Genomic DNA, 144,179 nt, shown 5'->3' with positions numbered 1-144,179 from the left:
CTCCATCTCTTAAAAAAATGAATCAGGCAAATTTCTGTAAAAATTTTTTTAATTAAAGTATAATTGACTTACAATATTATATTAGTTTCAGGTATACAACACAGTGATTCACTATTTTTTTTTTTTTTTTTTTTTTTGCAGTACGCGGGCCTCTCACTGTTGTGGCCTCTCCCATTGCGGAGCACAGGCTCCGGATGCGCAGACTCAGTGGCCATGGCTCACGGGCCCAGCCGCTCCGCAGCATGTGGGATCCTCCCGGACCGGGGCACGAACCCGTGTTCCCTGCATCGGCAGGCGGACTCTCAACCACTGCGCCACCAGGGAAGCCCTGATTTGCTATTTTTATACACTACAAAATGATTACCACCAGGCAAATATCTATTAAGACCTCCCAGAAATGAACTTTTACAGTCCATGCTGTTAAACACAAGTGCTAAAGATGCAGAAGAAGCCTATGGAATGTGGGAAGAATCTACTGTCCTATCCACACGCATTCGTTCACCGTGGGCCTGCCCTTAGCTAGGGTGGAGAGGGCATCAGACACGGCCACTGATCTCAAGGGGCCTTGTAATGCCACCGCTAATGATGGCCAGCTCTTACGAGGCACCTACTCTGTGCTAGTGCTTTACATACATTGCCCCTGATCTTATAACCATCTTCTAAGGCAGGTGACCGACTTGGGGAACAGGCCAATCATATAAATGATGACTAAAAATATATAGAAAAGTTTCAAATACATGGTAAAGGAAGCCAAGTTACTAAAGTTTTGAGAGAGGAAGTCAACTAGGGCTGTCTTGTGAGGCTTCCAGAAAGTACAGCAGCAGGAGAGAGAGAGGAAGACGGATCTGTGGGAAGGAGAGAGGGAGGCAACGTTGAGACGGCACAGGCTAGCTTGGGGGCAGCGGGCGGGGAGGGAGTTTTTCCACTGGGTTGACTAGACCTCCCGCATTTCTTTGTGCATATCTCTGGGCTAAAGGGACTTCCCAAATACATTGCAGTTGGCTCCGAGCCTGCAGAGCCACCTTTCCCAGGCTGAGCTTGCCTTCCTTCCCAGGAAGCCTTCTGCAGCAGCCTTGGGTCATGACATCACTCCCTTCCTCACCGCCTACAGCATTTACGGTTGTAGAGCCCAAATTATCATGTGATGGTTTTTACAGTCACGTGTCACTCTCCAGTTCTTCATCACGTACATTTTTAGTGGCTCTGACAAGACGACAAACTCTTGGAGGTCAGAGCCACATTTTACACTTGCCACCTCTGCTCCCTGACTCTGCATTTGCCCAGGATTCAACCCTTGGTCTTCTGATCTTGTCCATCGATAGTATTCCTTCAACATGTCTTCCAGTCTCATTTTAATCTACCGTTTATTTGCAGATGACTCATAAGCTTTTATCTCCATTCCTTCCCTCTCACCCAAGTTCTACTCCTGAATCTCCAATTGTCCACAGGATACTTCCATGGCTGTGTCTTGTCGTCATTTCAAATAGGATATATCCAAAATAGAATAATCTATATTCACGGCAGACCAGCTCCTACAACTTCCTCACCTTTCTCAAATATATCACAATTCAATGAAACATACAATCCTTCTACAAAAATTCAAACGATAGATGTAATGTTCCTTTAATTGAATTCCAGGACTCTGAGTCCAGGTCTATGTGGTCAATCTCAATCCACTTGTGACAGCAGTTGCAACAGCGCAAATGCCTAGAGCATCTCTCTTGTGTAGCTGTCATATCCAACAGCCTCCGCTACTGCCCACAGGTCTGAGAGGCCAGAAGTGAGCCCAAATGTTCAATACATTTTTACCATTATTAAGTAACATTAGCAGCCAAAATGATGCCACAAAAAGAATTAAGATCCAAAGTTTATGACTTTGCCCAAAGGAGAGCCTTCTCAAGGTTTCACTCAGAGCTTATTCTTACTTTACATTCAGTCCTAACGAACATGATTATCTGGTTTATAGCTCCGTGGTAGAGGGATAAAAATACAAGGCAGAAGAGTCCCCACCAAGTTGAGGAACAGAAGGCAGGCTCTCCATGTGACGAGAAGATTTTAAAGCCATGAGAGAGGCTCCAAAGAGCGGCAGTCTAAACAATTTTAGAAAAAGGCAGAAAACTCTGCCGCATTCTGAGAGCAACTCTACTTTATAGTAGAGAACGTTATTATATGGAAAGACAGCAAACATTTGTCTAATATTTTACATTTTGCAAATTTCATCTGCTTCCTCAGCCATCTTTTGAAGGAAACAAGTCAAGTATTATTCTGCTTTTGTATTTAAGGAGACAGAGACAGAGAGATGGCGTGGCTTATCCAAGACCACAGAGGGAGGAAACAGCAGAGCCAGGAGACTCACTTGTGCCCTCTCACACTCTCAGCATCTTCTTGGGGTCAAGTACAGTGGGAAGAGGTTGGTTAAATTTTTCTTCCCAGTTTTCCCGCCTCCGTCTTCTCCTTTCTCACGACAGCTCTGGGGGCCTTGCTTTCCCCATCTGACTACCCCCCATACTTAAAGTTATGGGAATTTCTCCTGGCTGCTTCCTGTACCAGTCAGTACCCTTATTCCCCAAACTCAGGACCACCAAATCAATCTACCAAAAACACCTTTTCTCTACCTATCGACTCCTCAGAAGCCTCCCCTGGATGACCCTCCTCTACTGAATCACACGTGAGTTCCTGAACCCCTGGCTCCCGTGGCCCTCTGGGATCTACCTCCCCTCCACTGGGCCAGCTTTACGTCCCCTCTGTCCTACCCACACCCCACCCCAGGTGGGAGGAACTCACTGCCCCGGGATCCCTTTGCTCATAATCTCTCCATGCTTTTTTTTTTTTTTAATGTATTAATCCAAATCGTAGCCACATTTTAAGACCCCATGTAATTGCCACCTCTTCCCAGGAGCCTTCCTTGATTGCTCTAGCATTCATTAATTTCTCTCTCTTTTCATTTATAGTATTTTTCTTCCCTCTCTACTTTCCCATCTTGCACTTTTTGAATTTACAAACAAAAAATTTAAATTTAATGATTAAAATTAATCATTACAAGTATATAGGTCTCTATTTTGGTTCCAACTGTGACATGTAACTCTGAGACCTCAGGCAAGGTGCTCCCTCTCCAACGTGGAGCTTTCTTATCTGAGTGTGAAATGGCAGCTAAGGCCAACGTTCTAATTGCCCTTTTTGTTAATCCACAGATGGAGGGCTTGGGGGCTGTAGACATTTTGCAGAGTGTAAAAGTGCAAGGATCCCATCACAAGGCAGGCTGTGCTGCTATTAGACTCCTTCGCATTTGACAAAGCAGGGCAGGGAGTCTCTGGGGATTTCAAGGCTCCATATCCTAGGAGTCTGATGAGGATGGAGTCTCTGCAGAGTCACGAGGCCATAAATAGAAAAATGGTCTCAGTCCTGGAATTCAGTGTGGAAGAGGCAGCACATAATAGAGAAGAGAGGAGTGAACCTGAGGCGGTGGAACATTCTCCCATATTCTTTTAGGGGGAGAGGCAGAGGAGAGTAGGGTTACCAGAAGAAATAATCAGTAGCATTCATTATGTTCCCTTTGAATATAATTTTACAAAGAGAAGGAGCAAGAGTAGAAAGAGGAGGAAACAAATCCTAGGAAAAGCATTTTCCACATCACGGGGGCCAGATGAAGACGGTGAGAAGGAACCATGGAGGGACCCAGGTTTTTAAAAAGACCGAAAGAAGAGGCCAAATTGGGATTAAGGGAAATAAGTTCAGGCTAGTAGAATACGCCACCGCAAAATATGACTGTAGGGGTTCAGGACATGCCCCTCCCAAACACACCACTTTGGCATATTGATTATTTGGAGCTGTGGGTGCTTGAAAAACAGCAAATGCAGGGAGAGGCTTTCTCTGAAATCCCCTTCTCCACCCAAAGATACTCAGTTGAAAACACTCTCCTCTCAGGGAGTCTTATCAGCCACGAAGACTGACACATCACAGGAGAGGAGGCTAGAAGGCAGCACCACAGCCGGACTTTGTCCCAAACTACCACACCTCCCATCAAGTCTTCTAAGGACCCATTCATCTTTCCTAAAAATCACTCCCCCCTAAGAAACCTATATCCCCCGTGCCTTTCCCTATTAAGATCATATTTAAGTGCTAAGCCACCGTGGGGAGTTACTCCCTAGGTACTTCCCGTGTATAGGTGGTATACATGTTAATAAACTTCTATTTGTTTTTCTCCTGTTATTCTGTCTTTTATCACAGGAGTTTCAACCAAGAACTCAGAAGGGTTGAGGGAAAATTCCTTTTCCTCCCTTATATAAGAATGAGTGTGGACAGTGTATTAGTCAGAGTTCTCCAGAGAAACAGAACCTATAGGATGTGTGTGTGTGTGTGTGTGTGTGTGTGTGTGTGTGTGTTCATTCAGTGTAGACATTGGCTCACACAGATATGGAGGCCGACAAGTCCCAAGATCTGTTGTCTGCAGGCTGGAGACGCGGGAAAGCTGGTGTGTCATTCAGTCTGAGTCTGAAGGCCCAAGAATTGGGAGCTCTGATGTCCAAGGGCAGACGGTGGTCATCCCAGTCCAGGAAGAAAGAGAGCATTTGCCCTTCCTCCACTTTTTTGTTCCATTCAGGTCTGACGTATTGCAAGATGCCCACCCACATTGGTGAGGGTGGATCTCTTTACTCTATCTGCTGAATCAAACGTTCATTTCTTCTAGAAACGCCCTCACAGACACATCCAGAAATAATGTTTTACCAGCTCTCTGAGCATCGTAGCCTAGTCAAGTTGACACATAAAATTAACCATCACAGACAGCCTTGAGGAAGTAGATCTAGGCTGAGAGAAACTCATACATCTCTTTCCCTAATAAACAGTTCACACTTGCTGGCTTCAATGTTTTCTTTAACCAAGAAAGCTCTTTACTCAACACATGAAGAGTAGAGATTTTAAAGAAAACTGATGGTCTAAGGGACTCATGTTGATACCAAGCAGAGCCCTGTGGGGCTCCTGGGCACAAAATCTTTCTGTGTCCCCCCTTTCTTTGATTACAGGAAACAGCCTTCATTCAGCCTCCATGGCCTTCCCTGAGTTCCAATGGGCAGATTCAAGCAGTTGTTATTTAGGGAAGGGAGGGGATGTGAGACCAGGGAGAAACAGTCAAGAGTCGCCTTGGGGTAAAGTCCTGTTTCCCCATCAACGGATACACACAACAATATATCTGAGCTATTTTGCAGATGCTGAAACCCTCTTCAGGTGGGAGAAGTTAACGATTAATGATGGTACGCTGCCCACAGACATGTAGACCCCAGACCAGTTGGACCTGAAGGTTGATGATGCTGACTCCTACTTACCTCACCACCAACCCATCAGAAGAATCCAAGACTGTTACTGCCTTGATCCTTATCGCATACCCCTGACCACAAGCCCCAACTATAAGACCTTTCCCTACTCCCCACGGAGTGGGGCACAGTTCTTGAGGCGCTAGCCTACTGCGTTCGCTCTTTGCCTGGCAAAGGAATAAAGCCACTCTTTCTTTCTCCTCCGTAACTCTGTTTCCGTATTTCTGTTCGGCATCGGTGTTCACAGAGCCAAGATTTTGGCATCAATGTGGGTAATAACATCAGAGTGCTCACAAAGGCCCAGTGGCCCAACCCTGCCTGTAACTCCCCTGAGTGAATGTCTGGAAGGGGGAGTGTCCAAACCCCCCGTGAGTTTGGAATTAAAAGTGCATGCCACAGAGAATCTGAGATCCACTCAGAGGCTAGTCTCTGAGCTGGTGGTAGATTCTGAACTGGATACCTTGGATGATATCTTCAAAGAAAGTCCCCAGCAATCTACAGTTTCCTAGAAGGAAACAAATCTATAGCTTTACTCATAAATTCTGTGCAGGAATAGTCAAGTCTTGGAAGGAGTTATATTTTCCAGTGTTCCATGTTACTTTGCATTTAAAGAAGACGCTAATGGTCTGCTTAACATACACGTAAACGTTGACTGCCATTGACTGGAAACCTTACCAATGAACACATATTTTGTACATGTATTATATACTGCATTCTTACAATAAAATAAACTAGAGAAAAGAAAATGTTATTAAGGAAATCATAAGGAAGAGAAAAATACATTTACAGTACTGTACTGTATTTATCCATACTATAAATTGATATCATGTTTGAGTCATCCATCAGTACCTACATCTATATTGTCTTATGATACAAAACACTGTAGATGTTATAAGTGTTACTAACACTAGACATCAAAATGAAAAGATAATGTGAAAAAGAAATTCATATTTGTTTACAGTTATGACAATTCAGGCATTGATAATGAAGAAGCAGCAATATGATTGCTTTATGGTGGCCTAGCGAAATCCATACAATTGCTTCATGATAGACTGGCCTATACTATAATGAATGAATTGTCATAAAATTTTCATGCCATATAGTATGACAGTCATGTTTATAATATAGTATTAGAAACATTGTTACACTTTTTTGAAAACCACTTACCTGTGATGATGGGTTGATTTGCAGTTTCTCCAATTATGAGAGAGAGAGAGGCATACTGTACGGCAATATAATTCTTTGAAAGCAAAGTAATAAAACAGTACAAAAACTGACACATTATTAATTTATTAAGTATCACTCACTTTATGCCTATGTAAGGATAGACTATTATCTACATATATTTTATCCATTCATGACATACCTAACTTTTTCTTAATTTTTTTGATACTTCTAGGCTACACAGTTAGTCTGCAAGTTTTTTCAAATTGTGGCAAGTCTCTGAAAAATTTTCCAATGTATTTATTGAAAAAAATCTGTGTATAAGTGGACTCACATAGTTCAAAGTCGTGTTTTTCAAGGGTCAACCGTATTGAAAAGAGCTGTCCCCAGGGACCATTGCTCCAGAGCAGGGGTCAGAAAACTTCCCTAAAAGTCCAGACAGCAAATGCTTCAGGCTTTGCGGGCCACTGGGTTTCCTGTTGCACCTGCCCAGCTCTTCCGTGGTGGCCTGAAAGCAGCTGTGGATCATTCATAAACTAGTGGCTGCTGCCGTGTCTCAATAAAACTATTTACAAAAATGGGCTGCTCTCCTGTGGACCACAGTTTGCTGACCCTTTCTGTAGAGTGTCTTATTCTAGAAACATTTGACATTTTTTCTATCAGTCTGGTTTGTCTAATTTTAAAAAGAGAAATCTATTTTTAACTGTTTAAGCTGAAATTTATTATGATAGGAATGTTCCAGAAATAGCCTGGCTCCCTATGTGCCAAGTTGTACGCATACACCACACAGGTGGCACAGAGAAGGGGAAAGTGGGTCCCCACAGGCTCCAGCTGGCCTGCCGCCGGCAATCCCAGCTCAGAGACCAGCTTATGATCAGCCCCCAGCTCTGCTTGTTCACTGGGCCCAATGCGCTTCCCATTTCCTGTTGTTTCCCATCCTCGACACAAGGTCCTGCTGCTGGAAACTGTGCTTAACACCTTGCATCCTTGGGATATTACCAGTCAACACCAGTAAAGCCACAGGCTAAATTTAGCACAGCCCTGCCTGTCGAATGAGTCAGAACTGTCAGCCTGTAATTGCAGTCGGCATCACTTCCTAACTGCTTGATTCCTGCTGATTTTCCCTGTGTCAGAGTGAAACCCAACCTCTCACTTGCAGTAAATCTGTGTGGCTGGCTTTGATCTTTGTCCCTGGAGGGGCTCAAGCCACTGGTTTATGCTCTGCTGATCTCCCGCCGCCCAGGAGCAGACCCCAATGCTCTGACCGACACAGCTGTGCCAGGGAAGAGTGTGATGAATTGCTGGGCTGAAGGGGCAATAAATGATCATAGCCATCTTCCTGTAGAGAGCAGAGTGGAAGACTAAACCAGGACCACACATTATCTCAATAAGCATTTTTTTAAGGCATGTCAGCTTGAGGGTGAGAAGTGAGTCATGGCCAAGATCTAGGGACAAATGCCAACATCTAAAGCCATCACCACCCTGGGACTTCCCTGGCAGTCCAGTGGTTAAGACGCCACGCTTCCACTGCAGGGGCGTGGGTTTGATCCCTGGTTGGGGAACTAAGATCCCACATGCTGCACAATGTGGTCAGAAGTTTTTTAAAAATTAATAATAAAATAAAGCTATCACCACCCTGCAGGTACAACTGCAGGGCCCGCCAGCTGGAGCCGCATATACTGACTTCTTTCCCTCCATGTCCAACTACCCGGAGCCCTGACAGGTGAACAGCACAGAAAAGCAAGTGCTGCTTGCGAGCAGCTCTTCATTGTGAGTGCTTGGCTCTGTATAGCCTCTATTCTCCCGGTTCAGCCCTCAAGAAGCAAGTCGCTAATTCATATGATTCACCATCCAGACTGATTTGACATGAACACATCTTAATGTGATTCTGAAAAGCCTACCCTAATGTGTTGGTGATGTCCATCAACTCAGCCTCATCAGAGAAGAGCCCGGAGTCTCTGCTTCACCCGTGTGAAGGCTTAAAAGACCTGGGGAGGTAAAAATATGGATTATCCTAGGAACGACAGAGTCCATCAGGGTGCTCTGAGGTTGCCCACAGGGAATGGAAGAACATACATGGGCTGTCTGCCCCCCGGAGGTCACACAAAGGCTAGTTTCTGGGAGTCCAGGACAGCTGCACAAAGCTGCTAGAGGCCCTGAGGCAGAGGCTTTGTGCACAAATCATTTTTTCCTTCATAAGGGTTTGTCAGTATTAGCAGGCTTCCACTGTGTCCCGTAGCCCAACGCGGGCTAAGGTTGGGGATGTCACCGGGCACGCATAGGGAAATCCATTAGCCGCCGAAACAATCCCTCTCCATCTCCTTGCCCTCGGGTCTGCTGATAAAAGGATGCTTCTAGCTGTGTAGCAGCTGGGAGTGGGTGAGTGCTGCACTTCCACTGGGTCTATTGGGATGAGGCAGCTCATTGTCTTGTAAAACATTGAATCTCTCCAGTAAAGTAATAGAGCACTGGCCTGCGGGTCAGAAAAAGGGGTCCAGGAGCAGATTTGCCACTCATAACTCAGTGGCCTTGAGGTCATCAGCTAACCTCCTAGAATCCTGGTTTCTGTTAAGATGGCATTGTTGGAGGAGAATCATCCTAAATTCTATACTAGGAAAGACTCTGCTAACATTTTATGACCGGTGCCTCCATGGTATTTTTACTCTGGAACACACAGGTATGTGTCTGCTGCATAAAAGCTGGAATGTGCTGGAGTTTGTAGAAAAGAAAAAGGAACTGTTTAATCCAGCTCTTTTCTCATGAGTAGTTTTCACTCAACTCTCTTTCTGACAGTGACTGCCACCTGGTTCAGCCTCACTCGTCCCGTAATTAGCTGGGAATCGTAGAGAAGCAGGTCAGTCTCAAGCTCTGATCACTGGTGCTGAGGCCCTTTCATCGCACTCGACATCCTCTCCATCAGATTGCCAAGCCTCTTGCCCAGGTGTGTGCTCAGTCTCCTAAATGAGACCTCTTTGGGCTCAAGAAGACAGCAACTCAGTAACAATGCTCTTTGGGATGGTCTAACCTAAATTCACCTCATCTTCCCTCTCACAGCTGCCTGCATTTCCCCTGCTCACCCCCTGGACCAATTCACCAGCCTACTTTCTTCTTTGTTTAGATTCACCATGCTGAGCCCTGCACTGGCCCTTGACAAGATCTGCAGAGAGTCACCTGAGCTTAGAAGGCCTTCTTTCACTATCAAAGCCCCATTGCTGTCCCCTCTTGCCAACAGTCATTGCAGGGAGCCATCTTGCAATCAGATCCTCAGCCCCCAAGGAAGCCCAGGCCAACATCTGGACTGCAACCTCCCAACAGACCCTGAGACAGAACCACCCAGAGAAAGCACCTTTGGATCCCTGACCCACAGAGACTGTGAGATAAGAAATATTTGTCACTCTAAACCACTTAGTTTGGGGATCATTTGTTACGTAGCCATAGATAACAGATACACTAGCTAAACTTTTAAGAGACTTAGAGTCCAAATCCTAGATCTTGGCTCTTGCCTGTTGCCTAGGGATATTACTGATAATACCCACCCCTGCAGCAGGGTATGAAATACTTCTATTACGGAGAAGGCCAGATATTCAGAGTGACAGCCATGGGGGGAGATGTGCGTATGGGATGGAATAGCATAGTTGGTGCTGTCCACCAGTTTTCACTTTCTTTTTAAAAAGGCTAAATTCCATAGCAGTTGTCAGGGAACCTCACAGAGCCGCCTGACAAATATATTCTTGTTCTTGAGGTGTTGGATCTCTAGCATCTATTTGAAAATTTCTGGCATTAGCAACTGATATGAAAACGATCTAAGATAGCAGTCCCAGTCTTTCTCCTTCCCTCCAAGGATCACAGCGATTCCTTCCTGGCCTCCCTGTCTGCTGCCCAGTAAGCAGATCAAAATGTGCATTTAGCAGAGAGAAGAAAAGCACAGACACGTCCAAACCGGCCTTCTCTCAACACGTCAGCGGGCAGGCGCTCAGAAATTCCTCTCTTCAGGATCTCCATGAGAAAAAGGAAATAATTTCTTTTTCTCTCACACAACCATAAACCATTGTGTTGAATTATGACAGAAGGGTTCTAGAAAGACGACAGCAAAAGCAACATTGAGCGTGAGGGAAGACTCTTTTCCCAGCGTGGTGGGTGACATTCTGGATGTGACAGCTGAAGCACTGCTATCCTGTCCTATCGGCCACAGGGCCCAGGGCTCTGTTCCAAGACAACACAGAGCAGGCTGTGTGGCCTCTTTGTTGTCAACGGCATCAAGAGAGACTAGAAAGACATTCTCCTGCAAAATGTGTCTCCCAGTGCTTCTCAGGGACTGCAAAAACCCAGAGAGAAAGGGCCAGGGGAGGGAGAGTAAGAGAACAGCTTTCTAACTGGCAACAGCAAGTTAGCTCTCATTCCAAATCACTTTAGATCTCCTGCAGGCCCAAGGAGGGTGGAGGGTGGAGGGCTGCCAGTACAAATGACCTAACTGGGGGGTCTGGAGCGGTCTGGGATGGTCTATATCATTCACACATGTCCTTGTGGACCCCAAGACATTTTTTTTTTTTTTTTTTTTTTAGTGTTTATTTTTACTTGTTGACAGTTTGCTTTATCTATTTATTTATTTTTGGCTGTGTTGGGTCTTCGTTTCTGTGCGAGGGCTTTCTCCAGTTGTGGAGAGCGGGGGCCACTCTTCATCGCAGTGCGCGGGCCTCTCACTATCGCGGCCTCTCTTGTTGTGGAGCACAGGCTCCAGACGCGCAGGCTCAGTAATTTTGGCTCACGGGCCCAGTTGCTCCGCGGCATGTGGGATCCTCCCAGACCGGAGCACGAACCCGTGTCCCCTGCATCGGCAGGCAGACTCTCAACCGCTGCGCCACCAGGGAAGCCCCGCCAAGACATTTTTTCATAGAGCCCCAGACTTGATCCCAAAAGTGATAGCTATAAACAGATCAGCCCTCACACCAAGGTGTGAGCCCAAGAGAAAGGTGAGAAACAGTGAAGTCATAAAAACCTGAAAAGTAAAAGCAATCATTTCAGAAAGCAGCCAGCTGGTAGATCTTCCCCTGGAATTTCCTATAGGTACCAAGTGAACACCCATGAAACATCACACAGGTGAGTACATAAAAAATTGTCCATGGTCCAGAAGATCCCCTCGAGCTCCCTACCTCCCAGTCATCACCCTGTTACACCCCACTCCTTGAGGCAACCACCATCTTGACTTCTAACACTAATGTTTTTTTTGTGTGTGTGTGATAATTCAGTGTGATTTTATTTTATTTTTTTTAATTTTTAAAATTAGTTTCTGCTTTATAACAAAGTGAATCAGTCATACATATACATCTGTTCCCACATCCCTTCCCTCATGCATCTCCCTCCCTCCCACCCTCCCCATCCCACCCCTCCAGGCGGTCACAAAGCACCGAGCTGATCTCCCTGTGCTCTGCGGCTGCTTCCCACTATCTATCTACCTTACGTTTGGTAGTGTATATATGTCCATGCCTCTCTTTCGCTTTGTCACAGCTTACCCTTCCCCCTCCCCATATCCTCAAGTCCATTCTCAAGTAGGTCTGTGTCTTTATTCCCGTTTTACCCCTAGGTTCTTCATGACATTTTTTTTTAAATTCCATATATATGCTAACACTAATGTTTAGTTTTACCTGTCTTCAAACTGGATACAATATACAATAATTGGGCATATTTCCTTTGATTCTGACTTCTTTTTCATATTATGTTTGTGAGATTTATTTACCTTTTTGGGGTAAAGCAGTAATTGATTTATTTTAACTGCCATTCAGGATTCTACTGTATGAACGTGTCATCATTTATTCATTCTACTGATGATGGTTGGTAATTTCTAGATAATGATGTTATAATCACTCTTTACATATCTCTTTGTGTTCATGGGCACCATTTCTCTAGGGTATATACCTAGGAATGTGTATTTTCAAACTTAGTAAATAAAACTCTCTTGTAAAGGTTAATATATAGTTAAATTCAGAATACTCTAATATTATAATGGTGGTGGATAAGTCACTTATAATCTAATATAAAGATTGAAAGACAAAGTATTAAAAAAACTATAACTACAATAATCCTTTAATAGACACACAATAAAAAAATGTAAATTGTGACATCAAATCATAAAAAATGGGAGAGGAGTGTAAAAATGTAGAACTTTTATATGCTTTTGAGCATACTGACTGTTATAACCATAAGATTATGTAAGCCTCATGGTAACCACAAAGCAAGAACCTACAGCAGGTACACAGAGGATATCTGCACAGAGAAAGGAATCAAAGCATACCACTGCAGAATATCATCAAAGCACAAAGGAAGAGAGCAAGAGAGGAGGAAAGGAACTACAAAAGAGCCAGAAAGCAATTAACAAGATAACAATAGTATTTCCACACCTATCAATAATTTGTTTAAATGTAAATGGACTAAATTCATTAATTAAAAAACATAGAGTAGCTGAATGGATTTTTAAAAAAAGACACAACTGTATGCTGCCTAAAAGAGACCCATTTTAGCTTTAAGGACACACATAGGCTCAAAGTGAAGGGATGGAAAAGATACTCCATGCAAGTGGAAACTAAAAAAATGTAGTGGTAGCTATACTTACATTTTTTAAAAAATAGACTTTAAGACAAAAACTGTAATCAGAGACAAAAAGATCAACATATAATGATAAAGGGGTCAATTCCCCCAAGAGGATGTAACCATTGTAAATATTTATGCACCAATATTGGAGCACATAAATATATAAAGCAAATATTAACAGATCTGAGGGGGCAATAAACAGCAATACAACAATAGTAGGAGACTTTGATACCACACTTGCAACAATGGATAGATCATCCAGACAGAAAATCAATATGGAAACATTGAATTTAAACTACATGTTTGAACAAATGAACCTAACAAACATATGCAGAATATACCATCCAACAGCAGTATAATACACATCCTTCTCAAGAGCACATGGAACATTCTCCAGGATAGATCATATGTTAGGCCACAAAGCAAATCTTAATACATTTAAGAAGATTGAAATCATGTCAAGAATATTTTCCAATCACAATGGTATGAAGCTAGAAATGAAATATGTATGAGGCCAACATTACCCTGATACCAAAACCAGACAGGGACACTACAGTGTTCATCAGGACACTGATGAACATAAATGCAAAAATCATGAACAACATATTAACAAACAGAATTCAACAGTATGTTAAAAGGCTACATACATCCTTCTGGGATGAAAGAATAGTTCAACATCCACAAATCAATAAGTGTGACATACCACATTAACAAAACAAAGAATAAAAATCATATTATTTCAATAGATACAGAAAAAGCATTTGACAAAATTCAACATCTTTTCATGATTAAAAACTCTCAACAAATTGAGTATAGTGGGAACATAGCTCAACATAAGAAGGTCATATATGACAAGCCTACAGCTAACATCATACTCAGTGGTGAAAAGCTGAAATCTTTTCCTGCAAGATTAAGAATAAGACAAATTTGCCCACTCTCACCAGAGCACTGGAAGTCCTAGCTAGAGCAATCAGGCAAGAAAGAGAAATAAAAGCCATCCAAATCAGAAAGAAAGAAGTAAAATTGTCTCTGTTTGCAGATGACATGATATTATATAGAAAACTCTGAAGACTCCATAAAAAAAAACTGTTAGAACTAATAAATGACTTCACTAAGTTGTAGGTTACAAAAATCAATATATAAAAATTAGTAGCATTCCTATACACTAACTACAAACTATTGGAAAGAGAAATTGAGAAAACAATCCCATTTACAATAGCATCAAAAAGAATAAAATACTTTGGAATAAATTTAATCAAGGAGATAAAAAATCTGTACACTAAAAACTATAAGACATTGATGAAAAAAATTGAAGACACAAATAAATGGAAAGATATTCCACGGTCATGGATTGGAAGATTTAATGTTGTTAAAATGTCCATACTACCTAGATCTACAGATTCAGTGCTGTTTTATCAAAATTTCAGTGGTATTTTTTATAGAAATAGAAAAAATCCTAAAATTCATATAGAACCGCAAAAGATTGCAAATAGCCAAAGCAATATTGAGAAAGAAAACAAAGCTGAAGGCATCACACTTCCTGATTTCAAATTATATTACAAAGCTATAGGAATCAAAACAGTATGATATTGACATAGAAACAGACCAAAAAATCAATGGAACAGAGTAGAGAGTCCAGAAATAAACCCATGCACATACAGTTAATTAATTTTCAACAAAGGAGCCAAGAATATACAATGAGGAAGACATAAATGGTGTTGGTAAAACTAGATATCCACATGCAAAAGAATGAAACTGGACCCCTATCTTATACCATATACAAAAAGCAACTCAAAATAGATTAAAGACTTGAATTTAGGGCCTGAAACCATAAAACTCCTAGAGTAAAACATAAGAGGTAAGGTCCCTGACATTGGTCTTGGAAATGATTTTTTGAATTTGACACAAAAACCAAAGGCAACAAAAGCAAAACAATCACATCAAACTAAAAATCTTCTGCACAGCAAAGAAAACCATCAGCAAAATGAAAAGTCAGCCTATGAAATGAGAGAAAATATTTGCAAACCACATATTCCATAAGGGGTTTTTATCCAAAATAGACAAGGAACTCATACAACTCAATAGCAAAAATCCAAATAGCCCAATTTAAAAATGGGCAAAGGATCTTAATAAATATTTTTTCAATGAAAACATACAAATGGTTAACAGGTACATGAAAATGTGCTCAGACTCACTAATCATCAAGAAAATGCCAATCAAAATCACAATGATATCACCTCATACCTGTTAGCATGTCTATTATCAAAAGATAAATAATGAATGCTGGCAAGGATGTGGAGCATGGTACAGATGGTGTGCACTCTTGGTGGGAATGTAAACTGGTGCAGCCATTATGGAAAACAGTATAGAATTTCTTCAAGAAATTAAATTTAGAACTATCTTAGGATCCAGCAATCCCACTTTTGGATATATATCCAAAGGAAATGAAATCATTATCTTAAAGAGATACCTGTAATTCCATTTTCATTGCAACACTATTCACAATAACCAAGACGTGAAAACAACCTAAGTGTCTGATGACAGATGAATGGATTAAGAAAATGTGGTATACTGAGAAAACCATAATTCAGAAAGAGTCATGTACCACAATGTTCATTGCAGCACTATTTACAATAGCCAGGACATGGAAGCAACCTAAATGTCCATTGACAGATGAATGGATAAAGAAGATGTGGCACATATATACAATGGAATATTACTTGGCCATAAAATAGAATGAAACTGAGTTATTTGTAGTGAGGTGGATGGACTTAGAGTCTGTCATACAGAGTGACGTAAGTCAGAAAGAGAAAAACAAATACCGTATGCTAACACATATATATGGAATCTAAAAAAAAAAAATGGCTCTGAAGAATCTAGGGGCAGGACAGGAATAAAGACGCAGACGTAGAGAATGGACTTGAGGACACGGGGAGGGGGAAGGGTAAGCTGGGACGAAGTGAGAGAGTGGCATGGACAAATATACACTACCAAATGTAAAATAGTTAGCTAGTGGGAAGCAGCCGCATAGCACAGGGAGATCAGCTCGGTGGTTTGTGACCACCTAGAGGGGTGGGATAGGGAGGTTGGGAGGGAGACGCAAGAGGGAGGAGATATGGGGATATATGTGTACGTATAGCTGATTCACTTTGTTATAAAACAGAAACTAACACACCATTATAAAGCAATTACACTCCAATAAAGATGCTTAAAAAAATTTTTTTAATTAAAAATAAATAAAAAATTTAAAACGGTACTGATGAACCTAGTGGCAGGGCAGGAATAAAGACGCAGACGTAGAGGACAGACTTGAGGAGATGGCGGGGGGAAGGGTAAGCGGGGACAAAGTGAGAGAGCGGCATGGACATATAGACACCACCAAATGTAAAATAGATAGCTAGTGGGAAGCAGCCGCATAGCACAGGGAGAGCAGCTCGGTGCTTTGTGTCCACCTAGAGGGGTGGGTTACGGAGGGTGGGAGGGAGGGAGACGCAAGAGGGAAGAGATATGGGAACATATGTATATGTATAACTGATCCACTTGGTTATACAGCAGAAACTAACACACCATCGTAAAGCAATTATACTCCAATAAAGATGTGAAAAAAAAGAAAATGTGGTGCATATGTACAATGTGATATTACTCAGCCATAAAAAGAAGGAAGTCCTGCCAATTGCCACAACGTGGGAGAACCTGGAGCACATAATGTAAGTGAAATTAGCAGACAGAGAAAGACAAATATTGCATGGTATCATGTGTGTAAAATCTAAAAATAAAAAAAATTTAAATAAGTAGAACTCATAGAAACAGAGTATTATGGTGGTTACTGTGGGCTGAAAGTGGGGAAAATAAGCTGAGGCTGGTAAGAGTACAAACCTCCAGTTATAAGATAAATGAGGTCTGAGGGTCTAATGTATAACGTGGCCACTCTAGTGGATAACACTGCCTTGTATAATTAAAATTTGCTAAGAGAGTAGAACTCAAGTATTCTCACCAAAAAAATTTAAAAGATTAATATGTGAGATGATAGATGTGTTAATTCACTCGATGGTGGGAATCCTTTCACAATATGAATGTATATCAAATCACTATGTTTTACACTTCAAACATATTATAGTTTTTTTGGTCAATTATACTTCAGTGAACCTGAAAAAATAGAATAAAGTATAGAAATGACAATATCATGATTTTAGTATTTATTTGGGACCCAGCAATATTTCAGTAGTCTCACCTCTGAATGTGCTTAGCTCACTCACCAGCTTGATCACATACCCGCTACATCTTCCTACACATTTAGAAATGATTCTGCCATTTTACCAGTAGATTACCAGGACTGACCAGTGGCCTTCCATGTTATTACTACTTTCTCTTTTCCTTGGAAAAGCACCTGAATGTTCTGCGGTAATTTTAAAGAATCAACATTTAGTTTTTATAAAGAGATAAGTTAGTTCTTTACAAGGTTCAGCTTTCATAAATTTAGACATGGTACTGTCAGCCTTTTGGAGAAAAAAACAGAGAAGTGTGCTTTACATAAGTCAGCATTACATAACTTTTCTTGAAGCTCAAGACTTAGAATGATCAGAGAAAACCTTAGAAAAACCACTTCCAAACTCACAAAATTGACAGCCACCACCAACACCATCACCCCAAAAGAAAACAACAAACTAGAGAAGTTCTCTGTTCTCATCAGAATGAACAAAGATGGGGAATTGGCTCAACTGCCTGAGGCTAACCTCTGACCCTGCCTGGGCATCCTGGCATGTATGGGTCCTGGGATGAAGTTGGTCCACTTTGGGGAGGAAGTGAGTGGCATCTTTGTTTTTACTCTAGCTTCATTTAAAAAGAGTTTTCACAAGACTCAGAAACCAAAGGTGCATGTAAAGGCTACATGCTCACTCTTTTTTTTTTTTTCAATGGTTCAGATCTAGCAGGAGAAAGAAATCATCATGTAAAACAAGAAAAAAAAGAGAGAGAGAGATTTTTAAAAGTTGCTGGGTCACACTACTAGAAATAAAAACTAGAAGGCTTAATGCAAGAGTCCCTCAACAATAGCTTAGGGTCCCCATCCAATCCCACAGACTCACTCACTCAGTTCCAAGTTCGATGCTTCCCACAGGGCCTCCTGTCCTTTGTTTGCTGTTTCTTCTCAGGAGAGGCCCAGCAGCCAGCTGCATCACTTCTCTCCCCAGGAAAGTTCTACTCTTATCCCCAATCCAAAAACTCAAAGCTTTAAGGAAATGAAGAACTTCTCTTTCCCATGAAATAATCCTGGGGAGATCTGACCTGACACACAAAAGTACAATAAACTCCTTTTTCCATAAAACTTGAAGCAACCAGGAGTATTGAATCCCATTTAACCCCTTCAGTATTCCACCAGCAGAAATACACTGGGTGAGGGCATATCCGGATTCCTCCAGCTACGCAAGTGTACCTGTGCTATGATTCCAACTCTTCCATTTCACAGAAAATATTGTATAATGTAATCCAACTGTTTGCTATTGAGATATTACATTCCAAGACTTTCTCCTGGGGCTCATCCTTGCCTTTAATATCCAAGCAAAATGGCACAGTGTAATTGAAAAGGCCAGATGCCATGTAGCCCCAAGGAAATATAGCTGCTTCTGATTACTCAACAAAATGAATGTTTTTTTTTTGAGGACCTATTATGTTAAAAACTCAATGCTAGGAGCCTATAAAATACATAGAGATTAAAAAGTGTTGGTCCCATCTTCAAGATCTTTTATAACCCAGTGAATTTTCTTTTGCCCTCACACCAGGTCTCAGAACAACACCACACCAGGGGCAGGTGGCAGTCTATTTCCTCTAAAGGCTGAGACTGCAAGGCCCAGAGAGGGAAAATGACCATGAACTGCCAGGGATGAATCTTAGACGAGAAGCTAACGCCTGATTCTTGGGATGGCCTGCAGTAGGAATAATCATACAAAGTAGTGGATCCATTATTTGCTGTTTCTGCAGGCATTCAGGACCACATCACCTCTCTTCTCCTAGCTGTGAGCTTTTGTCATCACATTTTGCCCACAGTAGGAGTTGGCAAACCCATTATGTGCAACCAAATGCTTCAGTGAAATGGGATTTGGTTTCTTAGGGCTCAGCTTCCCCATGAGAAATGATCCTCCCAGCATCCCTCTGAGTTCTCTGCTGTTGCCAGGCAACCCCCCTGCCTCCCTGAGCTTCAGGGCCCTGACTGTGGGAATGACTTCCTTTGTCCTCATGTGTGCCTTCCTGCCTTTTAAATGTCCTCTGGTGGCTGAGATCACCCCACATGTGAGACCAGAATCTATATCCTGACTTGTGCTACCCTAGAAATGTCTATTTCTGAGCCTTTTTCCCCCAGGAACCCAAAGTCCTCCTCTGTATGTCATGAATGTTATACAATCTATATGCAGACAGCATATATGAACACATTACACATGCAAATTGAGTTAGTTCCTTGGAAGTTCTCTGTTTCTTCCTTGCCAGCTGCCAGATCTGGCAGGCCAGCTGACACCCAGCCAGGCCATTTTATTCATCATGGCACAAAACCAGGGTTTGACCCCTCTCTTCCTAAGAATCACAGAATACAAAGGCTGGGAAGACCTGTGGGGTGGCCCTCAGTTCTCCCTTCACAACTCTGGCTCTTTCTTGGGGGCTAAATTAAGCTTTTTGCCCCAGCTATTGTAAACCTGTCTTCCTTATGATGGAGTACTTGTGGCTTTATTCTTTGGGGAGCACAGAGACACTGTCTAAAGAACAGCTGGATATATGATAAAGAGGGCAGTCTCGGCCTCTGGAGGGAATGTCCATCAGGACCCGAGGCTTCTGTGTGGCAGGAATGTGTGTGGCATGATAGAAATGCTTCCATTGCATAGAAAACTTACGATGCAATCCAAGTGTCTGCTTGGGATGTCAGTCCCCAAGTCTTTCTTCTGAGAGGTCACTCTTTCCTTTAACATCCAAAAACAAGAAAAAAACAAAACAAAACCTTGAGTCCATGCCACATTCTTTATGAAGCCCAGTACCCCCATGTCTCCTGGAAGTCTCAGAGGGATTACATTCCTTGCAGTGTTGTCTTTCTCTTTCTCTCTCTCCCCCCACTCCCTTCCCTTCCCCCTTCACTTTCTTTCTCCCTCTCCCTCTCTCTCTCTCTCCTCTTCCTTTTCCACTGAATGCTCTGTTCTCATGCAATATCACTCCACCCTATGCTGTCCCTCTTCCGTCATTCCCCAAAGCACCACCAATACAAGAAGACGGTTTAGTGAAGGTTGGGATCATAGAGAGAGAATTACAGCACAGATCATATGACATCAAATTGAGCTTTCGACACCACAGTCCTCATCTCCCCAGCCACCCCCGCCATAGAGACTTTCTCATAGGCGCTCCTTCCTTTCAGGGCTCCTGCCTGCCTACGTTCACAGGGATCCTATGGATTTCTACTTACCTTCATGTTCCTACCAAGTACGTCCTCTCTCCCAGGCTATGAGACCCTAACCCAGAAATCCTGCTACTTGTCACATAGAAAATGTTGGTTCTTTTTTTAAGATTTTTGCATCCAGGCAAGTAATGTATTTCCTTCTGGATTAAAAATATTCTAACCAATTCTTTACCCAACCTAAAAATGAGATGTATTTTTATTCCTACAGATATTCATTATTAGAAAATCTCAAGAAAACAATCATGAAGTCATGTGCAAGCTTTGGTGTCCTAAAGATAAATGACAACCCTTCCCTAGAACAGAGATTTGTAGAAATCATTGTTGTATTTGTTTTTACTAACTTTTTATTTCCAATGACACTGTCATAATGCTTAATGGGATAACCAAAATTCCCAAGAAAGCAAGTCACTTCACTTCTCTCATGAAGTAGGGTCCCTCATCTGAAAAATGAGGGATTGCAGAGCAGCTGATCCCTAAGATTTCTTCTGGCCAATACCATGCTGTGTCTTCTTTTCCCTGTAGACTTAGAGGCTGGGGAGGAAGGGTAGGGAGTAAACCCAGTGGATTCTAACATACCTGTTAGTGGTACTTTGGAATGATTCTAAAAGAATCAACTGGAGAGTTTGTTAACTAAAAAAATACAAGTTCCCAAGGCCCATTCCTGAAGATTCTAAGTTAGAAAATCAGGCATGAGGTCCAGTATCTACATTTAAAAAAATAAAACAAACACCTCCAAAGGTGATTTTGATGAACAACAAAGTTTAGAAACCACTGGATTTTTGTGACAATCCACGGTAATAACCAAAACACAGGTTAAAACAATCGACTGGATATCAAAGAGGAAAAGTAATATTCAGTTATTTCAATAACTGTAGTCGATGTCTAGGGCACAAGACAACACAAACTGGCTTTTTCCAAAGATGATATAAAAAACCAAGAGGCTCCCCAAAGGATATGTTGATTAAACGCTCATTAAAATGGAAGTTTAGCAAGCCCAAAGGGCAGAGCCACAGTATCCCTAAATACATAGCTGAGACTAGCAAACAGGGGTTGGCAAGGTCTCTTTAATATATAAGAGCTGGTGCCTCAAAATAAGCCATTTTAGGGTAATCAAGGACACCTTTGCAAGTAAAGTATTCCTTCTGGCTTAAAAATAATACAACCAATACTTTCCCATTAAAAAAAAGGCAGTACATATTTTATCCCTCCTTACAGTATTACAAGAAAAATGTCTTCAATGAAACTAAGAAGTTTGAAGCATAAAGTGTGCAGTATAAAGTATGAAGTCACTTGCAAGTCTTTACCTTTATGTTAGACACAGCAAACATTCATAGTTTCCTTAGATCTCAGTTATCCTGAAAATAATAGAAATTCTCTCATTAATGTGGAAAAGGGATCATTAGAAAACAAAGAATTGAAAACTGCTTTTGAAAAGTCAAATTTTTTGTTTCAAAATAGATTCTTCTAGCTTTTATATTAGTTGTCATTGCTATGTTGTAAATTGCACCAAAATTTGGTGACTTAAAATAATACACATTTACAGTCTCACAGTTCCTGTGAATCACAAATCTGGAAGTAACTTAACTGGGTGGTTCTCGCTTGGAGTCTTTCATGAGGTCGCAGTCACGTCCAGGGCTGTAGTCATCTGAAGGCTCGACTAGGGCTGAAAGATCTTCTTTCAAGGTGGCTCACTCACATGCCTGACAAGTTAGTGCTGACTGTTGACAAAGCTCCTCATCCCTTGCACCAACCTCTCCGTGGGACTGCTTAGCATCCTTACAACATGGCAGCTGGCTTCTTCCAAAATGAGTGATCCAAAAGAGAACAAGACAGCAGCAGCAAGGTCTTTTATGACCCAGCATTGGAAGTCATGCTCAGTCATTTCCATAATATCTTGCTGGCTGCACAGGTCAGTCTTATTCAGTATGAGAAGGGACACACAAGGGCGTAGGTATCAGGAGCAAGAACCATGGTGGAGGGCTTCCCTGGTGGTGCAGTGGTTGAGCGTCCGCCTGCCAATGCAGGGGACATGGGTTCGTGCCCCGGTCTGGGAAGATCCCACATGCCGCGGAGCGGCTGGGCCCGTGAGCCATGGCCGCTGAGCCTGCGCGTACGGAGCCTGTGCTCCGCAACGGGAGAGGCCACAACAGTGAGAGGCCCGCGTACCGCAAAAAAAAAAAAAAAGAAAAGAAAGAACCGTGGTGCACAGGGAGGGCATCATGGAGACTGGCTTCCACACTGCTTGAAATGAACATCAGACCTCAGTAAACACACATTTAATTGGATCTTAAATACCACTGACTGTAAGATACATCTTTATTTTATGTAGCAGTAAGAAAGAAAAAATGGCCAATATTGGGAGACTCTCCAAATAAAGCTAGTCCACCAAAGCTACACCTTCTGTTTTGGGGTAAATGAGAATAAATTCACCCCACAAAAAGAAACAGCAGAAGACTTGCAAGTCTCAACTTGCACTTAGTGAAGGTGGGGAAAAAATATTCCCTCTCAGACTGAGACAGCTTTAAATATCAATAGAATCTCAGATCCCCTCTTAAGAAACTTGATTTCAATCCAGGTTGAATGCAACTGAAGAGACATTCAAATTTTAAAGGATGTTAAAATATGGGAAAATGTGCATCTTAAAATCAAGAAAACACAGTAAGTTATCTCAGTGAGGATTTGGGTAAAATGTACAGAAATGGTTTAGAGTCAGCCTTCTTTAAGGCAAAATTACATAAATGGAGCCTTATTTTTGAAAAAAAGAACAGAACCGTGGTCCATCTGCTGTGTTCTCTTGGCCAATACTTTGTCCTTTCTCATATCATTTTCTTAGACTCAGCTAATTACAGAAGCAGAAAATGAAGAGAAGCAGAAAGTTCATGAAGGGAATCAATGTAGAATCAATAGAAATAGAGTGAACTTTGAATTAGACCCACTTTGGTGCCGGTCTTTATAGTTGTGTGATCATGAACAAATGGCTTTCCCTCTCTGAGTCTCCAGTCATATGACTTCAGGTAAGGCCCAGGCAATGATTTACTTTACAGAGGTGTAAGAATTAACTATCACTTGTGTGAAACACAGTGCTTAGCATATTTGCTCAACAATGATAGCTATTATTATGATTACTATATATTTATCAGTTTCTAAGACTACACTCCTTTTCTGAGATTTTTTTTTTTTTTTTTTTTTTTTTTGCGGTACGCGGGCCTCTCACTGTTGTGGCCTCTCCCGTTGCGGAGCACAGGCTCCGGACACGCAGGGCAGGCTCAGTGGCCATGGCTCACGGGCCCAGCCGCTCCGTGGCATGTGGGATCTTCCCGGACCAGGGCACGATCCCATGTCCCCTGCATCTGCAGGCGAACTCTTAACCACTGTGCCACCAGGGAAGCCCTGAGATTTTTTTTTTAAACCTCCACCAAGAGAAAGCCTAATACCCAGGGAAGACTACCTTCCTCCTGCTGTTCATTCAGTAATAACTGTCCAAAACAGAACATAGGCCCTGGACCCATGTGTTATTCTAGCTGTACCAGCTAGGCAGCCCTGTTTCCTTACCAAGGAGCTGTAAAGAGAATAGAACTGATTCTCAGCTCCCTCAAACCATCAAGAGGAGTCCCACTAGGCCTCCATCCTGGAGGACTCAGGCAACTCTCACTGATAGGAGAATTGGAGGGAATGGTTCTTCATTCTGCAAACATTTATTTACTAAGTGTCTTCTAAATTCCACTCTGAACCGGGTTTCGGGGATGTAGAGATTCATAGAACATGGCCAGTACCCTTGAGCAGCTGATATTCCTGTGGAAGAAACAACAGGGTGCATGAATCATCACAGCAAAGTGAAAGTCCCACAAGAGCTGTAGGTGGAGGTTGTGGCAGCACCTAGGAGGACACATTGACTGCCTGGGGAGATGAGGGAAGGCTTCAAAGAGGAAGTGATGCTTGGATGGGCCTTAAAGGATGAGCAGTATTTTGCCAGACTGATTGTATTAAGGTCTTAGGGGTTCACTATATAATATCCATTTAATTTTTCCCTTCTCCCGTCTTCAGTTGAGATACAAGAGGTAGACAAATGGAGGTCAAAACGTCAGCTTTGGGCTTCCCTGGTGGTGCAGTGGTTGAGAGTCCGCCTGCCGATGCAGGGACGCGGGTTTGTGCCCCGGTCTGGGAAGATCCCACATGCCGCGGAGCGGCTGGGCCCGTGAGCCATGGCCGCTGAGCCTGTGCGTCCGGAGCCTGTGCTCCGCAACGGGAGAGGCCACAACAGTGAGAGGCCCGCGTACCGCAAAAAAAAAAAACACAAAAAAAACCACGTCAGCTTTATTGCTGAGAAAGCCAATTGGAGAACATGGCTTTAGACATGTGGCCAAAAAAGCATGTCCAAAAAAGAGTAACTTTACAGTGGAGAAGCCTGACAGATGCTATCTCAGCCATATGATCAAGGTCAATATTGACAGTTGTAAATCATGTTGATACCAAGTGCCCTTGATATGATATGATGAGAATAACACTTTACCTCCAAGGCCTTCCTCCCCAAGACGTGTAACTCCAGTCTAGTCATCAGAAAAACTTCAAATTCCAAATGAGGAATTTTCTACAAAATACCCGACGAGTACTCTTCAAAACTTTCAAGGTCATCAAAAATAAGGAAACTCTGAAAAACTGCCATAGCCGAGAGGAGCCTACGGAGACGTGACCAAAAAATGCAATGGGGTGTCCTGGATGGGATCAGAACAGAACAAGGACGTTAGGTAAAAGCACACTCTGTCGTCATTTTCTTCACGCACGCAAACCGACAAGTTCAAGAGCAGAAGCAGGTCGGTGCAGACACCGCCTTGCAGCACACCTGCCCCCACCCCTCGGAACAGCCCCGGCCCCTGCTGACTCTCCCGGCAGAGCAGCCACACCGAAGCTCCAGCAAACCTTCCCACCCTGGAAGGTACGGCTTTGAAGTTGGGTGCCCTCTGGGAAACAGAAAGCTTAGAAATGCTTACTGGGTGTTGAAAAACAAGTACCGAAGTCTAGACAGAAGGGAGCTGGAGGTAAACACCAAATGGGCCAAAGAAACACAGTGCGACTAATCATCCAGATGAGCAGTTCATAAAGGAAGGCAGGCAGGGGAGGGACACTATTTTGAGCAGGTTTCCCAAAATGTGACCTGAGGGCCCCCTGACGGGCCTGGTAGAATGAAGATTCCTGACCTCCCTCCCGCAGGGAATCGGAGGACGAGGTGGGAGGTTGCATCTACAAAGAAGACTCCAGACGATCCCAATAGGCACCACATGCTGGGGTTTAGAAACGTGTTTCAATAAATATACTCTGACCATTCTTCTCTCTTCCTACCTTTTACGCTGCCTTGTGGTGGCTTCACAGGCCTTTTTCCTAGCACTGAAGTTGAGATCTCCAAAGACGGATTCTGATGAGAGAAAGAACCAGTCAATCAATCAGAGGGGCAAAGGGAGAAAGAGGAGAGGAATGAATCCTGTGAACCTCCGTCTCTAGAAGAGCTTCCAGCTGCTCTGTGCTGGAGGCCCCCTGCCCTCTCCTCCCCAGATAATGCAGCGTGACTGGGCTCGTTAATCCAGAATATGCCCCGTTTTGTGGGGTGGGTTACAGGTCTGATCCCTCAGAGGCCAGCTTCTCCGTTTGCTGCGCGATGCCATCAAATATCTCTTTCTATGCATCTTGTGAGGTGAAAAAGATTGGGAAGCACTATAATTACTGCCCAACAAACACGTCTAGTAGCCTTCTAATGATTGCGCACTCAGATCTAATACGCGTGGCTGTACGTGTGGTATGGATTCCTCCCACCCACAAATTCTCCCACACCAGCAGGGTGTTACACAATTCAACTCAATTCTGACCCTACGTACCAGGAGACAGCGTCAGATCTCACAGGTGAAGAGCTCAGTCCTATAGGAAGGCCCCTCACCCTGCTTCACATGCCAGTCACAAGCCCAGGTTGTCACCTGTGCTTCTGACCGACCAGCTATAGACCAGAGGTTCCAAGGACCCCCCTCCTTGGCTTCGATGCATTTGTTAAAGTGACTCACAGAACTCAGAAACATTTTACTTACTAGATCACTGGTTTATTATGAAAGGATGTAACTCAGGAACAGCCAGACGGAAGAGACGCTTAGGGCAAGACATGGGGAAGGGGCTCAGAGATTCCGTGCCCTCTCCAGGTGCTCCACTCTCCCCAAAGTCCCTCGTGTTCACCCACCTGAAAGCTCTCTGAACCCATCCTTTTGCGTTTTTATGGAGGCTTCATTATATAGGCACGATCCTTTAACTCATTGGCCATTGTTGATTGACTCAACCTCTAGTCTCCTCCTCTCCTCCCAGATCAGGGGGCAGGACTGAAAGTTGAACCCTCTAATCACCCCCTTGGTTCCCCTGGCAACCACCTCCCCTCCTTAGGTGACCTAGGGGCTTTCCAAAAGTGGCGTCACTAACATAACAAAAGACACCTTTATCCTTCTCATCACTTTGAAAAAACTCCAAGGGTAGCTCTGTGCCAGGAACTGGGACTAAGACCAAATACACATCTTACTTTAATTATAAAGCACAATACCACACCTTCTCTTCACAGGTTAATTTGGGGTGTGGGGAGTGCTTTCAGCTTGCTTGCAATTGAGTGGGAAGAGGATGCAACATTGTCAGATCCACGTGTTTCTGTCAAAGTCCGACAATCAATACAGGACTGGCTTATCACCAGGAACAGATGGAAGATTATGCTTCCTTTCAGAAAAGGCTGAAGCTCGCAGCACTAATCTGATCTGAAAACCTCCCATCCAGGCCCTCTCCTCTCCCCTGGCTTTCTTTCTTTCCCAGTTAATTTCTCCCAGCCCTTGCCATGTTTTCTGGATGCTTCTGATGTGTCAGCAATGAAAAGGAGAAGCTGGGGGCGGAATCCGGGTTGAGGGAAGGAGACAGAAGGCAAGTGCTGAGGTGACTGTTTCGCCAGCTGGGTCATTTCACTTCAGGTCATTCTCCTTGAAAGATCAAGGCCATTCATCCCTGCAACCCGAATGGACAAGTGTTTCTCCTGAGAGAATCATTTTACGACTGATTTGCCCTTTTAAGCTACCCAAGTGCAACTCTAGAAGGTGTGTGGAGCTATATTTAACTTCAAACCCAAACCTGAACTTCTGCTGCTGTGAGGGCTGGTTGCGCCACCAGGAACCGGCCAGACTGGCCTTTGCTCTCACCCACCCCTCACTCACCGGGCCAGGCCTGCCGGGAGCCCTCTAAGAAGGATCATGCACTGACAGCCGCTCTACAGACACTCCTTTTCCAGAGCGAGGGCTGCCGCAGACTAGATGGACACGCCCTGGCCTGTTGGGTTCCACGGCCGACAGAGGAGGAAAGCCATCTGCTAACTTTCTACGTGCTTAAGTAGCAGAATCAGAACATATGTCTAGGGAGTTGTGGAGATACTGCCCATTTAGTGCAGCCTTTGTCCACACACTTTCTAGAACAAAAGCCCTTATTAATTCAATGCACCCCTCACATATCCCTCCTCCCCAGACATCTGTCAGCCCCTTGACAATTCTACCGAGCAGTTTTTTTGTGGTCCGAAGATGGTTGTGGGTCTTTCTTCATATCTTCCAGATAGTGACGGCCTAATGTCATCTATCACCGGGGGCCTGAAAAAATGGGCTATGAGCACACCAATTTTTTAAGTTAACTATAAAAAAAGACTTCGGGGCTTCCCTGGTGGCACAGTGGTTGAGAGTCCGCCTGCCGATGCAGGGGACACGGGTTCGTGCCCTGGTCCGGGGGCATCCCACATGCCGCGGAGCAGCTGGGCCCGTGAGCCATGGCCGATGGGCCTGCGTGTCCAGAGCCTGTGCTCCGCAACGGGAGAGGCCACAACAGTGAGAGGCTCGCGTTCCACAAAAAAAAAAAAAAAAGACTTTTCTGATGGAGTGGCGAATATTGCAATGGGAAGTGGTGATGTCTCCCTGGTTATGTCCCTACAAGAGGAGCGAGCCCCAGCCACGTGACGAAGACCTTGCTCAGCTATACGTAGGTAGATATGCACAGACTAACTTGTTTTCTTGGATTGCTTTTAAAATCCTGTGACTTCGAAAAAAAAAAAAAAGACGGGAAAAGTGCCAAAATGTGTGGCAAACAGTGTGTGGTACAATTATAGCTTAGGTTTCCCTTTCTTCCTATTGGATGTATTTTCTAACGTTGCAGCACAAGCTTTTATTACCTTTGTAATCAGAAAGAAGGGGGAGACACTGTCCTGGCGCTTGGACAGGTATAGGCTGTACTATGCAAATGAATTAACCTAGTGGCAGATGCTTCATGGGGGTGGGGGAGGGCGGGCACGGTGCATCATTTCCGTGAATCATGCAGTTGGAATCCAGCATCAAGTATTCCACGTGGGCAGAGCTGCCCTCCTTCAGGAACATGCCCAAACCCACCCAGCTCTGGGGTTAGATGTGGAAGCAGAGACTGGTGAGGTATCTCCCAGCCACATTTATAAAACCAGTTAAATTCAGGCTTCCAGAAACTTCCTTATGAATTTGAGAACCTCAACTATAATGAGAGCTACCATTAGCCATCCAGTCTTGGCTAAGGGGTCCAGGAACAAAATTAGAAGAGAAAGAAAGGGAGATGAACGGGCTGCCTCTGACCCATCTGATTCTGTGTCTCTGGCCCATAAAAGTGACCATTGTCAGCAATTCTCTTGGAGCTTTCCCCAGCCTGGTTTAGCAAATCATTTCTCCAAACTGCGGAGAGCTTAAGCACAAATTGGGATCAGGGAAGAGGGTAAGTGTTTAGACCTTTCTAGGTAAGTATATTAAAAATAGGAAACAATGAGAATTTCCCCTCTCGCCAACTCCCGGCATTGATTTTTGATGGCATACGCTGGACAAAGGAATATTCAGATACTTCCTCAGTGCTGTGGAGATGATAGCTTGGTAGCTCTTTATCTATTCCAACCTTCTTCTAAGAGCTTTCATATATTGCAGTCACTTTGAAGGATTAAAAATGGAATTTCCCCTGGGCTTCCCTGGTGGCGCAGTGGTTGAGAGTCCGCCTGCCGATGCAGGGGACGCAGGTTCGTGCCCCGGTCCAGGAAGATCCCACATGCCGCGGAGCGGCTGGGCCCGTGAGCCATGGCTGCTGGGCCTTCGCGTCCAGAGCCTGTGCTCTGCAATGGGAGAGGCCACAACAGTGAGAGGCCCGCGTACTTCAAAAAAAACAAATGGAATTTCTCAGACCCTTGGCCGGTTGGTCCTGCAATCATGTTCTCCTGCAAATCATTCCTGGGGACTCAGCCTAAAATTCCACGCCTTTAGCCCTTCCAACGATTTTCTAAGCAACTACAGTGGACTTTGTTATCTGCAACTGAACCCTGACTTTCAGCAAAGATGTGCTGAATGTCCCATATGCCAGGCCCTGTGCTACCTGATGAGAGCATAGACATTAAGTCACCTGTATTGAGCACCTCTTATGTGCCACGGATCACTCTGCTATTCTTTCCCTTCAAGACCTTATTTATGATAAAATTACATTTGGATAAACAAAAATAATTACAAATGGTACGTTTTGATACAACCAGTTAGTGGATAACAGGAGATCTAGAGTTATGGAGGAGCAGAGAAGACAGAGACCAAGAGTTAGATAAGCTTTCAAAAATGGGGTTCCGTGCCCCCTAAATGTAACACTGCTATTAACTGCTCTTAGGCTTCTCCAAAATCCTGCTTCCTTTTCTGGTTGTCTGCCTGCCTGCTGGGCTCAACACTTTCCCTCCAGCCAGGTTGGTCTTCTCATGATCTCTCACCTCATCATCTTTGCTCATTTTAACCCTCGTACCTTGAGTGTTCCTCTTTGTCCATCAAAACCTGACTCCTCACTCATCTCTACTTTCTCTGGATTCCTACAGCACTTGGGGGCCACACTCACTGCTTTGAGCTCAGTCTTCCTCGTGTGGGGTCTGTATAGTTTGTGATGGTCACCCATCTGCTTCTCCTGCTATGGATAAGCAAGGGACTAGGCAGTAAGCACATGACAGTCGCTAGATACATTTGATGTGTGAACAGCCTCTGCTGTGTGATTCACCTGTTTATCCACATGGCCCTCACCCTTGCTGTCCAGCAGTGAGATCAGCACAAATAGGAATTCAAGGAAGCAGAGGGCGGGGTACACTCAGTTTAAGAGTGAAGAGAGGGGCTTCCCTGGTGGCGCAGTGGTTGAGAGTCCGTCTGCCGATGCAGGGGACGCGGGTTCGTGCCCCGGTCCGGGAAGATCCCACATGCCGCAGAGCGGCTGGGCCCGTGAGCCATGGCCGCTGAGCCTGCGCATCCGGAGCCTGTGCTCCGCAACGGGGGAGGCCACAACAGTGAGAGGCCTACATACCACAAAAACAACAACAAAAAACAAACAAACAAACAAAAAATTGTGAAGAGAGGACAAGAAAGACAGGGAAAAGGGAAGGTATTACACAAGAAAGCAAATGAAAGAGGGAAGGGAAAAAATACTTCGCCCTTGGGCTAGACAATACTTTTCTGTCTTCCCTGGGTAGCATCTCCATCCTAGCTGGTACCTGTTTGACTTCCTGAGTGCCTGTTCAGATGATATGAATCATGCTGGATTCTCCTGATGCTCATGAGTGTGACAACAGAGGCCGAGTTCTTAATAATGACCCTAGCCTGCCATTCACAATCCGCATCAGCTGAGGTGGTGCAAAGCACTGGCATTTCCTAAGTCCTTACTGTATTTCCATCGTCCCGGTACCAAACACAAAATCCTATCCACCCTCTCCTGTCCACCACACTGCTGGGAAAACCCATCTGCCTCTCTTCCTCTACTGAGCTCAGAAAAGTAAAATACTTCTCCTGGGAGCAAACTAAGATTTGGAAGCCTTTGTAATATTTATTTCCACATATTTATCTGCAGATGAGAGTGTAAGCATTCATTCATCTGTACTGAGCACCTCTTATGTGCCACGGATCACTCTGATATCCTTTCCCTTCAAGACCTTATTGATGATTACATTTGGCTAAACAAAACAATAGTTACAACCAGCCAGTGCTATAACAAGAGTTTACCTGGGAGCAAGCCGGCTTTGGAAGGCTTTGCAGTATTTATTTAATCTACTCACCTTCCACATGTCCACATATAGGGTCGTACATTTGACCAATGAAAAGGCTCGTCAGCAGCTGAGCTGAACATTCTATGAGCATGGATAAATACAAAACCATCACATCGAGGTACTTGGCCCTTAAATGGATCCAAGGTTTTTTAAACTTTTAACTCAACGGCCCTTGCTTTGATCACAGAGACTCTCCCTCATGCTGCTGTGATTCTTCCCCAGGGACTCTTCAAGACACCATTTATTCATCTAGATGCTCCCAAGAGAGAAATTACTCCCCTCGTGTGGGGCACTCAGGGCAGGCACGGTAACTCTCTGACGCCTCTGGACACTCATTCATCCCAGACTGCTGACCATCCCCCCTCAGAGCAGAAGGATGTGGTGCAGTTGCATCCATGGGCCAAGGGTGAGGTGGGACCCCTCCGCACAGGCACGCTGGGCCCCGGCCCCTCGCGACCCGTCGGCAGGCCTCCCCTCACACAGCCCCGACGCTTCCACGGCAGCCTCACAACCTCTCGAGGCAGATATTTCTGTCATGCGTCTAACGATGAAAAGGAGCAAACAAAACAAACAACAGCAAAACCCAGGTCCAGGTGGTGTTAATACCTTGGCCAAGGTCACACTGCAAGATAGATTCCGAATCCTCAAACTCTTCAATGGCTCCTTGAGCCAATAAAGTCCAAACTGCTCAGCACATGTACGAAGCCCCTTGTGAACGGCTGTCGGCTTCACCTCTCCCGGCCTCGCGCTACAGTCTCCAGCCCAGCTGAAATCACTGACCTCCGAGACGCCTGGTGGCCGTTCTCAGCCAGATGCTTGAGCCGTGCCATTACCACTGCTGGAACATCCTTCTCCAGCCACCAACCCGCCACCTAGGACGCCTCCTCCCGGCTCATTCCCACTCCTCCTTCGGGTCCCAGCACCTCATTCATCCTGTCAGTCAGTCAACGCACAGGCACTCTGCTAGGTCTTTCCCTACGTGATGGTACCTAGCACTGAGGGTACAGCAAGGAACCAACAGACCTGGTCCCTGCTGTAAGACCAACTGGCCCGAGGCAGGGGAACGCAATCAGATTCACAGGTTGCATCAGACCGAAACTCTCCGGACCACCCAGTTCCAGAAACTGACCTGGAGACATTCCGGACCACCCAGTTCCAGAAACTGACCTGGAGACATTCTGGACCACCCAGTTCCAGGAACTGACCTGGAGACATTCCGGACCACCCAGTTCCAGGAACTGACCTGGGGACTTTCCACCCGGCCCAGCTTTCCTGCCTTTCGAGGGTCAGGACCAACGGTCCCAAGACTGATGTAACCGGCACCAGATATTGCCACGATACCCGAAGAGACCACCAAATAAGGAATACCCTGCGCCCTCCCAGATTCACCACACCCCTTTCCCTTCTTCCCCTATAAAATCCTGCCCAACCCTCGCTCGGGTGCGACTTCTCTGGCCCCTTTCTCTCGGACCAGTAAACCTCGCCCGGGAGCACCCCCTAATAAAGCTCACTTGAAGCTTTCCTCTGTTTCGCGGTGCCGTTTGTTAAGGTCCGAACTTACAGCTGCCACCCAGAGTTCATAGCCCAGTGAAGGGACATAATTAAACAGGCAGTGATAAGATGCTGGGAGGAGATGGTGTGACCGGATAAGAACAGGGTGTGTATTCAGGGTTCTCTGGAGAAACAGAGCCAGTGGGCAAGAGACTGTGTGTGTGTGTGTATGTGTGTGTGTGTGTGTGTGTGTATGTGTGTAGATAGAGATATAGAGATTTATTATAAATAATTGGCTCGTGTGATCACAAAGGTGGGCAAGTCTCAAGCCCTGCAGGGTGAGTCGTCAAGCTGAGACCCAGGAGAGCCAATGGTTTAGCTCCAGTCCATGTCCAAAAGCTTGAGTACTAGGACAACCAGTGGTGGAGTTCCAGTCCAAAGGCCAGCAGGCTGAAGATCCAGGAAACAACAAGGTTTCAATTCTAGTCCAAAAGCAAAAAAAGATCTGATGTCCCAGCACAAAGGCAGGAGGAATTCGCCCTCATTTGGGGGAGGGGCAGCTTTTTTGTTCTCTTCAGGCCTTCAGCTGACTGGATGAGGCCCACCCACAGTAGGGAGGGCAATCTGCTTTAGCTGGTCTAGCCATTTAAATGCTAATCTCATCCAAAACACCTTCACAGAAACATCCAGAATAATGTTTGACCTAATTTTCCTGTGGCCCAGCCAACTTGACACATAAAATTAACCATCACAGGGTGCCATGGGGACACATAGCCAGACCCCCAACTCTGGAAGTGCTTCCATGATCCCCGCCAGGACTCCATTCAGGGTCCCTTCTCTCTGTTCCCACAGCCCCCGTTACACTCCTTATAATAATTCCTGTGGGCTTGCCATCTCTCCCTCTAGACCATAAACTCCTTGATGTTTTTAAAATGCTAAGACCTTGCTCTGAAGTCAGACCAACTAGGCTAACTTCCTGACTCTCTTTTAGCTGTACACCTGGGCAAGGTTTCTAACCACTCTGAGCCTCAGTTTTCTTTCTTTTTTTTGCGGTACGCGGGCCTCTCACTGTTGTGGCCTCTCCCGTTGCGGAGCACAGGCTCCGGATGCGCAGGCTCAGCGGCCATGGCTCACAGGCCCAGCCACTCCGCGGCATGTGGGATCTTCCCGGACCGGGGCACGAACCCATGTCCCCCGCATCGGCAGGCAGACTCTCAACCACTGCGCCACCAGGGAAGCCCTCTTTTTTTTTAAAAAAAATAATTTATTTATTTATTTTTGGCTGCACTGGGTCTTTGTTGCTGCTTGCGGGCTTTCTCTAGTTGCAGCGAGCAGGGGCTACTCTTCTTTGTGGCGCACAGGCTTCTCATTGCGGTGGCTTCTCTTGCTGTGGAGCATGGGCTTTAGGCACGCAGGCTCAGTAGTTGTGGCACGTGGGCTCAGTAGTTGTGGCTCACGGGCTTAGTTGCTCCACAGCATGTGGGATCTTCCCGGACCAGGGCTCTATCCCATGTCCCCTACATTGGCAGGCAGATTCTTAACCACTGTGCTACCAGGGAAGCCCAAGCCTCAGTTTTCTTATCTGTAAAACAGGATAGTATTACCAGCTTCACAGGAATGTTGAGAGGATTAAATGAAGTAATACATGGGATATGCTGCGTGCCGGCTGGCACATGGTAGGTCCCCAGAAAACAGCAACTCTTACTATCATCTTCTGTTGAACTTCCAGCCCATGACAGGCTCTTGTTTAGACCTGCACGGCGCCACCTGACTCCCTTTCCTGTCCTGCCAGCAGTTGTGTCTGTGCCCACGAGCATCTCAGGGCCTTGTTCTCACAGAAAGCTGCCAGCATCCCTCGAGACAGGCGCAGTGGGAGGGGAAGTGTCTGCTGTTGTCGGAAGGAAGGTGACGACAGTATGGATATTTGTGAAAGTCTCTAAGTGCCTGGAGCAGCTGTACCGAGAACTATTCCTAACAGCTGACGAACCGTTGTCTTTAGTGACCAGAGCCACCAGGCTTGACCTTCAGTTAACAGCAGGACCGACTTCAATTGGACAATTGATTTTTGGCCAATCACCTTCAAAAGGTGGAGGCCTCAGGACAACTGGTTATCCGGTATCTGATTTCCACTTCAAGGAGAAACAGTACCCAGGGGAATGAATCAACATTGTGCAATTTCACCTTTTCCCATCGTTAAGGGTTCTCCTGTCTTTCTGGGAGATTTGGAACAAGTCTTTTTTTTTTTAATTGAAGTATAGTTGATTTACAATGTTGTGTTAATTTCTGCTCTGCAGCAAAGTGATTCAGTTATACATATATATATACATTCTTTTTTTAATATTCTTTTCCATTATGGTTTACCATAGGATACTGAATATATTCCTCTGTGCTATTAGTAGGACCTTGTTGCTTATCCATTCCATATATAAGAGCTTACATCTGCTGACCCCAATTTCCCACTCCATTCCTCCCCCCTCCTCCGCCCCTCTCCCCCTCCCCCTTGGCAACCACCAGTCTGTTCTCTATATCCCTGAGTCTGTTTCTGTTTCATAGACAGGTTCATTTGTGTCATACTTTAGATTTCACATATAAGTCATATCATGTGGCATTTGTCTTTCTCTTTGTGACTTACTTCACTACCACTGCGCCCCCAGGGAAGCCCCCGCCGTAGCTTTTTATTTCTAAATCATTCCAACCCATCTTTCAGCACTACAACCACCAACTAAATGACTGTTTATTGTGAGATACAAAAAAAAAGATGTTAAAATATAACGACAGTGAATGTTAACAGCACAATGGCCCCCAACAGCACTCTGGCTGGGGTTCCTCAGCACATACCACAGAGCTGTTTGGAACTGGGTATTTACTCATCAGCTAAAGGGTACTGCCTGAGGCCAGAGCATAAGCTGTTTACAGTTCACTGGGCCCAGTATGAAAGCTGGGTGTCATGGGTGTGTGTCCCCTCCAAAAGACATTGAAATCCTAACCCCAGTACCTGTGAATACGATCTTATTTGGAAATAGGGTCTTCGCAGATGATCAAGTTAAGATGAAGTCATTAGGACAGACCCTAACCCAGTATAACTGGTGTCCTTACAAGAAGGGGGAAATTGGACATAGAGACAGACACACATAGAAAGAAGACAATGACCATGTAAAGACACAGGGAGAAGCCAGCCTTCTACAAGCCAAGGAACACCTGAGGCTAAGCTACAAGAACCTAGGAAAGAGACATGGAACAGATTCTCCCTGCAGCCCTCAGAAGAAACCAACCCTGCCAACACCTTGATCTTGAACTTCTGACCTAATGAACAATGAGAGTATAAATTTCTGTTTAAGCCACCCAGTTTGTGGCACTTTGTCTTAGCAGTATATTGCTAGTATATTAGCAAACTAATATACTAAGCTATCCTTGATTATTTTAATGTGGAGGGGCTCTCTCCCATAAGGTAATATCTTTTAAATTATTAAATAGCATACTGCTTCCAGTGTGCACAATTAGCAGTGGTAACCTAGGAATCTACGAAATGTTCAAGAAAGAAGAATTTGTAGAACTCTGGCCTTCCTACAAGTGAAGAATGTGGGGCTCAAAGCAAAAGAGTCGAGGATAGATGTGTAAATAATAATGGGAATAATAGCTAATATTTATTGGCTATTTCTATGTGCCAGGCACTGAGTTGAGCCCTTCACATGTATTAACTCATTTAACTTGCACAACTACCTTATGTAGTAAATACAATTATCACCCCCATTTTTCAAATGAGGAAGACAGCCAGACAGGTTTAGTTACTTGCCTAAGGTGGTACAGCTAGTGAATGGGAATGCTGTGATTCGATCCTTGGCAGTCAGGCACCAGAGCACATCTCTTATGGCTAGAAAGACCTGGAAGCCACCAATTTTATAAGATAAAATTAATTCCATGATCAGCGCCTCTGAGATATTAAGGAAGGTTCACATATATCCCCTCAGTCTATATTCACTGATGGCCTCTCATGACCAGGCATCATTCTGGGCACTGGGGAAGCAAAGCTGAACTTGATGCAGACCCTGCCTGCAGGGGACACAGCATCCATGGAACATAGGCCAGTGCATAAATCCTCAATCTCATTTTCATCCCTCTGTGCTAACTCTTATTTCTGCTTACCACAAAATTGAGACTTATACTAGGGGGATTTCTATGATATAGTTGTGATGGTTAGTTTTATGTGTCAACTTGGCTAGACTGTGGTACCCAGTGATTTCATCAAATAGTAATCTAGGTGTTGCTGAGAAGGTATTTTGTAGATGTGGGTAATTTCTAAAAGCAGTTGATAGTAAATAAGGAGATTAAGCTCAATAGTGTGGCTGGGCCTCATTCAATCAGTTCAAGACTTTAGGAACAAAAACTGAAGTTTCCCAGAGAAGAGAAATTCTGCTGCAAAACTGAAGCATTAACTCTCATCTGAGTTCTGGCCTGCCAGTCTGCCCAAAAGGTTTTAAACTTGCCAGCTGCTGCAATCACATAAAATAATCCTTAAGATAATAATAATATGATAATATTAATAAATAATATTATATTGATAATTCTGCAATTTAAAAAATAAATTTTATACACACACATATATACACATACACATTTGTATCGATATATGCATATGTGTGTATGTATGTGTGTATTCTATTGGTTCTGTTTCTCTGGCGAACCCTGAGGGAACAATAGTTTTGTTTAAAAATCTCAAGATTAAGAGTTGAAGATTTGGGTATGAGATCCATCACATACCAGCTCTGGAAACTTCAGAAATTTCTGGAAGACATAAAAATTACCTTCAGAAATTCTCTTCAAGCTTTCAATTCCTTATTTATAAAGTGACAATAAAAATTTTTTGAATGATAATATTTGCCTCACCTATTTCATAGAGTTGATGTGATGAGCATCAAATAATACAGATGAAAATACTTTTTAAACAAAATGCCACACCAGTATCAGTTATTAAATTCCAAGGGCATATTTCTTACAGGTGATATGTGACTAGTTCTTTTCCTTTCCAACGTGGCACAACTGGCCTCAAAGTGGGACAATAAAAGACGGTGCTGGGTGTCAGAGGGAATGAATGAAGACGAGCCAGCTGGAGGTCACGGCGAGTCAGGGCCAGGAGGTGATCAACACATGCTGCAGGGCATCGGGAGGACCTGTGTGTGCTCTGTTGGCATGGAGACAGAGGAAAGAAGGTATTTTCCATCAACCCTGCAATCTCCTTAGGAGACACGTTGTAACAGTGAACAGCCAATCCTGACTCCATGTTGGACCTGTTTCTTTCACTTTAACCTTTGCTTCCTGTTGCTTTTGTTCACTAAACGGATACTGTCTATACATAATGGCCTGCCTCGGGGAACCCCGCCCCTCTGCCTGAATGTTAAACCAAAGTGTCTTTGTTCAGGGAAGTATCCTGACCCTGTCCACCTGTGGATGGCTGCAAGAAAGAAGAAATCAACACATCACCACCCCCAGGCTGGCCATTCGGGGGATATTTGCAAGACCTGTGGCCTTTTTACTTTACTTCCTCATCTCCTCCCCCTCTCTGTTCTATAAAAGAAACTGGCATCCAAACCCCGATGAGATGGTTTTTTGGAGACATTAGTCCGCCGTCTCCTCGGTCCAGCTTTCCGAATCAAGTCATATGCCTTGCTGCAACACCTCGTCTCCCGATTTACTGGCCGGTCATGCGGTGAGCAGAGCGAGCTTGGACTCCGTAACAGCGTGACCACAAAAACCAACAGGCGGCGTGCCTGCTCCACGCCGTGCAGTGAAACTACTGGCCGAAGCCTTGGGATCTTGGGTCAGGATGTCCCTGAGCTCCGGCTGAGCAGCCCCCTGTGATTTGAGAGGTGGGGAGGGAACCCCTCGACCCACCAGTGGGCCAGAAATAGGCCTTTGGAGATGTACAGCCTTTGGCTGGGTTAGGAGCGTTGTCCCGTGGGAAGGGTGCCTCCTTGTAGGTTGCACGTGGGAAGGGCACGAGACGTGGGGCGCAGAGTGCCGGGGAACCCAGTGAGTGTGCCGCGTGTAGAAGGGTGTGGACAAGTCAGCCACCAAACCACCCAGCAGCACCCCTGTCACTGGGACGCCCTGCAGTTACCTCCCGGTCTGCACAGCACGGAGGCCAAGCTGCTGGTTTAGCTGAGTTCCTCCAGGAGCCCCCGGGTGAGTCCGTGTGCTTCCGCCTCTGCATTACAGAGCGCTCAGCAGTCACCATCTCAGGTGTCTGGGGAGCAACCTCCATCCAAGCCCTTCTCCTTACTCCTCTTTAAGCCAATGACACCAAAAGCCAAACGACACCCCACCTGTAGGGACACAGGGCCACTGAGTATTTCCCTGGTCTTCCAGGTTTGATCCAGGCCAACCAATTAATTCCGAGAACAAAATGCTTTCTTCTCAAATCCAACAGCGTCAACCCATTCCTCTAATATCATAGTTTGAACTTAAAACGTGTCGTGTGACTGGTGTGAGCTTGTTTGAAGCCCTGCAGCCTGTGGTCTGGAATTTCTCCACTTTCTCAAAGCTCCTTACCATACACTTTTCATTACAAATATTGATTTCACACTCAGCCCTCAAGACGTGTCATATTTTTCTTTTGTACTTTCAAGACTGTTCTGTGTTAATGTTATCTTTGTCTTCCAGGATTACCGCCATTCCCCATATGTTTTCTTCCCTAGATAATCATAAAAATTAAAAGCCTTCATTAGTATGCATCATTAAGGATGCCAAGTAAGCCAAGCACATTTATGGCTATGCGTCCACTGAACACTGCCTGGACCACCCTGTGTCCCCAAGCAGCATCTGTTCTGGGGCTCTAGCTCCGAGAGGCACGAAGCGTTTCCACGCTGTACCGCCTGCTCGGGCCACACACCGGTTTCCAGAGTGGGATAAGCCTCATTCTGTAAGAAATGTATGGAGAAGAGCGACTCTGGCACTCTGTTCCTCAAAGGTAATTGCTAAACATCTGAGTTCAGGGCTTCCCTGGTGGCGCAGTGGTTAAGAATCCGCCTGCCAATGCAGGGGACACGGGTTCAAGCCCTGGTCCTGTAAGATCCCACATGCCGCGGAGCAAGTCAGCCTGTGCGCCACAACTACTGAGCCTGCCCTCTAGAGCCCGCGAGCCACAACTACTGAAGCCCGCGAGCCACAACTACTGAAGCCCGCGTGCCACAACTACTGAGCCTGTGCGCCTAGAGCCCGTGCTCTGCCACAAGAGAAGCCACCATAATGAGAAGCCTGCGTACCGCAACGAAGAGTAGCCCCCGCTCGCCGCAACTAGAGAAAGCCCGCGCACAGCAACAAAGACCCAACACAGCCAAAAATAAATAAATAAATAAATAAATTTAAAAAAAAATCTGAGTTCAAGCAAGAGGTTCCCATAAAAATGATAAAACGTGCAAGCAGCATATTGGATGGAAGGAAGGAAGGGAGGGAAGGAGGGAGGGAGTCATGGACTATCAGGGAGAAAGGGGAGGTGACAGATTTTGTGACCCTCCAAAATCATCTCAGGAGCATTTGACAGTATCTAATAGGCTTAGAGACACAGGTAGCCTCATCCCAGTGGTACTCAGAGCAGGACCATGCACTAGCTAGTTGGCCAAATCTGCCAGCGTACTGTGTACAGAACTCAAAGTAAGATTGGTTTTTATATTTTTACAGGATTGTGGAGAAGTTGGGCTGGAGGGTGGGGTGTAGGGAGAGAATTGACAGAGGCTGTCAAAAGCTTTGTGGCCACAAGGCTGAAAATTTTTATGATCTGGCCCTTTACAGGAAAAGTTTGCTCTGGAGTTTCCCAAACTTGCCTGATCATTTTAAGACTCACCTGTGAAGACAGTCACATGCATGGATCCCCTGTAATGACGAGTCCATCATAGCATTGTTCATAATCACTAAAAGTCGGGGCCTAAACATCCATCCAGGAGAGAATGGACACCTCCTGTAGAATAAGTGAAGTGGCCAAATTATCGCACAGGAAATTCTCACATGTAAAAACCAGGTTACAGACAGATACATGGAATATGATGCTATTTACATGAAGTTTTTAATGTAGTATTGTTTATGGATCCTACATAAGTAGTGAAAGTATGAAGACATGCATGGCAAGGATACACACCAAATTCAGGTTCATATTTACAGCTGCAGAGAGAGAGGGATGGGTCAGCGAGGCATATAAAGAGGGCTTCAGTTTTATCTGTTTCCCTTCTTAAGCTTATGACTAGTAGATAACTAGGTGATAAATAGATACAGATATTTACATGGATATAGATAGATACAGATATAGATATTTCTTTTTTTATTTTTTAATTTATTTATTTGGCTGCTTCAGGTCCTAGTTATAGCACACGGGCTCTTCGCTGCGGCGTGAGGGCTTAGTTGCCCCGCAGCATATGGGATCTTTGTTTCCCAGCCAGGGATTGAACTTGAGTCCCCTGCACTGGAAGGCGGATTCCTAACCACTGGACCACCAGGGGATTCCCCAGATATAGATATTTTGATATTGTTCCTTGGATTTTTTGGTACACTAGAAATATTTTGTTGTAATAATTTCTCTTTAAAATTACTGCTCAGTAATTTATAGCTCTTAATAGATATTCCAAGAAGCTGAAGTCTTTTAGGGTCAATATATGGATCACATGAAAGAAAATGCACAGTCTCTGTTCCCTTTTTAGATTAATTTATCAAGTGATGAAGATTTAAAACATCAAGTGACTTTTTCTAATCATTTTAGGGCGTGATGTCAGCTGGGTTGATGCTTGATTAAGGAGGCTCCTCCATTTCTTCCCCTGGAATTCCTTTTACACTTTGGGTTTTCTGGTTGAAGGAGGGAACATAACTTCTGTAAGCTTCTTTCTGAAAGCAGCAAAGAATGTTGGTCAACATCTTTATTAAATACATGGACAGGTGGAGACTGATTTGGGGAAGAGCCAGGAGTGAAAGTCAGTGGGGTAGGGATAGGCAGGGGGTGGCGGTTTAACAGGCTGTGTTCTCAGCCGGGCTTACAACAAAGACACACTGGGAGAGAAAAAGAATGCAGCCTAAGGCAGCCAGGGAAGAAATCGTACAGATGATGCTTCCAGACAGAATGAAACAGATTGGAGCTGCCAGAGTATGGTGAGACCTGCAAATAAAACCTCGGGGCTAGGAGAAAGGATTCTGCTAATTGGAGTGTATAATTTAAGAGGTGAACACAGTACAAAGCCCTAGAGGGACTGACTGCAGGTTTAATTAAAGATGATTTTCCATAGCCTTGTCCTTGATTTAAAAAACATCGGCCCCGAGAAATGCTGGAAAAAAACATGTGTGCCTTGTTAGACAGATTTCTCCTTCTTTGAAACTTAGCTATGGACGTCCATTGTCCTACCCATAATTTTCCCCCATGGGGATGGCTACTGGATTTAGGGTACTTACTCAATGGCCACCTCCACCCCCAGCCAAGTATGACCCCCAAGAGGGAGAAATGATACAAACACATTTCAATACTAAGGAGTAGAAAGTGTCATACACAGACAACAAAGATCAAATCAAAAGTTCTTTCATGGGCTTTGCTGGTGGCGCAGTGGTTGAGAGTCCGCCTGCCGATGCAGGGGACATGGGTTCGTGCCCCGGTCCGGGAAGATCCCACATGCCGCGGAGCAGCTGGGCCCGTGAGCCATGGCCGCTGAGCCTGCGCGTCTGGAGCCTGTGCTCCGCAACGGGAGAGGCCACAACAGTGAGAGGCCCACGTACCGAAAAAAAAAAAAAAAAAAAAAAAGTTCTTTCAGGTCCTCCAAGCTTCTAACTATGGAACTGGAGAGCTTGAGAACTGTGGGGTACAAACATTTGTCCCTCACAGGCAGGTGCTCCAGTCTTGCTTCTAGAGAGTCCTGATGGTGGCCTTGCAGACTTAAGGTGTGTTGTCAACTCCACTGAACTCCCCCTGGTTTCACACCTGTGGTCGAGCAGAATCAGATCAACGATGGGAACAGATCAAGAAGGAAGAGGGAGGAGAAAAAGCAAGGGCCTTAAGAGTAGAGATCATCATTTTTAAAACTGAAAATGAGCATGAGAAGTATTCTAAGTAACTACATGCAGTATCTCTCTAATTATATAATAGTAGGGTGCTGTATGTTTATATATGCTAATATACATATAAACTCTAATCCTGTTGCTTTCCCACTTTACAGATAAAGAAAGCAAGGGGCAGACACTTAAGGCAGCACCTGAAATCACATAGATAGTAAGCAGCAGAGCTGGGGCTGATTCCAAGCCCAATGCTACTGATTGATTGACTGGCACCATGTCTTTGCAGCTACTCAAGCTTCCGATCTGATGAACATACTTACCATACTTACTTGCTTCTGGTAAATGGTTTTTTTTTTTTTTTGGCTGCGCCTCGTGGCTTGCGGGATCTTAGTTCTCTGACCAGGGATCGAACGTGGGTCCTTAGCAGTGAGAGTGCGGAGCCCTAACCACTGGACCACCAGGGAATTCCCCCGCTTCTGGTCGATGTTTATGCTGTTCCCGACCTTTTACATTTATTGTTCATTTGCATCTTTCTACCCCACAAGATAGTTAAGGCAAATATTCTTAATTTTAAGAGGAGGAAACAGAAGCCCAGACAGAATCAGTTGCCCAAAGACCCCAGGCTGGGGTGTGACAGATCCAAGTGCTTTTTTCACTCTGCCAACCTCCTAGAGCCCACGTGAGGCCCACCGTGGACCTTATCACAGTGAAGACCGCGCCTGCCCCACCCACCCCCTTGCAAACTTCCATCTCATGGCCCCTCGGGTACTGTTCTGAGCTAGACCTTTCTGATATTTGTATTGCATGAAATTTTCTGTGGAGGAAATATGCAGATCGATGTACCAGAATCACAGACTGTTTCATCTAGCACCAAGGGAGGGCCTGCCTCAATGCATATTTAGTTTTGCTATTTTAAAATTTTTAATTATGAGAGATGCCCTTACTTTGTTTGGGGAGGCTTCTATCACAAAATGGGAGCCAAAAGACGTGATGGCCCATACACAGCCCTCACATACCCAGACCCTCCCCCTCAATAAGGAATCTGACAAAAGCAAAGATGATTAAAGTTTAAGATCACTACCAAGCGTATGTGCTGGTTAACTTGAAGGAGAACAAATGTCTGATTGTTGGGTCTCTGATGAATGTGGTGGAGGGTTGTGATGTGGAGGAGGGCGGGGTCCCAGGGGCGCCCCTACGGCTGCTGAAAACTCTTCTAGTAGGTGCTGCTAACCCTACCCCTTATAATAACCTAAGCTTGCTTCCTATAGGAGTCTTTCTTATGAAATAAGTGGCACTAAGGGAACTATATTCAATATCATGTGATAACTCATACTGGAAAAGAATTTTTAAAAGAATGTGTATATATATCTATGTATGACTGAATCACTTTGCTGTACAGCAGAAATTAACACAAAATCGTAAATCAACTATATTTCAATTAAAAAAAATAAAATTAGCGGCACTATAGCTTGGCCTCAGGGCCACCATTTAAAATGAAAGGGGGAGACCAGAGGCGGCAGCAACATTATTTTGAAAACCTGAAATGCACAGCGTGGTGGGCAAGCTCCACCCACTTTCCTGAGGAGATAAATCCCATCTGACAATTACAGGTAATTTAAAAGCTCTTGTGTCATGAGAATCTACTGTATAGCACAGGGAACTCAGTGCTCTGTGGTGATCTAAATGGGAAGGAAATCCAAAAAACAGGGGATATATGTATACATATCACTGATTCACTTTGCTGTACAGCATAAAATGACACAGCAGTGTAAAGCAGCTATACTCCAATAAAACAAAAACAAACAAACAATAAATAAATAAATAAAAGCTCTTGCAAAGCCTTGGGTGGAAAACCAATGCAATTTCCAGACTCAACCAATCCCGGATAAAGATCTAAAGAGTTAGTCATAAAACATCCATGGCAGACATCAACATTTACTTTCCCAATTACTCATAAATAACCCCCAAGGACTTTTCACTGAAACTGACAACATAAAAATAATGACCCCCTTAGTAATGAAGTTAGTATTTGAGGGAGTTGACTGGATTAATGATTGGTTATCAGTTTAAAACCTCTTCATTTCTGCTCGTTTTTCCCCAGACGATCACCACTGAATTAACATTCAGTTTGCTATTTGTTGTTGGCAATAAAAGGGGAGTTTCAACTCTTAAAGGGTTTCTGCCTTCAGGGTCTGCAGCTCGTTAGAAATATTGCCTTGTCTGGTTCATTCTATACATGAATGAGTCATTCTTGATATCAGGGAGGTGGAGGGTGGGAGACTGCTTAAGTAAGGGCAATTTCTGTTCCGAACATTAAATGTGCAGCCTGCTTGTAGAGTGGCTTCATGAAGTATCTTTCACGTTTCCTCCACATAAAGATCATAAATCACAAAGCAGCACCTTGGATTAAATGAGACTCATGATAAAACACGAGCAAAAAGAGCAATTAAGAGCTTTCTCCTGGGCTTCCCTGGTGGCGCAGTGGTTGAGAATATGCCTGCTAATGCAGGGGACACGGGTTCGAGACCTGGTCTGGGAAGATCCCACATGCCTCGGAGCAACTAGGCCCGTGAGCCACAACTACTGAGCCTGCGTGTCTGGAGCCTGTGCTCCGCAACAACAGAGGCTGCGATAGTGAGAGGCCCGTGCACCGCAATGAAGAGTGGCCCCTGCTTGCCACAACTAGAGAAAGCCCTCGCACAGAAACGAAGACCCAACACAGCCAAAAATAAATAAATAAATAAATAAATTTATTTAAAAGCTCAGGAAAAAAAAAGAACTCCTCCTAGAAGTTATAAAATATTTTATGGAATTTAAATTCCCGGCCCAAATATAACACAATAACTTTCTTTCTTTGCACACCTAGGAACCTACAGAAGAATGTACAGAAAAGTGGTTTGTTGAGGGCCAGGGCATCATTCTTATCCTTTCTTCCCTCGGTTTTTTCCCCAGGGACAGGATGATAAAGTGTGGACTTTTCTTCCACTCCTTGCTCTGCACTGCACACCAGTGTTCACATGCTTGTCTTTCACGTGTTTGCTTGTTTGATGACCTAAACAAGATGCTAGAAGGGATGGGAGAGGAAGGAGGAGGAAAGGTATTTCTCCAGGTGTTCTGTCTGCCCTGGGTATGCACAGATTAGGCAAAGGGCTTTGGCTGTTGAAGCAGACCTGTGAAGCTGAGCCTGTTGAAGCTAAATCTACACCAAAGGCTTGTGATCCTCAGAACCTATGGGTGGAACTCACCACAAAAAGCAGAAGAGGAAAGGGACGTGGAGGTGGAAACCACCTCCCGAACGAGCCAGTGTGTGAGTGAGATGGGACCAGCCCCACTGGTTTCCCTTAGTTCCCCGACCAGGTATCGAACCCGCGCCCCCTGCATTGGAAGCGTGGAGTCTCAACCACTGGACCACCAATGAAGTCCCCGGAACCTGCATCTTTTATAATGGGCAGTAAGCTCATGTGCTTTTTGCTTTAGAGGGAGAAACAATCTCTATCCTCCAAGGCTGTTTGCTGCACATACACACATATTGAAAACATTTGTCCATAACTAAGGCAATGTCTGCCCACAAACATGCAGAAACATGAGAGACCTGTGTAGAACTGTCTCCTTACAAGGATAACACTGAATATATATATATATGTGTGTGTGTGTGTGTGTGTGTGTGTATAAATGTGATCAAGTCAACAGCACTAACATTAAAAGTGCCCTTTTTAAAATCCCCGTGTTTGATAGGACTTCCTACCTCTAGAATCCACCAAAACAAGGTGAACCCCAACCAGCAAGGTCATTTAATACACCCTACTTGAAGAGCCTAAAGCCAAAGGCAATATGTATCAGAGATAAATCTGGCCTTATTTATTCAATGGAGCCAATAAAAGCACCAGAAAAACAGATTTCCGGGACCTAATTTGCAGTCGTTCTCGTATCAGTACTCTACTGAGATGCCCGTCTGGTGTGCTGTGGTGAGAACATCCACACAGCCGAGAGAGGTGGAGAACAATCCAGTCTTACACAAACAATTCATCCCCAGGCAAGCAACACCACAGTGGCATCAGAACCCTTAAGAAGTGAAGCATTTCCAGTCCTTGTGTCTGAGTCGGGGTGGAAGGGCACTCCATGAAGTCTGGATTGTTCTTTCTTGCTCACAGAAGACCCGATTTTCTTTTTTTGTGTGTGTGTGTGGTACGCGGGCCTCTCACTGTTGTGGCCTCTCCCATTGCGAAGCACAGGCTCCGGATGCACAGGCTCAGTGGCCATGGCTCACGGGCCCAGCCGCTCCGCGGCATGTGGGATCTTCCCAGACCGGGGCACGAACCCGTGTCCCCTGCATCGGCAGGCGGACTCTCAACCACTGCGCCACCAGGGAAGCCCGAAGACCCGATTTTCACAGGCAAGTTACAAACACATAGCTAGTTCCATCCCGAATCCCAAAGGGAATGGCACTAGCTCTCAGTAGTAACTCTCCAGGATCCTTTGGGTTGAAATAAATTCAAGGAAGAAGAAAACAGCAATGTGGAAAGTGACCGGTCTTCCCTGTCTGTGTCCAATTTGAAACTGGCTTTCCCAAAGTTCCAATTACCAAATACACTGAGTTCTTCTGTGTTTTTGGACAGACCAGAGACAAGGGGTCCTCCCCACCCACAGTACTTCCCCGCCAAGCCACCTGAAGCCATTTGAGCCATCAAAGGGTCCTGAGGCTAGTGCCCAAAGCAGGGGTGAAAGGAGGGGGATGACAGGGGTGGGAGGAAGCTCCCGCAAAGCGCCTACACTCAGGGAAGGTCCCCGAGAAGCAGAGGGAAACCCCAGCACCTTTGACTCAGAAGCAAAAATGAGGTGGGAGCAAGGGAGTGTCAATCAGCAGTCACATGAACAGGTGGCTCTGGGCCTGGGCGTCTCACCAAGCAACACCCGAGGCGCAGCAAAAAGAACAAGCTCAATCCCAGTGCGCTGGGCGTGGAGCACTGCCCGGAGCAGCACTCAGCCACAGGGCAAACATCTGGCTCCCGCTCTGACCGTGGAAAGGGACAAGCTCATCTCCCAGATGCTCTCCAACCTGCATCTCCAGGTGTGGGCCTAGTGCTTGGCTGGCTATCTCTTGGCTGTGGCCCCTTCTCTGTACCCCTCCATGAAATGGTAGTCATGTCTCAAAAAGGGCTCATGTTCCCAACCATTTAGTCTTCTCGGAAAGAGCCAGATGTAACCACACACTCCACTACTGTTGACAAACCGATTCCACGCAGCACACAGTCCTTCCTGGGGACTCCAGGTTGTAAATGAAAATCAAATATCTGTGTGTTACAAGAATTGGAAACCACATTACCCTGGGCTGCTCTTTCTCCTAATTTTGTTCTCTCAGGAAACTGATGAAAGGGTGCTCCCATGCCAAGCTGCTAAGGCCAAGCCCAGGAGCTTTCTGTTAGGGGAGAAGGCATAAGAGCCCGGAAACAGAGGGGCCGCAGTACAGAGCCTAGCTGCCCTGCAGCTCGGGAGCCCTCGGTTCTCAGGACTGAGAGAGAACCGGCAGGTGGCCGAGGACCCCTCCGACCACAGAGCCTCCCCACGTGCCCCAGTCAGCTCAGGGGCCCGGCTCACTGTAGATGGAGTTCCCAGCTTTCACTCCTGTGCATGGCACTGAGAGTAACCCCTGTAAGAGGCAGATAAGCCTAATGGTCAAAGGGTTTGAATCTCAGCTCTGTAACTGTGTGACCTCAGGTAAGCTGCTTAACCTTTCTGCGTTGATTTTCTTATCTGTAAAGTGAGGATAATGCAATGCACCTCATGAGATTAATGTCGAGATTTAATGAGATAAGGCAGGTAAGCACTTAGCACAATGATCAAGAAATGGGAACTATTATTATGATTGTTGTAAATGGACACCACTCCGTAAAGTTCAAACTTAGATTCCCCGGTGTTCGAGCGATCACTGGGCCAGAAGTCGGATACTTTGGAGTCATTTCCCTAGTGCTGTGCTTTAATTCCCCTCCAGTAGAAAACACAAGGAGAAATAGATAACGTGCTCACGTCACAGCTGCCACCTGCCGTGACAGCACAAGCAGGGTGCCATGTGATCAGACGTGTGCGTCAGACTACACAAGAATGACACAGTGGCCCAGGGCCGCTCAACCTGGGGACCTTACAAAATGCCTAATCTCTGCTCCTACAACTTCTGATTAAGTTGGTCGGGACTGGGGTCTAGGCATCCGCTGTTTTTAAAGCTTCCCAGGTGATTCAAACGTACACTCAGGTCTAAGAATCACTCTCCTAGCTGAGTTGAGTTTGAGTTTTCTTGAAGAATCTTTTATCATATTTATTCAGTTGGCAAACACCAGGGGCTTGATTTATAAGACCCAGTTCTAACCTCAAGGATCCTAGAGTCGAACAGAAGAGATAACAGGGGAATAGCCAGTAGTAATACCGTGGAGACGTGCCACGAAGCTGCGCACACACTTAGGAGGGGTCCAATCCAGCTCTCCAGAGAGAGCCTGTTGGTGGAGAGTGTGTTCCAGACCCAGGCAATAGTTTTAGCAAAGCTTTGGAGGAAAAAAATACAGAGAACCTTCCAGACACCCCAAGCTTGTGGCTTGAGCGCTCAGGGGAGTCAGGGGATGCCAGCCCCTGAGCAAGGGCAGGGAGGAAAGGCAGGCAACGTGTGATGTGGGAGCGTCAGAGGCCTTTGGAGGAAAAGTTAATCCTTATTTCCTCTGAAGACCGTAACTTGGGCTGGTCAAGCCTAACAGAAGTCCTGCAAATTCTGATTTTTCTGTACTCACAGGGTGCATGGCTTTCTCACAATAATTGGAATATCTGAGTAATCTGAAATCTTGAGGATTTACACCAGATGGGTAAAAGGGAGTTTTAGTGAAATGCAAGGGGCATGGCCTGAGAGAGGGTTGGACTAGAAGGCAGGCAGGGCCAAGGGCACAGAGTCACTTTCTGTTTCCTTCTCAAGCCGGGGATGTGTCCCGGCCCCTTTGCTTTCACTGCCTGATCTGGAGACACCTCAGGTGAGGTCTAGGATCAAATGACAAAAGACCTGAAAATGAAACGCTAGATATAGGTGCTTGGTACCCTTGTCTGCAGAGCATCTGACAAAGTGAAATAATCATGTCAATGTTGTTTTTTCCAAGGCAAACACGTAAGCAGAATTGTAAGCAGCTTCATTTATTTGCGTAAATAGCTTGTAAATAAATCATTGGTAAACATTACAAAATTAAATACATTTTCAAAAGCTTGCCAGTGTACATAAAATTCACAAACATAGTTCTTTTAAAAAATAAAATATGTTCAGAGCACCCTTGATAGAAAATGCCTGACCCCTGTCCTCTGACAGGGCCACCTAGAGACACCTTACAGTATGGGGGGTTTCTGTGGGGAGGCAGTGGGGACCTCCTGGAGGAAAGCAAGAGTTTCTCCTCTGACCTTTGACCCCGCCCACATCCATCTGCATTTTGATCTTTCTCCAAGGAGCTGGTATAGAACTGAGAGGGGCAGGGCAGGCATCCCAGGCTCCGCTCCAAGCAAAGGGATCAGGGTGCACAATTAGGGCCAGAGTCCTCACCACATGCCACTGAGAGAAGCCAGAAATGAAATCTCCACCACACTTCCAAACCAGCAAATGCTCCTGTATCCACTTTCTTGAGAGGAGGTGAGGCTTTCTCCCTTTTACACCTGCTCATCACTCAGCTCACCCCGCCCTGGTCTGATGCTGCCGGGGGAACCGAAGTGACCAGAACTACTTCTAAGGAGGAAGAAACTTAATCTGCTCACTTCCTTATGACCTGCTTTCATGGAGAGAGAATAATACATAGTATTTGGTTGAAAGCAGAGAATGAATTGCTACAGGGTGCTTCCTTGTTCCACTGCAAAACACCACTCAGGTAGCGTGGGCATTTCTCTAGAAACCTGAATAAACATTCAAAGAAAGGATTCAGAAAACTTGAATAATACCACAAATGAGGCAATAAGTACATAACCTGGCAAAGCATCCGATTAACAAAATGACACAGAGTCCATAAATTAAGCCCTTGACCAACTCCACGTTGTTGTAGTGTAGCTCTTTAAAATAACGGATACACTGAATTCTTTCACTTTGGTGCATAAAGTGAATGTTGTAGGTCTCTAGCACTCACACAAAGAATACCTCGTGGCCTCTTGAAAACACACATGCCGTGACCTCCAATGAAAGGACAACCACAAGTTTATTCCATCAATGTGAAATAAAACTCACATCAATATGTTAACTTAGTTGCCTGAAGATATATACAAGCACGAGAAATTCAACTTCTGAGTCAAATGTACAACTTAAGAAAAACGTCTAAGAAAACCATCATCCCTGTATAGCTAGGTCCTAAACATCTGGTTTCTCCAAGAAGATGCCTGGCCCAGCCCAGCCCTGTGTGTCTGCCTGGTATGTTAATCCCTGGTTGGGCTGAAACCAGAGTGGTGATGTCTTCGCTATTAAAATATTACACCAACAAAACCTTTAAAAGCAACAACAAAAAAGTAACGTTCTTGAATAAATGTCTAATAGATACCACCCCTCCCTACCCCCAAAAAAGTTGCTCATAAGGACAACTATTCTTTAATAAAAGTCTTCGTGAAGTCGAAATCCCTTCTTGGGTCTCCAGGAGAGCTCCACCTGGTCCGGAATTATACAGTCTTCTTCTGTGGGGGGCTCAGTCTCCTCATGCCTCTTATCCGGGAGAGCAGCTCCTTGATAAATTCCTAAGAGATCAGAAGAAGTTATTATGAGGGGGTCACGCTATTAACATTTGGGTTTAACATCTCCTTGAAGTCTTTGATGTCAACTGCAGTTAACGGTTGATGAGCTTAGTTGGGTGTGTTAACTCAACTGGTACAATATAGGACATTTTTAAACAAATGCAGATGCTTAACCTTCACACCATCCTGCTTTCTCACTGTTGTACTCTTTAGAGAGAAAACCAAGCTGCCTTTACTCACTGACATTAACCACTTGGCCCCTGAAGGCCTATGTGGTTTAGATCAATTCCTCCCAGTCTTTACTAAATCTTTCATCCGTGCATACAAATCACCTGGGGAGCATGTAGACTCTGAATGAGTAGGTCTGGTTGGGGCTGAAGATTTTGCATTTCCAACTGGCTGCCAAGTGATGCCAGCGTTAGTCTCTGGACCACACCTGAAATAGCAAGGCTAGACCAGTGGTCTTCAAATTTGAGTGCACATCAGAATCACCGGTTGGGGGGGACCTTAGTATATAAACCAAAGAGTGCTGGGCCCACTCCCAGAGTTACTGACTCAGTAGGTCTGGGGTGCGACCTGAGAATTTGCATTTCTAACTAGCTCCCAGGTGACACCTATGCTTCTGGTCTCAGAATATTACTGAGAACCACTGGTCTAGATCACAGTAAGAGTCTCTTGACTTTATTTGACTACAAATCACAGTTTGAAAAGAAAAACAGACACGTTTACGTTTACAACCCAGTACGTACAAAAACATACCTGAAGTAAGAATTTAAAGAATGAATACTTACTATATGCCATGCACCCTATTGTTCCTATTCTGTTCTAATTTCATTTAAAAGGTAATGCTGGGGGAGACCCACTAAAATGATGTTGTGACTATTCATGGATGAAAACCCAAAGATTAAATAAAGGACAACCTAGAATGCTTCCCACTTTAAACCCTCAGCAATCTTTCATTGTTGCCTCATGTATTAAAGTTTTTGCCTACCAAATGTCACATTTATTAGATAACAATTACTTTGTCCTCCTTTTTTATATTTGTTGAAGCAAAGCTGACAGCCAGTCAGACTTTCTGATCAGCAAAGGACAGCCAGTGCACGACGGAACTGTGCACAGTAGGGGCATCCCAGAGCAAAAACACTAAGGAGACTTCCTCTCCTTCTCGGCCTCTGAAAAACAGCTCTCAGACAATCTTGCCTACCAATTACAGCCCCTAGTCATAGCACCCAGACTAAATGATCCCTGTGCTTCTCTCCAGCTTTAAAACACAGTATGCTTAAATAGTTAGTATTTTTATTAACCACCACGATCTCTTTTTTTAAAAATCTTTTTGCTATTATAAAAATAACATGTGCTTTTTCTAGAAAACCTAGAAAATACAAACCAGCAACAATTACTCTGCAGAATGAACCACTACTAACATATTTTCTTCTATGGAAATTATTTTTACCTAATTAAGATCATACTGTATAAGTATATCTTTCTTTCACTTAGCATTATGTCAAGGCTTTTCCCCACAACATTAGTCTTTTTAAAAATTAATTTTAATGGTTATACGGTCCTTTATTATATGGACGTTCTACAGTCTGCTTAATTCCTCCATCACTGGATATTTGGTTGGTTCCTGGCTTTTCACAATTATAAATAATGCCACAGTTAACATCTTTGTGTATAAATCTCTCTCTGCAATTTGGATTATTCCCTTTGGAGAGCTAACCAGTAGTAGGTCAAAGGACATAAACATTTTAATCACCACTGTTTCTGAACTTGGACACAATGGGATACACGGGAGGTAAAATGACACCCTATTTTAGTTTTCTGAACACTACTTTTATCTAATTTAAGAACTTTCTAGGATGAAAAAATGTCAAATTTTCCCACTTATATTTTCCCCACTAATATTCAATGTTCATTTTGTAAAGTTAAATGCATTTCCTGTTGCCCCCTTTACCATGTGGTTTAAACAATACATAGGATACTGAGCATACAGTTTTAATTTCATTGTTTTTGCAATCTGTTACTCAAATGACTGCTGTGAAAATTTCAGCACTGGAGTGTAGTTTTCCTTTCCTTTTTTTTTTTTTTTTTTTTTTGAAGCAAAGGTCAAAATCACAAACCTTATCATTTATCTTAACTCTGGTCATATTTCTGCACTATTTTAATAACATATTTTTCATAAAGACCATTATAAAAATAAAGACTAAAATCACATAAGGAATAATGTACCCTAAACTACAGACCTTTCTTCTTCAAGAGAAAAGCGATTTGGTAATCTAAATCAAATTCAAATTCTCTCCAAAAATTGGTCATGCTGTACATAAATCTCAGTGATTAAAAAGTTTAAATAACGCAGCTTATATTTATGATATATTGACATTAATGAAAAACTCTAATTTTAAGTTTTATATTAATGCAATTTATATGTCTATAACTTAATATAACTGTATTGTACATATTTTAAACCACTCAATAAATTTGCATAATGAGATGCTCAGCTAAGTTAAAAAATAGCAAGACCAATATTGATTCTTCAGAGAGAAACTTGATAACACCACTTGCACAGAAGGATTCTGTTGATCACAGATGATTCTCAAAGAAGATTCAAGGATCTCTAATCAAAAATACTGACTGATGGGTCTTGGCTTATATTACTCAAAAATACTTTATATAAGTAACAACATATCTCATTCACTTCCAAAACAGATCACTTGGACTTGGGTTGGGGACACTAATTTAGTCAAAGAAGGACTGCCCCTCTGAAGAAATGACTTCTGAGTTGAAACTTGAATTAATAAAGAGAGCCAGCTTGAAGAAGATCTGGGGTCTGGGTCATGGCACGTGTGCAGTCATTGCAGAGAAGCAGGCAAGGAAGTGGGTGTTCCTGGTGCAGAAAGACCAGGTGAGCATGATGGGCGCCACGCTGGAGGTGCGAGGGTTAGCTCACCAGGGCCTTGTAGGCCACAGTAAGGCCACGAGGGAGTATCCTCGGTGTAATGGAAGACCACTAGAGGCTTTAAGTAGAGAAGCAACATCGTCTGGTTTAGGGTTTTAAAAGATCCCTTTGGCTGCTATGTGGAGAATGAGTTTTATGAAGACAAGAGTGAAAGAGAGATCAGTTTGGAGCTGTTGCAATGGTCCAGGCAAGGGATGCCAGTGGCTTAGAGTAAGTCCATGGAAGCCAAAATGGAAATAAATGGGTAGATCTGAGATCCATTTCAGAGGCAGAGCCTAGACCTTGCTGCTGGACTGAAAGTGGGAGTAGGTGCAGGGAACAGGAACAGGAACAAAGGAAATTAAGGTCACTGATCCTTAGCAGAACACTGGCGGAAGGGTGGTGATGATTACTGAGATGGGGGATAACTGGAGGAAAAAAACAACAAGTTTACAGACTTGAGTTGCCTAGTAGGTACCTGAGGGTAAATGTCAAGAAGTCAGATAAATGTAACTTCAGGTCTCAGCTCATGGCTGAAGACATAAATAGGGGCATCACCAGCATCTAGATCAGTGGCTTTCACCTAAAAACAAAAACAAACAAAAAACCCTAAAAATCTCTATGTGATCTATCCATGGTTACAGCAACCTAGTACACAGAGATGCAAGAAGGAAACAAGTTTTATGTAAAAACATAACTCTTACTACATGTAAGATATTTTCTATCCTATTTCATATTTTGAAAAAAATACAGGTCAAGACCACTTAATGGTTACCACCCACAGTTTGTAAACACAACGATCTAGACCCAGGCTATTCAATACAGCAGCCCCTAACCACATGTGGCTATTTCAATTTAAACTAATTAAAATAAATAAAAATTAAAATTCACTTCCTTGGTCACAGTAGCCACATTTCAAGTACTGAATAACCATATACATCTAGTGGCTACCACATTGGACAATGCAGATATAGGATTTTTCCATCATCTCGGAAAATTCTATCGAACAGCACAAGATGACAATACTTGGGATCACAAAACCAGCTGAGAGGGCTTCCCTGGTGGCGCAGTGGTTGAGAGTCCGCCTGCCGATGCAGGGGACACGGGTTCGTGCCCCGATCCGGGAGGGTCCCACATGCCGCGGAGCGGCTGGGCCCGTGAGCCATGGCCGCTGAGCGTGCGCGTCCGGAGCCTGTGCTCCGCAACGGGAGAGGCCACAACAGTGAGAGGCCCGTGTACCGCAAAAAAAAAAAAAAAAACCCAGCTGAGAAAACTTTAGAGGGAAGTGTACATAGAGAGGAAGAAAAGGCCAAAACCAAGGCCAGAGGCCCTCTAACAAGTGAGATCTGGCAAAAGAGTTGGAGCCAGCAAAGGACACCTTAAAAAGAAGAACCAATGACATAGGGGAGAACTCAAGAAACTGTGCTGTTTTACTTTATTTTTAAAATGTTTAAAAATTTTTTTAAATTGAAGTATAGTTGATTTACAATATTGTGAAGAAAGTGTGCGGTTAAAGCCAACAGAAGGAACTGCTGATGAGAGGTTGAATCAGTCAAAGACAGAGCTATTGGATTAGGCAAGAAAGGGGCCACTGTGTCCTGGAGGAGAGAAGTTTCAGTAGAATGGTTGGGATAGAAGCTCTCAACACTAAAAGGATTCCAGGGACTTTTCTGTAAACAGCTTTATTAAAATATAATTGTTATGCCATAAATTAGAGACATATTTAAAGTACAAAATTACTATGAGTGAGGCTTCCCTGGTGGCGCAGTGGTTGGGAGTCCGCCTGCCGATGCAGGGGACACGGGTTCGTGCCCCAGTCCGGGAAGTTCCCACATGCCATGGAGCGGCTGGGCCCGTGAGCCATGGCCGCTGAGCCTGCGCGTCCGGAGCCTGTGCTCCGCAACGGGAGAGGCTGCAACAGTGAGAGGCCCACGTACAGCAAAAAAAAAAAAAAATTACTATGAGCATACCATCTGTACAGTGAACATAATGGACCTATCCAATACCTCCAGCAGTTTCTTCATTTCCCTTGGCAATCCTTCCCTCCTCCCCCTATTCCTTCTACCCCAGGAAAACACTGATCTGTTTTCTGTCACTGTAGATGAGTTTGCATTTTTCTTGAGTTTTCTATAAACTGAATTGTAACACTATATACTTTTTAGTCTGGCTTCTTTAGCTCAGCAAAATTGTTTTGAGGATCAGTGATACTGTTGCATGTATTAATAGTTCATTTCTTTTTTACTGCCAAGTGGCATGCCACTTTAGAGAAGTATCACAATTTGTTTACCCATTCACCTGTTGATGGAAATTTGAGTTACTCCCAGTTTGGGGCTATTACAGATAAAGTTGCTAAAACATCATGTACAAGTCTTTGTATGAGATATGCTTCCATTTATTTTGGGTAAATACCTAGGAGTGGAATGGCTGGGTCATTGATCTATTTATGTGTCTGTCCTTACACCAATACCACAGTCTTGATAAGTATAGATTTTTACAAGAAGTCCTAAAATCAGGTAATGTTCATCAGCCAAATTTATTAATCTTTTTCAAAACTATTCTAGGTCTTTTAAATTTCCTTAATAATTTTAGAATTATTTAGCTTGTAAATGCCTACCAATAAAAACCTGCAGGGTTCTCACTGAGACTGCATTAAATCTATAGATCAATTTGGAGAGAACTGACATCTTAACAATAATGAATCTTCTCACCCATGAAAATGGTATATCTCTACACCCATCTAAGTCTGGTTTAAGCAACATTTTGTGGTTTTCAGTGTACAAATATTACACATCTCCTGTCAGATTTATTCCTAAGTATTCAATATTTAATATTTATGTTATTGTGACTGGTATCCATTTATTTCAATTTTACATTGTTTGCTGCTAGTATATAGAAATACAATAGATTTTTAAATATTTATCTTGTATCTTGCAAGCTAGCTGAACTCACTTATTAGTTCTAGTAACTTTTTTGTACACTCTATTGGATTTTCTACATAGACAATCATGTTGTCTGTGAATAAAGACAGCCTAAGTGAGTATCAGCAGAAGAGAGGATAAGTGTATTATAGTATATTAATACATAAGAATGTTATTGCTTTTTTCAGGAAAGACTGTTGCCCTGCATTTGCGGTACTTGCATTCTCCTGGGATTCCAAAAAACTTGATTTGGGGAGAGAAGAGAAGCCTCGCCTAACTTCTTTGCAGTTAACACTTAATGCTTTGGGGTCCTTTACTTGGCAAGGAGAGTTGGTAAAGTGAATAATACACTATTTTTGGAAGATAAGCCTGGACAGTTTCAAAATGTTAAGTTTGGGTACAATTATTTAACCTTGGAACTGCACCTTAAAAGCCAGCAGAGTAATAGAATGTTCTGTTGCCCAGGTGCTCACTGAAATTTTTTTTTTTTTTTTTTTTTTTTTTTTGCGGTACGCGGGCCTCTCACTGTTGCGGCCTCTCCCGCTGCGGAGCACAGGCTCCGGATGCGCAGACTCAGCGGCCATGGCTCACGGGCCCAGCCGCTCCGCGGCACGTGGGATCTTCCCGGACCGGGGCACGAACCCGTGTCCCCTGCATCGGCAGGCGGACTCTCAACCACTGCGCCACCAGGGAAGCCCGCCCACTGAAATTTATAAGGAATTCCAGAAGACACTTGAGTGTGGGCAGGTCTGCTAAGACAGTATAGTCTCAGGACCTGGGAGGCCCGGCGACCCTTTCAGGTTTCCTATGAGGTGAAGACTTGTCACAATGACACTAAGATATTGGCCTTTTTTACCATTCTCAAACAAACAGAGGACTTTCTAACGAGTGGAAAGCAGATGCCCATGAGAATCTAGACGTCTTACTAAAGAGATCCATGTCGGTTTCTAATGTATTCATGAATTATAATAAAGATGACTATACACACTTTTTAAAATGTTACTGCAGAGGAATGCAATAAAAATGAATAAACTAGAGCCTCCTGTATCAACATGGACAAATCTCACAAATCTCATGCTGGGCACAATAAGCAGGCTGAAGGAGAAAACTTGCAAAGTATCATTTATATAGTTAAAAAGTATGCAAGATAATTCACGTGCACACTTGTCACTCCTACTTGGTTGCAAGGATCCAACTCCTCTTTGTTTTCCTAGCGTGGAGCTTAATACACAGGAGGTGCTCAGCAAAGGTTTGCAAAGTAAAGAAATGTGTGTATGAAGCAATTAATTCATACAGCTGAGGCATTAAAGTGAAGTAGCAGAGAGAGGCAACCCGAGAATCTTTGTATATCAATGGGGGAGGGTGGAATTGTACAAAGTATCAACTGGCTCCAGCTACCATGGAGGAAGGTTCTAGAGGTTCTCCTTTCAGCCCTGGAACATTAGGCCACCTGGGGGAGTTAGGGAAAAGGAGAAGCACTTGGAGAAGAGTGGAGCCTAGGATGCTGGGGGTGGAGGGGTCAGGGAGGCATGTGCGCGCGCACACACCTACAGAAGAGATCAAAGAAGCAACAGAAAGAAAAGGAACATTTCCAGTGACCCTGGAAACCTGACTTTATATGACATGCAGCCACCTGATTTACGGAGAGACTCCTAAGAGAGAGAGAAGCCAAAGTACACTTCTGAAGGGAGCTGGAAGCATCATGAGCACACAAGGTCCCTCCTCGCTCTGGGGTTTTGGCCGTGTGGCGCTGGCATAGGGCATGGCCTCGCAGTGGCCACACTCTGTCTGAGCTCTTGTCCCGGATCCCTCCTGGGTCCCGTGGCTTTCAGCTGCCACCCCCTCCTGCCTGCTGGGGTCTGCGCCAGCGGCGGCAGATGGATGAGCATTTTGTAATTAACACCATAGGCAGGCGTCTGGGACCTTCGCTAGCCGCTCACAGTGAAGTGATTCATCTGTTACACTCAGTGATGCCACTGCTCTGCTTTAAGGAAGGTGGGTCCAACGGAAAGGGGGAAAAGGAGAAACCAGGGTATCACTGCAAGTCGCTGCTCTGTGCATGATTAAAGTGCACTCATGTTCTTTCAAGCATTTCAAGTCATTGGAAAAGATAAACAAGATAAATGGATATTACGCAGTAGCCCTTTGATTCGAAGTATTTCCTGACAAAAGGACTTTCCAAAGAAATGCTTAAAACCGCAGCTCGGTGAATGGTGCCACCAACCACAGTGATTGTGTAGATCATGCAAGCTCCGAATAACAGCACCTAGCAGAACGCTGGATGCTCTACCTACCTGCCAGAAAAATACCACCCACCCCTTACACGGAGTACCGACTGGGTGAAGAGAAACAGCAGGGGAGGGTTCCGAAGGCTGGGATGCAGGGGGGTCAGCAACTTCCCCGTGTGCTGCCTCCTCTTTGTCACCCCAATCAATGCATTAGTCATTTCCTAAAAATGCACATTCACAGCTGGCCCTGAGCCTCACTGTCAAACGACAGCAAATTAAGTCACTTCGCGCACGTTCTACATAGCTACCCGACGCTTCTTCCCAAAAGCTTGACATTCAACAGATGACGTGGGAATCAGGTAAGCAGTGATCGGGTGGAGAAAGGAGAATTTCTTTTTTTTTAAATTGAGATGTAGTTGACATATAGCATTATACTATTTTCAGGACTACGACGTGATGATTCAACATATGTATATACTGCGAAATAATCATGACGCTAACTCTAGTTTAACATCTATCACCACAAAGAGTTACAATTTTTTTCTTACGATGAACACTTTTTTTTTTTTTTTTTTTTTTTTGCGTTACGCGGGCCTCTCACTGTTGTGGCCTCTCCCGTTGCGGAGCACAGGCTCCGGACGCGCAGGCCCAGTGGCCATGGCTCACGGGCCCAGGCGCTCCGCGGCATGTGGGATCTTCCCGGACCGGGGCACGAACCCACGTCCCCTGCATCAACAGGAGGACTCTCAACCACTGCGCCACCAGGGAAGCCCACGATGAACACTTTTAAGATCTACTCTCTTACCAGCTTTCAAACATACAATACAGTATTGTGAACTAGAGTCACCAGGCTCTAGGAGAAGAATTTCTAGATCCAACAAAGATTAGATACGTGAGAACAATGGAAGGGTAGTTAGTACGTACCTCTTTTCAAACGTGATGGCAACACGTGAAAACTGTTCCAAATGGCAAAATGTTCTCACCCGAAGAACTGGCCAAGCATTAAAAAATCACACTGTAAACTTTCATTGGCTTGAATATCGGGGTCACACAGGAGGACAAAAGGGGCACGCAGTGAACCAGCCCTGATGAACACAGCTTCGGGGGCGACCCCATCCCTGTGTGATGCTGGGATTTGCTCCCCGCAGCCACTGGCATTATTCAGCACCACAAGTGCCCTCATCACTGAAATACTTCACTTCCCCTGCTTTTTGGGGGGGAAGGGAGAGGGTTTATCTTTAGAGAGGTTCGTTTGCTGACAGGGCACACCAGAACTCATCCTGTTTTTCATTATCTGAAAAGAGGTTTATGAATCTGCTTTGGGTGAGGGTTTGTGCCTGCTGTGCTTATAATGACTTCTGCCAACATGAATTCCTGAAGGTCTTACCTGTATCCTGGTTCCCCCGCCTTCAACTTAAAACCACTGACACTTTTCTATTTATTTTCTTGACTATCCACTATTAAAGATTAATTTGTTCTGGTGGTGAGAGCAGTCCCATTAATCTATTTTAGAGATTCAGACCACTGCTTTTAGATTAATTTATTTTGTATCCAAATTCTAACCTTGGTTTATATGCAGCAGAACAGTTCATTTGCCCTCACCAGATTCAACCTTACTGGCATTTAATTCTTCCTTCACTTACTAATGGGTTTCTCACAATCCGTACACTTGCAATTCCCTCAACATAAGGTCCACATAAGTAATCCAACCACAGTAAATAATCAATGGAGTAAATTCAGCAAAATTATAATCTCCCACTTTATAATCACTAAAGAAACTACTTTCATCATGGGTCCCATTATCAATGAAGAACAATATTATTTACTACAAATACTTGAATCTTGTCTAAATGAAAGAAACCCATGTCTAAACTGTTTGAGACTTGCTTCTTTGATTGTGACTCCCTTTGCTAAAGATATAGAAAGCCAAAAGTCATGTGTCAAATTGTCTTTAACACATATTTTTTCTTCTGTCCATTTAAGTCTAAACACAAAAGAATGTAAAGCTGTTTTTAATATAGGGTTGATCAGCTTTTAAAACATGATCATTCATTCTGAATTTAATGGAAAAAGAAAAGGCCATAAAATCACAATCAATCACTGGAAAATGCCAACCATTTAAAGGTCCACTGCCCTTCAAAGTCTGTACCTCCTCCACCAAGTCTTTTATAAAATAACAATCATTAATTTCTTGGGGGGGAGAGGTCAGAGGGGGGAAGCCTCCAAAAAGGCAAGATGCATGTGGTTCTTCCTATAATGGCATCTCTTCTTTCCTAATGTTTTATTGCAATTACTGTTGTCATCATCATTATCATTATTCTCATGGTCATCCTGCTTCTAAGAGTGTAGTAAAGAATTTAACCTTGCCCTAAAGGAGGTCTGGTCTTTGCCCTAGAATCCCAGGTGGCAAGCTCTAAATCCTTGGAATGCCTCCCTGATAAAATTGCCTTTGTTTACCCGGGGACCTTGGGCCATGCAAGAGAGTCTAACAGTGTGATTTCGGTGGTGGGGACACTTCAGGTCATGTGGTATCAGCTCTATATCCCCAGGGTCTGGAGACTGAGGTTAGCTACATGCACCGTCAACCATGTCTACGTGACCAGGTCCCAGTAAAAACACTGGACCCCCAGGCCCAGGTGAGCTTCCCTCATTGGCTACTCTGTGCATAAAACACACATCACAGCTGAGGGAATCAACACTGTCCATGACACCACTGGGAGAGAACAGCCTGAGGCTCTGCATTTGAATTTCCTGGATTCTGTCCCACATATCTCTCCCCTTGGCTGATTTTAATCTGTAGCCTTTCACTGTAATAAAACTTAACTGTGAGTATGACAACTTTAAGTGAGTTCTGTGGGTCCTTCTAGCAAATAGTCAAACATGAGTATGGTCTTGGGGACCTTGGAGCTTGCATGCAATTGGTGTCAGAAGTGAGGATGGTCTTGTGGACCATTCCCTAACACTGCAGAGTGCTGAATAAGACCAGGAAATAAATGCGGAGTTTTGCTCCATGATTACATGTCTTTGGCAAGCTTTCCTAATATTTCAGGTTGATTTTTCCTCAATAAAGACAATCATAATCAGATTTATAAATACTCCAAAGTCCAAAGTAGAGCTTGTGCTCACCTAGTAAGAATTAAGAGAAAGGCAGTGAGAAGTAGACAGAGCACAGGATGTCGACTCAAAATGTGTCCAAATGGCAGCTCCAGCACATCCTGGCTCTTCTTCCCTGGTCAGAGGAGGCCTAATGAACGTGTGTGAGCAACTGACATACTGGGACTAAAATCCTTTGGGCCATAGGTAAAGCTTCCCATGTTTCTGGCTAATAAATCCCAACTCTTTATTATTTACCTGTCTAATTACATTAAGACATAATTAGGCTCTCATCACCAATGGCTCCACCCATTAGAATATCATTCTCATTGAGTTGGGTCTTTCTTTGCAATTTCCCAATTCTCAGAAACATCGTTCTGAAGGTGACAGCTTTCAAAGGGTAGATTTCAACTCATTTAAGTTCTGTTGCTCATCCCAGCCCAAAACTGCAGTCGTTTTTGAGGAAACCCCATGAGAGGCCAGATGAAAAGATTTCCCTGCATGTAGCCCGCCTCTTCTGCTTTTTCTAGCAAAGTACAGATCCCCTAAAATCACTCTCCATTAAGCAACTGGTTCCTAACTTAGAGAACCATGGGATAAGCTGACACCCTGGCATTTCTGTCCTTTTATTCCTATTTTAGTATTCTTTGAGCATTGACATTCTCACCATAGTTGGCTGTGTCCTTCTAAGAGATTGTTTCTAACAATCACATACTCACTACCCTAAGTCCCTAGATTACTTACGGGCACACAGATTTCAATAAACATTTGTTGAGCAAATGAATAAAGAGAACATAGCAAAATGCCAAGCCATGCCTCCTCCAGTCACTGACCCAGCCTCTCCCAGTTTATATTTTCTCTCTGCTGCAGTCAACTCAGTGATCAGGGGCTGGGAGTACTTCCAGGTACACATAAACTGAACAATATTTTAAACGACAGGTTAAGATGTTAAATGGATAGAGGACTGATGTGAGTAGGATGAGCTGACAGTGGCCACCACCAAAGCCTGTCAGAAAAGTGAGATGCAGTCACTGTGACACCAAAGCAAAGAAGGAGAACCTGCCTTCCTACCACCAACACAGGACGAACAACAGAGCAGGCCAGCCTTTTTGAAAGCTCTGGTCAATTCCTATGCACAAACAATAATTAGCCATCCTTCTTCTGTACCGTCACATGGCATGACATTTCCATGACCCAGCTGACTACTGGGATGCAAAGGTGCCTTTCACCACCTACCCACAGGCTGAGTCATCCTGAGTGAACCTCTGATGCATATCAGTTTACAGGCTTTGATCGCTAAGATGATAGGTAGTACCTCGACCTCCATATAACAGAAAGGAAATAAATCAGAAAGAAAACTCTGATGTTTATCAGAGAGCCATGGCACAGCCACCTTTAACTATAAAAAGAGGTTTCTAGAAGTCCACAGAGAGAACTGGCAATTCCCTTAACAGGTGGTAAGAGAGGTGCCCTCAAGCCCATACTAAGTGCATTTTTCTGTCCACCATCCCAGTACAATGGAAGCGCTCCTCTGTGATCCTGAGATTTGAAAACCATGCAAAGTAAGAGTGAGAAATAAGAAAAGAAGCTCCTCTCTAGCCTGGCTAGCTGGCCTCGACATCCTTCTCCCTGATTTCTACAAGGTCCACGAGGATCCTTCAAACCTAAGTAATAACCAAAACAAAATTACTCCTTTTCTTCATGCTTTATCTAGAAACATCCTTCTTCTACCTTTAAATCAGCTCTATTTTAATATCAACTACATCAGAAATGGCATTTGCTCAAGGGGAAAAAATGAAAACACCATTCTTACTAGTTAACCACTAATCTGTTAGTGTGGTGACCACAATTATAGTGCTGTGTTTTCTAAAGGGTCTAAGTCAGGAAAGGTTTAAATGTCAAGGGTCCACAGTTTGGAATATGAATCAAAATGGGGACACGTGAGTCCCTTTCTTATTAGCCAGGGACCCACACAGGATGAAACCATGGAGCCAAAGTCTGTGACAGAAAGTGACATTGCAAAACAATATCACTTCTGTGAAATCAGCAGCTTCTTTAAAGTCTGCTCTTCAAACTGGATATCATTATCAGTGAATTTGGGCATTTTGCGTATTTAATATGTAATGGAGTAGCACTGCCTTATATGGAACCAGATTCAACTAGCATGTGTCAAGCTCCATGTTATTTGCTTTCCTATGTACCCTGACTTCTCCACTTATTTACTGTGTCACCTGAGGCAAATTATGCAGCCTTCTGTGTCTCACATTGTCTAGCTGATGATCATAGTGCCAACCTCACAGCTCTGTTGCGAAGGTGAAATGAATTAATACATGTGATTAGATCAGTGCCTGGCATGTGCTCAGTAATGACTGAGCTGTTATTATCATTGTTTTTGTTGTTATCACTAAGAGAATTATCATTGCAAACAGCCCTTACTAAAACCCAGGGAGGTGGTTAGGATTACCTCCATTTTTATAAAGGAGGAAATGGAGGCTCGGAGAGGTTGAGAAAACTGCTTAAAGTCACACACGTTTGGTGCTGGTGCCGGTGTAAGACTCTTGATTCAAAGCCCAGCCTTCTTTCCACCCCTCACTCCCCACCCCAGCCTCTGCAATGAGACTATAAATAGATGTGTCTGATTCAGCAAAGATGGCTTCCTTACATTTCTAACTTCAAAGTGGCATAATAACTGTATGTAAAATGCTTTTGATCAAAAAAATAGCACCTCCAGAGAAGACGACTTGAAAAAGAACATCATTAATTTGTTAGGCATTTAGCTGAGATAAGACAAAGCCCTTTAATGTCCTAAAGGTCTTGCCGAGTCAAGCAGCTTAGGAAGACTGGCAGGATGGAAAGAAAGAGCACAAGATCAGGTGTCAGAAACTCGGGGATGAGTCCTGGCCTCTCTGCTCACTGCTATGAGGTCTTAGACAAGGTACGCAAGTTCTCTACTTCAAGTGATGGTTGTGAGGATTAAATAAGATAATGCTTGTTCCCGCAATCTGAACTCTAGAGCTCTGGGGAAACACAAGCTATTATGTTTATCATCACAATCCGGGGGCCAGTAAAATCTGTTTCTTATGCACCTAAGCTCAAAGGCAAAACTACCCAAACTTCTCTGAAATGATTCTTTAATAGATCAATGAGCTTGACTGAAATTCCCCAGCATCTGACACCATTTCCATTCCTAGAAACCATGAGCTAAACAAGGAACACGAGAGGCTCACTCGTAAATTCCAGCGCTTTTTTCTTCTTTCTTCCTTTGGAACTCTGAGAGCGTTCAAATACCATATCCTTTCATCTCATAAACCTCCTTACAGAGACCGGATGAGGGGCGCTTTTGTTACAGGATGACAAGACCTTGCATTTCATCTAACTGTTGTGAATGAGTGTAAATATTTTTCTCCCTAGACACTGCAAAACCTCGAGGGAGAGGAGGACTCATGCAGATCCAACCTTTCTCACCTAAACACCAAAACATGAACTTCTCCACCCAGAAGAACTGAAGAAAAAGGGAATGATAAAGTGAGTAAGTGGCACGTCTATACCCACCAGTCCGGATCTACTCTCAGCAGCAATCCCCCACCCCCTCATCACGTGTTAATTCATCAGCATAATCCATCACTTTTCCTGACCACAATCCCACTAAGCTTGTCTAACCCTTCACAACAATTTGCTACTGCTCTCCAAATACCTAACTGTTTTAACTCTTACATTAATTTCCCAACTAACTATAAATAAAGGAGTTCTAGTCCCCAAAGAATTAAATGGTGAGGTCTTCTGCCACCTTCCCATCCTTACTTCCAAAGAGGCTGAAATCCGATGATCAGCCCTCAGATAGGAGTTAACAGGATCAAACTCTTAAAAAAAAAAAAAAAAACAACTCCAGAAAAAAAAAGATGTCCAAATAGTGACAGTATGAGGAATCCCCCTGCTCCATACACACACACACACTGAAAAAAATCTGATTTGCAACCTGGTCGCTCCATGGTGAGACCCACCAATGGGTCTCAATGGACAAGCTGTGCTCACACAGATTCCAATCAGTGTACTGGGTCCTAACATTCAAACATGGGTACACTCCCCAGAATCACTAAAGACAGACAAAAACAGACAGAAAAAAAGGTGATTCTGAGAAAATGCAGAGGGCAGAATAATCTTGAAAACAAAAACAAAGAAAATAAAACATTTGACTGATATTCTCAAAGGGAAAAAAAAAAGAAATGAGTGCATCCATAATATAAGAAGAAATACTACAATGAAATAGTAGACAGTGATTTAAAAAAAGGGTTCTTAGATATTAAAAATAAGATAGCTGAAATTTAAAAATATCAGTAAAAAGGCTAGAAGATAAAGTCAGGGAAATCTTTCAGAAAGTAGAACAAAAGATCAAGGAGATGAAACACAGAAGGGAAAAGATAAGAAATTAGAGGTCCCATCCAGAAGGTAAAACATCTAAATAACAGGAAAGCCAAAAATATAGAATACTGAGGGAAAAAGTAATAGATAATAAAAGGCAAGTTTTGAAGAACTGAAAGGCATAAATCTTCAGACTGAAAGAGTTTACAAGGGTGGGAGGAATTGGGAAATTGGGATTGACACATCTACACTATTGATACTATGTATAAAATAGACAACTATGAGAACATACTGTATTGCACAGGGAACTCTATTTAATGCACTGTGGTGACCTAAATAGGAAGGAAGGACAAGAGAGAGGGGATATATGTGTATGTACAGCTGATTCATTTTGCTGTGCAGTAGAAATTAACACAACATTGTAAAGCAACTATATTCCAATAAAACTTAATTTAAAAAATAAATAAAAGAGCTTACAAAGTACCCAGCATATGAAGAGACAAGGACCCACACTAGAGCGTATCACTGTAAAATTTCAAAATATGGAGATAATCCTAAAAGTTAACCGAAGGGAAAAGAACAGGTCGCCTACAAAGGTCTGAGAATGGAAAAGGCATCAGACTTCTTAACAACAGAAGTAATACAAGAGTTGAATAATGCCTTTAAAACTGAGTTTTAAAAATGAATTTTATTCTACACCATCCAAACTATTGATCAAGATACATTTTCATATATGCAAGGATGGAAAAATTTACCTTCTATGCATCCTTTCTCAAAAAGCTACTGGATGATGTACTCCAACTAAAATGAGGAAGACTGGGATTTAAGAAACAAAGCATCTGAACAGAACTTTCAGGACAGTAGCTACTCAGTAAACCCAGAGAATAACGTCTCCCGATTGTTGCATAGGGGCTCCAGGAAGAAAGCCTGGCATGGAGGAATAGTAATTATATGTTGGAGCATACAAAAAAATATATGACAAGTTTGTCAAAGATCCTGGAGAGTTTAACAAAAAATATCAATAGGCATTAGACAAAAATAAATGACAAGGTAGTTATCAACTCTAGGAAAAACAAGTGACTACACAAGACAGGAGCAGTGGTCATATTTCACTGTTTGACTTAGCAGTGAAAAAATCTGTTTAAATCATAATATTATGGACCTTGACTACTGATTTAAATTAATACTGTTATATAACTTTATTGAGGGGATGGAGGGAAATGAATTGTGTGGGGAGTGAGGGATCTATCATATTTCCTCTTAAGTCAAGAAGTGAAAAAAAAAGTAGTAAATGTATATTTAGGAATAAAAGAGTAAATAGCAGAGAAACAGCCAAAATTGTTGTTGTATGTTGTATGTTGTTGTATGTATAAAAATATATAAATATAGTATGTAAATATAAAATATACACCTCTAGGGAAGGGGACTAAGGAGTGGGAAAGACACTCCTACTTTTTCTTCATAAGCCTAATAGTATTTTAGGCTTTCAAAATTATGTATGTGTATTACATTGATTAAAATATATATAGAGATTTTATTTTATTTTATTATTATTTTTTTTTTTGCGGTACGCGGGCCTCTCACTGCTGAGGCCTCTCCCGCCGCGGAGCACAGGCTCCGGACGCGCAGGCCCAGCGGCCATGGCTCACGGGCCCAGCCGCGCCGCGGCACGTGGGATCCTCCCAGACCGGGACATGAACCCGCACCCCCCGCATCAGCAGGCGGACTCCCAACCACTGCGCCACCAGGGAAGCCCAAAATATATGTATTTTAATAGCTAAAATTAAAATGAAAAAATCTCTATGAATACAGAATGAAATCAATATAAAGGAAAACTGGAGATTGTAAGAATAAAGCTCAAATAAGTAACTGACCTCAAACCAAATTACCCTAAAACCCCACACACTCATTTAAATGTTACGCACTCTTAAAAGCACGCTTTCCTCTCACTTTGTAATTATACCACTTCAAAAAAACAGAAGTCCTACCATCATTGCTTTGATACTGCAAACAGACTACAAAACATCTGATGGATCTTCTAATTTCTCTGATTTATCACAGGAACAAACTGAAAGTACCTCTTTTACCAATATATTCATAACTGATCAAATTCTTAATTTGTACACTGTTCAAGCTTTTGGTCATTAGCATATACATTAAATGCTTTGGTCTAATCAAACTAACATCTATTGTTTTTTACGTTAATACTTACACACTTGATAAATATCCAAACAAAGCATAAAATTTATCCTTCCAATAAAGGCAATCACTCAATTATGAATGACAGAATCAGTTTTAAGCTTTTAAAAAATACATACCTATACACTAATAGAATGTATTCTCCAGTTATAAATCTAAAACTTCTACTAAAATGATTCCAAACCCTCTCACAATTTCCTTTGAAGTCTGGCTTTTATATAAAAGCAGGCAACACACCCAATTCCATTAGTTTTAAGTCTTCCAGAACCAGATGTGCTGAGGTTTACAAATAAGCAAGTTAGTACTATTCAAACCCCTGAGGGCTTCCCTGGTGGCGCAGTGGTTAAGAATCTGCCTGCCAATGCAGGGGACACGGTTCGATCCCTGGTCTGGGAAGATCCCACATGCCCCGGAGCAACTAAGCCTGTGCGCCACAACTACTGAGCCTGTGCTCTAGAGCCCGCGAGCCACAACTATCGAAGCCCGCCCGCCTGGGGCCCGTGCTCCGCAACAAGAGAAGCCACGACAATGAGAAGCCCGCGCACTGCAACCAAGAGTAGCCCCCGCTCACTGCAACTGGAGAAAACCCGCGCGCAGCAACAAAGACCCAATGCAGCCAAAAATTAATTAATTAATCAAAAACAAACAAACAAACACATGCCTTTCACTTATGGATAAAAATGCTACTTAATATACACATAATCACCACGCTTATTATGGTTTAGCTTTAAAAATAGACAAATTGATTTAATAAAAACCAATTCAAACTTGGCATTTAGGAAAAGTAATTTGTTTACCTCTGTTGGTTTGTAGCAGTCTACGAGAGCTTCCTAGAATGAAATACACAGAGGTTTTATTTTAAAACTCAGTATCATTTTAAAAGTGAAGTCAAAAATCATTTCATCTTTATAGTATTATTCTTAACATGGTAAATCAATTTTTCATATTGACTACCTAGAACCACACTTTATTTCAGCATTTGTTGGTCCTCTGAAGATACAAAAAGTTGTACCCTTCCTTTGCAGGAATGCCTTGCACTCTTCAGAATACACACACACACACACACAGAAGCACACACACATACCCGTCCTTCTGGCTGCCAATGTGGTTAATAATGAACTGGATACACTTAAGTTGAGACAGCCTGTAAGAGATGGTGACAATCACACTGGATGTGGAGAGGGAGGGCCTGGCTGTGATCTAACCACAGAGTAGCCTGTTGCACCTCAGCAGGCTTTGGTTGTCCTCCCCTGGGAACCAAAGGGGGTGACCTGATGGCAGCCAAAGCCCCTTTCAAGTTCTTACTTTTAAGAAAAAAATTTCATGTCATTACATTTTTTATAGATCTGGTGCCTGGTTTTTTGTTTTTGTGTTTTTTGTATTGTAACTGTCAGAACTAGGATGCTATCTTCTCCCAGCTAAATTTACCAATAAGAGATAAACATTAAATTGAGACTGTTCGCCACTCAAGAGACACTAGCAATTACTAACACATTGAACACATTCAAATGTGCCCTTTACTTGCCTTTACTGATCATTTGCCATCAGTGATAACTAACAGCCATTCACAGTAATTATCAGTGAACATTAAGAGCAATGGCAGGTCAAAGGTTAATTTGTTTTAGAAACTCCCAAATGCAGACTTAAAAATGATACATTTGACTTCCTGCGGGAAGGGAAACAAATATTTTATTGCTCTGGAGAAAGGAGACATGGGGCATCTCAACATCCATTGTATCAGGTGAGCATACTCCAATAAAGGATATTTTATTAAATAGAATTATACAGTAAACAATCTTATCTAGAAATTAATTTCATGAATGATATAATCCACAACTGCAAGACCAGAAGCCTGAGCTTAGATACTCCAGGTCTAGCTCAGTCCCTCTCCTTCTCATATAACTATGGGACGTCACTTCCTTCTCTGGCAAACGGATCTTTGGAGAGAAGAAAGAAAGAACCATCTTTCTCCCAAGAAGTTAAGGCTGGAGAAACTCGTATCTGTAAGGTGCTTTAAGAACTGACTATAGTCAAGACCTGCCTTATCACCAGAGATGCAGTTTGTGAGGGTGAATACTCAGCATCCCATTGCTTTCTCTCTACAAACGGCCATTGCCCGAGTGCCGCCCCGGGGCAGAATCAGTGCAAGCCACGCTCAGGAGACCCATGTGGATTCAAGCATCCATCAAAGGTTCTAGATTTTGAATGCTGCTTACCTGTAATTTTAAAGCTCTCTCTTCCTCACTGTCTGCATCAAGAAGATCGTCAATGTCAATTTCCACATCTGGCATTTCTTCTTCCTGGGGGGCAAATGTGAAAGCATTCTATTTAGTGAGATACTACATTGTATGGAACCAATTCAGTTCAGTTATATAGACGCGTTGACAATTAAAGGGGGAGGAGAGAAGAGACTAGGAGGAAGGGGAGGAAAAGAAGAAGGAATGGGAAGTAGGAGATAGAGAGAAAGGCGGAAACAGTAGAAAAAAGGGAGAAGAGGCGGGAAGGGGGAGGAGGGAAAGGGAACCGAGGGAGGAGGAGGGAGCAAAGGAGACGTAAGGGTCACAAAGCGTAGAAAGTAGTGCTACTTCAAAAATGACGATTTTCTACTTTCTGGCCAAAAAACGGCATTCTGAGTATGTAATGGGGGATTGGCAGATTATAGGAAGTGTAGTGAGACTTGCAGTTTCCTATCCAACACCTACCCTTCCCTGCTCTTTTTTTGGGGGGTTGGGGGAGGTCCGCATCTCCCTTCCTAGCTCTGGGTCTGGGAAAACCTGAGTGTGCCGCGCATTTCTGAGGCAGGGCTCTTGGGTCCATATCACCCCAACCCCAGTTACAGACTCAACCGAGACTAATGGGGGTTCTGGGAACAGAAGCTCTTTCAAGAGAAGCGTCCCTGCTGGAGAGCCGGCTGAGGAAGCCTGTAACCTAGAAACTGCCGGCAACAACCGTGCAACCACGAAGGGAGAGCCTGACTCACGGTAGGCAGAGTGGGGAGAAATACGGAAAGAGGGTTCTGGATGACGTCACTGCGTCAAACCACTTCTGAAGCCCACCGACATTCTAGTAAAGCCCCATTATTGTGAGTCAAGTTTCATATTCCTGCAGCCAAAGACATCCAGTCCATAACAGGGGGCAGGAAAGTCCAGCTGCAATGCGGTGACAGACCTCACTGATTTGGAATCTGCAGCTCCAACCCACGGCAGATCTTGGCTTCCTCTCATTCTGTCTGTTACCTGATCTTCCCCACATCTCTGAGAACGCTGAGAGAAGATCGCATTGAGGAGAGGGCTGTAATTTTGCATTTCCCCTTCCCACGAGGAGTCACCTGCAGGCCAACTCGTCCCAGCCACAGGGATGGCCAAGGAGTGTCTGCAGAAGCCATGGAGAAACCTGTGTGGGGGACACCTGTGTGGACCCCTGGGCTTAGCCGCTCTGTGCCAGCTGTGTTGCCTGGTCTTCAGGGGCAAGGCTGACCTTCTGAGAACTTCCTTTCTAGTAAAGTGCATTTACTAATAGTGCTCAACCATTCTTTTTCCTGCTCCAGCACAAAAGTGACGACCTAAGTGTTTTGAGGAAACTGAGGAATACTATACACCACTGTGAATAATGATAAGAAATACATATATTGGTCTCTGCCTCCAGTTCCTGACACAGAGCTCCTAAAACCCTTGTAAAGAGGGGTGCTGACTTTTGTTTCTTTACTACGGTGAGATATGCAATCCATATTGGAAAGCGCAGATAAAGCAGAAGGAAAACTGAACCCAAAGCAGAGGGGCAAGTCTAACATCTTAGTCTTATTAAGGTTAAAATCTCTTTTAAAAGTTTTAATAATAATACTAACAAAAAAGGGGGGAAAAAAAGCCTATCTCCTTAGAAAATTCAAATAACCTTAGAACTAGGAAAGAACGCTTCTTACTGGAGAGTAGGAATAGGAGTAAAATTAAAACATAGGGTTTCCCTGGTGGCGCAGTGGTTGAGAGTCTGCCTGCCAATGCAGGGGACGTGGGTTCGTGCCCCGGTCTGGGAAGATCCCACATGCCACGGAGCGGCTGGGCCCGTGAGCCATGGCCGCTGAGCCTGCGCGTCCGGAGCCTGTGCTCCGCAACGGGAGAGGCCACAACAGTGAGAGGCCCGCGTACCGCAAAAAAAAAACAAAAAACAAAAACCATAATCATCTGGCTTCCGAGGATGTCAGGAAAACGGTACAGGGGTGGAGGTGTATCTGCCTATGGGAATATCTGACAGTACGTACCAGGCCCTGAGACTCAATCTACATATGGCAGTGAACACAGCATCACTGCCCTCCGCTTAGAGCCGGCTGAGCTGCTGTGGCTTTCCCCTCCTTCACCAGAAGCCATCCATCCCACGCTTCCATCCAGCCAGTGTGTCTCTCAGACTGGCACAGAGCTGCTGTTTCAAATGAGATGCCATTTTTAAGCCCCCTCCAGGGCAGAGCAGGGAGATGGGTACAGATGTGGCCTCCATCATGGGGGGAGGATGCTGGAGGATCCCAAGGCTGTACTCCATTCAGTCAGGATGCTGAGCACTGCTCAGCACTGGACATGCACACTGCTTCCCTGTATGGGTACCAGCCTCCCTGGCGACCGCGTCCCCTCCACCCTGGCATTCTCTTGCCCCAACGCTGCCTGTGCCCGACTTCCGATTTTGTGTATATTTGGAATTGTGGCTGAAGTAAGACTGCAGGGGGAGGGGGGAGTCATTTGGGGAGCCACCAATAGTGGTGCAGCTCTCAAGGGTCCGCCAGACGTTCCACAGTGAAAGGACCAATGGAAACGGAAACACCAACAAAGAACCTCACTGGATTACAGAACAACTGGCAGCCCATGAACACAGATGGCAGCTGGGAAGCTGCAGTGTGGATAAATCACACATGGACCACGTGGACCCTCCCCAGGCCAAAAAATGCTGAAGCCACGGCAATCCAGCCTCTGGAGCAGCGCCGGGCACACGTTGTGTGTGTATTCTAGCAAATGTGGCTCAAGATTAATTCACCTACGTCCACGGCTTGGCGTGGCTTTAATAACCACCGTGTGAGGTCAAAATACCCAGAGCTGATTTCAGCTGACTCTGTTCAAGAAAAGCCAAGCAAAAGCGATAAACCCACAAGTATCAATCTGTGTAGCAGTCTATACAGCCTCCCCCCCTAAGTTCCCCCACTCCTCCCCCAAAACCGTCATTTGGGTTCAGCATTTAGACGTGGTCTGGGCACCAAGTATTTATTTATGTCACAGTTTAATGAAATCAAGCAGAGGAAGCAGGTTGTAGAAACTGTTCAAGTAATCACAGCTAAGGGGAGCTCTGTGTCTGCTGTTCTGAAAGGAAATTAAAGAATAAGCGAACAATGCCCCCAGCAGAACAGCACAGCCATGGGTTTCCCTGCAAACATTGTTCAGCTTTGAAGCCCTGCCAAATTTGGTCAAACAGGCTTTTACTTGTATAGCAAAGTAGAGTCGCACCCACACAGCAGCATCTGCAATTAGGTGTCCTCTCAGCACGACTGCACTGGGCTCTCCCGCAGGCGCTGACCACATCTGACCCATTTTTCCCAACCCTTGAGGTCTGGGCTGTATTTCAGTTTAAATTTGCTAAGATGAAATACAGTTAAGAATCCAGTTCCTCAGTCACCTTAGCCACATTTCAGGGCTCAGTTGCCACACGTGGCGAGTGACTGCTGCACCAGACAGTGCAGACATGGGGCCTTTCACACCGCTGGACGGGACGGCCCTTGAGTCCAACTCACCCTCTGGCCCAGACAAAGCGAAGCCTCCTCCTGTCTCAAAGGAGCTTGACAGGAATAAAGAAAACAGCTAGCACCGCAAGGTCACTACCAGGCCCCAAGGGCATGTGGCTGGGAAACCCTGGGCTAGGCTTGATGCAAAACAAGTATTCACTGGCTGAGTAATTACAACAAATCACTAGACATCGGCATTTTCTCCCAACCTCTGAGCTTCTCATTACCCCCACCCACTTTTCTCAGAGGCCAGGAGGAGGTCAGGCTCAGCACACGTACCAGGAGTGTGGAGCAGGGTGGGTTCTGAAGGTCGGCGATACTGAAACCAAAGCCCCACTGAGGACATGGAGATGGAGACCATGGAGGTACATGTAGGCAGAAAAGACCGATCTAGTATCAAGCATAGAATCCTGTGTATATTTGGTATTAAATATTTTTAATGAGTGTAGCAATAGTCCAAATTCAATTGTTCTCTGGAGCTCTACCTTCTGTATAAAGCAGTATCACTGAGTAACCCTGGTGATAGATAAAATCACTTACCAGGGACTGACTACACCCACAGCCGACTCTGGTTTGCCAGAACCTAGCTGTGTTTGGGGGATTTCCCCACGTTAAAAATCGATCTGCAAACAGGGCCTCTGGTGACAAAAACGAAACAGCCTCTTAGGAGTGGGCGGGGTAAGTCACCAGCTAACAGCATCCTATATTCATCTTCTTGTCGATACCCACAGAATGAGGCCCTTGACCATGTCTGTGCATCTATCTGGTTGTACGTCACTGAGCATCCATCATACACGAGCACGGTATCAACACAGTGAGGCCCTGCTCTGGAGGGGCAGCCGAAGCATAGAAACAAATGATATCCAACGGCACCAAAAAACAGAGACAAACCAAAAATGCTTTCTCATTAAGGAGGGGAAAGCTTCCTCCTGGGTCAGGTGGGGAGGGCTTCACAGAGGAGAGAGCATGTAGGCTGGCCTTGTGGAACGGCAGGATTTGGATAGGTTTAGAGGGGGAGAGAGAGCCCCCCAAAGAGGCAGAATGGTACACACAGAAGGCAAAATACAAGGGTTGTTCTAAGCACAGGGTGTAGAAAGGTCCTTGGCCTGGGGGTCAGAGAGCTCTGGGCTATGAATATTAATGACTATGAAAGCCAGAATGAGAGCTGAGGCAGGTGGGGTGCAATAAGGAGTAGTGAAGAGTGCGGCAAACAAGAGAAAGCATGCCCCAGGGAAAGACAGCAAAAAGCAAAACAAAACAACCCTCCAGGGCTTCCCTGGTGGCGCAGTGGCTGAGAGTCCGCCTGCCGATGCAGGGGACGCGAGTTCATGCCCTGGTCTGGGAAGATCCCGCATGCCGCGGAGCGGCTGGGCCCGTGAGCCATGGCCGCTGAGCCTGCGCGTCCAGTGCCTGTGCTCCACAACGGGAGAGGCCACAACAGTGAGGGGCCTGCGTACCGCAAAAAAAAAAACCCCAAAACAAACAAACAAAAAAACCCCTCCATTTCCAACTATTGTAACCTTTTAGGAACATGTGCTCTATGCTGCCAGATTTTCCAAGTTTTCAGAAAAGCTGAAAATACAGAGTTTTAATATTAAAATAATATCTTTTTTTTAAGTTGGTTTACAACTCTTTAAAATATTGTGAAAGACAAAATCCATCAGCCTTCATGCTGCCAGTTTGTCCTCAGCCTGCAGAGACTGTAGCCAATGAGGGCTCCAGAGCAAGGGTGGGAAATGCTGGGAGAGCTGGCCCAGCAGCAGGGCCCCGGGACCGAGGAGGGGGTAGGGGAGGCTGCTGAGAGGTGGCCGTCCCGTGGGAGGTATCAGGGCCTGGATGCCAGCGGTGGCAAGAATGGAAAGATTTTTTTTTTTTTTTTTGCGGTACGCGGGCCTCTCACTGCTGTGGCCTCTCCCGTTGTGGAGCACAGGCTCCGGACGCACAGGCTCAGCGGCCATGGCTCACGGGCTCAGCCGCTCTGCGGCATGTGGGATCTTCCCGGACCGGGGCACAAACCCGTGTTCCCTGCATCGGCAGGTGGACTTTCAACCACTGCGCCACCAGGGAAGCCCTGGAAAGATTTTAAACAGGAAGGGAAAAGGGATGGAATTTGGAGATGAACTGGATGTTGGAGGAGGGAGAAGGGAAAGGTAAAAGGAAGATGCAGGTTTTGAGCCTGTGAGGTTTTGGAGAAACATGCAGTGACAGAGAGCACGCCTGGGACCTCGAAGACACTCACAAACCAACAGGCAGTTCAGAGGGAAGCCACCTCCAGCAGCCACCAACCCTATGAAGAAGGAGGACCCCACGCTGCCACTGCACAGGGACACGTTGTAGCGCCGAGGGCCAGAGGCACAGCCCCGCGCAAGCAGGACCTCAGCCGAGCCTGCGACCACCCGGGGCTGAGGCACCAGGATGCACTGATGCAACGAGTATTGTGTTCCCGAAACAGACGGCCTGCAGTGAAAACACACATGCACACTCACACACACGTCCAACTCGCCAGAAAATTCACACCACGAGCCCTGTCAAGTGTGGCGTCAGCTGTTAAAAAAATACAAATGCTCGCTGATCTCCACAACAGTGAAGGGGGCAGGAATGCTGATGCTAAAGCAGCTTGAAAATGGATGATGGTTTTCACGCTCCACAACACAGAGCTTAAGGGCTCCCCGAAAGTGACAGTGGCTCACAGCTCTCTGCATCTCTGTCCCAAGATAAGGACGTGAAGGACCATGAGATTAGAGTGCAGTGGACACCGTGGCAGTGAGGGAGAAACGTGGGCAGCAGGGGTCGGGGTCGGGGGGCACTGGCCTATTCTGACAGCCCACACTCCCCAGGGGTCCCCTCCACAGGCCTACGGGGAAACTGGTGTAGGAAGAACCTAAGAAGAACAGAGGCACACGGGCTCCCAGGGACTATGTGAGTATTATTATTTTCTCTGTGAAAATATTTACATTTCATGTTTTTTTTTTTTTTTTTTTTTTTGTGGTACGCGGGCTTCTCACTGTTGTGGCCTCTCCCGTTGTGGAGCACAGGCTCCGGACGCGCAGCCTCAGCGGCCATGGCTCACGGGCCCAGCCGCTCCGCGGCGTGTGGGATCTTCCCAGACCGGGGCACGAACCCGTGTCCCCTGCATCGGCAGGCGGACTCTCAACCACTGCGCCACCAGGGAAGCCCTCATGTTTTCATTTTAATGACAACCCAAAAACATTTCTATAAGCAAGCACATTTATTCTAAGAATCATCTGGATGACCGTTCTATAATCAGATCAGCCCTGTGTTTATCATCAAGCAGCATTAGGTTAATGACCTAATGAGAAAAAGGCCGAAGAGCAGATTTAATGCATAACTGACTTACTTATTCACACCAAGTGAAGCCCGAAGCCATCGCTCAAAGGACACTGTGCTACCCCCAACTGTACCTAATTCCTCTCACAGAAAGAATGACATCAGCCGTCCCAGGTGATTCACATTGTGCATTTGAGTTCCGTTGGTTGGTTACTTTGTGTTTAATTTGCAATTTTGATTTTGTAATCGGAAGAACCATAAGCATAAAGAGTTTTCGTTTTAAGTGGTACATATCTAAATAGTATCGTATTACACCTTTAAGTCAGCCCTGGAATCTTCAAGAAATTTTTTCTAGTTAAAAAGGAGCCCAGGGCTTCCCTGGTGGCGCAGTGGTTGAGGGTTGAGGGTCCGCCTGCCGATGCAGGGGACGTGGGTTCGTGCCCCGGTCCGGGAAGATCCCACATGCCGCGGAGCGGCTGGGCCCGTGAGCCATGGCCGCTGAGCCTGTGTGTCCGGAGCCTGTGCTCCGCAACAGGAGAGGCCACAACAGTGAGAGGCCCGCGTACCGCAAAAAAAAAAAAAAAAAAAAAGGAGCCCAGCCTACCCTATGCACATCACTGTGGAATATCAGAACACTGGGGATGGAGCGGAGATCTGGGAAGCTTTCAGGAGGAAAACAGGTCACACACAGAAGGACAGAGAATCAACGTCATCAAGATTCCCAACAGCAACGCTGTGAGCTGGAAGCCAAGGGAACAATCATTCCAAAATCCTGAAGAGAAACGATTTCCAACCTGGACGCCTACGTCCCCCCAGACCGTCGACTAGGAGTTAGAGAAAAAGTATAGACATTTTATGACACATCAGGCCTAATATCTTATATGTTTACCTCCCATTTCAGGAAGAAGTGCTGCAGTGAAACAAAAGAAATAAACTAGGAAAGTCACCTGTAGCTGTGGACCATGAAGGCCAGAGCGCATAAACAAATCAAGACTGAGGGGGGAGGCTTAAAGAGCTGGGAAGCTGAGTGAAGGGAGAGGAGATGAGCCTATTTTTAACACGGGCAGGGGGTCCGCTGCCTGATGGGCACACATCTGCTGGGCCACTTCAAGGGGCTGCGGCAGGAGAGGCCTTAAATGGAACTAAAATGAGGTAAACAATTGTCGGTCATTCCAACTTCAACACTGGCGAATGGTACCATCCCGTGTTACTAACACGTCCCTAATACACACTTGTTTTAGAAGTTAAATAACCGTCAAAGGCTGAAGCTTGCTCAAACAGCAAAATCCCCCAAACTCCCCCTCTAAAAAGATTAAAGTATCCTGACTGAACTTCATCCTATGAGGAAGTGAAGGGATGGTTTAAATAGTACGCAGAGAGGCTGCTGTCCTTGCTGCCCAGGGGAGCAGGTCTGGACGCCCCTTTATACCACACTCCCCACAGCTAAGGTTCATTTCTGGGGCATCAGCGCATACAAGTGACGGCTGCAGCAGAAAGCAGTAAAGCCACAGGGCACGCCCTGTCCCGAGCACCCTCCTTTCCTCCGGCTTAAGAAAATACACTGATACCAGTGAGCAACACTGACATTGTTTTACAAACACCCAGAATATGTTTTAATTTTTTGATGGTTCACTACCTTTATTTGGTACTTTCACTATTATCATTGAACCAATCACTCGGGACACAACCTCGTGTCACAGCAGCCCAGTTGAGGACTGTCGCCCTAACAATCAACAATATAAAACAAACGCCAGCTCAGAGATATAAAGATCCACACTACTGGTCACGTGAAAATCCATGCTGAGGACCTGCTATATTCCAGAAACTTTCTAGACGCCGGAGGTAAAGAATGAACAAGTGACAAAAATACTTGCTGTCATGGAGATTAAACCCTGATGGGGGGGACTTCCCTGGTGGCACAGTGGTTAAGAATCCGCCTGCCAATGCAGGGGACACAGGTTCGAACCCTGGTCCGGGAAGATCCCACATGCCGCGGAGCAACTAAGCCTGTGCGCCACAACTACTGAGCCTGTGCTCTAGAGCCCTCGAGCCAGAACTACTGAGCCCACGTGCCACAACTACTGAAGCCCGCACACCTAGAGCCTGTGCTCCACAACAAGAGAAGCCACTGCAATGAGAAGCCCGTGCACCGCAACGAAGAGTAGCCCCCGCTCGCCACAATTAGGGAATGCCTGCGCACAGCAACGGAGACCCAATGCAACCAAAAATAAATAAATAAAATAAATAAGTTTATTAAAAACAAAAAACAAGAAAACCCTGATGGGAAAGACAGACAATAAACACCTAAGTACAATATATGATGTAGCAAATGGTGATAAATATTTTCAAGAAAAAGCAGCAGAGGAGAGGGACAGGGACTAATACGATGGCTGGAATTTTAATAGGGTGGTCAGAGTAGTGAGAGAAAGATCTGAAGAACAGACCTGAAGAAGGACCGCGCTGAAATCTGAGGGAAGAGCACCGAAGGGGAACAGAGCAGGTGCCCAGGTGAGTCTGAGAAGCACGGTTCCCAGGGTCACTGCAGTGGACTTGGGGTAGGGCCCCTGTAAAGACTCTGACTTGGACCCCGACTGAGACAGAAGCCTCTGGGGGTTTGAGCAGGGCATGGCGTGATCTGATTTACTTTTTTTTTTTTTTTAACATTTTTATTGGAGTATAATTGCTTTACAATGGTGTGTTCGTTTCTGCTGTATAACAAAGTGAATCAGCTATACGTATACAGATATCCCCATATCCCCTGATTTACCTTTTTTTTTTTTTTTTGCGGTACGTGGGCCTCTCACCGTTGTGGCCTCTCCCGTTGCGGAGCACAGGCTCCGGACGCACAGGCTCAGCGGCCATGGCTCACGGGCCCAGCCGCTCTGCGGCATGTGGGATCCTCCCGGACCGGGGCACGAACCCGTGTCCCCTGCATCAGCAGGCGGACGCTCAACCACTGCACAGGGAAGCCCTGATTTACCTTTTACAAAGGCTCGCCCTGGCTGCTTTGTGAAGAAAGGGCTGAGGGCATAGGCAGGACCACTTACAAGGCCGCAGAAATAACTGGGTAAGAGATGACACTGGCTTAGACCAGGGCAACTGCACAAAATGTATTCTGCTCTTATTTGGGTCACCGCTAATCCAAACCTCAAAGGGCAAACTCCTCTACGTGCAGCTGCACCGGTTAACAAGGCGGGCTGAGCCGGAGCGTTTTGCGAGGAGTAGGCCTCAAGACCCCCTGTTGAGCTCGGGTGGGTGCGATGCTGGGTGTGAGCTGTTGGCAGTGAGGGAGGGCACCTGGCGAGGGTGCCCAGGCCGAATGTTAGGGGAGATGACCTAGATGCTGCCTGGAAAAGCGTGGAGCCAGCTGATGGGCTCCCCCCAGGCTGCACCCCGGTTTCCTTCCCTGCCCTCCATGCACGCTGCTCCCCCTCCACAGGGCAGCCGGGGTGGGCCTCCTCCACCCCCAAATCTCTGCCCTTCCTAAAACATCTAGTAATTCGTTTGAACACATGATTGTCTCTGGAGAGAGAATCATAACTCTCCAAACAAGGTTTTTAAAAAAGGACTCAGAGTCAAGGCAGAAAGGGTTATACGTCCCATCCTTGGTCCCAGGAGCTCATGAGGCCACATCCTTCTGTGATAAAAGGACACCAGGGAGATCTGGGTCAGAACCTGCATGCTCCCACACAGGCCTCAGGCAGCTCTTCTTCTCAGCACATATGATAACCCTCCAGCAGGGGACACATAGTGGTGGGCCCAGTGCGCGGAGTTTGGAGAGAGACAGGCCCAGGTTTAAATGCTGTCCCTCCCCCTTACAACTGGCGTGAGCGGGGCAAGATAACTCACCTCCCTGGCCCTATCTCCCACACCTGGAATTCTCAGGGCAGGGTAGGAAGCTGGCCTGAAGGTGCCTGGCCAGGTAGTGCAAACTAGCAAATGGTAAGATGACCTCAGAAGGTGCTCAGTTGACTGGGCACTTTTGATCACTTCATTCCTCTTTAAAAATAAGTAAATAAAGTTCAATGTAAATGTCTCTTCCAAGAACTCTTTCATTCCCGATGCCTGAAAATGGTAAGTAAAGACCTAGAACATTGACAACTTGTTCAAAAACATAAGGATTAAGAGGAGAAAAAAGAAAAAAGAAAATGTAAGCAAAAATCCCCAGATGCAGAGCTTTCTGGAAACAATAACACTTGGTTCTGCATTTCTGCATATGAACATTAAAGATGCACAACTGGTTGCTAACAATGCCAAAGTGACAAGAAAACTGGGAGGTTGTCCCTAATAAGGTATTTGAAAATAAGGGATGGCTAAGGCAGATCACAAGGATGACAGGGACAACCTTCTTAGCCATGGCATACCTGAGGACAGTGGGGACAGGACATCCTAAAGGCTCTAGCTACAGCAGATGGACAACCACCATCCTCGTGCTCCCTGGGCTGACTGACAGCAGTGCCTGGCCTCTGACCCTCTGATCTCCATGGCAGCACCTACATCATGTGGAACACCACAGGTAAGCTCCCAAGTGCGTACCGAGGGAGTGGAGGACACGGACATTAGGACACCATGAAAAGACAGGAGGGACTGGGCAGCTTCAAAACATGATACGAACAAGGCAACTCAGCAGTGATCTCAAATTGGCCCTGGACTGCAGGCGATGAATGAGGACACTGGGGAAGAATAAAGTAGCGTGCCAGAGGACAGGGCTGATGTCGTCCAAGGAGAGCAAGAGGCAATGGCCGTGCAGCCTGTCTCCAAGAAGTCACACTTGGCTCTGACCCGCTTCCCATCCATTCAGTGATCTGGCCAGGAATGTCTTCTGATAGAAGATGGTATACACTCACCTTTGCAGTAGAACTGCTTAGGGACCAAGCAAAACTTTTTAGGCTGGAAACCCTCAATTTACCCCCCAGGGTGTCACAAAGGCAATCATGACTCAAAGTCTGGTACAGCCCAATTCTTAGAGAAGGCAGTTCTCCCAGCTACCAAAACTTTCACTGAATCATTCCGACGGGAATATGGAGTCACTGTGGTATCAGATTTCCTGAACACGGAACACTGAATCCAGTCATTTTCCAGCTCCTACCTTGGGAAGGCTCCTAAATCAGCCAAATGTCTTCAGGACTGACAGGTGTGGAGAAGAGCAGGACTGAGAAGGTGATGTGGAAATGCCACTTGGAAGAGACGCCAGGCACCGAACAGAAATTGTGATTTCCACATGGAGACTTCCAGGTGTGGACCGGTAGCCACGGTGCAGATGGAATTCGAAAGACTTGGTGAAAGGAGCTATCAAATCACGAGAAGACGTGGAGGAAACTTCATGCATATCACTAAGTGAAAGAAGCCCATCTGAAAGGACTACCTACTGTATATGTATGTCATACTGTATGACATTCTAGAAAAGGCAAAACCACGGAGACAGTAAAAAGATCAGTGGGTGTCAAAGGTTCACAGGAAAGGCGGGTTGAATGGGTGGAGCACGGGGCATGTTTAGAGCAGTGACATCATTCTGTATGAAACTGTCATGGTGGATCCATGTCATTACTTCAAATCCCACAGAACGTACAACACGCAGCGTGAACCCTAATGTAAACTATGGACTTCAGTTAATAATAACGTATCAACATTGGCTCATCGATTTAACAAATATACCAGACCAGATACCAGTTGTTGGGGAAACAGAGGGAGGAGCGGGGACTCTGAGAGGCCTATGGGAGTTCTGCACTTCCCACTCCGTTTTTCTATTAATGCAAAGCTGTTCTAAAAATAAAGCCTACGGATTAAAAAAGAGAGAGAAAGACTACTGCTGGGTGGTGACAACACATAGCAGTGGGAGAGGCTGACCCTCCCGTTAATGGCCATGTGAACCCTTATTACAGTATACAGAGGTGTAAAAGGTCCCAAGTGTGATCAAACTATGACATTCAGCCAACTTAGGTGCATCCAGGCACTAAGCTCCACCACGGACCAGGATGAGGGTGTAGGATGAGGACCCTGGGGGCAGACTGAAAGGAGCCTGCTCGGCCTGAGTGGAGGGTTCGACTTCATGCTGAAAGGGCCACATCGGTGTCAGAGGGTACATGAGCCCAACTGCCACTGGTCAAACACCAGTCTCAGGGAGACAGGCCAGCCCTCTCATCCCCCCTTAAAAGTCATTGAACGAGAGCTTCCGAGAGAACTCAGCAGACCAAAGGGAGAGCTGCTTTATGATTAGCATAATAATTTACATTTAATGAGGCTTACTCTGTGTAGGCAATGTGACTCTTCAAGGATACCTTGCCCCTGACCCCTCCTCTCCCTCTGTCCCCACCATCAAATCATCACCAAGTCTATCAATTCCACAGCTTAACTGTCTCCTGAACCTGCACTTGTACCACCTCCCAAGTCTAAGCTAAATCATCTCTTACCTGAATTATTCCAGGACTCTCTTAATGGCCTCCACACATCCACTCTCATTCCCCCTCCAAGTAGTTTCCAACTTTGAGAACACAAATCTGTCATTGTCCTGCTGAGAACCTTTAGCAGTTTCCCATGGTTCTTAAAACCCAAATTCTTAACACGGCCTACCAGGCTCTGGATGCCGGGCCCCTAGCCTCCTCTCCAGCCTCATTTAATTCCTCCTCACACTCCCCACTTAGGCCTCCACAGGGCCTTTGCACATGCTGCGTGCATATGTGGTATGCAATACTCATTAGCTCAGCAATTACTTCCTTGGTCTCCCTTGTAACGAGGTCCCCCTCCCCACTCCTGAAAAGTGCGTTCCTAACATCATGCATCTCTCCTTTGTGCACTTACCAACAGATAAAATTTACATCTGTCGGTCTCCCTCCCTAAACTCCAAGTCCACAGAGCAGCGCGCCTTGCACAGGGCCTGGCACACAGTAAACCCTTGAGAATCATTTTTTGAGTTAAACAGTGAACAATTCCCGGAGGTGGGTATTATTATCATCTCTATTTTACAGAAGGAGTGTGTCAGGGTCTTGACCAATGGGGCTGATAGGTTTAGTTTCAAACCCGGACAACCGACCCAACATGTGTGCTCTACATCTTTCAGGATGAGGCACTGTTGGGGAAAAGCTCTCTCCCTTTGATTTCCGTGACTTTTGGAGCACCGAGGGAGAAAGGCAGAGACTTGTCAGTGGTCGGGGCCGGCAGCCAGGGAGCCCTCCAGGCACTCGGCACATCAGAAGCAGCCGGGGCACCCACGGCAATCTGGAAGCAACTCTAAATTTCCATGGACCACACCCTTTGTGAGATAGAAGCAAATGGACTCAGGGTTTTAGGGCAAGTCTGGGAATGACTAACCATTTCCAGAGAACATGCTGGAGGCCCGGGCCTCACCTGTTACAAATCCTATGGAGGTTTTTTTGATTTAGATATTGCCGTTCTCTGAGCCTGTTACATCGGCACCTGAGGGGACTGTCCAAAGGGCGGGAGCCAGGGGCTGGGCCAGTCCCCACTACCCTCCACTCAGTAGTGAGAACGGAGTACTCCCCAGGCTGGAAGCTGGAACTGGATGGATTTCCTTAGGGTGCAAAGGATACGCCTAAGTCTGGAGACTTGGGGAGAGAAGGGTTCAAGGTTACCGAGAAAAAAAAACCCTCAACTGTTCTGTAGAAGCAAGTAATTAGGACCCTGACACCAGGAGGGACAGTTGTGATGTATCGCCAAGTCTCCTGGGGCTAAAATCGAGTTTCTTTAAGATATGATATTTGGAAACTTATGTGGTTTTAAAATGTATGTCCAGTAATTGTTTATTATTGTTCTCCTACAAAAGTACTCAATTTTTAAAATGTCAGCGGGTTGCAACCATGCCACTGAAGATTTAAAGTGTACTTGAAGAGAATTTTAAAGTGTACCTCGGAGACTCAATGTGGGACGGCAAAAGAAATCAAAGGTTTGGAAACCCCAGGTGCACGATGAAAGCAGGGGGAACGGACAGGAGCTTCCTTCTCCAACTGTTGATTCCCCACTTGGAGAGCTTTTTCCAGAGCACTTCTCAGCTAGAAACTTGAAGGTCTCTTTCTCAAGTCACGATGCATAGAATACCTGCCCCCAAAGCCCCCTGTGGAGATGCAGATTCCTGGGCACCCCCCTCAGGGTCATCTGGACCCTAATGTGTAGGGAGGGACTCAGAAGCCCCACAGGTAACCGGAGCCCAGGGGAACTGAGGCCAAGTACAGCCTGCAAACCACTGCTTCAGGAGGTTCTGAGTGTCTACTAAGATAGTGACAACAAAAAAAGGAAAAGCCTTTCCTTGTCCGTGGTGGCTGATTTCCACAGCCCTTTAAAAACCTTCATTCTGCACTGGCTGCCTACCAGGGGCTGGGCAGCGGCTGGGTGCTGAGGACTAGAGCATGAACAAGACGGGAGACCCACACCTGTGTACAGAGGATGCTGACAGAGGCAGGTGGCCACTACTCAAAGGCACGCTGATGCTTGGCGTGGCAGCAAAGCTCAGCTAAGTGAGTGGGAGCCGGCCGCCCTGTCCCGACCCAATCAGGGGCCCGGGAGGTTCTCTCCAGGCCCAAGGCCACCGCTGCTCTGCTGCTGCTCAGGACCCTCTGCAAACAGCTGGCACTGCTGCGATCACCTGAGTGTTTCCCAACTCCTGCCGGGGCCTCTATTTTGGAAATGAGTCCCCAAAAAGCCATCTTCCATAGCTTTTGTAATTGTGCAGGTCTTAAACACAGGAAAATGCCCAGGATACAGGAAGCTGCCGCAGGGGGACTTGAGCCATCCACCAGCCCTCACCAAGGAGCTGCCCTCCGCCCGCGGGGACGGAGGTCATCTGACAACAGTGCAGCCAGAGCAGGGCCTAACCCAGGGCCTCCTCCGCATCGACCGTGGCAGTCAGGGGACCGATGTCACAGGCAGATTGCTTCCACACTGGAAAGCGATACCTACCACCAGACATCCCGTAACAGCCTGGAATTCAGCAATCTGCCAGCCTATAAAGCAGCCCTTTAGCTTTTGGGCCACCGGTCCCCTTCTCCCTCACTTCACAGATCCCAGGGACGGGGCTAACATCAAATTCAATTCAAACACTTGGTGCCTTTTACACGCAAGCCAAGTGCCCTCCGGAGCCACAGGTCTGCTGGAGCAGCTTCTGGAAGCGGGTGCTGGTGAGAAGAGGTCCACAGTGGAACCTCCTAGACAAACGACAGGGAATAGAAAGCAGTCTTCACCTGAACTGAACCTGCAGCGGGTCCAGTTTAAATTCTCAGGCGGGCCTGAGGTCTCACCCTGGACTCCTCTCCTGACTGTCTCTCTCCCACAGAAATACTCCCCCATCCTCCACTTGTACGTGGCCGTGGCCGGAGGAAGGCGAGTTCAGCTGATAATCCTCGGAACGCCCCCGGCAGTCCTTCTAGGACAGAGTTTGAATCGTTCCCCCAGGCTACGTGTCTGGGAACTAAAGGGGTGAAGCAAGCGGCAGAAGTTCAAGGCTTAGTCAGTGGTGGATGGAAGGTTACTAGGTTTATGTGACACCGCGGGGAGGGGAGGCGAGGACACCCAGGCCTTCCCGAAACCTGGGAATTCTCATCTGTCCTCCATAAATGCTGTCAGCCCTGATTATGATAGAGCTTCCCCTTTACAATAACAGCGTTGTAACTTAGACCCTGGGCAAGTCACATACAATTCCAGTGATCCCCCAAACTCCAATTCTGTTCTTCTGATTCAGTCACAAAGGAAACTTCAACTAGTGAGGCAGCAGGTTGTCACCTCACCTCCATCTGTGACTTTTGCTACTGGAACAGACACTCATTTGAGATCACAAATGTTGGCAGGTGGAACAAGAGCGGGGGTGCCATACTTCTTCATTTTAACAAATGAATGGATTGAACTACAGATTTATTTTTCAAAGGAAAAAGATGGTGACAAATAACAAGGGGGGCAAGTTTCTTGCATCTACTACGTTTTTATTCCCAGAAAGGTGCTGAATGGTCTAATCTTTCCCCAAAGCTTTATTTATTTTGTCCTGAGCAGAGAACTATTTGGATTGAAGATGATACACTCAAAACCACCTTACCAATTTTTTCAAAAAGTCCTTAGAACAGAAATTAGATTCAAGAATCCAATGCCTGCTCCTACTCTGCTAAATATTGACATAAATGGGGGCACAGAAGGCCTCACACCTAGTGGGCACTCCATAAATATCTGTGAGCGACTGCCTGAATGATTTAGTCTGAGTCCCGATGGGCCTTTGCACCAACGAGCTAACTCCGCTGTTACAAAGGCAAGCAGGTTGAAGATTTATGATGGCCCAGTTGCCCCCATGACCATAAATCTTCGCCAGCCTCTAGGCTGTCTGAAGCAGCCCAGCTAGTACTCAGCGGGCATAACGACAGTATATTGTGATGATTCCCTTCTGAAAACCCTGTTGTTATTCCTACTTGGAAAGGGAGGGTCTACTAGGACTAAAGTCCTCAGAGTCTATGACACAGGACAGGAGAACCCCGTTTCTCCCTCACTGAGACAGGTTCTTCTGCCCAGACAGTGACCAGGCCAAAGGGTCTCGGGCCTTCTCCCCTCAGTATCCAGTGAGCATCGGTAGATGGGGTGCCAGCCATTCAGGGCAACCACTGCCCACAAGCGGACACTGTGTTAGCACCTGGAGTCTCCAGCAGCCCGCACTCTGCGGTCATTGCCATATTAAATCTCATCACGGTCACTAGCACATTAAAACTCATCAAGATGTATATCTGCTGTCTCCGCCGGCAAACTCAGAGCTCCAGGAGGGCGGGGGCTGTGCTTCGTTTATTTTAGTAACCCTCATGTATAACATGGTATCCAACCCACATACCCGCACAGTGAAATTTTTATTGAGTGAATAAATGAAACCCTCTCCCAAATAAAATGCTTTACCATTAAACACGCTTTCTAGACTATTCAAGTTAAGAATGAGGAAGCCCTATAATCGCATGGGTACTTAATTTCCTCTTGAAATTGACTCAGAATTGGAGATAAGATAATCATGCAGGTTATATAAGAGAGGCTGTAAATAGTAACTGCTCTAGGTATGTAAGTAAAGATAGTCCAAAGAGAAAGTGGGCATACATTCTTTTTATAATTCTTGCCTTTGTTGATTGATTCAACCCAGACAGAGACCCTCTTGGATCTATTGTTATATTTATGAACTAGCTCAATCTCACCTTTAAATTCAATATCAGTAATTAAATTCAATAAGCATCAGTACTTAAACAAGAGGATTTCCCCCTGACTCATTGAGATGTTATAGAATAGAAAACATCTACTGCCAAGGACTTTGAATAAATGAAACAGGGTTTTAAATTATGGAACAAATTATAAGAGCATCTTTTACATTTTGTAGTCGGCCAAGGCAGGCATTTAATCAAGTTAACAAATGCCAGAACTGTTGGTGCTAAAGGTGAAATGAAGCAAGAGTAGCCAGCCTCTTACTGAGTTAAAAGGGTTTGTAATGTCAGAATGAGGCGAGGCCGATGTAACTCAATACAAAGTAAAATATTTTAAATGAGAAGTTTTTTCATCACTTCAAATTAACATTCAAAAAACCATCCTAGGATAATAAACTGTTACTTGGTAGACAATTGGAGGGTTCTTCCTTTAATTAATGGAAAAAGAATGATTTGTAATTGACATGTAAATTATGGTGGGATATTATTTTGTTCTCATCACTAAGTTACACACACCACTTAAAAGTCCTGTGGACTGTATTCTTCTGTACACATCCTTTAAAAAGAAAACAAACAGAGGTGTGCAATACAAAGATAAATCTTGGCTCAAGCTGTGTCCGAATCCTCAGAAGGGTTATGGATCAGTTGAGTAACCATTTCTTGGGATAAGAGAAGGGTAATCAAACTGGAAGAGGGATGTGGGGGAAAAAGAGCTAAGAAAACCATGCCCACATCAGACATTCAATGAATGCCTGCCAGAGAACTGGATGATAGGCAGGGTAAGGAGGCTTAGGACAGTGGTGTCAGGAGCCACATCATAGGAACGACAGTTGAAGGAAACGGGGAATGAGCTATGATCAAGCCCAGCTGTTCAAAACCAGAATGGGCTGCACTGGAAGGCCATTCCAGACCTGAATGACCCAGCAGAGGCGGATGGAGGGTGCCATCCCTCCTCCAGACTATAGTCTCCTTTTGGTTTTCAGCATTGATTCTTGGGCCCTTTCTCCAGAGATGCAGATGAAGTAGGCCTGGAGTGGCTATAGAAAACTCCACTGATGACTCTGATAAGCAGTAAGCTTGGGAAACACGGGACTTGATAACCTCTAAGCTTTTCCCTCCATGGATCAAGGCCTGGCCCCTACCTGTGGTCCAGGGGTAGCCTACACAATGGATTTTTACTTTGCAGTTAAACAAGAGATTAAGAGAGGAGACATGCAGAAAGGGAACTGAACACTCAGAATATTCCAGGGCCTATCTCCTACAGGGAGCTTAGAGACAGACAACATGGAACTGCAAACCAAGTGACTCATTCTGCACGAGTCTGAAAGCTCCCGCCTCCACAGACATGGGCGTCCACACCTGGAATGCTCTTCTGTCCCCATCTACACCTCGCTCCCAGCTTAAGACCACTCTGGGGCCTGAAACCACTTCCTTGTAGAACAGATGGCAGGGTAAGCTCTCTCTCTTTTAAAGCCTCATATCGGGATGGCACTTAAATAATGATTCTAAAGATAGGTGTTATGCACATGACTTTTCTGTCATGCTATCGAGAACACTCTGAGAGCGTTACACAGTCTAATTTATTTTTGTGTCCCTCCCCACTCTAAGCACCATTCTTTGTGCATGGTGACCCTACGTAAACATTTGGCAGATAAATTCATTCCACAGATATTTATTGAGTGCCTACTATACGGCATTGTTCTAGGTACTAGGAATAGAGTAGGAAACAAAATAGACAAAATCCTTGTCCTCCTGGAACTTATTTAGGTATGCAAAAAATAATGTTAAATGGAGATAAGTACTATAAGGAAAATTAGAGCAAGAAAGGGATATAGGAGGGGTTGAGGTATTGCAATACCAAAAATGTCGACTGTGGAAGCTTCAGTGTGAGTAAAGCGCTGAAGGAGGTGAGGGAGTGAAACATGCAGGTGTCCAGGGGAAGAATGTCCCAGGCAGAGGAACAGCAAGTTGCAAAGCCCTGGAGAGGAAACACACATGGCTTGTTCAGGAAAAGAGCAGGCCAGTGTGCGCAGCAGAGTCAGTGAAGGGAAAAGAAGCGGAAGATCAGAGAGGTAACGGGGTAGGGGTGAGGGTCAGATCATGCAGACCCTGTAGATCAGAGGAAAGACATACACACGACTTGACTTACAGTAACAGGATCACTCTAGCTCCTGTGTTGAGAATAAAGGGGTAGGAGGCAAAGGAGGAAACAAGGAGAACAGGTAGAGCTAAAATAATCCAGGCAAGAGAAGTAGGTGATACAGATCACGGTAGAGGCGGTCAGACTCTGGTTATACTTTGAAGGTAGAGCCAATGGGATTTGCTGACCGCTGGCATACAGGATGCAAGCAGAGGACGGCTCCAAGGTTTCTGACTTGAGAACCATTAGGATGGGGCTGCCATTTCTGAGATGAGCAAGATGGGCTGGAAGAGCAGTTGGGGGAGGGATGGAGCTACAGATCACAGCTTGGTTCTGGACGTACTGAGGCTCAGCCGCATTCTAGGTATCTAAGTGGAGATATAGAGGATGCTGTTGGATATGTAAGGATGAAGTTTGATGGACAGGTCCAGGCGAGAGACATAAATTTCACAAGTGTATGGATGACATTTTAAGCTATGAAACCAAATAAGAACCCCCAAGAGATGGAATGTAGAAAGAAAAGAGAAAAGGTCTGAGGGCTAATCCTTAAGACCTCTAATGTGTAGAAGTTAGAAAGATGTGGGAGGGTGTTTGGAAGGTCTTCCCTGAAGAAAACCAGACCACAAAGTCTGGGAGAACTTGCTGATTCTTCAGATGTGGAAATCCTCACAGCAAAAATATCAAGGCAGGGAGTAAAGATGGCATAATAGGAGGACATGGAATTTGCATTTCCTCACAACTAGGGCACCTACCAGGCACCGGTGGGGGACCACAGACACCTAAGGGGACGGGAGGAACCCCCAGCCACCAGGTAGGACGTGGGGCATGGGGGGAGTGAAGGGGGAGGGGAAGTGGGATGGGACTGGCACCCCTGGTGGGGGGGTTGGCTGGGGGACCGGAAGGGATCCCACGCCTGAAGGGGGAACCTGGGGAACCACTGGGAGGGCAGAGGATCAAAAGGGAGCGTGGCCAGGTTTCCCCTGCCCACTTGGGCCCCCAGGAACCTGCTGAGGTCCCGGGCCTGATCCTCTGCCCGCCAAGGCCCCCTCCAGCCATGCGGGTCCTGAGGGAGCGGGAGGGAGGGGCGAGCAAAAGTAAAGCCTGGACCTCGGGGACCGTTACCCCTGAGGGGTGGCTGGGGGAGGGGAGGAGTTCCTACACCCAGTGGGACCCACCCACGGTTAGGGGTCCAGCGGGCACAGGGGCGACCCTGGGGGAGACAGTGGGGGAGGAGCGGGAAGGGAACGGGGCCAGCGCTTTCCCTGTCCACTCAGGCACCGGGAAGCCTCTTGGGCTCCCAGGCCTAATCCTCTGCCCTCCGAACCTCCCTCCTGCTGCGCACAGCCCAAGCCCCGCCCCTACACCCCCCCCAGGGCCCCACCTCTACACTTGGAGACCCCGACCTGGGCCTAAACCGCACCCACACACCCTCCTCAGGGCCCTGCCTCCAAGCTCCAGAACTCCACACTCCTTTCCACGTGCTGCCTCTTCCCTTCTGTGCAAGTCCTAAGCAGAGGCCCCGCCCCATGCTTGAACGTCGCCCCACCTAGGCTGTACCCTACATTCAAAAGTCACCTCCCCACCCGCCTAGGTCCCGCCCCACCCTAAACCCTAAACCCTGCCCCTACCTAAACTCCGCCCCCATGGCCAAGGCTTTTTTTTTTCTCTTCTGGATTGGGGTCCTGCTTTACCTTGTTGATTCATTGTTGTTGATTCTTTTATATTTTTATTTTTCTGGATAAATCTTTTATTTTTCTGATTTTATTTTATTCTTTTTACTTTGTTAGTGATCTCTCCTTTTGGCTTGTTTCCTCCCCCCACCCTTTTTTTTTCCTTTTTTCTGTTGTGGTTTTATTTTACCTGTTGCAGTTGTTTCAAATATAGTTTTATTTTTCCTAATATATTTTTTATCTGTCTAATTTTATTTGGTGTTTTATTCTTTGGTATTGTACGGCTCCATTTCTTCTTCCTTTTTTTTTTTTACTGCACCATGAAGCTTGCGGGATCTTGGTTCCCAGGCCAGAGGTTGGGCCCGAGCTCCTGTGGTGGGAACTTCTGAGTCCAAACTGCTGGACTAACAGAGAACCTCAGACCCCAGGGAATATCAATCAGAGTGAGGCCTCCCGGAGGTCCTCATCTCAGCACCAAGACCCAGCTCTATCCAACTGTCTGGAAACTCCAGTGCTGGACATCTCGGGCCAAACAACCAGTAAGACAGGAATACAGCACCATCCATCAAAAAAAAAAAAAAAAGAAATGACAAAAAAAGTTTGTTACAGACAAAGGAGCAAGGTAAAAACCTACAGGACCAAATAAATGAAGACAAAATAGGCAACCTACCTGAAAAAGAATTCAGAGTAATGATAGTAAAGATGATCCAAAATCTCGGAAACAGAATGGAAAAAATACAAGAAACATTTAACCAGGATCTAGAAGAACTAGCAAACAAACAGTGATGAACAACACAATTACTGAAATTAAAAATACTCTAGAAGGAATCAATAACAGAATAACTGAGGCAGAAGAACGGGTATATGAGCTGGAAGATAAAATGGTGAAAATAACTGCCAGGGAGCAGAATATCTCTAGGACAACATTAAATGCACCAACATTCGAAGTATAGGGGTCCCAGAAGAAGAGAAAAAGAAAAGGTCTGAGAAAATATTTGAAGAGATTATAGCCGAAAACTTCCCTAACATGGGAAAGGAAATAGTCAATCAAGTCCAGGAAGTACAGAGAGTACCATACAGGATAAACCCAAAGAGAAACATGCCGAGACACATATTAATCAAACTATCAAAAATGAAATACAAAGAAAAAAATATTAAAAGCAGCAAGAGAAAAGCAACAAATAACATACAAGGGAATCCCCATAAAGTTAACAGCTGATCTTTCAGCAGAAACTCGGCAAGCCAGAAGGGTGTGGCAGGACATATTTAAAGTGATGAAAGGGAAAAACCTACAACAAAGATTACTCTACCCAGCAAGGATCTCATTCAGATTCCACAGAGAAATTAAAAGCCTTACAGATAAGCAAAAGTTAAGGGAATTCAGCACCACCAAACCAGCTTTACAACAAATGCTAAAGGAAATTCTCTAGGCAGGAAACACAAGAGAAGGAAAAGACCTACAAAAACGAACCCAAAACAATTAAGAAAATGGTAATAGGAACATACATATCGATAATTACCTTAAATGTAAATGGATTAAATGCTCCAACCAAAAGACATAGACTGGCTGAATGGATACAAAAATAAGACCCATACATATGCTGTCTACAAGAGACTTCAGACTTCAAGACTTCAGACCTAGGGACACATACAGACTGAAAGTGAGGGAATGGAAAAAGATATTCCATGCAAATGGAAATCAAAAGAAAGCTGGAGTAGCAATTCTCATATCAGACAAAATAGACTTTAAAATAAAGACTATTACAAGAGACAAAGAAGGACACTACATAATGATCAAGGGATCAATCCAAGAAGAAGATATAACAATTGTAAATATTAATGCACCCAACATAGAAGCACCTCAATATATAAGGCAAATGCTAACAGCCATAAAAAGGGAAATCGACAGTAACACAATAATAGTAGGGGACGTTAACACCCCACTTTCACCAATGGACAGATCATCCAACATGAAAATAAATAAGGAAACAGAAGCTTTAAATGACACTTTAAGCAAGACGGATTTAATTGATATTTATAGGACATTCCATCCAAAAATAAGAGAATACACTTTCTTCTCAAGTGCTCATGGAACACTATCCAGGATAGGCCATATCTTGGATCACAAATCAAGCCTTGGTAAATTTAAGAAAATTGAAATCATATCAAGTATCTTTTCGGACCACAACACTATGAGACTAGATATCAACTACAGGAAAAAAACTATAAAAAATACAAACACATGGAGGTTAAACAATATGCTACTAAATAACCAAGAGCTCACTGAAGAAATCAAGGAAGAAATCAAAAAATACCTAGCAATAAATGACAAGGAAAACACGATGACACAAAACCTATGGGATGCAGCAAAAGCAGTTCTAAGAGGGAAGTTTATAGCAATACAATCCTACCTCAAGGAACAAGAAAAATCTCAAATAACCTAACCTTACACCTAAAGCAATTAGAGTAAGAAAAACAGAAAAAACCCAAAGTTAGCAGAAGGAAAGAAATCATAAAAGATCACATCAGAAATAAATGAAAAAGAAATGAAAGAAACAGTAGCAAAGATGTATAAAATGAAAAGCTGGTTCTTTAAGAAGATAAACAAAATTGATGAACCATTAGCCAGACTCATCAAGAAAAAGAGGGAGAAGACTCAAATCAACAGGATGAGAAATGAAAAAGGAGAAGTAACAACTGACACTGCAGAAATACAAAAGATCATGAGAGATTACTACAAGCAACTCTATGCCAATAAAATGGACAACCTGGAAGAAATGGACAAATTCTTCGAAAAGCACAACCTTCCAAGACTGAACCAGGAAGAAACAGAAAATATAAATGGACCAATCACAAGCACTGAAATTGAAACTGTGATTAAAAACCTTCCAACAAACAAAAGCCCAGGACCAGATGGCTTCACAGGTGAATTCTATCAAACCTTTAGAGAAGAGCTAACACCTATCCTTCTCAAACTCTTCCAAAATATAGCAGAGGGAGGAACACTCCCAAACTCATTCTACGAGGCCACCATCACCCTGATACCAAAACCAGACAAAGATGTCACACACACAAAAAAAACTACAGGCCAATATCTCTGATGAGCATAGATGCAAAAATCTTCAACAAAATACTAGCAAACAGAACCCAGCAGCATATTAAAAGGATCACACACATGATCAAGTGGGGTTTATCCCAGGAATGCAAGGATTCTTCAATATATGCAAATCAATCAATGTGACACACCATATTAGCAAATTGAAGGAGAAAAACCATATGATAATCTCAACAGATGCAGAAAAAGCTTTTGACAGAATTCAACACCCATTTATGATAAAAACTCTCCAGAAAGTAGGCATAAAGGGAACCTACCTCAACATAATAAAGGCCATATATGACAAACCCACAGCCAACATCATTCTCAATGGTGAAAAACTGAAACCATTTCCTCTAAGATCAGGAACAAGACAAGTTTGCCCACTCTCACCACTATTATTCAACATAGTTTTGGAAGTTTTAACCACAGCAATCAGAGAAGAAAAAGAAATAAAAGGAATCCAAATTGGAAAAGAAGAAGTAAAACTGTCACTGTTTGCAGATGACATGATACTATACATAGAGAATCCTAAACATGCTACCAGAAAACTACTAGAGCTAATCAATGAATTTGGTAAAGTAGCAGGATACAAAATTAATGCACAGAAATCTCTTGCATTCCTATACACTAATGATGAAACATCTGAAAGAGAAATTAACACTCCCATTAACAGTCCCATTTACCACTGCAACAAAAAGAAAATACCTAGGAATAAACCTACCTAAGGAGACAAACGACCTGTATGCAGAAAACTATAAGACACTGATGAAAGAAATTAAAGACGATACAAACAGATGGAGAAATATACCATGTTCTTGGATTGGAAGAATCAACATTGTGAAAATGACTATACTACCCAAAGCAATCTACAGATTCAGTGCAATCCCTATCAACCTCTCAATGGCATTTTTCACAGAACTAGAACAAAAAATTTCTCAATTTGTATGGAAACACAAAAGACCCTGAATAGCCAAAATAGTCTTGAGAAAGAAAGACGGAGATGAAGGAATCAGGCTCCCGGACTTCAGACTATACTACAAAGCTACAGTAATCAAGAAAGTATGATACTGGCACAAAAACAGAAATAGAGATCAATGGAACAGGATAGAAAGCCCAGAGATAAACCCACACACATATGATCACCTTATCTTTGATAAAGGAGGCAAGAGTATACAATGAAGAAAAGACAGTCTCTTCAATAAGTGGTGCTGGGAAAATTGGATACCTACATGTAAAGGAATGAAATTAGAACACTTCCTAATACCATACACAAAAATAAACTCAAAATGGATTAAAGACCTAAATGTAAGGCCAGACGCTATCAAACTCTTAGAGGAAAACATAGGCAGAACACTCTATGACATAAATCACAGCAAGATCCTTTTTGACCCACCTCCTAGAGAAATGGAAATAGAAACAAGAATAAACAAATGGGACCTATTGAAACTTAAAAGCTTTTGCACAGCAAAGGAAACCATAAAAAAGATGAAAAGACAACCCTCAGAGTGGGAGAAAATATTTGCAAATGAAGCAACTTACAAAGGGTTAATCTTCAAAATATACAAGCTCATGCAGCTCAATATCAAAACAACAAACAACCCAATTCAAAAATGGGCAGAAGACCTAAATAGACATTTCTCCAAAGAAGATATACAGATTGCCAACAAACCCATGAAAAGATGCTCAACATCACTAATCATTAGAGAAATGCAAATCAAAAACTAAATGAGGTATCACCTCACACCAATCAGAATGGCCATCATCAAAAAATCTACAAACAATAAATGCTGGAGAGGGTGTGGAGAAAAGGGAACCCTCTTGCACTGTTGGTGGGAATGTAAATTGGTACATCCAGTATGGAGAACAGTATGGAGGTTCCTTAAAAAAACTAAAAATAGAACTACCATACGACCCAGCAATCCCACTACTGGGCATATACCCTGAGAAAACCATAATTCAAAAAGAGTCATGTACCACAATGTTCATTGCAGCACTATTTACAATAGCCAGGACGTGGAAGCAACCTAAGTGTCCATTGATAGATGAATGGATAAAGAAGATGTGGCACATATTTACAATGGCATATTACTCAGCCATAAAAAGAAATGAAACTGAGTTATTTGTAGTGAGGTGGATGGACCTAGAGTCTGTCATACAGAGTGAAGTAAGTCAGAAAGAGAAAAACAAATACCATATGCTAACACATATACATGGAATCTAAAGAAAAAAATGGTTCTTATGAACCTAAGGGCAGGACAGGAATAAAGACACAGATGTAGAGAATGGACTTGAGGACATGGGGAGGGGGAAGGGTAAGCTGGGACGAAATGAGAGAGTAGCATGGACATATATACACTACCAACTGTAAAATAGATAGCTAGTGGGAAGCAGCTTCATGGCACAGGGAGATCAGCTTGGTGCTTTGTGACCACCTAGAGGGGTGGGATAAGGAGGGTGGGAGGGAGACATAAGAGGGAAGGGATATGGGGATATACATATGCATATAACTGATTCACTTTGTTATACAGCAGAAACCAACACAACACTGTAAAGCAATTATACTCCAATAAAGATGTTTAAAGAGAAAAAAAAAAAGAAAGATGTGGGAGGACCAGCAAAGGGAATGGGAAGAGTGTCGTGCCTGGGAAGCCAGATGTAGAAGAACAAGTTTTAAGGAGGAGGGGCCTATCAGCTGCATCAGATCCTGCAAGTGAGATGGGCCACTGGACTGAGCACCATGGACGTGACAGCTCCCTGACAAGAATGGCCTTGGTGTAGTGCTGGGGCAGAACCCAGGGTTGAACACAAGTAAAGCAGGTTCCTTTTTAGTGGACCTCTCACATCACCTTGCACACTGTTGACACTCCATTCAATATTTGCTCCCGAAGGAATATTCTCAAACCCAACATCACCTGCACCTTCAAGCTGTAACAGTATTTCAGAACATAGACACTAGAGCCGAGCAGACCAGGGTTTGGGTCCCAGACCTGCCAGTTATAGGCTGTGCAACCTAACCCTTCTGTAGCTCCATTTCTTCATCCGTAAAAATGGGAATAAGAATAAGACAGCCTACCTCACTGGGCTGTTTCAAGGATTAAATAGCACGTCTTTTGCTTAACACTGAGCCGGCCTTATGGTAAGTGCTCACCAATGAGAGCTTCTATAAATCTCAGGAAGTCAACGGTGGACCCAGGCCAGAGAAAAGATTAGTCTTGATTCAAATTCTTTATCATATCTGAGTGATGCCTTTGTTTACCGAGCTCAGAATATTTTATTACGCAGCTTTTTAGGGCGACTGGCCTCTGTCCAGAAGACCGCTTAGCAACCACCAGATCTACAGCCTCTGAGAATCAGGAAAGCCCCAGAGTAGAGACTATTATATCCACTGATTAGTAATAAAAAGGCAAAGTCCTGAACCATAATCAGCTATGAATCAGTGACTTAGAGCCTACGTGTTTATTTTCTCTAAGAAATCTTTGTAAAACACAAACCATCACGAAGCACAGGCGTAGGTCTGGTCAAATAGTGCAAAAGTAAATAAGGCAGTCCTCTGTTTTTCAAAATAATAATAGCTAATATTTATCAACACCTCTGTGCCAGACATTGTGCCTGTAACTTTTACAATCAAGCGTTTAATTACTTCTCATCTCAACCTAATTGTAGGTACTAGTATAACAAGTGAGGAAACGTAGACTTCTAGAGGTTCCATGATTTGTCCTCCGTCAGGCAGCTTGACCCAAAGGTGATCTGACCAAAAACATCTTTTCTCTCCTTTAACCTGTAAGTGAGATGGAGAATCAAAGCCAGGCTAAGAGCTGGGAAGGCCTTGATGGGCAGTGACCTACCTGACCTTCCCCTTCCAGGAGCTGGTCTGTATTGGGGGCAGTGGGAAGTTACAACCCAGAACAGATCTGTGTGACTCCATCGATTCAGAAGACTAGGAAGAAGGAGGTTGGATTCAGTACAGAACCAGCCAGGATTAAGATTCCAAACCATAGTTGTCGGTGTTAAGATGTCTACGGCTTTCAAACTCTACCGAGAGGTATGCTTATAATAAAACATTCTGTATCAGTCTGAAGAAAGGTTTTAAAGCTTCCAAATGGGAGCAGCCCTAGAATATAAGGTCAGACAAATGTTCTCACTGAAAGAAAAGCTAAAACAATCAACATCCACATGATGAGCTTGGCCATCACCAGAATCCCTCCAAGGTAAAAGATGGCTTGATAACATATCGCGGATGAGACTTGGGTATTTCCTCAGTCCTCCACAAGGCGACCAGAACATCTGCCAAATTCAATCAGGGACACGCAGGTGTCTTCCTTATCAAATCAGGAGTCCAGAGTCTCCCTCAAATCCAATAACAGTGACCATGAAGAATGGGACGAGGATGTCAATTAAGTCATGAAAGAACACTGCAATCTGCTCTATTGCATTCTGACCTCCGCCTGAGCTGGCACTGTGCCAACAGAAGGAAATACGTTAAGAAGCACAGCGGGTAAGGGATGAGGCGTGGATGCAAACATTTAAAATGTGTCACTCTTTATCTGGCACTTTGGGGGGAGGGAGATCGCACCGCCTCTCAAGGATTGATTCCAGTCAGATCCAGAAAACATAACTCAAAGGAGGGGGAATTTAGGGAGTGAACAAAGGGAAATGAAAATACCTCCTACAAAGGCAGCTCCCTTTGTTCTGTTCACCACCAATCTTTTGATCTCCCTTCTCAGTACCCTGGTGCCCCTGCCTTGCAGGACAGCTGCCCTGAGCAAATGACCACTGTCGCCTTCCTGCTAGACATGACACCCATCCACTGGCAAGTCCTGTCAATCTCACCTCCAAGGAGCACCTGCACCCACCCCTCCCCCCAGCCCCACCCCCTTGGTCCAGGCTACAGGCCCCCTCCAGCCTCCTAACTCTATCTTGACCTTGGCACTGTCTACACACAGCAACCACATGGGTTTTCTCCAAATTCTGATCTGCCTTCAAACACTGAGAAACAAAACTTATAGTTTTAGAATGTGTTGGATAAACATCTGTCTGATCATCTAATTAAGCTCTTACCAAAAGAAGAAAGATTCAAGTAAATAGATCATCTCACCATAAAACCAGCAAAGCCAGAAGTATGTAGATTAATCTGTTGAAATTAGAAACACTTAATGCTTTAAGCACACACATACAATGTTAAATTTTGACAAAACAACAAATGGTAGCAATCACCTAATGAGAGAAATAAACCCTGATAATAAACAGATCTCTCTCCACAGTGACTGAATCTATGCGAGAGAATAATATTCTCCCCTGGTTTTTTGTTGAATTTTCTGTGTGAGTGAAAAATACTGGAAAAGATGAGTTTAAATGTGGTTATTCAGTGTAAAATATATAGCTTTAGGTTTAAGACAGAAATTTTGCAGAGAGTCATTAGTTGTGGAAGTATAAATCATACCAAGAAGTAAAGCATGGGCAACAAAAAATTATGACTAAATCAAGAATAACTTTGAAAAAAATCAAATCTGAACACCTCACTCCCCTGCTTCCGTCGCGTCGGACTAAACTCAAAATTCTGACTCCTCAGTTTGCCCACAAGGGTCTCCTGATCTGACTCTACCAGCTTCATTTTGTGCCTGAGGCAGCCATGTAGGCCTGCGAGCGTGTCCTGCAGTGCCCCCCGCCTTCCACTGCAGGCCAGCTGACTGCCGACAGCTCCACCACCTGGTCAGCGCCTGCCTGACCCTCCCTTCATTCTTCAGCCCAATATTTCCCTTTGCTTCTTCTCTCAAGCCACCATCGCTGTGTTTATTAACCGCATGACCACAGCACCCCAGCTCCCAGCACAGTGCTGGGCACAGGGAGATTACCCCCCCAAAGGGTTATTTACGAGATCATCAAAGCAGGCTTACTGGATGTGGACCTTATCCATACAATGACAGGCCCACCCAGTCATCAGGATGCAAGGCTGTATAAACCCCTGGCAGCAGCCTGATAAAATAACTGAGGGGCTTTTCTTGTAAAACACTCCCCTTTGAGGCCCGGCTCTAGATTACATAGGACATGTGGTCTTCAGACAGACAGCGGTTATTTCCTTCAACGTGGACGGGAAGACTGTTCCGGGGGGGGGCTTTGGAAGACCCTCAAAAAGGAAAACCCCATTTGTTAAGCTTCCTGGGATTAATTTGTCTCCTTGACTAAATAAAATAATGATTAATATGAGGGCAGAGACGTGGCAGGGAACAATCCCTTTAGTGACAGTAACACTCCATTTTTCAGCAAAATCTCTCTGGTGGCAAATATTCTGGTGGCTCCGTCCGGGTACAGGGCGGGTCTGTGCTTTGCCGCTCCCTCTGAAGTTAGATGTGGCAAGTGACTTGCTTTGGCCAATAAACTGGGAGCGGAAGTGCTGTGTGCCCTTCCTGGTAGAAGCTTTAGGAGCCCATGGGTGTCTCACACGCCACTTGATCTGCTTTGCTAATCGTGGAAACACGTGTCTAGAGGGAGCCACGTCGGCCTGGGCCCCTGAATGGCGATGAGGAACAGAACCCCCTGCATCAGCCCACACTGGATACACGGCACGAGTGAGAATTATGATTTTGTTGTTTCAGACCACTGAAATTTGGGGTCACGCCTGATTGCAACATAACCTAACCCATCTTGACTGACAACGCTGAGCTGCTTTGTCACTGATTGTTGTAATAAAAAATCATCATCAGGGTTTCCCTGGTGGCACAGTGGTTGAGAGTCTGCTTGCCAATGCAGGGGACACGGGTTCGTGCCCCGGTCCGGGAAGATCCCATATGCCGTGGAGCGGCTTGGCCCATGGGCCATGGCCACTGAGCCTGCGCGTCCGGAGCCTGTGCTCCGCAACGGGAGAGGCCACAACAGTGAGAGGCCGGTGTACCGCAAAAAAAAAAAAAAAAAAAAAAAAATCATCATCAGTTTCCTATTACAGACTAGGAGTCTGCAGATCTGTTATGTAGTAGAGGCCTTCAGACTGTGGGGCCCTGAGCCTCACACCTGGCAGGGGCCTAGGCAGGGAACCTCAGCATCCTCCAATCAACAGTTACTTATTGATATGCATTACTTGCAGATCCTGGGCTAAGTGCTAGGGACACAGTGGACTGTAACTGGAAAATTCCAGTTCATTTTCTGGTGGCTGTGAGGGGTGTCCCCAGGGCAAGTTGAACAAAGTTCGGAAACTAGTGAGGTAGCTGGCAGGGGCAAGAGAAAAGCAGAGATGGCCCAGGGCCTGAGTGGAGACAGCTCTGCATGTGCACACGACACTGAGAGTGACTGTCAGTGCTCAGAGCTGACTACTGCCAGGCACTTTCTAAGTATTGACACTTCACACCATTAACTCCTCCCCTCCTTGCAGCCAGCCTATAGGCAGGACCACGGTTGTCATTTCATGGATAAGGAAAGTAGTTCAATAACTCACCCAAAGCAACCCAGCTAAGCTGAGAGGTAGGGATGTGAGAATGCAGACATTAGACATTAGGTCTCTTCATAATAACATGAAATTAAAAGGGGGAAAGATCTGTAACAGAATGTGATAGCCAAGATCCAACAACAGATGGTATGGTTAGCAGAGAGAAGGTCCTGGCTGCCCGGCCAGGAATCAAGGGCAAGAAGCGGGGAATCAGTCATTCCCTCCCCCGGTGGATGAGTCAAGACCAAAACCCCTTGACTGTATCTCAGCCAGGCCACGTGTGCCAGCTTTGGTTTGCTCAAAGACATAAATTCATTCATTCACTGACTCATTCACAAATCTTTTGGGGCGCCAGCCACATGCAAGGTACTATTTATTGTACATTCAAGGATACAATCGTTAATGAGCCCATGCAGTGGCTGAACTCCAGGAGCCTTTTATCCAATGAAGAAAACAGACAAACTGCGAGTGTGGACCCCCCTGGGCAAACCACGGGTCACTTATCTATATCTTTGGCCAAGAGAAGCTCTAAACGTGCCTAAAAAGCAATATCCCCCAAATTGCAAGCAATGGCGAATCACAGCACATGGCCATAAAGGGGGAGCAGTGGGGAAGGGGACAAAGAAACAGGCAGCCATGTGTACCCGGAGGGGGCTGGATGTGCTCATCAAAGAGAAGGCAGCTTGCCTGCTACCAGGAGGACGTGTCAGTGAGGAAGACAGCCCCTCGGTGCTCCACACAAGTGCCACCTCGGCTCAGAGACGTGACAGGCCCAGAGCTGAGCCCCTGCTGTGAGAGCATCACATGCTACCTGGGATACATGCTCACCAGGTGCAGTGTCTACTGTACTCAGATGCATGACTACACCTGCAGATTAGTCAATGGACAGCCCAGACATTAACTTCTGAGTCCATCTATGACAAAGGAGAAAATGATATTTAACCTGCCCGATTTGGTTGTTCATCAAGTTTTGACAACCAATCCTTCTTCAAAAGCCAGATGAATCACTGACCTGACACCCAAAGTGACTACTCAAAACTTGAGCAATATGTGAACGATCAAAAGGAGAGCATTACACCAGAGCATGTCTCCTCTGCTTTTCTCAGATGTTTAAAATAAAGACTTATTAATGTTGGTATCAGTGTGAGATTTTACATAAATCACTGAAACTTTTCTATGTTTTAGTCACTCATCTCAAGAAACTTCCCAGTTTAGAAAGGTAGAAAACAACACTCAGATATTCGGCCATAGGTTTGTAATAACTCTCCATGTCCTAAGACGTGGGGAAGGGTTTTTCTGAACGCTAAACTTCCCTGAGGTCCTAAGACAAAATACATTTTATTTTCCATTCTACTTCCATTCTGTGGAGATAAAGTTGAATTTATAAACCCATTTCACCAACTTGTTTTCCTTTTTATAATTCTATAGCTAACTGTACTATAGAAAACTCAATTGAAATTTATGACTAACATTAGCTAGAATTGCTTGCTAATAGTCTAAGATAATTCATTTTAAAAAATCACTCTCTTTCAAATGTGGAAAGTCTAAGTTACCACAGCAATTATGAAAAAGACAATCCACAAGCCAGCAGAATATGTGCACTTTAAATGGGCATTTATGAATTTCTAGAGTTATAGCGTGCTTACTTGGTGACAGTACAGTGTACCTTACATGTATCATTTCATTTAATCCTCACGTTGACCCTATAAAGTAGGTATACACCTTTATTATCCTCATTTATAGTTGAGCAAACAGAGGCTAAGTTACTTGCCCCAAGGCACACAGCTTGGAAGTGACCAAGCCAGATTCAAACCCAGCAGGTCTGAATGTTGAATATGTGCCCTTGGCCATACTAAACTAAAAGTGCTTCTGTGACTGACCCTAACCAATGTGATAAAAATGGTTCAATTTAATCCAATGACAAGATTAAGTTCTATTTTTCTTTAATATTGTTGACACCCAAGTTAGTTAGCTGTATAGTCCACATCAAGCTCAGCATTTCCAAAAAACAGATTCTTATTCTACCCCAGCATCCAATTTCCCACTTCATCCAGCAGCTGCTATGGAAGAAAAGGAAGAAAGAGACAAACCATTTACCACACAAGGTAATTTTATTTCAAGTCTCAAATTAGAGGAGCAATGAAAAAGAAAACCAGTCAGAGATCCAAATCAAAAATAAATCATCGGGACTTCCCTGGTGGCACAGTGGTTGAGAGTCTGCCTGCTGATGCAGGGGACACGGGTTCGTGCCCTGGTCCGGGAGGATCCCACATGCTGCGGAGCGGCTGGGCCCATAAGCCATGGCCACTGAGCCTGCACGTCCGAAGCCTGTGCTCCACAACAGGAGAGGCCACAACAGTGAGAGGCCTGCATATCGCTAAAAAAAAAAAAAAAAAGAGAATCCGCCTGCCAGTGGGGGACACAGGTTCAATCCCTGGTCCGGGAAGATCCCACATGCCACGGAGCAACTAAGCCCATGCGCCACAACTACTGAGCCTGTGCTCTAGAGCCCATGAGCCACAACTACTGAGCCCATGAGCCACAACTACTGAGCCCACGAGCCACAACTACTGAAGCTCATGCACCTAGAGCCCGTGCTCTGCAACGAGAGAAGCCACTGGGATGAGAAGTCCACGCACCGCAACGAAGAGTAGCCCCCACTCACTGCAACTAGAGAAAGCCCGCGCACAGCAACGAAGACCCAACGCAGGCAAAAATAAATAAATTTTAACAATAAATAAATAAATCATCACATTAATGAAAAATCATAACAAAGATACCCACAAAGTGTGCCATGTTTGTCAGGTAGATGGCTCACACACACTGGGCAACCTCTCTCTCCAGTGTGCTACAATTAAGGCAAAGGACAAAGCATTTTCTTATGTTTAGAAACAAGAAGTCTAGGCTCCTATGTCCTATGTGACACTTTCCCTAATTAAGGTATAAGAAAGAAAACCATTATGTGTAAGAGACCTTTTTTTCATTTGAGAAGCGTGACATCTGGGGAAACAGGAAGGAGTAAAAGTGAAGAGCTGGCATAACAGAGAAGAACATGAATAACTAACAGTTAAATATTCCAGACAAGATTTTTTAAAGGTTCTACCATACTGTTAACATTTCTCCTCTCAGGACAATCTGAATCCTAAAGCAGAAAGGAAGGGAAAATGCCCACCGGTGCCTCCCCTCCCTGAAAAGTACCCTGAGATGATAACTCCAGGTGAGGAGGTGATTCCCCACCGGGCTGGGCAATCCTTATCAAGACTATCTCCACGACTGCCAGCCTCAGCGGAAGCAGTCAGCCCCTTACAGAAAAATAGACAAGGAAGCAGAGCGAAGAAAACTTGCACTTCTGAAGACAGGCTTAGTTGATTTCACCTTAAAAAAGATACATATCATTTACTACTAAATTTAAATCTGACCATTAGTTCCTAATGGAGAAGCTATAGTTTGTCTACCTTGCTCTCACCCAAATAAACCTAAACTCTGACTGTCTGTCCTTACTTCAGATGCACTGCGATAAGAACATGGACATTAATTTTTCTAGTGACAATGCAGATTGGCACTAAGTCATTTCTTTTTTTTTAATTTATTTATTTATTTATTTTTGGCTGCATTGGGTCTTCGTTGCTGTGCGCATGCTTTCTCTAGTTGCGGCGAGTGGGGGCTACTCTTCGTTGTGCGCGGGCTTCTCATTGCGGTGGCTTCTCTTGCGGAGCGTGGGCTCTAGGCGCGTGGGCTTCAGTAGTTGTGGCACGTGGGCTCAGTAGCTGTGGCTCACAGGATCTAGAGCGCAGGCTCAGTAGTTGTGGTGCATGGGCTCAGCTGCTCTGCGGCATGTGGGATCTTCCCGGACCATGGCTTGAACCTGTGCCCCCTGCATTGGCAGACGGATTCTTAACCACTGCACCACCAGGGAAGTCCCAACTGAGTCATTTCTTATTTCAAGAAGAGCCCCTCTGAAACCTGATGATATGGTTCAGGATTAGCATTCAGCAGTAAAAACCACACCCAGGCTTCCTTCAAGTTCATACCTGTAGTTTTCACACTCACCCACCCCTTCCCCCATCACATTGTTTGGTGACAGTCCTAAATCTCTGCCAAATCACTCTGGTGTCACTCTGATCTCCACATCACATGTGCTCAAGGAGCTCACACAAATGGCTTCTCCTGTGACTCCCACTGAAGTGACCCCAGGGAGGTCCTCCAGACACACACTTAAAGCATCACTTGTATGGCTGTGACACGTTTACATCAGAGAAAACAAGCAAAGGCAAACTGAGGAGCTCTCGAGATTTATCTACATGTGTAGAGTTCTTTATGCAATGCTGGAGAAATAAAAAACTACCACGTATGACGGTCCAAAGTACTTATATTTCGTGAAAGCACTTTCCCCAAACACTATCATGGTCGCTCTTGTGACAGCCTTTTCATATAGGTGAACTAATCTCCCCGTTTTACGAATGAAGAAACTGAGGCTCAGAGAAAGAGGTTCAGTTACTTGCCCACAGTCACACAACCGGAGCCTTGTATCAGTCTACACTATTCTGCCTCAAACATTATAATAGCTAACATTGACCAAGAGCCTAGTATCTACCAGACACCGAGCTAAACGCTTTATCACCTGGATCACCTCAATTCCATCTCACAACATCCCTTTCGTGACCCCCAATTTTACAGATGAGGAAACCGAGGAACAGAAAGGCTAAGTAATTTCCCCAAGGTCGCACAGTCACTATGTGGCACAGCTGGTACTCAAACGTTCCTCTTCCTCACTCATTCTTTGCATGCTATTATCCTTCAGTTTCATCACAACCACATTAAAAAATAATCAGGGGCTTCCCTGGTGGCGCAGTGGTTAAGAGTACGCCTGCCGATGCAGGGGACACGGGTTCGTGCCCCGGTCCAGGAGGATCCCACGTGCCGCGGAGCAGCCGGGCCCGTGAGCCATGGCCGCTGGGCCTGCGTGTCCGGAGCCTGTGCTCCGCAACGGGAGAGGCCACAACAGTGAGAGGCCCGCGTACCGCAAAAAAAAAAAAAAAAAAAAAAAAAAAAAATCAGAAGGATGTTTCATCGAACATATATAACATCATCATCCTGAATGGCCGTTATTTTAATAGCTCATGAACCAACAATAGAGTTTTAACGTGAGATGCGTATTTGGGGATTCAGATTCTAATTAAGGGCAAATCGGCTGGATTAGTTTCCCCTTAAAAGACAGGCCCCCAAGTCCGGACACTTACTGGGACCCTCGGCCCTGGGGGGCCGTTCCCTTCACTGAGGATGAAGACCTCTGGGCCTGGAAGTCTCTTCCCTCCCTGTGCCCCTCCCCAGGCTTCCCCACACTGGGTCCACTCTCAGGACAGCTGACACCACAGGCCTCCCTTCCTCCCAGGAGGAAGTGGGCTGGAAGGGTAATTTAGGAAGTAGAACAGAGCTTTGAAAGGGACTCCTGCACTCAGAAGTGACAGAGAGTCTAGAAAGCTAACAAGCACAGCTGGCTGGCCTTCCTTGGAGAGCTTGCTGGGTCTGCGGCATCCAAGAGGAGCACGGATCTCATCTTCCCTCCTTCTCTGTGGATGAAGAAATGAGTCAGCTGTGAGATGTGAAAATCCCCATCTCAGGGAGCGTGCCTACATGCCTCCATATCTCCTCACGCCAGGTCAGAGTCTTCCGGCTCTTCATCTCAGATCAGACGTAGTAATACAACCACCAACAGCATAGAAATCCTCTTCAGTGTTCCTGATACAGTATTTTGTAGCACCGTGACTATTCTGAAAGCCAGGTGTACCTTTGATTCCAAAAAAGGAAAGCAGAAACCAAGCCGTTGCGGTAATGCGTCTATGACTGTGCTTTGCTCAGACGCACAGTCATCTCTTGGGTTGAGATACTTTTCCAGCAGGTCTCTATATCAATCATCAATTTACTAACATGAAGAACTGAACTTCAAGGGCTGGCCGGGCATAAAAGGAGAACAACACATCTTCACCTGCTGTAACCCCTTCCCCTCAGAGCCCGGAGTCTCCTGAGAGCCTCCAGCTGGTCTTGCCCCTCCCTCCCTGTCAGCCCCCATAGGACTTCCACCATCCTCGTGGCCCCCAACATGCTCCTCTGCCCACACTTGGGGTTTCCTCCAATCTCCTGCATGGGCTGGGTTATCAGACAGACCAGACCCTTCACCAGACCTCCCACTACTGCTCCCAGGGGGGCCTGAGACAGGTCACCACACGCCTTTCCAATGTGGTGACAGCCCCTGATCCCAGGACGCAGACGGACTAGGAAGCCTCCTCAGGGAAACTGTGGGTGGTGGTGAGGGGCCCCGGGTGCCAGGACACACATACGAAGCCCGCTGGGAAATGATGTCACAGCCCACAGCCATGTGGGGAAAGCGTGTTCATGATCGAGGTAAAACATTAAACCAATAAGCAACTGAACAATGTTTGTTCCACGGCCAGGGCTAACTGCAAAGAAGGACACAGACAGCAAAGAAGCCCATCTTCCTCGCCCGAGACAGGGCCTTGGCGATGAGGTCTGTCCCGTCTACTCGCTGGGAGGATCACTGGGCAGCCCTGGCCGCTGGGTTCTGATGCAGGACCAACGGGCCCAATTAAAGTAACTCTCCCCCATCGGTCCTCTGCCTCCGTCCATGGGAGAGGAAGACAGGCGTGCAGATGGAAAGGGAATCACTGCATCTCCACAGCCCCTCGGATACACCTCACATGACCCTGTTTCCCTTCTTTGTTGTCAACAGACAGGGTCCAGTCCTCAGTCACACTGGCAAGGATTTTCACTTCCTATCTGCCGAGATAGTTCCCTTCCCAATATAGACTTGGCCTGAAAGCCCCATTAAGTGAGACCCATACCTGGGCCCAAACTGTCACGTCATTTTCCATCTCTTCTCCCCAGATCCCTTCACAGAAGCGACAGGTACAGAGTGGTGTGTCTTTGTTCCTCCGGAACTATTGGGATGCTTCTCCTGAAGCAGACGCCCCTTCCCTCTTGGCCAACCCACAGTGCAGGGGAAAGGCCTGCATTCTCTCTGCTGCCTGTTGAGACTGGGCTTAACTGTGTACAGAGGACAATACAGGGCCCAGGGCATCTACAGCAAAACCACCCAGCAAGTCACCTGTCGGGAACGAGGGCCCAGTTTGCAGGCTGGGAACACGGATATTAGAACTTCTGGTCAGAGGAAGGCAGCAAACAGGACATGGAGTCATGAGCTCGGGAAGCCAGAAGGTAGAGAGACAGGCCAGCTGACACACAGGGCAAGGCCAGGTCACTTGTGCCCGGGGACACCTGCCTTAAATAATTGGCTGTGCCTGCAGATCTTTCGTCCCACTTCCCTGAGGGGCCTCATCAGTCAGTATGAAACCCACCGCCTCACCCCCAGGGTCCCCCCAACAGCGAACAGGATTCTCCTGATTCAGTCACTCCTCCAAGCCCTCTGCTGAAACCACACATCTGCGCAACGGCAGGGACCTACCTGACACAGGTCTCACCCCCAAGAGCACCTTAAAAGAAAAAATCTCGCTTCTATGACCTGAAAGGGATTTGTCTGAACGTGGACTAGTTGAAGATGATCGTAAAAGCTCTGCTGGTTCCCAGCACACTAACCCACGAATCCACCGAAATACCCATACAAAGAAGCAGAGTGTGGATTAGAGAACAGTTCCTTCAGATGAACTACGGCAGTGCTCACATTTATTGAGCTTGAACTTATTTGGTACTTGAATGTCAGCACAGGGCTTCCCTGGTGGCGCAGTGGTTGAGAGTCCGCCTGCCGATGCAGGGGACATGGGTTCGTGCCCCGGTGCGGGAAGATCCCACATGCCGCGGAGCGGCTGGGCCCGTGAGCCATGGCCTCTGAGCCTGCGCGTCCGGAGCCTGTGCTCCGCAACGGGAGAGGCCACAACAGTGAGAGGCCCGCGTACCGCAAAAAAAAAAAAAAAAAAAAAAAAAAGACTTGCAATCAAGGAGAAAGTTCAGTTTAAACCAAAAGATATTGCCTTGAAACAGGAAACAAAACAAGAGGTAATTGCCCCAAGGGCATCAGACACAAACTGTACCATAAGCATTCTGCTTCAAGCTAGATTTTTAGGAGCCATTCCTGGCTTTGTAACTCAAGAAGGCCATGGGTGTCTCAGAGACGGCCTCCAGGGTGGCCTTTCCAGACTAGCCAGCTGGATGGCTGCAAGTGTCACACAGGTTCCGCCCCCAAGCCCACACTGCCTCACCTAGTGGTGACCATCTACAACCCTCCTGTGACCCCAGTCATGAGAACTTCTCCCTCCCCACCCCCAAACCAGGTAACCAATCAAAGGATAAACCCACAAGAAAGGGGGAAAAAAAAAAACCCACAGACCATGTCTGGCCAGAGTTCCAAATACTCCCAGCGGAGCTTTGAATTCTTTCTTAGAGTAACTTGAGACTTAGGTGTGACTGGTTTAGAAATCTTGTTACCAAACAGAGAACTTCAGAAAGTTCAGGACCCACTGCAGCAAACCACATGGTGGTTAAAAACACCACAGGTTATTTTCTGAACCTGTGGTACAAACTGCACTTCCCAAAATACACCTGTAGTATGACATCCGAGTTTCACTTTAACCGATTCTGCTGAGATAAACACCAGCCTGGAACCTAGCAGAGTCAAAAGCCATGTGTTATGGTTATCCACTAACACAGGGTCGGTTGCTGTCATATGATTAAGCGTTGCAACAGACAAATCACACAAAGTAAGAGCTCTGGTCATTACCTACCTTCGTCCTGGGGGAACCAAACCACCACCCAGGAAATGTCAGAGCAACTTCCTTGCAGTGAGGAATGCCCTCACAAGCGCCAAGCTAGTGAGCTCACCTTTATTTGTGCTTTTTATTGTTGAAGTAATATTTTACAAAGGAAATTACTGAGCAGTCATAAAGGGCAAGGAGTTAAATACTTATAAAGACTCACAATATTAACAAACTCACTTTCTCCAAAATATGCTCAATGTGTCAAAGTTCTGTATCCTTAGTAAATGACCACTCTGATTTCACAAAAAGAGAAGGTGGGTTCCGTATCCGTCTGTGACCTCTGCAGGCAAGGACCCCACTGAATCAGATCCAAGAGATCCATGGGGAACAATCCTTCCTGCCCTACCAGCCTCTCTGCAGCCCTCGGTGAGTTACTGAAGCTCTCTGTGCCTGGTTTCCACCTTTTTAAAATGGGACCAGTGACAGCACCCACCTCATAGGTTTGTTAAGAGCATAAAGAGTTAATATGGGGAAGGTTAACTGTTGTTTGGGTTTTATTATTTGCTCAGCGGGGATTAGAAGCCATAACAGCACCATTAGCAACATTCAAGCCACTCATAGTATGCTTCAAGTAGAATGAGACCAAAAAAGACACAATCTTCATTATTTATTATCACATGACATCCCAGGAAATCACACTTACTCGTTAAAACACATTTATCAAACAGGGAACATCTGCTGGACTTTTCGGAGGACACAATATACTATAAACCAAAGTTCCTACCCTCAAGGAATTTACAGATGAATTAAGAACATAAAACACGTACACATAAGAAACCACACCACAGGCAGCCTATGGGAAGTGCCAGCTGAACGATGCCTTAGCATTTATTTTCAATTGATTTATAAATACTAAGAAGTGCTGTGTAAGCTGATTGATTTCAGCCTAAAGTGAAAAACATCGTGGAGGTGGAATCTGAGTTGGGCTTCGGAGCATGGATAGGAGCCTAACTGAGAGAGAGAGGGAGGGTTTGAGGAAGGGTAATATTGGCCCATCTTAAATTTGAGACGACAGACTGGTGTGTTTAAGAACTTAAGGTCCTGAGTCAGACGGCCCCTGTCCAAACCCCTGCTCAACCACATACTAGCTGTGGGACTGTGGGCAGTTAGTTACTTAACCTTCTCTGTGCCTCAGTTTCCTAATCGGTCCCCCTCATAGGTACTGTCCTGAAGACTAAGATAAAGCATCTCAGGAGCTTAGCACAGTTCCTGGCACACAGTAGGAGTCAAGGTCAGTCATTGTGAGACATGAAGTGGTGTTAGGGAGGCTGCTTCTTCTCTGCAGAAGAGGCCAAAGTCAAAGCTGGAATGTGGTACAAGACGAAGCTGGAAGGTGAGAAAGGAGGCTGTGGAGAGCCCAGCTTTCACTCAGGGAGAGATCTGAGCCGCCTGGGAAGAGTCACTTTATGATGGTTCACTTGGCATCTCTGGGCATCTCACAACAAGGTGGGAGAATTGGGGGCAGGAGTCTGATAATAATGGGCCAGGGTCCACATGTGAGTGATAAGGGGCTGGAGCTGCATCCAGGCACTTGTCCCAGGAATGGGAAAGACGGGCAGGTGTAGGGGGCCAGATCAGGTGGCTCCAAGAATGGCTGGGCTAGGAGAGAAGGGGTCAAGAACAAACACCACTAAATGCACTGGGATATTCTAGATTAGGTCCTGGAAGAGAAAAAGGACATTAGTGGGAAAAAACAACAACAACAAGGAAATCTGAATAAAGACTGTAGTTTAGCTAACAGTATTGTACTGATGTTGATTTCTGAGTTTTGATACATGGACCAGATGATAAGATGTTGGCATTAGAGGAAGCTGGGTGAATGGGGATATGGGAAAACTGAATACTATCTTTGCAATTCTTCTGTAAATCCAAAATTATTTCAAAAACAAAACAAAAAAACCTCCAGGTCTTTTTGGGTGAGTCATCACATCATCAATAAAAAGAGGGAAGCCACGGCAAGTACTGGTTTGGAGTTCAGGTAATGAGTTGATTGACCAACTTAGACAGCAATACGGTTGCTGGGAGACCAAGGAGATATGCAAGCCTGACATGGGAGAGCATGACCTCATGCCCACATCCATTAAACAGGGAACATCTGCTGGACTTTTCAGAGGACACAACATACTCTAAACCAAAGTTCCTACCCTCTAGGAGCTTACAGAAGAATTAGGAAGATAAGACACATACACATAAGAAACCACAGGCAGCATACAGGAAGAGCCAGCTGAGCGATGCTATCACATTTATTTTTAATTGACTTATAAATGTGCTAAGAAGTGCTGGGTAAGCTGATTGATTTCTGCCTAAAATGAAAAACATCATGGAGATGAGATCTGAGTTGGGCTTCAGAGGATGGATAGGATCCTAAACGAGGGAGAAGGAGGGTTTGGGGAAGGGGAATACTGGGCCATCTTAAATCTGAGAGGAGAGACTGGTGTGTTTAAGAACTTAAGGTCCTCAGTCAGATCTGGACAAATCTGGCCTCTCAGGGATGTGGGATGGCAGGACTATCCTCTCCAGTCATCATGTTCACGGTCCTCGTCACCATGTTCACGGTCCTCGTCAGGAAGCTACCTCCCCAGCCCGGTTACGTAGAGCATCCCCCTACACGCACGCTGCTTCCTGTTACAGCAACTTTGCCCAGCAGGAGCCGTGTCAGATAGCATTTCCAGAGAACTTTATCTTCAGACCAAGAAGCTTCTATTTTGAGGTCCATAATAAACCAAGGCTTCTTAAGGAAAATATATCCCTAGCAGCGGCTCTCAATAACTCAGGTCTGCCTTGCTCTGCAACTGTTCTCCCCACCACTCCATGCGGCCTCGTACAGAAGGTCATGTATGGTCTGCTGTATTGCCAAACACACACAGAAATGCACTTTCACAAAAGAGCTTCACCATCTCACAAAAGCACCAACACCCCAGGGTTAGAGAGATCTTCTAGAAAGTTGTCTAGTCTCACTGGCCTGGGAGAATCAAATATTTCCTACCTATACAACTTGAACCATCAGTTCTGAATGTTGAAAGTAGCATAGAGTGAATATATATGTATACAAAATATATGTATCATATATATATACCTGTGAGTGAATATACCATATAATGAACATATATAGGTTAAATAAAACCTATATAATGAATATCCTTTAAAACATGAGTGATGAATCAATAAATTCTTCAGTAAAAAAAAAAGAGAGATTCTGAATACCTACCACATAATAAATGCTAATAAACATTCATTGATTTTACTTAATGACATGGTTTGGTGGTCTTGAAATGAATCCTTACAAATAAAATATATCTTCTGCTAAATTATGAAATCAGGAATCGGGTTGTTTCCATAAGAGTGAAATGAGAGAGCAACAGGAGAAAGAGATTAAACTCCTGTCCTGGTTTGGAGCCTGAAGAAAGTCCCTTAACTTTCAAATGTGTATGTCAGTTATGGGATCTGTACAGGGACATGAGAAATCTGAGCAGCAGAAGCCCTGGAATATCCTTTTACCCGACTGTAGATGGAATTAATGTGTCAGGCAGAGAGGGCGGAAGAGATGATCTCTAGGGTCTCTTCTAGATCTGAGCTTCTGGGATTCTTTCACAGAGTTTAGTTTGTTATTATGGTCAAATAAGGTTACACAGTATCCCTCAGCTCTAAGGAGTTAGGTATGTGCAATGGGGTGCTGGAGCCAGCTTATACCAGCTCACCAGAGACAACTGGTAGCTTTTCAGGAATTTCACAAGACAGCTAGTAAACAGTCATTATTAAAAATTAAATTTTATAGACATACAAGTAAATTAATTATATTTAAAACAAAGTTAGTAAATATTCAAAACTCATCATTTTCTTTTATTTATCTATTTTTTTTTTGTGGTACGCGGGCCTCCCAACGCTGTGGCCTCTCCCGTTGCGGAGCACAGTCTCCGGACACGCAGGCTCAGCGGCCATGGCTCACGGGCTCAGCCACTCCGTGGTATGTGGGATCTTCCCGGACCAGGGCACGAACCCATGTCCCCTGCATCGGCAGGCGGACTCTCAACCACTGCACCACCAGGGAAGCCCTCAAAACTCATCACTTTCTAATGATTTTATTAATTGCACTATTATCTACGCTCTTGAGGTGAGTTCCCTGCTCTGAGTTTGTGACTTCACAGTGGTAGCCTGAAATCAACCGTGGAGGGAGTGTTTACACCAAGGCCATGGGCAAATGCTATAAATCAGGGGAGTTTTCTTCTGAGAGCTGGTTGTTATACATTTACCATCAACCCACTGGACATCTGTGTCCTTCAAAGACAATGCAAATGGGAAACTGTATTGTGTTGGGGAGGGGAAGGTGATGGGGAGAGAGGAGAGAAAGTGGAAGGGCAGAGAAAGCAGTAAGGGGAGATGGGCAGGTGGGAGGGGGGAGACGGGGAGGTGGAAGGAGGGAGACAGGGGAGGAGAGTGGGGAGGGGAAAGTGAGAGAGGAAGGGCAGGAAGAGAGCAAGAGGGGAGAGCAGAGGAAGAGGGGAGAGAGGAGGAGGAGAGATGGGAAGACAGAGAGGAAAGAATTGTTCTCTCTATTCAGTATTCTGAGGAAAATAATGGCTCTATATGTGTAAGCAAATGATTCCAGATAACCAATATTTACAATTTTTTTTTCTGAAATTTGCTCTAAATGGGCCTGCCTTCTGAAGCAGAGGTTACCAACAGAATTGAATATTCTCTTAATAACTCCGGTCAGACGTCCTACTGCACTGCATTGCAACCCTCCAAGCCACTTTGTCTTCTGCGAAGATGGCTCCAATCTCCTGAGCTTTTTATAGATTCCCTGTCAACCCCCTACTGTCAGGCTGTCAGCCGTCTTGAAGATGTTCTCCCAGTACTTATATCTAGCAGCCTACTTTGTTGCTTCTAAATCAGAATGAACTAAGAAGACAGGAAATCAAGCTTGTTAGAACCACGGCTAAAGTAGGAGGAAACAAGCTCTCCCCAAAGCCTCAGGCTTTCTCCAAGAAAGAAAGAACAGACACTCCAGGACAGCTCCTTCAGCTCCCAAAGTTTCCCATTCTGCTTTCTTTTAGGTTCTTCTCTGTGTCCAAATGAGTGACCTCTGGATAGGTGAGGTTTAACTCAGCATATAAAAACATTCAATTGAGACAAACTAAAAAAAAAAAGAGAGAGAGAAAATAAAGGGCCAACATTCACTAAATAAGAAAGTGAATCAAAGTCCTGCATGTAAGTGATAGTTGAAGGAAGGAAACCCTGTTCCCTTGCCAGTCTCTGTCCCTTTCCTGAGGCAGAGGGCAGAACCGGCCATGGCCCAGCTCCAGGGCTGCCTCTCCCAGTGTGAACAAAGGGCTCTGAGTGCTGGAAACCACCAGAAACAGGCAACAGTGGGCAAGGAAGTGCTGGCGGGGGCAACCCCACCTTCCAGCAGCTAATGCTGGGGGCTGGCTCCAGCTTAGGGCATCTGCCCAACCCAGTCCTCCTCATTCACATCCCTGGAGAGAGGCAAGGAGCGGGGCCCTGGGACATGAATAGAGCCCTAGCAACATGGAGCAAGATGGCGGCCACAGAGAAGCCATCAACCGACAGGTCCCACAACGGACAAGTACCAGGAGTGGCACCAACATGAGACCCACTTGCAGTGCAATCTGAGGTAACAACACCGACTCTTCTCCTAGGCACAGTGCCAACCTCCTGAAAATGCACGTCTCTATTCCTCTGAATGTGGTCTTTGGGCTGGCACTAAATTCGGAAAATAAAAAAAGTATTTCACTGCTCACTAAATTCACTGGATGAAATAATGTGCTTTAAAAAAAATGTTTAATCTCTTTTCTTTTGTAGGGTTTTGTTTTAAAATATTCTGATAGCAACATAAAAGCCCTAATTCTTAGACTTGTTGCCTGTTTACCCAGACTGTCACACACAAAAATTTTAAATAACTATAATAGAACAACAAAACTATCCCCGAAACAGAAGAAAATTCCAAAAATTACCCTCCTCACACTGAACGTTTAACTTGTAAAGAAAGAAACAACAAATGTTCTAAAATCAAAAATAGAAACTCTGGAAGTAAGTCAGAAAGAGAAAAACAAATACTGCATGCTAACGCATATATATGGAATCTAAAAAAACAGTACTGATAAACCTAGTGGCAGGACAGGAATAAAGACGCAGACATAGAGAATGGACTTGAGGACATGGGGAGGAGGAAGGGGAAGCTGGGATGAAGTGAGAGAGTACCATGGACATATATACACTACCAACTGTAAAATAGATAGCTAGTGGGAAGCAGCCGCATAGCACAGGGAGATCAGCTCAGTGCTTTGTGACCACCTAGAGGGGTGGGACAGGGAGGGTGGGAGGGAGGGAGCGAGATGCAAGAGGGAGGGGATATGTGGATATATGTATACATATAGCTGATCCCTTTGTTGTACAGCAGAAACTAACACAATATTGTAAAGCAATTAAACTCCAATAAGGATATAATAAATAAATAAACAAACAAACAAATAAGAAAAACAGAAACTCTGGAAAGAATCCCATTGTTTCATAGTTCTACTTTACACCTGGCACATAGTAGGCCCTTAACAGCTATTTATTGGGTGGCTGACTGGATGGTTGAATAGACACGGCCCTACCGACTCGTCTAAAGTTAACTGACCTTCCCTAGGACTGTGGCCAGCAGGACTTTTCCAAAACCATATTTGGGCCTGTTGAAGAAATATAGTTAAGTAGTCAGCAAAGTCTTCTCTAAAATGAAATCTGAGTATCTTTTCTTCGAGCCTGAACCTAGGGATTTTACGTACTCTTGCCAAAAAGGCAAGTTCAGACCTGATCATCAACTAGCTAATACCTACTGACCATTTACAGTGCATGGGCCGTTGTGCCAAGACTTGGAGATGGAGTACAGTGAGCACGACGGGAAGGTCCCATCCAGCATGAAAACACACTCAACAGAATCTATAATAGACCCATACATACAAGGTCCTCTGTTTTGTGACTACAGCACAGTGGGGAAGAGGATGATCTTTTCAATGAATAGTTCTGGGTCAACTGGATGTCCCCACGGAAAAAAACGAATCTTGATCCCTGCAGTATACCATACACAAACATCAATTTCAAATAGATTACAGATCTAATTATAAAAGGTAAAACAATGAAGCGTCCAAAAGATAACATTGGAGAACACCTTCATGAGCTTGGAGCAGACAAAGATTTTTTAGACAGGATGCAGAAGGCACTATTAAGAAAAAAAACTGGTAAACTGGAAAATATTAACATTAAGAACTTCTGTTTATCTAAAAACAAACATTAAAAGAGTAAAAAAGGCAACTCAAAAAGTGGGAGAAAATACATACAATACCTATTTCTGACAAATGACTGATATCTAGGATGTATAAAAGATTAGCATCCAGGATATACAAAAATCAGTAAGACAGACAACCCAACCTAAAGTTTTATTATTTATTTATTTATTTATTTATTTTTTTGCGGTACACGGGCCTCTCACCGTTATGGCCTCTCCCGTTGTGGAGCACAGGCTCTGGACGCGCAGGCCCAGCCGCTCCGTGGCATGTGGGATCTTCCCGGACCGGGGCATGAACCCGCGTCCCTTGCATCAGCAGACGGACTCTCAACCACTGCGCCACCAGGGAAGCCCCTAAAGTTTTATTTTTTAATGGGCAAAAGAGTTGAACAGGCACCTCACAAAGAGGATACCCAGCGGGCCAATAAATATGAAAGAGGATTGAACTTCATGATAAATGCAAATCAAAACCACAATGCAACAACAATATATACCTAACAGATGGTTAAAATGAAAGAGAAAACACCAAGTGTTGACAAAGATGTGAAACAACTGGAACTTTCAGATACTGTAGTGGGAATGTAAATTACTATAGTTACTCTGGAAATTTGTCTGGGAATATCTAGCAAAGCTGAACATATGTATACCCTATAAGCCAGCAGTTTCTCCACTATGTATGCAACCCAGCAAAAATGCAGACATATGTTCACCAAAAGACACGTGCAATAATGTTCACAGCGGCTCACTTCAGAATAATCCCAAACTGGAAGCCTCCCCAATGCCCATCGAAAGCAGAACAGATTAAAAAACAATTGTGATGTATTCATACAGGGAACACTACATGGCAACTAAAATGGACAAACCTCAATGGCATGCAACGACTTGGGTGTATCTCACACAATGTTGAACAAAAGAAACAGACATAAAAGTTATTTTATTTTATTTATTTATTTTTTAATTTTTTTTTTTGTGCGCTACGTGGGTCTCATTGTTGTGGCCTCTCTCGTTGTGGAGCACAGGCTCTGGACGCGCAGGCCCCGCGGCCATGGCTCACGGGCCCAGCCGCTCCGCGGCATGTGGGATTCTCCCAGACCGGGGCTTGAACCCGAGTCCCCTGTATCGGCAGGCAGACTCTCAACCACTGCGCCACCAGGGAAGCCCATAAAAGTTATTTTAAAAGGCAACCAGATTACCTTGCAGGCAGGGGTGTGGGGGGTGGGGTGATGCTAATGATGGAAAGAGGGCACAGCAGGGACTCCTGTGGTGTTAGCAATGTTCCCTTTCTTGATCTGGATGGTGGTTACGCGGTGGGTTCAATTCTAGACAATTCATCAACCCGCACACTTAGGATTTGTGTTCTCTGTATGCCATACTACAGGAAAAAGTTTTTTTTAAAAAAGGACTCTCACTCATGATCTCAGCTCACATTTTTTTCTGTCCCTAGCCCCTTGACCATGTCAAGGTCCATCCTGCCTTGAGGTCTCAGCATTAACTGAGCCCACCGGGAGAAAGCTCATCCTCTCCCATCTTTGCACAGCTGGTGTCATTTCTCACCACGTAGGTCCTGGTTCAAATGAAACGAACTTCCTCAGAGAGGCCGTCCCTGGTCCTAGCAACCTAGGCACAGTCTTTCATACTTTATTCCATTAGTCTGCTTTATTTCTTTCACAGAACTTCTCACAAGCTGAAACCGTTCTGTTTTACTCCTGTGTATGTGCTTTCAGAGCACAGGGACTGCCTCTCTGGTTCACTGCTGCTTCCCTAGCACCACACCCCTAGCACTTAAAAGTACATCTGGTAGGGGTTTCCCTGGTGGCGCAGTGGTTGAGAGTCCGCCTGCCGATGGAGGGGACGCGGGTTCGTGCCCCCGTCTGGGAGGATCCCACGTGCCGCGGAGCGGCTTGGCCCGTGAGCCATGGCCGTTGGGCCTGCGTGTCCGGAGCCTGTGCTCCGCAACGGGAGAGGCCACAGCGGTGAGAGGCCCGCGTACCGCAAAAAAAAAAAAAAAAAAAAAAAGTACATCTGGCATATTTACCCAAATGATTTGAAATTTATAACCACACAAGAGCGTGTGTGCAAATGTTTATGCCAGGTTTATTTATAATTGCCCCGAAACTGGAAGCAACCAAGATGTCCTTCAATAGCTGAATGGAAAAAGTGTGGTACATGCCAATAAACAACGGAATATTATTCAGCTATAAAAAGAAATGAGCTATCAAGTCATGAAAAGACATAGATGAATCTTAAATGCATGTTGCTAAGTGAAAGAAGACAGTCTAAAAAGGCTACATATTACATGGTTCCAATTGTATGACATTCTAGAAAAGGCAAAACTATGGCAATGGTAAAAAGATCAGTGGTGGTCAGGGGCTCAGGGGGAAGCCGGGAAGGTTGAATGAGTGAAGCATGGGAGGTTTTTTTTTTTTTTTTTGCAGTACGCGGACCTCTCACTGTTGTGGCCTCTCCCGTTGCGGAGCACAGGCTCCAGACGCGCAGGCTCAGCGGCCATGGCTCACGGGCCCAGCTGCTCCGCGGCATGTGGGATCTTCCTGGACCGGGTCACGAACCCGTGTCCCCTGCCTCGGCAGGCGGACTCTCAACCACTGCGCCACCAGGGAAGCCCACACAGGAGGTATTTTTTAGCTTGATGAAACTATTCTATATGATACTGTAAGGGTGGATACGTGACATCATGTGTTTGTCAAGGCACATAAACTTTACAGCACAAAGACTACGTCTTGGGTATGCACATTTTAAAAAAATCATTTAAGAGATTGGGGAATCCCAAAATGGAACACAGAATGTGATCAAACAATCTGACTATATTACAAATGTAGGAAACAACCTCACTGAAGGAGGTATGGGGAAAAGGTGCTGATCTAAGTAACGGGAAATGAATAGAGTCTGTAGGACTAAATGCAAGTGAATTGCACGTAAGCACTCTAGTTGATAAAGTTGTTTCCCACATGGGTATGAGTTAATTCCGATGCTGCTGTACCTGTATGCCACAATCGAACAATTAAGTGAATGGATGGCAGGTGGTGGGAACCTCAGGTTTCTTACTGATGGAGGGAGAATTTACAGATGGGCAAGAGAAAGAGGCTAGAATAATTCACGTGGTAATGGATTAGAGCTGGAGACATCATCTTGAACTCATGTTTCACTTAATAGAGATATTGATGGCTATGTATAGAAATATTTACAGATACGTGTATATACACAGGTTAGTACCCACACATACATTTCCTTACTCTGACAGCTGACAGACCCTAGAAACAATGACACCCCAGTAGCCACAAGCACACCTATCATCCATATCTTGGTTTCTGATACCATTCTCCAATAAAAGGAACCAGATCTCCTTGGAGAAATGGCTGATTCTATGCCTGGGGCAAAAAATATACAAGATGAACCTGGAACACCTTGTAGCACCAGAAAGTAAGGAAGTATTAAACACACACACACACACACACACACACACACACACACACACACACACAATGATGGGAGTATGTCAAACATACAAAGGAGCCAACTGAAATAGCTCCCAAAGTTGAAACAATTCGAGCAACAAATAAATACAGCAGCATTGAATTTTAACCCAAAGTACACATATTTATTATATCCACAAGTCCATATTGATTTAAATAAATTATTGACTAAATAAACAAATGGGGGAGAGGAGACAAGTGTCCCATGCAGAAGAATTCCATATAAATCATATAGAAATATAAGGAGTTGGAGCATAACTCCCCATTCCTTAGGTAGGGACTGCACATAGTGATTTCCTTCCAAAGAATACAGTATAGAAAGTGGGAGAGGGAGTAACTTTACTGTGAAGGAACCTGACAGACACCACGCCAGCCAGGTGGTCAAGGCCAGCATCAACAGTGATTAAGTCCTGTTGATAGGATGCCCCTTGACAGGATGTGATGAGAACTGCCCTTTACCTCTGTGGCTTTCCTCCCAAAAACCCATAATCCCAGTTTAATTATGAGAAAATCATCAGACAAATCCCATTTGCAGGGCATTTCTACAAAATACCTAACAGTACTTCACACAACTGTCAAGGTTATGAAAAACAAGGAGAGCCCAAAAAACTGTCATAGCCAAGAGGAGTCTAAGGAGACATGACAACTAAATGTAACATGGTATCTTGGACAGAACCCTGGAACAGAAAAAAGACCCTGGATAAAAACTAAGGAAGCTAAATAAAGTGTGGATTTTCATTAAAATCATGTATCAATATTGGTTCATTAATTGTAACAAATTTACCATAGTAATTTAAGGTGTTGCTAATAGGTAAAACTGGTCACAGAGTACACGGAGTGCAGTCTTTGTAGTTTTTCTGTAAATCTAAAGCCATCTAAAAAAATAAAGTTTATAAAAAATAAAAAATAAAAATAAAGTTTATTTGTTAAAAAAAAAAAGTAAGTGGGCCCAGCAGAAAGTGGTTGCAAGGACTGCTGGATGGGTATTGGAGACAGAGACAGATCGATGGCACGATGGCTGATGGGAGGATGGACGGAGGGCAAGATGGCTGATGGATGGATAATGGATAGAGTGGCTTCAGAAAGCAGGGCAAACACTGCTGGCGGGGGTGGGGGGATGAATTGGGAGATTGGGATTGACGTATATACACTAATATGTATAAAATGGATAACTAAAAAGAACCTGGTGTATAAAAAAATAAATTAAATTCAAACATTCAAAAAAAAAAAAAAAAAGAAGAGAGAAAATGCCCAGGATTCCAACTATGGTCTGAGATAAATAAATCTATTTAAAAAGAAACAAAAAAACACTGCTGAGAGCACAAAAGACGAGAACTGAGATAGGCACGAGGGTCTCAGCAACCTGAAGGGCACAAGCCCTCTGGGTGGAGAGGAGAGTCAGCGACACAGCAGTGGGCCAAGGGGGAGCAGAAGGTGATAAAATGCGGACAAAAGGTACAGACAAGCTCCCTGTTCGATCTGGGCAAAGAGAGGAGGAAACGGGGAGAGAGTCTTGTGTCTGCGTGTCTAGCACTTTATTGAGACATTATTTACATACCATGAAATGCACAGATCTTAAGATCTATGACTCTTGAAGGAAAGGCTGAAGATGAAGAAGAAAGCCCCTTTTGAGTAGGAGGATGGGGATGGGCTCCTCAGAGAAGGTAAAGGGTGATCCCATCTTCCTTCTAAACTCCCTTCTGTCCCGTGGTTGGTAGCACCATCCTCTCCACAGATGGCCTTTCCACCCAAAAAGATAAAGACACCTTACTTTCCAAAAGCCTTACCACTAGTTATTCTGAAAATTGAAAGAATTTAATACAAACACACTTGTTGGTTCATTTTCCCCTTAATTATTTGCAATTAAAAAAAACACTGCCTGAGAAGAGAAGGCAAAACACCTCAAAAGTTGCTCTGAACATTATCAAGCCCTGTGACAGGAGAGAGATTGATCATGGAAGAGAAAGGAAGCCTCTTCTTACGATGACAGCAGAGCAGGATACCCACCCCCACCTTTTTCTAAATAACTTAGATTTCTCTTATGAAAGGAATACACATTCATTGTACAAAGCATAAATATAATTAAAAGTACCCTTAGGGCTTCCCTGGTGGCGCAGTGGTTGAGAATCTGCCTGCCAATGCAGGGGACACGGGTTCAAGCCCTGGTCCGGGAGGATCCCACATGCCGCGGAGCAACTAGGCCCATAAGCCACAACTACTGAGCCTGCGCGTCTGGAGCCTGTGCCCCGCAACAAGAGAGGCCGCGATAGTGAGAGGCCTGCGCACCGTGATGAAGAGTGGCCCCCACATGCCACAACTAGAGAAAGCCCTCGCACAGAAACGAAGACCCAACACAGCCAAAAATAAATAAATAAATAAATAAATATATATATATATATATATTTTTTTTTTTTTTTTGCGGTACGCGGGCCTCTCACTGTTGTGGCCTCTCCCGTTGCGGAGCACAGGCTCCGGACGCGCAGGCTCAGCGGCCATGGCTCATGAGCCCAGCTGGCCTGTGGCATGTGGGATCTTCCCGGACCGGGGCACGAACCCGTGTCCCCTGCATTGGCAGGCAGACTCTCAACCACTGCGCCACCAGGGAAGCCCTATATATTTTTAAAGTACCCATAATGATACTAAAAAGCCTTTTTTATTATATCTTTGCAGTCTTTTTTCTTAGCACAAAGACATCCTATGAAAACGATTTGTATCCAGAATGCACATTATCCATTATCACTTAACTCAAATGTGATAATTCTCCTGAATTAAAAAGGTAATTTTCTTGGGCCTCCCTGGTGGGGCAGTGGTTGGGAGTCCGCCTGCCGATGCAGGAGACACAGGTTCGTGCCCCGGTCCGGGAAGATCCCACATGCCGTGGAGCGGCTGGGCCCGTGAGCCATGGCCGCTGAGCCTGCGCGTCCGGAGCCTGTGCTCCGCAACGGGAGAGGCCACAGCGGTGAGAGGCCCACGTACCGAAAAAAAAACCAAAAAGGTACTTTTCTTGAAGCAACCCAACAAGAAGACTTTTCATTGGGACACTAACTAGATTATTCTATATCCACAAAACCTGGTGTGTGACCAAAATTTTCAATCAAGGTGTAAACTCCACCAAAAATTATTCAAAATAAAAAAACTCCAAAAGCCTCTTCTCTCTTTTTGACCAATGGACATACCTTTCATTTGAATATATGTATTAACAAGGCAGAATTAACTATGGAAAAAAAGATCACAGATGTTGCTAGTAGTACTTTCATAAGTATCCTTGACTTTTCCTGGGATGATTTTTAACCTTATTCATCCTCAAAACATCCCCAGAGGGCTCTATCATTGAAAGCGGGAAATTAAAGGAAGCCGAGGATGTCGGCTCACACCCAGTCTGCAAATAAAGGCGGGTCGGGGGAGCCTGCCTCCTCCTTCTGGAAGACCACGCCCACTCCTACCCCAGGGAGGTAGGAGGGGCTATCTTAGAACTCCATGCCCTGCATCCCGGCGAAAAGGATGGAAAAAGAACCGTGATCCCAACCAGCAGGGGTCTTGAGATGAGACAGCCTATTTCCTATCACCAGTAGGAAGCCGTCTCCAAAAACTTCTCAGTTCGCTTTGATTCGTGAAATGGAAAAGATAGCCTGAATTCCTTGCGAGGAAGGCCAGGTCCACACTTACGCCCTCCAGGACTGCTCAGAGGTCGGCCTTGCGCCCGCGGAGGCAGCCGAGGGGGTCAGTGTCTTAGTCATAACGAGTGGCTTGAGAATTTGGATTTCACTTTACTGTTTTATATGTTCTCTGTATCTCATTCTTTGCCCTCCTTGATTGGTTTAAATTGCTTTATGCAAGGCAATTTACAGTAAGGTGTCAAGGATAAATAAACTAGTTCCTCATTTTCTTCTTCTTCAGAATAATGAGTTAACTCAACCCAAGGATCTTCCACGTATTAAATGCAGCCCACTATCCCTCTCTGAAATTTAACATGGGAATATTGCAGAACTTTGAGACGTGACTGGCAACTTAATGCTTTTAAAGACCCAGGCTAGTTTGGGTGATGGTCTGTCTGTTTACCTAGATACACACACACACACACCACACCACACACACACACACACTTTCACTATCTAAACATCCATCCATATAAACTGCTTTTGGCATAAGCTTACTAAATACTGAACCATCTGGGGTTTGATGAAGAAATGGAATATTTTAGCTTAACAAAAGGCCCTTGTCTACCAGAGACAGTACATGTTATTTTTTTTTAGTTGTAATATTTGTAGAGTGTTTTCATTATAGCAAGCATAATCATGTTTGAGCACCAAATCAATGACTCACTTTCTTCCGACTTGTTAGCCAGCTTCCACACCCCATCACAAACAGGAGAAAAACCAGTTGACTAATTGGAATTGTTACGTGGAGTACTAGCTCCTAAGAACCAAGCAGAAAAGCTATCTTTACCAATCCAAAAACTCAACATCTTACTTGCTTGGCTTAAAACAGATTTGATTCCATTAACATTTGCAGAAACGAATGAAGCAGCTCTGTCAGTTGTACTACTGACATAGAAAACATAAAAGATATTAATAGATGATGGACCATAGCAGCTCAGGACAAAAACATCCTTAGGCAGAAGCAAAGGATGTTGTTAAGGGTTTTTCACATTTTATTTAGAAGAAGCATTATTTCTTTACTTCAACCATGTCAAAGGTAATATTTGGTACTTTCAAACATGTAGGATAAAATGGCTTATTTAAAGTGAGTTTCCAACTTTTTACCTCAAAATTCCATCTAAGTGGATAAATAGAGAACATAAGGACTCCAATACTAACTGCTCACGCAAACCTGGCAATCAGAAATAAGTAGCACACTCAACTGTGATGTATACTTGAGAACTAATAGATTTGAATTTTTCTAAAGAAACAGCTGAATCCTCTAAATGGTTCAGCTAAAAAATAATAGAAGACTGTAAATTGTTCAACTAAGATGCAGTATATTTGAAAATATGTCAAAGAAATTAAGCAGAAAAGGCTTGCCCAGTGTATCGGTCAAAAATGCTAGAATCCATGGAAATGATCAGGGGGTGAAGGTGAAACTGATGTTCATGGTTTCCAAGAAACATGTTCCATGTTTCCAACTCTGAGTCTTCCTTTTCGTCTTACTGGCAATTTCAACGTGGGCATGTTACTAAGCCCCTCTGAGTCTCAATGTTCACATTTTAAAAATAGGATAACTACTCACATCACAGAGCTTTTGTGTGGAGGAATGGGATTATCTGATGGTGCTTTATGGATTCTATCATGAAACAAAATAAACAAATATTATAAAGATCAATCAATTCTGCTTTTCACTTCCTACCGGAACTGCCTATGAAAAATCTTACTTTCTTTTTTCTATCCCATCATGTTCTAAAACTAACTATAAAGTGACATTCCAGGAATAAATTCCCCAGTGAAAATTAATTTCTTTAGTACAGATTTATTCAGACTCTTATTTAGGCTAATTCGTACTCTGCCTTTTAAAAAATTTATTTCCTAAAGGTGCTGCACTTTTCTCTCTCAGATGCTCATTTTATATCTCAACACAATTCTTCCTCAAGCTAAAATAAATACCATCATTAGTTAATTATAAGCTGCCAAGACAATGGACAAATAATAACAGGAAAGGTCTCCAACAGGCAATATTATAACTTATATGCCTAAAAGCTTTAAGTCAAATATGCCAGCTCTTCTTAAAGGTTAACCCAATTAAATGCAAAAAAAAAAAAAAAAAGGCAGATAGGGTAGCTCTGAGTATCTGCACTGTTAGATTTCATATTTAACTTGGAAATCAACAGTGGGGAGGAAGTGCTGGAGGGGGAAAGAGGGTTCTTTTAAAAAGGCTTCTCAGCTGGATCCTTCCCGTCCAAGTGGCATCACATAAGACATCATGCAAGGGAAGGCTGGAGACACTCACTTTAGCTACTGAAATGACTATGTAAATCAGATGATCCTTTGGTGAACTAGTCTAACTGTCTCAGGTTTGCCTTGAGAGGAAAGACCCTCTATTACTGCTTTAAATATCACCCTCTCTTTAATAAATCTCATTTTCTCCAACGCACGGTCAGCTTTATTACAGACTCTCTATAAAGATCAGAGCTTGAAAGCCCTAGACTTCCTTTTTTTTTTTTTTTTTTTTCAGATGAGGAAAGAAAACCTGAAAACAAAAGCCAATGTGAAAATGACTTGCCAAGGTCATCTGGCTGGTGAGCGGCAGCCCTGCTAGAACAGAGGCCAGGACCCTTCCCACGACATCATACTGAGAACACGTTTCGAGTCATAGATCTCATAGATGCCACCATGGTCCCACAGCCCACAGATGATACAGCCTGCGCTGTGTATTCACTCCTGAAGTTCAGCTATTAACTGACGACTTTCTCTTACTTAAGACCTTACTTCCTATTAACCTGAACGATAAAGTGTTTTTAGTCATTTACATTATAATGTCAATGAATTTAAGATAATCTTTCCCGAAAACAGGCTTTGAGTAAAGGAAGAAATACACAACCACTATGTGGTAAATAAATGTATTGAAAACACTAATACAACCGTGAACAGGAAATAGTTGCCACCCTCAAGGGGCTTCCAATCATATGGACACCTCCATTCTTCCCCTATAACAGGAAGGGTCCCTTTACTTTCTCTTTTTTCTCTTATACAGTTTAAATGAATGAAGGCATCTTCTTCCTCTTTCCCCATCTATGTAAATACCTGTTGGAATGAATGAATATTCCTTCCCTCCACAGGTCTTTCCACAGTTTGACCTAACGATTCTTTCAAAAAGGAAAAGCCCTTCTGTGATCCTTTTTTCCTCAACCATAAAGTGATGCTTTACAGACTAATTCACACTCTGGTCTCTTCTTTTTTCTAAGCTTTTACTCAGTGGAACAGATTTCCAAAATGCCAGTGGTGACTAAGAAAAACCTGGTGAGAATTTATTGGCCCAAACTTTTAAGCAGAGGCAGGAATCCTGGCTTTCATTCCTTGTTCTATCAAGACTCGTGTGAGCCTGTTGCTCCAAATCTTATCTTCTAACGGAAAAGCCCTCACCCCTTCCCAGCACAACAAGCATCTCCACTTCCAAAGAAATGAACGATTACTGTGCAAACAAAATAATATTCTTGTACACACTGAAAAGTTAAAATTACAGAGAAGAATGGCGGTAATGAGTGATTACTTCCTTTGAAGACTTTCATCACCTGGGCCTCTGTGCCTTATTCCATCATAATGTCCTTTTAGCTCACAGTTTCAAAAAAAAACACATGTATATAATTCCTAAGCATGAAAAAGAACTGAAACTTCAGGTCAACGACAGAAGAGCAGATTTTTTTTTTTTGGCTGCTCTGCGTGCAGCATGCGGGATCTTAGTTCCCCAACCAGGGATCAAACCCGCGCTCCCTGCAGTGGAAGCTCGGGGTCTTAACCACTGGACTGCCAAGGAAGTCCCACGAAGAGCAGATTTTTAATACAGGCAGAGCCAAATTACATTAATGCACTTAATTTGGGGTATGTATTTCTGAAATGCACGGCACCGGAAGATGCTGCCATCTGGTCTAGGGGACCAGTTTCTGCGTCACTCACTGGACAGCCAGGTCCTGGACCCCTGAGTGCAGCCAGGATGCAAGAGGCCACTAGGGCTGCAGGGACCACAAGATTTTGCCCTCAGAAGCTGCAAGAGACAGGATTATAGAAAGGGGCCGAGACAGGGGTGAGCACAAGCCAGCAAAGGCCTATCAGCCAGCCTGCCAGTGACGACACCTGTGACAGAGGTTTCCTGGAGGAGAACAGGTAAGAGACAGGCAGGTGAGGAGGAGGGAGGGAGGGAGGGAGAGGTGATTCTGGCAGAGAGAGACAAACGGGAAGGGGCTCCTGCCTGACCTGCACTAGGATCTCGGTCAATAACTGAAGAAGCAAGGGTGGGCTGGGGGAAGGAGATGAGACCGGAGAGGGACCAGCAGCAGAGCCCTGAGCCTTGTCGCAGGCCGTATCCTGAAGACTGTGGAGGGACTAGATCCGGTCAGGATTTTAGAAACACTCCAGCCGGCCATGTGGAGGGGGCTCCGAAGCTCCCATGGTGAGGGAGAGCTGGAGATGAAGGACCAGAGGAGAAGACCCCAGCCCAGGAACCAGAGACAGGGCTTCGCTCCGGCCTCTGCCACTGGAGAATGACGTGACCTCTGACTGGGACCTGTCGCTCAGGCTCTCTGTACCTCGGTCTCTCTACCTCCCTTGCAGAGTTACTGTAGGGGATGAACGAGGACTCAGGAAGGACGGGCTGTGCAGTAAGAACTTAATAAACGCAGCTGCTGGGAGCAACGGTAGCATCGAGGCTGTGTGACTTGGGGAGTCAGCGTGACCTTGGACAAGGACAAGGAACAACTTCTCTGACCTCAGTTTCTTCCTCTATAATGAGAAGAAATTAAGATAATACTACCCATCTCATAAAGTTACTGTCAGGATCAATTGGAGGAGATAAAATGCATAAGTCACCTGGCCCTGGACCGAGAGCTACTTGAGTAGCAGAAGTAGTAATAACAGCAGCAATAGTAGAGGGCTGGTAGTAGTACTAGTGCTAGTAGTAGCAGTAATTTGAGGGACACGAGACCAAAGTGTCTCTTCTATAATACAGGTGAGAAATTATATGGTGCTGGACTAAAGCGGTGGCAGTGAGAAGCCGAAGAATCAGATTCCAGAGCTCTGAGGAGGCGTCCACAAGACCTCCTGACCGCTGGATGTGACCCGCAGGGAGAGGTCAGAGGAGGAGGCCAGCATGCTCTCGGCTGGGACACCTGTGGACAGCGTGCCTCCCATTCACCCGGGGAACTGAGGAAGGGGGGCAGGCTGCAGAGGAAAATGAGAACCTCAGTTTCAGAGCAGCTAAAGCTGAGGTTCCCACGGGGCATCTGAGTATGTCTGGTACTCAGAAGACAGATCAGGGCTAAATATACAGATTGAAGGGTTGTCAGCATATGGACGGCACCTGAGGCCACAGGAGTATTCATCTCAACCAGAAAGAGGACGCAGGGGTGGGGAAGAAACAGAAAGAATAGAGCAGAGGCCTAAAGACAGAGCCAGTGTGACAGCACTGAAGAGGCGGGCAGAGGACGAAAAGCCAGAAAGGAGGCTGGAAGGGTAGCTAGAGAGCAGGATGAGAGCCAGGCGAGGACTGCTCAAAGCTTCCCTAGGAAATGGTGAAGGGCACCTAATGCCTCAGAAGGTCAAGTAAAATAAAGACCCAAACAAACTACTGGACTGAAAAGCAAGAAGATCCTCAGGGAAGCCATGGGAGGAGCCAACATTAGATTGCAGTGGATAAACAGAAGGTGTCATGGGGGGAGAAAGATCTGGAAAAATAGCAAGGGAAGGAGAAGATAAGGCAGCAACCAGAGGGAGTACAGGATTGAGAAAGGGAAGCATTTGTGTGGTAGGAGGTTGTTGGTAAGGGAAAGAAACACTGCAACTTGTGTATGTGCTGGGGTGAACGGAGGAGGTTGAAAAGCAGCCCAGGTAGGAAGGTACTTAAGAGAAGGAAGTGCCCGGGAGGGTGGATGGATTGGCTAGAACAGCGGGAGGCTGCAAGGGGCAGGGCAGGTAACAGAAAGGGTGCCTTGAAAAGACAGGTGGGGACTTCCCTGGTGGCGCAGTGGTTAAGAATCCGCCTGCCAACGCAGGGGACACGGGTTCAAGCCCTGGTCTGGGAAAATCCCACATGCCGTGGAGCAACTAAGCCCGTGAGCCACAACTACTGAGCCTGCGCTCTAGGGCCCGCGAGCCACAACTACTGAAGCCCGCGTGCCACAACTACTGAAGCCTGCACGCCTAGAGCTCGGGCTCCGCAACAAGAGAAGCCACCGCAATGAGAAGCCCGCGCACCGCAACGAAGAGTAGTAGCCCCCGCTCGCCGCAACTAGAGAAAGCCCGTGTGCAGCAACAAAAACCCAACACAGCCAAAAACAAAATAAAAAAAATAATAATTTTTTAAAAGACAGGTGAAGGTTTGAAATAGACAAGTGCAGGAAACGGGAGACAAGAGAGTAAACTACAAAATGCAATTATGCACATGGTGCACACACCACATGGAAAATGAAACAGACTCAGTTGTTCCCTCATCTAGAAAGAGATGATGTCTTTGAGGAGACTATGAGCTGGGCAAGGGTATCCTATGAAGCCAGGTTGTTTCAAAGGTGAGAGAAAAATGGAAGATACTGGAAACAAACAGGTGTCCGAGATGAGAAGGGCAGGTAGGCTAGTGTGGCAAGGGGAACAGTAGAAGCAAAGGAAAAGAGTGGACGGGAGACATGAGGAAGATTCAGTTTTCAAAAGAATTCTCTCAGTCTAAGCTTAAAAATCAATTAGCTGCAACTACTGTCTTTCAATTCCTGTTTTGAGCAAAATAGGTCAATGGAGGTAGGTGTATATCCAAAAATGCTAAAATAAAACAGTAATGATGCAAGAGCTTGACATAGATGATTGTAACCAAACCCTGCACCAGTTTTTTTCCATAGCCATGAGCATGATAAAGGAGCACCACCAAATAAGCCGGTACTAAAAGATGAATGACTTTTAAAAGGTTTTCGGAAGGTTGACCGTTTTTCATTCACTCAAATAAATGCTTAAGGGCTGAAGAACTGTGCCCTACAAGGAACACAGACAAAGAAAATTAAGACCAATCCTGCCTTCAAATTGTTGATGCATAACTTCTCTCCACATATATGAAAATCCACAGGAACTTCCAGAACGAGGAAGGCTCTAGGAAAAAAGGGAATGACAGAGCGAATATTTGCCCATGTTCAAGTTCAAAAATACACCAACGCCTCTGACCTCACATCCGTCTCCAAATTCTACCACCAAATAGGTACGAATACTTCTTTTATCTTCCCCCCTCCTCCTCTCCCACATCACAGAGAACGACCAACAGTTACTGGCTGGTTATGATTCAAACTACAACACCGACTAAGGTCCAGCTCCACGGTCGGACCCATTCGGTCCTCATAACACCACCACAAAGGGGCCAGGACTATTCCCTTAAACGCAGGGGGAAAGTGGGGCTCAGAGAGGTTAAGGAAATTGCCCAATCTCTAAGCACTACTAAATGCTGGGGCCAAGGTACCTTTCAGGTTCACCTCGCTTCGAAGCATTTACTCTTTTAATCACTGCCTCCACACCAAATTTCCCTAACCATTGTTCCAAAGGGAAACCTGTTAAGTACAGTTTTCATTTCATCCTTTGGCAATTTAGAATTGTTTTATTCATGGACTTTTAACATGTTTAATTTATTCCTTAATATTTTACAGATTGAGTTTATGGAGTTTTTTTTTTTTAAGCAGTTTGGTTTAAAAGTCTATTCATTCTCAAATACCTACACAAATGGGGATTCACCACATAATCCACAAACCATCTTCTAGATAGCATTTTCTACCTTCCGGCTGAGGGACTAACAAAGCAGCAAAGCAGGCTAATTTGGTGTTGCAGAGTAGGAATCGAGAACAAAGCAACGACCTGAACTAAAAACAGGAGGCCTGATCCAAGAACAAATCCATGGACACTGGTGTCCCCCTACATGCAACATCAGTCAGCTCAGAAGTTACAACAGCTGCATCAGGGGAGGAGGCAACCTACAGGGGTTCAAGAAGGTGCCAGGCACTGCCCCACCTCAAGAAGCAGTGATTAAGGTACAGCTGACTTTCTGGACACAGCCCTGCTCTGCTGTGTCCCAGCTGAGGGGCCTGGGGCAACTTCTTGACTTCTCTGTGCCTCAGTTTCCACATCCATGAAATGGGAATATCAGAGGTTGTTACTAGGATTCCATGAACCATACCTGATACACAGAAAGCACTCAATAAATTTTAGCTGATTATCTTATATATGTTTAAGCTTTTCCCCTTCAGGAGCAGTTATTTTTTTAATGGCAGGTTACAACCCCAAAATGTGTTATGAAATCAATTTAGAGGGTCACAACCAGCAATTGTGGTAAATTAAATAGAACAGAATATTGTATTTCAACATTAATAAAGTCATATTTAATATTAACTTTGTAATTTTTCTTTCACGTACATGGTAACTTTAAGTGGCGCTTTGTGAATCTCTGTTTTCATCCATCCATGTATCAGTATGTGTATCAGGCAGCAAGTGTTTCTTTCTAGGGCCACAGTCAAAACAATTTGAGAACCACTGACTTACAGAATGAGGATGGTAGGGAGTAAGGGAAGATGAAAGAGTGTAACGTGCCAGAAACCACTTTTTAAAATGCAGACAGCTGCAGCAAAAGGAAAGCCCCCCTAAATGGACATTCAGGATAACCCAGGAGATACCCTCAGTATACAAGTCTGTTAATGGCTAGGCTGCTGCAGGCATTTCAGTAATCTGAGGTTAACTACAGGCTTTTATTTCCAAAGCAAATCAAACTGCAAAACTGGAAGTACAGATGTTATCTTGATGCTGGGCAAGATGGGAAAAATTGACATGACTTATCCAGTTAAGTCCTCTTGCAATACTCGTCAAAGTAGACACTATGCCAGATATCAAATGCTCTTAAGAATATTACTCAGCCATAAAAAGAAACGAAATTGAGCTATCTGTAATGAGGTGGATGGACCTAGAGTCTGTCATACAGAGTGAAGTAAGTCAGAAAGAGAAAGACAAATACTGTATGCTGACACATACATATGGAATTTAAGGGGAAAAAATGTCATGAAGAACATAGGGGTAAGACAGGAATAAAGACACAGACCTACTAGAGAATGGACTTGAGGATATGGGGAGGGGGAAGGGTAAGCTGTGACAAAGCGAAAGAGAGACATGGACATATATACAGTACCAAACGTAAGGTAGATAGCTAGTGGGAAGCAGCCGCATAGCACAGGGAGATCAGCTCGGTGCTTTGTGACCGCCTGGAGGGGTGGGATAGGGAGGGTGGGAGGGAGACGCAAAAGGGAGGGGATATGGGAACATATGTATATGTATAACTGATTAAATTTGTTATAAAAAAATGCTCTTAAAAACTATCAGTGTTTGGGAGAGATATGAAAATGTCTTAAAACAGAAATTCTTACATGTGGATGTAGATTTAACCTAGCAGTTCTGTTATAAGCAAATTCCTAGGTGAAAATGTAACTAACTGTACAAGAAGATGAAATGGAAAATAACTATAAACGTAAATAATCATTTTAGAATCTATAAAGACATTTATTTATGTATCCAAATGGCTGTATGATGTGGAGGGGGGGTTATTAATTTTTATTGGCGTATAGTTGCTTTACAATGTTGTGTTAGTTTCTGCTGTACGTATGATGTGGTGTTTAACAATACCACCCTTAGACTGTGTAGGAGGGGCCACAGCCCTGGGCTCCACTCATCTTCCTGCAGAGTTCCTGGGACCAGGTGGACTTACCCATCCAGAGCCGGTAACCCTCCATCTGGTTTTAGCCTACACTCTGAGCCCCCAGAATTCCCTGATCAAATACCAGGACACTTCCAGGGCATGAACAGGCTCCTTCCAGGTCTGGCCTCCCAAAGGGGGACTTTGCCACTGGTTGGAGCCAGAGGCACAGTTGGGGGTGGGGGGCAGACAGTGTGGACAGACTGGACATGCGAGTGGACACGATGCCCTTTACCTCATTGAAGGTATCACAGGTGAAGAACCGAGGGAAGCAGGTCCTGGCCCAGGGGAAGATTCTCCCAACCAGCTCTGAGCTCTGGGAAATCTGAGAATTCAAAGTTCAAGCCTAGCTTTCCAGGCCATTATGAAGATATCTTTGCCAAGGTAGGAGGATAGAATATATATGAATGCTCATTAGCTTGATTCATAACTTTTAAACATTTCGACACATGCTGTGAGGGCCTCCATCTGTTCTCTTGCACAGGACCCTGCAGAGTTATAAGCAGGCTCGGTGCTTAGAACATGGACCAGAGCCACACTGCTGGGCTCTTACCCCACCTCACCCAGTGACATTCACCAGCTATGTGAACTTGCGAAAGCCTCTTAATCCCTCTGTGTCTCAGTTTCCTCATCTGTAAAACAGAGATGATAACAGCACTCTCTTCATATGGGTTGTTGTAATGACTAAATGAATCAGTGCCTGGAACAACACGCAGTGCATAATATAAGTACTCCATAAATTCTGTCTTTGTATTATTCTCTGTATAAAACCGATTGGTCACTGCAAACTTCTCGATAAAACCATAGCCAGGAAGTTATTCTGTGTATTTCTTCTCTCCCACTCCTTTCTAATATTAAATATCATACTTTATGTCACTCTAAAAGACCACTATTTTCTATTCTGAAAAGGACAAGTCATCTAACTGCTGACCTGCCTGATGCAAGTCCTTCTGAAATTAAATACACGTTCATCTGGAAGACCCCCAACCTGGCAGATAGCTCAGGCCTCTGGCTGGTTCGAAGTCTGGCAAGCTGGCTTTCCGTGTCAATTTCACGGGCTAAACATTTGGAGACATTACCAATTTTAAGTGTAAAAAGGACATTTCCTAACCTTCATATTATGAGATTCAGAGCTACAAGCCAGGTAGGTCCTTCTCGATTCACAAACCAGAGGCTGAAATACTTGAAGCTATCAGCAAGGAAAGGCTACCAGACCAGAGAAATGAAGCTAAAAATAGAGCCCTACCAGTGGAAGACTAGATGGCAGAAGACAATCCCTTACGTGGCTACTTATTAGTCCACAGCCTTTTTATTATTCACCGAAGGTATAGCATCAATATAGTATTTACAAATTGCCAACAACCCTTTCAATGACTTATATTCCTTCAACCTAAAATGACAGAACAACTTGAAGAGGAATATTTGCCCCATTTTAATGACATGCGGGCAGCCTATAGCATCTTGTGTCATTTCACCACAAAACCTCTCAACTCTCTAGCTGTTTGCTATACGTTGAGGTCTGAAATGGGAGAAGTACAAGGAAAAGATTCAAGGTCATATTTACCCTTTAAAATAGGTACCTAACCTACATGTTTAATACAGTGAGTATTCAATCTTTCATTTTTTTCCAATTATTCAGAAGAACCTTTAAAATATATGATTTGCCAACCTGATGAGAGGCTGGAACTCTTCCCAAAGCTACATCTATTTACTCTCCCATAAAAAGAACATTGCTCAATCATTCTTAATTTCAGCAACAGTTTCTCTACTAACCCAAATCTTCTCCAAACCCCAAATGGAGTATAAAGACCAGTATGAAATAAGTGAAAAGTAATTGGATTCTACAGAGGCAAGACTGGGCACATCCATCCATCCCACAGTAATCCCAGCTAAATCAAATATATTGTTTCTTTAAAGAGTTCTGCCAACTTCCTATTTTTTAAAAAAACCCATAAACACTTCCTATTTTGGCCAGTTTTATTTATGCAATTAAAATGGCTTTTTCTAAGAGCTGGGCTGGAGAAACAATATATTTTTACAAGCCCATTAGTCATATAGTCAAGCTTCATTATATCACAATCATTCATCAGGCGTCTGTAATGAGAATGCTGTTTCCTTGCGCCGATGAGAATGTTAGGGAAAATATGTTTTCACAATAGGCCATAAAATGTGTGAAATCTAAACCAGAGGAAAAGCCAGTGGGTTCATCTGGCTTTCATTTTTGCTGTAGAGGGTAACAGCCCTATAGACACAAACCTAGCTTTAACTTAGAAACCATATCCTTAATTATTAACCCTCTCCATTCTTCCACCCTTTCCAAACTCCACTCCCTTAAGAGACGTAGAAGACTTCGTTTACAAATACTGTTATTACAGACACTCACGGGCGATCATTTTGGCTTCGGTCATTTTTCTGCCATACTTTTGTAACAGCTTATTCTAAATATTTCTCCTTACATCAACTATTTCTCCTGACGCGGCAGTCAGATTTGCGTATCAGCTTAGCCCCTGAACTGTGGGAAGTAAATGTCGCGGCGCAGGGGGAGCTGGGCGATTCCGGGCATCCCGCACACCACCCGCAGGCTCCCTTCCTTCCACCCAGGCACCCTTCCAGGTTGCCCAAGGCTCTCATTCTGCGCCCGTCAACGGGAGTAACTGAAACTGGGCAGGAAGAAAGAAATCTGTTTCAACAAAGCCCAACGTGTGCAGCTTTGGTAATGCAAGGCCGAATTATGGAGACGTGCGTCGGGGCTGGCTGGAAAATGGAAAGCGTTCAGCTTATGATTTTGTTGTATATTTCAGAAACCGAGGTGGTCTCTAAGGTACCCAGAACCTCTCCTCTCCGTTAAGCAGCTTTCAGTCTTTTCCCTGCTCCCCCTCCACAGAAACCGGGTCTGCCTGGGTCCCAGCAGTGAGCGCTGTTCTCGTGGGTTTGCGCGCAGCCGGGGTGATCCCTTCCGAGCCCCACTTCGGGGAGCTGCAGCTGGAGCCGAGAAGAGCCCGGGGCTGGCAGAAACGCAGGGCGCCGAGTAAGACCCAGCCCTCGGTACGGCCATCAAGGGGGCCCCCAGCTCTCCGGGCACCCGGCAGCTGAACCCAGGAGGGGCGTCCCCATCGCTGCGCCCCGGCACCAGAGGGCACTCTGGAGAGAGAACACGCCGCGCCTCGCTCCCAGCCCTGGGTCCCCAGGAGCCAGGGCGGTGCGCGCCTGGGAGCCAGAGCCCTGGAGAATTCCTATGTTTGCGCAGCGGGGCCAGGGAGGCCCCCGACCCTCCCGGTCCCGCGTCCAGGTACCTCGCAGCCGTAAAGCTGTCCCAGCTGCTCCACGATCCATTCCTCCAGCACGAGCCGCTTCCGAAGCTCCTTGCGATCGTATTTTACTGTCACTTTTCCCTGCTGGTGGCGCCGCGGCTGCGGCTGAACGTGCCCGGCAGCGGACGCCGTGGCCACGGGCGCCGAGTCCTCCCGGGAGGAGCCCGAACCGCTGCTCGAGCCCGGGCTGCCGCCGGCGCCGCCCCGGGGGCTCTGGAAGAAAACCCGCGCGCCGCCGCCGCCACCGCCGCCGGCCCCGCCGGCCGCCTCACTGCTGCCCGTCGCCACCGACATGTCCCCGCGCGCGCCGGAGACCGAGTGCGGCCCGGAGGAGGGGCGGGCGGAGCGCCCGGCGCCGCTACCGCCTCGGGCCGGGCAGCGGCATGCGCGGGCTTCGTCAGCACCTGCTCCGCGCCGCCGCCAGCTCGCGGGGAGCTCTGGAGGAGGAGCCGCGGCGACCGGGAGGAGCGCGGGCGGGGGAGGGCGGGGAGGAGGGAGGGACGGGGGCCGCAGCCCTAGGGACTCCGCCGAAGACCCTCTGGGTCGAGCCCCGGAGGCGGATCCGGCGCCCGGCAGGCAGCGGACCCGGGGCGTGGGAGTTGCGCGCGGCGAAGGTGGCGTGGGCGCGCAGACGCGCACGGGCGACCGGCGTGGGTCTGGGGTCAGGGATGATCCTCTGCGCGGGTGGCCGTGTGCTGCCCTCCAGGACACGGGGATTGCGCTTCTCCCGCCGCCTCGGCCGGCGCTGCCGGGGACTGCGCAGGCGACCGCCTGGGGCAGGGGACGCGGGAAGGGGCCGAGGTGCAGGTTCCTCGCAGAGGTTTCCCTCTCCCTGCCGCCTCCTCTGAGGGAGGGGCGGTGTCTCCTCCCCTCCCGGGCCCATCCCGCCGCTCCAAACACCCGTTCCTATCCGTGCCACTTCCTCTCTCGGAGAGTGTGAAAAACTGACGAGGCGATGTTTGTGCAATCAGGCAATCACCGCGCCTGAGAAATTCTCTTCAGACCCGTTTTTCCCCCCTTACACAGTGTCTTGTTACCTCAAAGACAGTGCATGCAGATATCTTTGTATCTAAAGGGCAGAAGGCTTGATGTCACTTGGGCAAGGGACTGGGGATATCCTGACAGCAAATATTTCTCTAAGAGTCAGTGCTGGTTACTGGTCTTACATTTCTAGTATTGTATTCCCTGCATAGTCCGCTTTCTTAATACCATTTCCAAACAACGTCTTTGAAGCTAGCAAAGTAACAGCACTGACTGACTACTTTTAAAACATCAGGCAGCCAAGAAGGGTTACAAATGAATGAGCTTATTATGCGGTTTAGGGCAAGGAGATGGGGAGGAAAGTTCTAAACAGAAAACTGCACGTGTATGCGTGTAAAATTATAGGGAGACACATGTGTTTCTGTTGTACATAACAATACATTTCTGTTCAGGCAACTGAAAGAAACCGCAAAGATGTTCAAACACAAGTAAGTAGCTTTTATGAACTTTTTAAAAACCTGGTAAAGGTTACTGGCAGCTACTCAAGTAAGTTTCTCAGAGATAAAGAATCAAGTCGATTTCCTCTGAACACTTTCTATGATGGAGAGGATTCTGGGTGGGCTCCTAGACTCACAGCTATAAAGACACTGAAAATAAAGGTAGCCAGCAGGTTTGTCCTGACTCTTCTGGCTGGTGCCCTGGTCTGCTCTATCCAGATTTGTGTCCGCTTTATTCCTTCACTTGGGGTTTTCCAGCCAGAACATGACTGCGAAGGGATTTTCCCAAGTGTTCCATGCCTAATGTTCATCATCGGGACAGGTCTGGCCTTGAAGAGTGAAAGGAAAGATCTAGTGGAGATTGTGTGAAATAAGGTGGCTGGTGTGCGTCTTGGACTCTTCTTGTAATTAGAGGGGGTCAAGGCTAAAAATCCCTGCCCCCTAGAAGAGGCCAGCTGTCCTTAAGGTGGTAGGTTTCCCACCCAACCTTTCATGGAGAAGGGAGACAAAACTACCCTGATTGGCTCCTAGAGATTTTTTTGTTTAATAAATTTATTTATTTACTTATTTTTGGCTGCGTTGGGTCTTCGCTGCTGTGCACGGACTTTCTCTAGTTGCGGTGAGTGGGGGCTACTCTTCATTGTGGTGCACGGGCTTCTCACTGCGGTGGCCTCTCTTGTTGCAGAGCACAGGCTCTAGGCGTGCGGACTTCAGTAGTTGTGGTGCGTGGGCTCAGTAGTTGTGGCACACGGGCTTAGTTGCTCCGTGGCACGTGGGATCTTCCTGGACGAGGGCTCGAACCCGTGTCCCCTGCATTGGTAGGCGGACTCTTAACCACTGCACCACCAGGGAAGCCCACTCCTAGAGATGGATGACAGTTCTCCACATCACCCCCTCTAGACATCTGGCGCTTATCCAAGTTACCTAGCACCAGCTTTAACCAGCTGGACTAACCAGGAGAATTTCATTCAAAACCAAAAAACAGCTAAAATTGTAGTTAACGAAGGAGAAACTATATAAAATCTTGGCCTCATTCTGATGTTGGGGACTGGCCATACCAATTATTTTGAAAACTGTGCCTGGTTTCCAGGAATGTGGCAAAAAGTGGAAAATTCCAACTCCTTACTTTGAGTCTTTGGACAATGAATTCAGTCATTCAATAATAACTTCAAAGGATTTATAGAAATTCACAAATTTCTTTCTGAGAATTTCTTGTGTCAGTTTTTTTCTCACTGCATAAGATTTGTTCCTTTATGCTTAAAATTCAGCTTTCACTTACATGACTTCAAAAATGACAAGTACTAAGTACATATAAGAAGAAATTTAGAGTCTTAGGCATCCTAACTTGTAGAAGAATAGCCAGGGAAGAGTCAGGCTCTTTCTAGGGGTACACTGACCTTCAGATGCACAAATGAGTCACCTTGACTTGGAATTACGAGTTGACATAAACAAGAGTTCCTCTTCCTATAAATCCAATAGCTCCACCCAGGATATAATTTACAATTGAAGTGAACTCCACAGCCCCGCTCTTGCCACAAGTACACACACACACACACACACACAACTCAGTGTTTGAATAATCAAAACTCAGTGTTCAAATCTTGACGGAGAATAGAATTACCGTTTTTGCAGAATTCAAATACTGAAGACAAAATATTTGGGAACAAGGGAATTATTCTCGGGCCAGAAACCGTTTACACAGATGAATATTTAAATTCAGCAAAACCAGAGATTTTTCATCTCTGAGATTAAAATGTAAATTTGTCCAGGGCAAACCCCTTCATTTCTACTGCAAACAAGTTTTTTAAAATGGTAGTTAATCAAAAACAATGAAAAGTTTTTAGTGAATGAAATGGTCTGAGAGTTTTCTAGAACACAAGAGATGAGCTTCTATCATCTGAGGATTCTATCAGTTGCTCACAGGATTTTCAGTTTGCAGAATACAGTCCATTATTTCGTTATTCTTTATGGGGTGAGAGCAGCGTTGTTGTTAACAGTATATCAGTGTAGTTTTCCTCTGGCTCCTGTCTCTTCTCCCCACCCTGCCGCCACCCCTTTTTTTTTTCCTTCCTAATTCTGGGCCTTTGATTGTATCATGTACTACAATTTGGAATCATAATTCCAAAATAAACTTAGCCACTATTTGCATAAATAACCAGAGCCAATAACAATCACTGTCACAATTCTAAACTTTTGTCTTGGCAATTAACAGAAGTTCTTACCTGACAGTTCAGAGATGATGAAAAGCAGGGGTGAAAATCCATAGCTTCAGCTCTTCCCTTCTCACAAGGATTAAGTATCCCTGCGCCTTCTTGTAAGCCTAGCCTGTGGAATAGT

General features: G+C 44.9%; 1 protein-coding gene across 1 annotated transcript; it reads right to left on the bottom strand.

Moving 5' to 3' along the window:
* Window positions 1-51,745: 51,745 nt before the first annotated feature.
* Window positions 51,746-140,658, bottom strand: PPP1R14C (protein phosphatase 1 regulatory inhibitor subunit 14C; the record flags this gene model as incomplete). The annotated part of the gene is made up of 4 exons (XM_079716651.1): window positions 51,746-51,832; window positions 70,359-70,391; window positions 71,778-71,861; window positions 140,347-140,658. 4 exons carry the CDS (start codon window positions 140,656-140,658, stop codon window positions 51,758-51,760), a joined length of 504 nt encoding a protein of 167 aa, XP_079572777.1. The 3' UTR covers window positions 51,746-51,757.
* Between the last annotated feature and the right edge of the window lie 3,521 nt (window positions 140,659-144,179).

This window comes from Hyperoodon ampullatus (assembly GCF_949752795.1).
Source record: "Hyperoodon ampullatus genome assembly, chromosome: 12".
NCBI classification, from domain to species: Eukaryota; Metazoa; Chordata; class Mammalia; order Artiodactyla; family Ziphiidae; genus Hyperoodon; species Hyperoodon ampullatus.
This window is presented reverse-complemented; position numbering and strand designations above follow the sequence as displayed.